General features: G+C 35.4%; 1 protein-coding gene and 11 non-coding genes across 12 annotated transcripts; 4 read left to right on the top strand and 8 right to left on the bottom strand.

Moving 5' to 3' along the window:
- Positions 1-39,331: 39,331 nt before the first annotated feature.
- Trnah-gug (transfer RNA histidin (anticodon GUG)) lies at positions 39,332-39,403 on the bottom strand. Its single transcript has one exon. It is a non-coding gene; the product is annotated as a tRNA-His (tRNA).
- Positions 39,404-47,982: 8,579 nt separating this feature from the next.
- On the bottom strand, positions 47,983-48,054 carry Trnah-gug (transfer RNA histidin (anticodon GUG)). The gene has a single exon. It is a non-coding gene; the product is annotated as a tRNA-His (tRNA).
- A 517-nt stretch (positions 48,055-48,571) lies between these two features.
- Trnah-gug (transfer RNA histidin (anticodon GUG)) lies at positions 48,572-48,643 on the bottom strand. Its single transcript has one exon. It is a non-coding gene; the product is annotated as a tRNA-His (tRNA).
- Positions 48,644-48,874: 231 nt separating this feature from the next.
- Positions 48,875-48,946, top strand: Trnah-gug (transfer RNA histidin (anticodon GUG)). The gene has a single exon. It is a non-coding gene; the product is annotated as a tRNA-His (tRNA).
- A 440-nt stretch (positions 48,947-49,386) lies between these two features.
- Positions 49,387-49,458, bottom strand: Trnah-gug (transfer RNA histidin (anticodon GUG)). Its single transcript has one exon. It is a non-coding gene; the product is annotated as a tRNA-His (tRNA).
- Positions 49,459-49,635: 177 nt separating this feature from the next.
- On the top strand, positions 49,636-49,707 carry Trnah-gug (transfer RNA histidin (anticodon GUG)). Its single transcript has one exon. It is a non-coding gene; the product is annotated as a tRNA-His (tRNA).
- A 2,101-nt stretch (positions 49,708-51,808) lies between these two features.
- On the bottom strand, positions 51,809-51,880 carry Trnah-gug (transfer RNA histidin (anticodon GUG)). The gene has a single exon. It is a non-coding gene; the product is annotated as a tRNA-His (tRNA).
- Positions 51,881-52,094: 214 nt separating this feature from the next.
- On the top strand, positions 52,095-52,166 carry Trnah-gug (transfer RNA histidin (anticodon GUG)). Its single transcript has one exon. It is a non-coding gene; the product is annotated as a tRNA-His (tRNA).
- Positions 52,167-52,858: 692 nt separating this feature from the next.
- Trnah-gug (transfer RNA histidin (anticodon GUG)) lies at positions 52,859-52,930 on the bottom strand. Its single transcript has one exon. It is a non-coding gene; the product is annotated as a tRNA-His (tRNA).
- A 698-nt stretch (positions 52,931-53,628) lies between these two features.
- Trnah-gug (transfer RNA histidin (anticodon GUG)) lies at positions 53,629-53,700 on the top strand. The gene has a single exon. It is a non-coding gene; the product is annotated as a tRNA-His (tRNA).
- An 11,625-nt stretch (positions 53,701-65,325) lies between these two features.
- On the bottom strand, positions 65,326-65,397 carry Trnah-gug (transfer RNA histidin (anticodon GUG)). The gene has a single exon. It is a non-coding gene; the product is annotated as a tRNA-His (tRNA).
- Positions 65,398-65,878: 481 nt separating this feature from the next.
- Positions 65,879-120,740, bottom strand: LOC133336958 (cytoplasmic dynein 2 heavy chain 1; the record flags this gene model as incomplete). Its single annotated transcript, XM_061545224.1, has 29 exons — positions 65,879-66,190; positions 69,901-70,239; positions 70,305-70,520; positions 74,463-75,634; positions 75,702-77,026; positions 79,112-80,085; positions 81,470-81,828; positions 81,908-82,130; positions 82,286-82,518; positions 82,716-82,818; positions 83,980-84,093; positions 84,233-84,397; positions 84,505-85,116; positions 87,598-88,105; positions 88,243-88,374; positions 88,495-88,620; positions 101,188-102,167; positions 105,130-105,312; positions 108,820-109,073; positions 109,182-109,581; positions 109,685-109,942; positions 112,609-112,825; positions 112,889-114,211; positions 114,284-114,637; positions 116,900-117,556; positions 117,610-117,776; positions 118,961-119,780; positions 119,847-119,976; positions 120,656-120,740. Coding segments are annotated over 29 exons (12,741 nt in total), but the record flags the coding sequence as incomplete, so codon positions are not given.
- Between the last annotated feature and the right edge of the window lie 4,451 nt (positions 120,741-125,191).

Genomic DNA, 125,191 nt, shown 5'->3' with positions numbered 1-125,191 from the left:
TAAATGTATGGGCGAGTTCCATGGGAGTAACTTTGACTGGAAATAGTTTTTTTTTCAAGGGCCAACTGAGGCGTGGATTTATTAAAGAATATTTTTCAAGGGCCAACTGAGGCGTGGATTTATTAAAGAATATTTTTCAAGGGCCAACTGAGGCGTGGATTTATTAAAGAATATTTTTCAAGGGCCAACTGAGGCGTGGATTTATTAAAGAATATTTTTCAAGGGCCAACTGAGGCGTGGATTTATTAAAGAATATTTTTCAAGGGCCAACTGAGGCGTGGATTTATTAAAGAATATTTTTCAAGGGCCAACTGAGGCGTGGATTTATTAAAGAATATTTTTCAAGGGCCAACTGAGGCGTGGATTTATTAAAGAATATTTTTCAAGGGCCAACTGAGGCGTGGATTTATTAAAGAATATTTTTCAAGGGCCAACTGAGGCGTGGATTTATTAAAGAATATTTTTCAAGGGCCAACTGAGGCGTGGATTTCGTGGATTTATTAAAGAATATTTTTCAAGGGCCAACTGAGGCGTGGATTAATTAAAGAATATTTTTCAAGGGCCAACTGAGGCGTGGATTAATTAAAGAATATTTTCAAGGAACCATCAGCTGGTTCGCTTTTATATACCTTCTGGGCTGGGGCATCTTCATCCATTATCACAACATAACCTAGCCAAGGTAGTCGCTGCAGCTCTATACGTCTAACAATGTCGATGTCCGAGAATAGCTGGTATAACTCATGGTTCATTCGACGGCGATATCCACCGTCAATGCAGATAGGCCAATAGAACTTTCGGAGAATTTTTCTCTCAAACACTCCAAGAGCTGTCTCATCTGCTTGCGTAAGTACCCATGCTTCAGACCCATATAACAGCACGAGTAGTATCAGCATCTTGTAGAGTGTGAGTTTGGTCTGGTGGGAGGTGGCCTTGCTTTTGAGTTGTTTGCTCAGACCATAGTATCACCTGTTGGGCATCACTATCCTTCTCCGAATTTAAAAACTGATGTCGTTTTGTTTATGGCGGTACCAAGGAATATAAAATCTTTGACTACCTCGAAGCTGTAGTTCTCAAGTTGCACAGTTGTTCCGAATATACTGGACGTCTTGCGTGTTGATACCATCACCTTGGTCTTCTCGCCGTTTATTGTCAGACCCACTTTGGCAGACTCCTTCTCAATTTGTTCAAAGGTGGCTGTTACCGCTCTCAGTTTTCGACCCATTATATCGATGTCATCGGCATAGGCTAGTAACATATGTTGTTTGGTGTACAGAGTGTCATTCCTGTTCGTTTTTGCGTCTGGCATGACCTTTTCCTGCAGGATGTTAAAAAGGTCACACGACAAACTGTCACATTGTCTGAATACTCGTTCGGTATTAAAGGGCTCCGAGAGGTCCTTTCCGACTTTAACTGCAGATCTTGTGCCAGTTAAAGTTATCCTGCATAGCCGAATTAATTTTGCAGAAATGCCAAACGCAGACATGGCTTTAAACACCTCTGAACGAATAGGGCTGTCGAATGCGGCTTTATAGTCGACAAATAGGTGGAATGTGTCGATGTGTTTTTCGTGGGGTTTTCCAGGATTTGGCACAGAGTGAAAATCTGGTCAATGGTGGATTTGCCAGGCCTAAAGCCACATTGTTATGGTCCAATAATGTCATTGACCATTGGCTTCATTCGTTCACACAATACGCAGGATAGCACTTTATATGCGATAGGAAAGAGACTTATTCCTCTATAGTTGGCTCATATCGTCTTGTCTCCTTTTTTGTGCACGGGACACACGGGTGCTGAGGTTCCAATCATTGGGCATGCATTCTTCTAGCCAAATTGTACTAATCAGCTGGTGCATGCTCCTTACCAGCATCTGACCACCAGTCTTGAATAGTTCGGCTTGTAAACCATCGGCACCTGCTGCTTTGTTATTCTTCAGCCGATTGATTGCTATTCCGACTATATCTTAGCTAGGTGGTATACACTCTATACCGTCAAATGCTCCTGTCAGATCCTCAACACGCTGTCTGTATCTATCACCAGGTTTCCTACTTTATTTCTACAGGAGGATTTGTCTGCACCAAAGCCTTCGGTTTGATGTTTTACCCGCTGGTAGAATTTTCGGACTTCATTCTGACTCCTGTACATCTCGATTTGTTCACGCTTTTCTTGCTCTTTCTTCTTTTTTCTGAAAATACGTTTCTCCTCTCTCCTTTTCTCCCGATAGTTCTCCATCGAATTACGTGTTGCTACTGTTGCTACACTCCTGATCGTACCACGGATTTCTTGATGGTGGTCTTTGGTACCCAAGTGTTACTTTTGCTGCAGTTTATAAGGAGTGGGCAATTCCCTGCCATTGAGCTTCTATACTATTATCGGGACCAGGGGTGCTTTCGTCAAGCAGTTGGGTAAATTGAGCGGATCATGCTTCTGCTATCTGTTGTGTTTGCAGCTTTTCGACGTCAAATTTCCGGGTTACATTGGATTTATTAAAGAATATTTTTTCAAGGACTCACACAAGGCGAGGATTCACGGACCTAACAAAGACAAGGATAGTCCAAATTATTTGATACATTTTTAAGGCTACTGATTAAGTAATTTGTATATATCTTTTCAGGGAGACCGTTACAGCAATAAGGTAAGATTTTTAGAATTTTTTTTATTTTTAAAGAACATATGTTCTTTAATTCAATCTTAAATTAACCACACCATCTTCGACAACATCCCCAAAAAAGACAACCAAAAGCGAAATATATTCATGGACATGTACTTACAAATGTTGTATGTAGCGGTGTGTGTGTGTGCATGTGTGTGTGGTCGCAAGTACACATGTGTACAAGCATCGAGTGTTTCCATGGATGGCTAAGTGAAATACACTTCCACATACATATATACAAGTTATACAATATTTCAGCACAGCATGAAAATATCCTGTCGTTCACATAACCAGCAACAATAACAACAACAGCCAGATTTCGGGTCATACATTTGTACTTGTATATGAATGGTGGAACTATAACAACAACAACAATAACATCAGCAGCAGCAGCAGTAGTTGTAGCTGTAGCACAAGTATTCTCTGGTAAAACATGCGTTAAATTGTGTGCAATCAATTACACTTATCTGTGTTAGCAAATCAAGCGTAATATAACATTTGTATAAATTAAATGCAAAAACAATATTATGGTACGCACATACATACATACATCCAAATATTATGGAAATATATTAAGTATATAGACTAATATACATAATGAATGAATACTCCAGCAGACATGTGTGGATAGATATTTTGAATAATTTTAGTAACAAATTAGTAACAAAAATTTTCGGTAAGCGTTGCAAGGACATTGAAAAAATATTTTTATTATATCCACGCCTTGCAAGGACATTGAAAAAATATTTTTATTATATCCACACCTTGCAAGGACATTGAAAAAATATTTTTATTATATCCACACCTTGCAAGGACATTGAAAAAATATTTTTATTATATCCACGCCTTGCAAGGACATTGAAAAAATATTTTTATTATATCCACACCTTGCATGGACATTGAAAAAATATTTTTATTATATCCACGCCTTGCAAGGACATTGAAAAAATATTTTTATTATATCCACGCCTTGCAAGGACATTGAAAAAATATTTTTATTATATCCACGCCTTGCAAGGACATTGAAAAAATATTTTTATTATATCTACACCTTGCAAGGAGATTGAAAAAATATGTTTATTAAATCCACGCCTTGCAAGGAGATTGAAAACATATTAAATCCACGCCTTGCAAGGACGTTGAAAAAAATATTTTCATTATATCCACGCCTTGCAAAGGACATTAAGAAAATAATTTTAATAGATCCACGCCTTGCAAAGGACATTGAAAAAATAGGTTTAATATATTTACGCCTTCCAAGGACGTTGAAAAAATATTTTTATTATATCCACGCCTTGCAAGGACATTGAAAAAATATTTTTTTTATGTCTACGCCTTGCAAAGGACATTGAAAAAATATTCTTAATAAATCCACGCCTTGCTAAGGTCATTGAAAAAATATTTTTATTATATCCACGCCTTGCAAAGGACATTGAAAGTTCAAACGTGTAACCAAAAAAACAGTGACCGGAGCAGTATAGCCGGACGGGGATGACCATATAAAAAATATTTTTATTATATCCACGCCTTGCAAGGACATTGAACAAATATATGTCTTTGTGCATATGTTTGTAACAGGCAAAAGGAATCGAGATAAACCCATGGTTCCTTTTGAGAATATGCATAGAATCATTTTCTGAGTCGATTTACGCATGTCTGTCTGTCCGTCCGTCCGTCCGTCCATGTATTTTTGTTAACAAAGTACAGGTCGCATTTATGATCCGATTTGGATGAAATTTGGCATAGGTCACTTATTCGGCCCAAGGAAATTGAAATTGGGAAAAAATCGGTTCAGATTTAGATATAGCCTCCATATATATTTTCGCCCGATTTAATGTAAATGGTGTACCAAAGTCCCTATATGTCCTTCGATTTGCACGAAGTTTGACATTGCGTACTGGAATGAGTCTAGAATGATGTGTGTAAAATTTCATGAAAATCGGTTCAGATTTAGATATAGCTCCCATATATAGTTTCGTCCGATTTCATGTATTTTTGTGCACCAAAGTCGCTATATATCTTTCGATTTGCACGAAATTTGGCATAACGTACTGAATTAAGCCTAGAGTGATGTCTGCCCTTTCGAAAAATCAGTCCAGATTTCTATATAGCTCCCGTATATAGTTTCGTCCGATTTCATATATAAATGGTGCACCAAAGTCCCTATATATCCTTCGATTTGCACAAAATTTGGCATAACGTACTGAATTGAGCCTAGAATGATGTCTGCCAAGTTTCGAGAAAATCGGACCAGATTTCTATATAGCTCCCGTATATAGTTTCGTCCGATTTCATGTAAATGGTGCACCAAAGTTGCTATATATATCTTTCGATTTGCACGAAATTTGGCTTAACGTACTGAATTGAGCCTAGAGTGATGTCTGTTTTTTTCGTGAAAATCGGTCCAGATTTAGATATAGCTACCTTTTATTATAGATTGATTTTAAGTAACGCACCAAGGATTTTAAGTGACGCACCAAGGAACCAATAGGCTGATAGGAACAAAACGTTCTGAAATTACTATAACCTAACCTGTGACATGTTTGGGTAGAGCTTCCATATATATTTTCGCCCGATGTTAAGTAAATTGGGCATCAAACTCCTCATGTAGTCAGATTGACATCAAATTTTGCACAACTTACAAAATTAAGCATACAATTACGTAGTTGCGTTTTCTAGAAGTACAGACATAGCCCAGTATTTGTTTGAAGTCGATTTACATACTTTATGGATAGATCTAGGTAGATTCACATTTAGATAAATATCACATATTTTATTTCGTCCAATTTCATGTTAATAGTCCTGTTCAATATACCCATAGTGATGAAGGGTATCATATAGTCGGCCCCGTCCGACTTTACTACTTTCCTTACTGGTTTAAAGAATATTTTTATGTCCACGCCTTGCAAGGACATTGAAAAATTATTCTTAATAAATCCACACCATGCAAAGGTCATTGAAAAAAAAATTTAATAAATCCACGCCTTGGAAAGGACATTAAAAGTTCAAAAGTGTAACCAAAAAAACAGTGAGCGGAGCAGTATAGTCGGACGGGGCCGACCATATGATACCCTGCACAACTTCCACGAAAATCTAACTTTCTGTGGCACTACATTCTGAGCTATGGTAATATTTCGCGAAATTTGCACCCTCTTGATCGAATAGCGGTCAACAAATATTACTAATATTCAGTTCAGCTCTTCTAATTACTTGTCCAGATCCCCTTCACCGTGGGTTGTGTTGTGATGTCAGGCTTTCAATAGTGGCCTATAAATCGACTCATAAAAACACAAAAAATTAAGTTTTCTGGTCACTTCATCCAAATATTATTATCAGATCATCACCGAAAATCATAGGCGTTGTCCATGACCATACCTGGATCCTCATGGAAAATTTCAAAGCGATCCGCGATATATTTCCGCCCACTAGTGCGGTAATGCGTTACTAAATAATATATGAATACGTAAGGACCAGTAAATATTTAAGTGTAACTCCCACATCCGAGTAGTAGGACCAATATTTCGCAGCGTAACAAACTCTTGGGGCTGCACAAACATAGTTGTGTAGGGTATAATTATAAAATTTACACATAATATATTTGTTGTATTTAAATTTAAATTCTATTATTGTTCACTAAATAAAACATCACTATAATCCTAACATAAAATTACAAAAACAAATTTGCGTCCTTGTAAATGTGATCGAGTATCAGTTGCGTCGAAGGTTCATTCGTTCATTCAACTTCTAAACCATTTGCAAATATTTCATTCTTTCATTCACGAATTCATAGCGGCATTCATTCGTACATACACACATCCCACACACATACACACGGTACAAATGGCCATGTTCATTTGTTATGGCTTCAAGTATCATTCCGACAAATCCCCGCAACAAACAAATTCGTAAAATATAAAGCCTTGATTTTGTTATGTGAATAAGAGGAAGTGTGGAACACATACACACATAGTGGAATACACTCATCACACATGTGTGTGTTTGTGCGTATGTACACGACTCAAAAAAATGGTGTTTTTGTTATCCTTATTTCCGCTGCAAATCTTAGCGTGAAGAGTTAAAGAGCTCTAAATGTAAAATTTATTGTCTAAATGGGTAATAAATTAGCAGCTAACAAATCGGGGGAAAACAAATTCAAATTCAAATCCAAGTCCTATTCAAATATTGTGGTGATGATAATGGAGAAAATGAAGGGCGACATTTTCGGTGAATGGCTTGACGAATAAATTCAGGAGAAATATGAACTGGAATTTAAATCAACTCAATAGGAATTTAAAACCAGTGAGCGGAGCAGTATAGTCGGACGGGGCCGACCATACGATACCCTACACAACTACCACGAACTCTAACTTTCTGAGGATGTTTATTCCGAGTCGGAGTAATATTTCGTGATATTTGCCCCCTCTTGTCCGATTAGAGGTTAACAACACCTCTTCCTTACTTTTTTTCGAATATTCAGTACAGTCCTTCTAATTACTTGTCCAGATTACCTTCACTGTGGGTTGTGTTGTGATTTTCGGATTATACTCTACTTGAAAACACACAAAAAATTATGTTTTCGGTCCATTTCATCCCAAAATTTTAATCTGATCATCACCGAAAATTGTAGGCGTTGTTCTTGACCATAAGTGGAACTTCATGAAAAATTTCAAAGCCATCAGCGCGATATTTCTCCCTCTAATGTGGTAATGGGTTACTAAATAATATCTGAATACGTAAGCACCTGTAAATATTTGACTGACTCAATTTAAAGGCCAACCACTCCTCTTGGATATGCTATCAACTCCTGGGGTCTACATCCTCCAGGAGTAAATATATATGCCATAGAATACAAATTTTGTCATTTTTCACACAAAAGTCAGGGTCCATTTGACCCGCTAAATATTGACCGATCTTTATCAAAACATGCATGCTTATTCTCTGGCCCGATCCCCTTCTCCATGCAAAAATTCGCGGTGTTTGGGCCATAATAGCGGCCTCTGGAGCGACCAGAAAAACCGACAACACATGTCTAGATCGACTCAGCTAGTCGAGATATGACGATCGGTATACTTAAAGGTGGGTCTAGGACCAATATTTCGCGGCGTTACAAACATTTGGGGCTGCACAAAGCTATAATACCCTGACAACATAGTTGTGTAGGGTATAATAATATCCTTAGAAAATATGTATAATAAACTAGAAATATTTGATAAATACGGGTAGCGTAGGGGATCATAGATACCAAGGTTATCGTGGTCCTTCGTTCATCTCAATCGTGGATACTGACCTCCCAGCTGTGTCACGTGGGGTAGCTATTTTCATCACCCGTTGAAATATTGAGCTGATATGTGCCGCGAAATCACCCATAAGAACTATAAAAATGGGTTGAGTCATCGGGTTAGTTGCCACACTCGGTAGCAGCCCCCCTCCCCCTACTGCGAAAAAGCAAAGAAAAACCAAACCCTAAAGTTGTCAATCCCGCAAACGTATAAAAGACGAATCTGCACTTGGAATGTACACACGCTGTACACAAAAGGCGCAGTTTTAGCCTTGGCGGATGTGCTCAAGAAGTACAAAGCCGATATTATTGCCTTATTGCACTGTATCATAGCTTCCATGAAACGAGACATGAATTTGGCTGCGGATATATGGTTAACAGGAGAATAAAAGACCTCGTCTCCCGATTCACTCCGGTAGATGGGCGAATTGCTATAATCCGTATAAAAACGAAGTTCTTCCAGATCAGTCTCATTTGCGCCCATGCTGCGACCGGAGACAAATATGATCAGACCAAAGACATTTTTATGAGCGCCTATGAACAGCATTTTACCGCTACCCTGGCCATGTCATTAAACTTCTGCTAGGAGATTTTAATGCAAAAATCGGAAAGGAACATATTTTTGGCCACACCGTTGGAAAATTCAGACTCCATGAAGAAACATCAGATAACAGCATGAGGTAGTTAGCAGCATCAGATTCAATCATATCGATATACACAAGGCAACCTGGACTTCTTCCGAACGAATAACAAGGAATCAAATTGATCATGTTGTGATAGATGGAAGGCATTCATCCAATGTTTTAGACGTTCGATCGATTCGAGAAGAGAATATCGATTCAGACCATTACCTTGTAGCAGCCATGGTTCGCACTCGTCTTAAAATAGCAGCAAATGTGCAATCTAAAACAACACGGAAACTTGAACTTGAAAAGCTGCAAACACAACTGATACTCAGCTCAACTTACCCACCTGCTTGACGAAAGCACGCCTTGTTCCGATAATAACACAATGACAAAGAATTCTCCAGTCCCTACAAACTGCAGGAGTGTCGTAATGTTACTGGCAACCATGCGGACAGTAGCAACACGTAATGCGATAGAGAATTATCGGGAGAAAAGGAGAGAGGAGAAACGTGTTTTCAGAAAAAAAGAAAAAACAAGAAAAACGTTAGCGGGAGCAAATCGAGATGTATAGGAGTCAGAACGAAGTCCGGAAATTTTACAAACGAGTAAAACACCAAACCGAAGGATTTGGTACAGCACATCATGCTGTAGAAATGAATATGGAAACCTGGTGATAGATACAGATAGCGTGCTGAGGATCTGTAAGGAGAATTTTGAAAAGCTTCTATAGAGACGGTGAGGAAGATGCCCCAGAACCAATAATAGATGACGGTATAGAGTGTCTGCCACCTAGCCAAGATGAGGTCGAAATAGCAATCAATCGGCTGAAGAATAATAATGCAGCAGGTGCCGATGGGTTACCAGCGGAACTATTCAAGACTAGTGGTCAGATGCAGGTCAGGAGCATGCACCTGCTGATTAGTACAATTTGACTAAAAGAATGCATGCCCAATGATTGGAACCTCAGCATCCTGTATCCCGTGCAAAAAGGAGAGAAAACGATATGTGCAAGCTATAGAGGAATTAGCCTTCTTCCCATCGCATATAAAGTGCTATCCAGCGTACTGTGTGAACGACTGAAGTCAATGGTCAATGACATTATTGGACCATACCAATGCGGCTTCAGATCTGGCAAATCCACTATTGACCAGATCTGCACTCTGCGCCAAATCTTGGAAAACACCCACGAAAAACACATTGACACATACCACCTATTTGTCGACTATAATGCCACATTCGACAGACCTCTCCGTTCAGATGTGTTTAGAGCCATGTCTGAGTTTGGATTTCCAGCAAAATTAATACGGCTATGCAGGATAACTTTGAATGCCACTAGATCAGCAGTTAAAGTCGGAAAGGAACTCTCGGAGCCATTTAATACCGAACGAGGATTCAGACAAGGTGACAGTTTGTCGTGTGACATTTTCAACATCCTGCTGGCAAAGGTGAACAAAGGTGAACTCTGTACACCAAACAACACATGTTACTCGCCTACGCCGATGACATCGATATAATGGGTCGAACATTGCGAGCGGTAACAGCCACCTTTGAAACCAGTAAGGAAAGTAGTAAAGTCGGACGGGGCCGACTATATGATACCCTTCACCACTATGGGTATATTAAACAGGGCTATTAACATGAAATTGGATGAAATAAAATATGTGATATTTATCTAAATGTGAATCTACGTAGATCTATCCATAAAGTATGTAAATCGACTTCAAACAAATATAAATGGGTCATCCGTTGGGCTATGTCTGTACTTCTAGAAAACGCAACTACATAATTCTATGCTCAATTTTGTACGTTGTGCAAAATTTGATGTCAAACTGACTAACATGGGAAGTTTGATGCCCAATTTACTTGAAATCGGGCGAAAATATATATGGAAGCTCTATCCAAATATTAAGCGATTTCAAACAAACTTATCACAGGATAGGTTATACTAATTTCAGAACGTTTTGTTCCTATTGGTTCCTTGGTGCGTCAATTACTTAAAATCAATCTATAATAAAAGGGAGCTATATCTAAATCTGGACCGATTTTCACGAAACAACGCAATTCAGTACGTTATGCCAAATTTTGTGCAAAACGAAAGATATATAGGGACTTTGGTGCACCATTTACATGGAATCTGACGAAACTATATGTGGGAGCTATATAGAAATCTGGACTGATTTTCTCGAAACTTGGCAGACATCACTCTAGGCTCAATTCAGTACGTTATGCCAACTTTCGTGCAAATCGAAGGATATATAGGGAGTTTGGTGCACCATTTACATGAAATCGGACGAAACTATATATGGGAGGTATATGTAAATCTTGACCTACTTTCACGAAACTTGGCAAACATCATTCTAGACTCAATTCAGTACGTTATGCCAAATTTCGTGCAAATCGCAAGATATATGTAGTGCACCATTTACATGAAATCGAAGGAACTATATGTGGGACCTATATCTAAATCTGTACCGATTTTCACGAAACTTGCCAGACATCATTTTAGACCCAATTCAGTACGTTATGCCAAATTTCGTGCAAATCGAAGGATATATAGGGAGTTTGGGGCACCATTTACATGAAATCGGACGACACTATATATGGGAGCTATATCCAAATCTGGACCGATTTTCACGAAACTTGTCAGACATCATTCTAGACTCAATTAACTACGTTATGCCAAATTTCGTGCAAATCGAAGGATATATAGGGAGTTTGGTGCACCATTTACATGAAATCGGACGAAACTATATATGGGAGCTATATCTAAATCTGGACCGATTTTCACGAAACTTGGCAGACATTATTCTAGACCTAAATGATTAGGCTGTACCAAATTCCGTGCAAATCAAAAGATATATAGGGACTTTGGGGCACCATTTACATGAAATCGGATGAAACTATATATGGGAGCTATATCTAAATCTGGGCCGATTTTCACGAAACTAGGCAGACATCATTCTAGGCTCAATTCAGTACGTTATACCAAATTTCGTGCAAATCGAAAGATATATAGGGACTTTAGGGCACCATTTATATGAAATCGAACGAAACTATATATGGGAGCTATATCTAAATCTGGACCGATTTTCTCGAAACTTGGCAGACATCACTCTAGGCTTAATTCAGTACGTTATGCCAAATTTCGTGCAAATCAAAAGATATACAGGGACTTTGGGGCACCATTTACATGAAATCGGACGAAACTATATATGGGAGCTATATCTAAATCTGGGCCGATTTTCACGAAACTTGGCAGACATCATTATAGGCCTAAATGATTAGCCTGTACCAAATTTCGTGCAAATCGAAAGATATATAGGGACCGTTTACATTAAATCGGTTAAATATATATATGGGAGCTATATCTAAATCTGAACCGATTTTTCCCAATTTCAATAGGGTTCGTCCTTGGGCCGAATAAGTGACCTGTGCCAAATTTCATCCAATTCGGATCATAAATGCGACCTGTACTTTGTTTACAATTTAACATGGACAGACAGACAGACGGACGGACGGACGGACGGACATGCATAAATCGACTTAGAAAGTGATTCTATGCATATTCTCAAAAGGAACCATGGGTCTATCTCGATTATTTTTGCCTGTTACAAACATATGCACAAAGACATAATACCCTGTACCACAGTGTGGTGAAGGGTATAAAAATTGAGAAGAAGTCTGCCAAAGTGGGTCTGGCAGTAAACGGCGTGAAGACCAAGCTGATGGTATCAACGCGCAAGACGTACAGTAGACTCGGACCAACTGTGGAACTTGAGAACTATAGGTTTGAGGTAGTCAACGATTTTATATACCTTGGCACCGCCATAAATAAAACGAATGACATCAGTTTTGAAATTTGGAGAAGGTTGGCCAACAGATGCTACTATGGTCTTAATAAGCAACTCAACATCCGCCAGACCAAACTCACACTGTACAAGACGTATCAGCGTCTTGTACAGTGCGAGTTTGTTGTAATGTTATATGGATCAGAATCATGGGTACTTAGTCAAGCAAGTGAATGAGCTCTTGAAGTGTTTGAGAGAAAAAATCTCCGAAAGATCTACGGGCCGATCTGCTTCGACGGTGAATATCGGCGTCGAACATCGACATAGTCAATCGTATCGAGCTGCAGCGACTACGGAGGCTAGGTCATGTTGTGCGAACGAATGTGAATGCCCCTGCTCAAAAGGCATATAAAAGCGAGCCTACTGATGGTTCACGCAGAAGGGGATGACCACGAATTAGGTGGAAACACCACATAGAAGACAACATCTCGGAGCATAGTCTTTCAAATTGGAGGAGATGCGCACAACAACGACGCGCTTGGAAATATTTTTTAAGCTCGGCTTGGAACAACTGTTCTGCAACAAGCCAGCTAAGTAAGTCAAAAATATTCTTTAATAAAACCACGTCTGTTGGAACAACTGTTCTGTGACAAGCCAGTTAAGAAGGTTAGTAAGATATAGGTCCTTTTAAAATATATTATTGAATAAAACCACGTCTGTTATAGTTCCTTAAATTCTTTAATAAATTCACGCCTCTTATAGTCCTTGAAAACAATTTCTATAATAAATTCACGCCTGTGTTGGACCCTTGGAAAAATACCATCCTTAATGTTTCCAGCTTTAAAAATCCGCATTTTGTCACTCCACCTCTCTTCAATATTTGCAATCGTATTTCATTAAGGGATTCTGGTATAGGTACTTACGTATTCGGTTTCGTCAAAGCCCTTTTCACGTGGTTTTGCTTTTTTATTTAAATAAAATTCCCTATACTTTGCCATTCACAAAGCGAACGAAAATAACATAAACAAAAAATACCAGGTTTACACAACCGTGACTTTACAAAAGTTCAAATAGGAATTGATGGACTAACAAAAGGGACATATGTGGAGAACCGAAACAAAAATGAAAAAACAAAAATAAAAGAAAATCATTGAAATATTTTTTATATATATTGGTCACAGGATTGACTGACCAGGTCCTGTATATTATTCAACACATATTGCAAATATTTTTCGATCGATTCAATTTGGGTGCAGTCCAAAATTAAAATATATATATATATATAATATTTTATGTTATAAACAATTGTTGAAACCATATAAAAACCAGTAAGGAAAGTAGTAAAGTCGGACTTGGCCGACTATATGATACCCTTCACCACTTTGGGTATATTTTGCATATGTATCCTACCAGACGACGTGTTTTGTTATAAATCTAATATCTGAACCGATTTTCACGAAACTTTGCACATATCAATCTAGACTTAATTTAGTACTTTGTGCCAAATTTCGTTCAAATCGAAATACATATAGGGACTTTGGTGCACCATTTACCTTAAATTGCACGAAGATATATATTGGAGCTATATCTAAATCTGAACCGATTTTCGCGAAACTTTGCACACATCATTCTGACCATATTCATTACGCTGTGCCAAATTTCGTGCAAATCGAAAGATATATAGGGACTTTGGTACACCATTTACATTAAATCGGACGAAAATATATATGGGAGCTATGTCTAAATCTGGACCGATTTTCAGGAAACTTGACATACATCATTCTAGACCTAATTCATTACGCTATGCGAAATTTCGTGCAAATCGGAAGAAATATAGGGATTCGGTACACCATTTACATTAAATCAGACGAAACTATAGATGGGAGCTATATCTACATCTGGACCGATTTTCAGTAAACACAACACACATCATTCTAGACCTAATTCATTACGCTGTGCCAAATTTCGTGCAAATCGAAAGATATATAGGGTCTTTGGTGCACCATTTACATGAAATCGGACGAAACTATATATGGGAGCTATATCTAAATCTGAACCGATTCTTAATAAAATTGACAGACATCATTCTAGGCCTTATTCATTACCCCGTTCCAAATTTCGTGCAAATCGAAAGATATATAGGGACTTTGGTACACTATTTACCTTAAATCGGACGAAAATATATATGGGAGCTGTATATAAATCTGAACCGATTTTTCCCAATTTCAATAGGGCCAAAGAAATGAGCTGTGCAAAATTTCATCCAATTCGGTTGGAAAATGCGATCTGTACTTTGTTTACAAATTCAAAGGGACAGACGGAAGGACGGACATGCATAAATCGACTTAGAAAGTGATTCTATGCATATTCTCAAAAGGAACCATGGGTCTATCTCGATTATTTTTGCCTGTTACAAACATATGCACAAAGGCATAATACCCTGTACCACAGTGTGGTTAAGGGTATAATGATTACAAAAAAAATCGGAGAAATAATATGTTTCAGTAAAATACTGAAGTACAATTACGACTCCACAGAGTATCTTCAATAAAGCAAGGTTATGGTCATATCTAATTTGAAACTCTGTTCCTAACAAAAATGTTTGCCATGAGTTTGGGAACAACAAACACAAAAACATTTAAGCCTACAACAAAACTTATAATACCCAGAACAACATTATGCTCACTAAATTTCAACAGCAACAACTACCAAACAGAAAAAGTAATAACCAAACTGATAACGAACAAAAATCCGCAAAAATACAACCAAACCTTTTGCACCCCCAAAAACAACAAATAACAAAAACAAATATTAAAACTTTACAAAAATATTAAAATATGTATACATTTATTTATAAATTTATTTATATTCCGTTTTTCATTTTTTACAAAAAAAACAGACATATTATTATTTACAACCAACAGCAGTAGGCAGACCATGCACCACAGTACCCGGCTGTGTTACTACCGTTACGTACGTCCGCTTTGTTGGCCAAGTGTTAGAAATTATTTGCTTTAGACACGAATGCGCTTTATTTTTATGAGTATTTACACGTTTTTTTTTTCTGCTGCGGGAAACTCCCACAACTTGAACGAAATTTGATTTTAAAAAATTTTTATTCTCCAAAATGCTAGAGAGCATTCACATGCAGGACACAGACGCTCACACACACACACCGAAATAAACGGGCAAATATTATTTTGAAAAGAAAACTTTGCCTTGTGGCCGACGACAACAGCAACAAACAATTCACATACAAATTGCAAAATTACAACATTTAGTGGTGTGCGGTAGCATCATGTAATAAAGTAATCGGATTTTCTACAGAGAAAACACTTGAAAACATTTTAAAAACTAATTTTAAATCCACATCTTGGTAAAAATTTAAAAAAATATATTATTTTTAAATCCACGACTTGGAAAAAATTAAAAAACATTTCTTTAAAAAATCCACCTATGAAAAAAATCGCAAAATATTTTTTTTATCCACGACCTGGAAAAATTATTAAACTATTTGTTTTTTAAAAATCTACCACTTGGAAAAAATGTGAGTTTTTTCAAATCCTCGACTTGTAAAAAACGAAAAATATATACTTTTTTTAAAATGTCTTGCCTTAAACAATTGACAAATATTTTTTTATCCACGATTTCCAAAAAAATTAAAAAATATTTTATCTTAAATTCGAAAAACACTTTTTATACCCTACACAACTATGTTGTCAGGGTATTATAGCTTTGTGCAGCCTCAAAAGTTTGTAACGCCGCGAAATATTGGTCCTAGACCCACCTTTAATTATACCGATCGTCATATCTCTACTAGCTGAGTCGATCTAGACATGTGTGTCCGTCCGTCTGTCCATTATAATTTGTAAACAAGATACAGGCCACAGTTATAGACCAACCTTCACGAAAATTTGCATGTAGAATGGGTTCTGGCTAATGAATACCCCTATTGTTTTTGGAAAAGATCGGTTAATATTTAGGGGATGAATGGACCAAAACCTTTAATTTTGTCTGATTTATGGCCCAAACACCGCGAATTTTGGCATTGAGAAGGGAATCGGGCCAAAGAATAAGCATGCCTGTTTTGATAAAGATCGGTCAAAATTTAGCGGGTCAAATGGACCCTGACTTTTGTGTGAAAATGGCAAAATTTGTATTCTATGGCGTATATATTTGTCACTGAAGGACCTAGACCCGAGTTGATAGTATATTCAAGAAGAGTGGTTGACCTTTAAATTGATACCAATTATATGGTCGTATGTACTTAGATATGGGAGTTACACTTAAATATGTACAGGTGCTTACGTATTCAGACATGATTTAGTAACCCATTACCACACTAGGGGGCGGAAATATAACGCTGATCGCTTTGAAATTTTCCATGAGATTCCAATTATGGTCAAGGACAACGTCTATAATTTTCGGTGATGATCAGATAATAATTTTGGGATGAAGTGGACCGAAAACTTAACTTTTTGTGTTATTTTATTTATTTATTTATATATATATATTTTTTTTTTTGAGTCTATTTATAGGCCACGGTAAAGAACAAGTACAGCCCTCGTCTACTGAATATTTGTTGATCTTTAGTCGGGTTTCAAGAGGGTGCAAATAACGCAAAGTTAGATTTTCGTGGAAGTTGTGTAGGGTATTATATGGTCGGACCCGTCCGACTATACTGCTCCGCACACTGGTTATATTTTTATACCCTTCACCACACTGTGGTATAGGGTATTATGCCATTGTGCATATGTTTGTAACAGGCAAAAGGAAACGAGATAGACACATGGTTCCTTTTGAGAATATGCATAGAATCACTTTTGGAGTCGATTTATGCATGTCCGTCCGTCTGTCTGTCTGTCGATGTTAAATTGTAAACAAAGTACAGGTCGCATTTTTGATTCAAATTGGATGAAATTTGGCACAGGTCATTTTTTTGGCCCAATGACGAACCCTATTGAAATTGGGAAATTATCGATTCAGATTTCGATATAGCTCATTTATGTATTTTAGTCTGACTGATGCACCAAAGTCTTTGCACGAAATTTGCCATAACGTACTCAATTGAGCCTAGAAGGATGCCTGCCAAGTTTCGTGAAAATCGGTCCAGATTTAGATATAGCTCCCATATGTAGTTTCGTCCAATTTATGTAAATGGTGCACCAAAGATATAGCCCCCATATATATTTTCTTCCGATTTTAGGTAAATAATGCCGCACCAATGTCCCTCCCAATATATCCATCGATTTGCACGAAATTTGACATAGCGTACTGATATAAGTCTAGAACGATGTGTGTTATATTTCGTGAAAATCGGTTCAGATTTTGATATAGCTCCCATACATATCTTCGTCCGATTTAAGGTAAATGGTGCACCAAAGTCTCTATATTTATATCGATTTGCACGAAATTTGGCACAGTGTAAGGAATTAAGCCTAGAATGATGTGTGCTAAGTTTCACGAAAATCGGTTCAGATTTAGATATAGCTATCATATATATTTTCGTCCGATTTAAGGTAAATGATGCGCAAAAGTCCCTATATACCTTTCAATTTGCATGAAATTGGAACATCGTACTAAATTAAGCCTAGATTGATGTGTGCAAAGTTTCGTGAAGATCGGTTCAGATTTAGATATACTATATATTTTCGTCCGATTTAAAGTAAATGTAGCACCAAAGTCCTTATAGATCTATCGATTTGCACGAAATTTGACACAGTGTACTGAATTAAGCCAAGAAGGATGTGTGTAAAGTTTTGTGGAAATCGGTTCAGATTTAGATATAGCACCCAATTTTTCATAACGTACTGAAAAGAGCCATGAATGATGTGTGCTAAGTGTCATGAAAATCCATTCAGATATAGCTCCCATATATACTTTCGTCCGATTTTACATAAATGGTGCACCAATCTCCTAATGTTTGTCCGATTATCACGAAATTTTGCACAACGTATCAAATTGAGACTTGAATGACGTTACTGGGTTTTGTTGAAATTGGTACAGATGCAGCCATCGCTTCCATATGTATTTCGAACGGGTGTCTGATTGAAATTAAATTTTTAACAGGGCGAGGTACCGAATAGCGAGTATCAATTTTGCTATAAATCGTTTTCCATAAATTTGTCTCATGATACGCAGACGACTCTAAATCTGCCCGAATGAAATTAAATTTATCATAGGTTGCAGGAAGACATGAGTATGTTCCTTCGAGGGAACATTAACATATAACTGTAAGGATACATATGTACAATATACCCAAAGTGGTGGAGGGTATCATATAGTCGGCCCAGTCCGACTTTACTACTTTCCTTACTGGTTTCAAATCCAAGCCTTGAAAAAATATCTTAATATAACTTGAAAAAAAATCCGGAATCTCCACCACTTGGAAAAAATTTTATAGACATCGAAAAATATATTTTTCTATGGAAAACGTATTCCAAAATTTGGAAAAATATTCCATAGACCTCCAAAAACTATTTTATGGATATTCAAAGGATATATATATTTTTTTTTAAATACATGCCTAAGTGAATTGTATAGACCTTAAACTATACAGGGTTGCCCATATTCGACGGACCCATCTGGCAACGCCATAACTTTTGACAGAGATGTCACATCGCTTAATGACATACCGCGTTTGAAGCGTCAGTCCAAGCAGATTTTTACCATGAACCAATACACGCCACGCGAGCGCTCTGAAATAGTTGAAATTTACATTCAACAGAAGAAGTCAATTGTGCAAACTCAACGTGCTTTTAAAACATTAAAATATTCTATTCAGGAAGTGCCTCTTCATGTCGAAAAAGTCACAGTTTGGTGCGGCATTAGTGCAAAAACGGTCATTGGGCCGTTTTTCTTCCAAAATGAAAATGGCCATGCTTTCACCATCAATCAGGAGCGTTATCGCGACATGAAGACCAATTTTGTGATGCCAATTATTCGTCGAAAGCGTATGCGACAGTTCTGGTTTCAACAAGACGTCGCTCCACCGCACACAAGTCGCATAACAATCGATTTTCTGAAGAATTTCTTTCCGGGCCGTTTGATGTCGAATAGTGGTGATTTGGACTGGCCACCGCGTTCGCCCGATTTGACACCACCTGACTTCTTCTTGTGGGGATATTTGAAGTCAAAGGTTTACGTTAACAAGCCAACGACCGTAGAAGAGCTCAAGGACAACATTCGTGAAGAAATAGCCGCTATTCCGGCCGAAATGTTGGCAAAAACGATGGAAAATGCAGCAAAAAGGGCACAATACGTCATCAACGCCAGAGGCGGCCAACAAATTTACTTGGAACAAATTAAATGATTAACATTGCCAACCGCCAAATTTTTATTTTTATACCCTTCACCACACTGTGGTACAGGGTATTATGTCTTTGTGCATATGTTTGTAACAGGCAAAAATAATCGAGATAGACCCATGGTTCCTTTTGAGAATATGCATAGAATCACTTTCTGAATCGATTTATGCATGTCCGTCCGTCCGTCCGTCCGTCTGTCCGTCTGTCCATGTTAAATTGTAAACAAAGTACAGGTCGCATTTATGAACCGATTTGGATGAAATTTGGCACAGCTCATTTGTTTGGCCCAAGGACGAACCCTATTGAAATTGGGAAAAATCGGTTCAGATTTAGATATAGCTCCCATATATATTTTTGCCCGATTTACGGACTATAGACCCTGGAAATCTTTCGATTTGCACGAAATTTGGCATAGCGTACTGAATTGAGCCACGAAAGATGTGTGCCAAGTTTCGTGAAAATCGGTTCAGATTTAGATATAGCTCCCATATATAGTTTCGGCCGATTTTTGGTAAATGGCGTACCAAAGTCCCTATATATCTTTCGATTTGCACGAAATTTGGCATAGCGCACTGAATTAAGTCTAGAATGATGTGTGCAAAGTTTCGTGAAAATCGGTTCAGATTTAGATATAGCTCCCGTATATACCTTCCTCCGATTTAAGGTAAATGGTGTACCAAAGTCCTTATATATCTTTCGATTTGCATGAAATTTGGCATAACGTACTGAATTGAGGCTAGAATGATGTCTGCCCAGTTTCGCGAAAATCGGTCCAGATTTAGATATAGCTCCAATATATAGTTTCGTCCGATTTCATGTTAATGGTGCCCCAAAGTCCCTATGTATCTTTCGATTTGCAGGAAATTTGGCATAACGTACTGAATTGAGCCTAGAATGATGTCTGCCCAGTTTCGAGAAAATCGGCCCAGATTCAGATATAGTTTCGTCCGATTTCATGTAAATGGTGCACCAAAGTCCCTATATATCCTTCGATATATTTGGATAGAGCTTCCATATATATTTTCGCCCGATTTTAAGTAAATTGGACATCAAACTCTTCATGCTAGTCAGGTTGACATCAAATTTTGCACAACGTACAAAATTGAGCATAGAATTACGTAGTTGCGTTTTCTAGATGTACAGACATAGCCCAACAGATAACCTATTTATATTTGATTGAAGTCGATTTATATAACTTAAGGATATATAGGTAGATTCACATTTAGATAAATATCACATATTTTATTTCATCCAATTTCATGTTAATAGTCCTTATTAATATATCCATAGTGGTGAAGGGTATCATATAGTCGGCCCCGTCCGACTTTACTACTTTCCTTAAGTGGGCCACACACGTCAAACATGTGCGTTCGATCGGTGTGAAACTCCTAGCCCACACACGTCAAACATTGCTTCGATTCACACCGATCGAACGCACATGTTTGACGTGTGTGGGCCACTTTACTGGTTTTTCTTTGATTTAAAAAAAAAACATGGGTCGTCGAATATGGGCAACCCTGTATTTTCATAAATGTCCCCGCTTTCGGAAAAATCCTAAAAGCCTTAAATATAGGAATAATTTCTTAAAAATCCATGCCCTAAAAATCCTATAGAACTTCAACAATATGTTCTTAAAAATCAACGCTTAAACCAGAAATGGTCCACCTCACTGGAATCTTTTGGGACACATGATCTATCAGAAAAGGTACAAAAACATTTCTCTAAAAATATTTTGTTTCCATTCGGTTTTAGCGACTACTTTGTCACTAAAACCCCCGTCAACTAAACGAATTTCGAGAATCAGCAAAAGAAATGAAATTTATGTTTATGAACTTTAGAATGACCACTCCAAAGCAAACGAATGAAAACTTATATGCAAATAGTTGTTTGTAGGGTTTTGACTTTTTATTTGCTTTCACGGTATATTATTAAAAACAGCATATACATACAACAACAACCAGAACTATTTGTTTAGAAATATGGAAAAATAATTAAATGTTTGCACGTCCATGTTGGTGACTTTGCCAGGTGGGTTGTTTTTTTTTAATTTTCAAAAATGAGTTGACCATTTTAGGAAACTAAGCACTTAAATGGTAATAATTTATCCATTTTTTTAAAAAAATAGACTCTACTGAATTCCTTAAATATGCTATCAATATAATCGCACACCATGGCGTATACGTTGTGACAACAACAATACGTCTTTTTGACCCTATAATGGAATCCCCTCTTCTGCAGTCAAACGATTATGTCGATCATAAAATACTTTAATTTATTATTCCGTAATTCTTCTGACAAGTTCTTCCATTAAATATATATATAATGAAAAATTTACACCAACATCAACGAGTTCGAAGGCAAAGAGAGGTAGAAAGAGATTAATGTCACATAACTAAATTTACATATCCTGCATTTGAAATTCTGTACCAATGACCTGAAGACTTTTAAACTTTTTCAAGGGAGGTGCTCGGGGTGGTGTCCCCAAAATTTCTTCTCTTGCAGCAATTACTTTGGTTTGTGTGGTTTATCTCCCACAAAATTTTCTATTCTACAAATCTGCATCACATATTCATACAACTCCTTTCCGAGTTGTTGCTGCTAAGCAACTGGCCCCCAAGAAAACTAAACTTTAAAGGAAATTTCCTAAAAAGTTTGCTCATTTCCTATGAGTTGTTTTTTTTATCTTTCTTTTTACTTTATTCATTCGTAATTTTTTCTTCTTCTTCTTTTATGTGAAGATAATTAAGCAGTCTAATAAAAGGGACTTTTTTGAAAAAAAAAAACTTTTATTTTTCTTTTCTATTTTTTAGTTTTCCATATCTTTATATGCAGGCTAGTATGTTGAAATTTATGTGTGTGTGTGTATGTTAGTGTGTTGCCATCTTGTTATCGTCGCTCTCGCCTTTATCATGCATATATTAACATAGTTTTCAAGTGAATATAACCCACAAAAATTTTTTGGAAATGCAGTCAGATTTTGTCATAACATTGGTTAAGCAAGTTTGAGAAAGAAAACGACAAAGAATCCATAGTTTTTTTCCAAATGAAATATTTTTTGTGGTATATTTTTAGTTGTATTTAAATTACGATGTAAAGATGGAGGAAAATTTTTGAGAATATTAGAAAGAATATTCTTTAAAAATCCACGCTTTGTGTTGGTCCTTTTCAAAAAATATTCTTTAAAAATCCACGCTTTGTATTGGTCCATGAAAAACCATTAAGTAGTAATGTCGGACTTGGCCGACTATATGATACCCTTCACCACTTTAGGTATATATGGTACATATGTACCCTTACAATTGCATGTCAATGCTCCCTCAAAGGAACATACTCATGCCTTTTTGCAACCTATGCTATTCGATATTCGGTACGTCGCACTTTAATCTCAATCAGACACCCGTTCGAAATACATATGAAAGCTATGGCTACATCTACACCAATTTCAACAAAACACAATAACGTCATTCAAGTCTCAATTTGATACGTTGTGCAAAATTTCGTGTTAATCGGACAAACATTAGGTGTTTGGTGCACCACTTATGTAAAATCGGACGAAAATATATATGAGAGCTATATCTAAATTGTGACGACCAAAAGTCGTGGCACTCAATTTTGTCCACACCATGTATTGTTATTTATTCTTTAATAAAAAAAAAATATTCTAAAACCCAACATTCTCCTTTGTCTCGGTCAAAAGAAAACAACAAAATACAAGGGGTTACCGTTATTCTCGCACATCACAGCCATTGGTTGTGATGATCACAGCCAATGTTGTTGGACAGTCAGTGCCAGACCTCTACAGAAGACACATCCAGCCCAGGTGAATGATACATTGTTTAATTTTGATAGCCGTCCGAGGGTACTTATCCAGGTCCCTATTCCCAATGAAATCCTTCCGTATCCTTGCTTGAGTACTTATCCAGGTCTCTTGCAGTATAATCCTTGCGTATCCTTGTCTAAGTAGAATCATTGCGTATTCTTGCATAAGTAGAATCTTTGCGTATCCTTGATTGAGTACTTATTAAGGTATCTTGCAGTAGAATCCTTACGTATCCCTGCCTGAGTACTTATTAAGGTCTCTCGCAGTAGAATCCTTTCGTATCCTTGCTTGAGTACTTATTAAGGTCTCTTGCAGTTGAATCCTTACCTATCCCTGCATGTGTACTTATTAAGGTCTCACGCAGAAGAATCCTTCCGTATCCTTGCTTGAGTACTTATTAAGGTCTCTCGCAGTAGAATCCTTTCGTATCCACGCTTGGGTACTTATTAAGGTCTCTTGCCGTAGAATCCCTCCGTGTCCTTGCTTCTGTACTAATTAAGGTCTCTTGCAGTAGAATCCTTCCGTATCCTTACTTGAGTTCTTACTAAGGTCTGTTGCAGTAGAATTATTCCGTATCCTTGCTTGAGTACTTAGTAAGGTCTCTCGCACACAAACAAATTTTCTGTTGCGAACCGAATCTTAGCACACACGAATCTTAGCACACATCATTCTAGACTCAATTCAGTACGCTATGCCAAATTTCGTGCAAATCGAAAGATATATAGGGACTGTGGTGCACCATTTACATAAAATCGGACAAAATGTATATGGGAGCTATATCTTAATCTGGACCGATTTTCATGAAACTTAGCACACATGTTTCTTTGGTGCACCATTTACCTAAAATCGGGCGAAACTATATATGGGAGCTATATCTAAATCTAAGCCGATTTTAATGAAATTTAAAACACATCGTTCTAGTACGCTTTGCCAAGTTTCGTGCAAATCGAAGGATATATAGGGACTTTGGTGCACGATTTACATACATGGGAGCTATATTGAAATCTGAACCGATTTTCACGAAATCTAACACACATCGTTCTAGATTTAATTCAATTTTCGTGCAATTTGAAGGATATATAGGGATTTTAGTGCACCATTTAACTAAAATCGGAAGAAAATATATATGGGAGCTATATCTAAATTTAAACCGATCTTCAGTACATTTAACACACATCGTTCTAGTCTTAATTCAGTACGTTTTGCCAAATTTCGTGAAAATCGATGGATATACACGGACTTTGGTGCACTGTTTACCTAAAATCGGGCGAAAATATATATGGGAGCTATATCTAAATCTGAACCGATTTTTCCCAATTTAAATAGGGTTCGTCCTTGGGCCAAATAAGTGACCTGTGCAAATTTCATCCAATTCGGATCATAAATGCGACCTGTACTTTGTTTACAATTTAACATGGACAGACAGACGGACGGACAGACGCCTGTGTTGGTCCTTTTCAAAAATATTCTTTAATAAATCCACGCCTGTGTTGATCCTCTTCAAAAATATTCTTCAATAAATCCACGCCTGTGTTGATCCTTTTCAAAAATATTCTTTAATAAATCCACGCCTGTGTTGATCCTTTTCAAAAATATTCTTTAAAAAATCCACGCCTGTGTTGATCCTTTTCAAAAATATTCTTCAATAAATCCACGCCTGTGTTGATCCTTTTCAAAAATATTCTTTAATAAATCCACGCCTGTGTTGATCCTTTTCAAAAATATTCTTTAATAAATCCACGCCTGTGTTGATCCTTTTCAAAAATATTCTTTAAAAAATCCACGCCTGTGTTGATACTTTTCAAAAATATTCTTTAAAAAATCCACGCCTTGTATTGGTCCTTTTCAAAAATATTCTTTAAAAAATCCACGCTTTGTATTGGTCCTTTGAAAAAATATTCTTTAAAAAATCCACGCCTGTGTTGGTCCTTTTCAAAAATATTCTTTAAAAAATCCACGCCTGTGTTGGTCCTTTTCAAAAATATTCTTTAATAAATCCACGCCTTGTTTTGGTCCTTTTCAAAAATATTCTTTAATAAATCCACGCCTGTGTTGATCCTTTTCAAAAATATTCTTTAATAAATCCACGCCTGTGTTGATCCTTTTCAAAAATATTCTTTAATAAATCCACGCCTGTGTTGATCCTTTTCAAAAATATTCTTTAAAAAATCAACGCCTTGTATTGGTCCTTTTCAAAAATATTCTTTAAAAAATCCACGCTTTGTATTGGTCCTTTTCAAAAATATTCTTTAAATAATCCACGCCTGTGTTGATCCTTTTGAAAAATATTCTTTAAAAAATCCACGCCTGTGTTGATCCTTTTGAAAAATATTCTTTAAAAAATCCACGCCTGTGGTGATCCTTTTCAAAAATATTCTTTAAAAAATCCACGCCTTGTTTTGGTCCTTTTCAAAAATATTCTTTAAAAAATCCACGCTTTGTATTGGTCCTTTGAAAAAATATTCTTTAAATAATCCACGCCTTGTATTGGTCCTTTGAAAAAATATTCTTTAAATAATCCACGCCTTGTGTTGGCCCTTTTCAAAAATATTCTTTAAAAAATCCACGCCTTGTTTTGGTCCTTTGAAAAAATATTCTTTAGAAAATCCACGCTTTGTATTGGTCCTTTGAAAAAATATTCTTTAAATAATCCACGCCTTGTGTTGGCCCTTTTCAAAAATATTCTTTAGAAAATCCACGCCTTGTGTTGGTCCTTTTCAAAAATATTCATTAATAAATCCACGCCTCAGTTGGCCCTTGAAAAATATTCATTAATAAATCCACGCCTCAGTTGGCCCTTCAAAAATATTCTTTAATAAATCCACGCCTTGTTGGTCCTTTTCAAAAATATTCTTTAATAAATCCACGCCTGTGTTGGTCCTTTTCAAAAATATTCTTTAATAAATCCACGCCTTGTTTTGGTCCTTTTCAAAAATATTCTTTAATAAATCCACGCCTGTGTTGGTCCTTTTCAAAAATATTCTTTAATAAATCCACGCCTGTGTTGGTCCTTTTCAAAAATATTCTTTAATAAATCCACGCCTTGTTTTGGTCCTTTTCAAAAATATTCTTTAATAAATCCACGCCTGTGTTGGTCCTTTTCAAAAATATTCTTTAAAAAAATCCACGCCTTGTATTGGTCCTTTTCAAAAATATTCTTTAAAAAATCCACGCCTTGTATTGGTCCTTTTCAAAAATATTCTTTAAAAAATCCACGCCTTGTATTGGTCCTTTTCAAAAATATTTTTTAAAAAATCCACGCCTTGTATTGGTCCTTTCAAAAATATTCTTTAAAAAATCCACGCCTTGTATTGGTCCTTTTCAAAAATATTCTTTAATAAATCCACGCCTTGTGTGAGTCCTTTTCAAAAATATTCTTTAATAAATCCACGCCTTGTGTGAGTCCTTTTCAAAAATATTCTTTAAAAAATCCAGGCCTGTGTTGGTTCTTTTCAAAAATATTCTTTAAAAAATCCACGCCTTGTGTGAGTCCTTTTCAAAAATATTCTTTAAAAAATCCAGGCCTGTGTTGGTTCTTTTCAAAAATATTCTTTAAAAAATCCAAGCCTTGTATTGGTCCTTTGGAAAAATATTCTTTAAAAAATCGACGCCTTGTGTTGGCCCTTTTCAAAAATATTCTTTAGAAAATCCACGCCTTGTGTTGGTCCTTTTCAAAAATATTCTTTAGAAAATCCACGCCTTGTGTTGGTGCTTTGGAAAAATATTTTTTAAAAAATCCACGCCTGTGTTGGTCCTTTTCAAAAATATTCTTTAATAAATCCACGCCTGTGTTGGTCCTTTTCAAAAATATTCTTTAATAAATCCACGCCTGTGTTGGTCCTTTTCAAAAATATTCTTTAATAAATCCACGCCTGTGTTGGTCCTTTTCAAAAATATTCTTTAAAAAATCCACGACTTGTATTGGTCCTTTTCAAAAATATTGTTTAAACAATCCACGCCTGTGTTGATCCTTTTCAAAAATATTATTTAATAAATCCACGCCTGGGTTGGCCCTTGAAAAAATTTCTTTCAACGTAGCTGTACTTTTGTTCAAACCTAACACCGAAATGCCTGACCTCTAATAAAATATTTATATAAATTTACATAAAAATGTGGTCCACAACTGTTTACATACCTAATTTTCTAGTTACCACAATAATTGTACATACTTACAATTGCACATTTCGACAAATTATTTATTTAAATGATTAGCATTGCAGCTTTCATGTCAATACTAAATGTCAACTGAATTTCATTAGTTGTAATTTTCGCCAAAAAAGAGTAATGAAATTGGTATCAAATAACTAATCCTGATTTTGGGTATTTCAAAGGTTAGAATTTCCTTCTGCTCAACGCAACAACCCTTTGTGGAACATGCAATTCCTTTTCATCACCCCACCAGCACCCCCACAAAAGTGTGGGTATATCATATCATCAACTGCAGCAAATAAAGGGCCAACAATAAATGCACAAAAGGAAATTGCATTCAATTGAGTGTGTGTATGTGAATGTATTTGTGTGTGTGTAAGAGTTTGTTTTGCAGTGCCTTGAGGCCAGTGTGAATGTAATTGCTCGGTTGTGGAATTAATAGATTATATAACGATATAGTAGCAAGTATTATTTTTATGTGCATTCTTGTCATTGTTGTTGTTATTATTATTGTTATTCGACTTGTTGTTGTTGTAATTAACATTTATTAAAATACTGCTTAAGGCTATTTTGGAATGGCATTCGGTCATATGGTTTGTTGGCTGGATCGATGGTTTGTTGTCTCACTAAATGTGTACATGAATGGATGGATGGTCGGTCGGTCAGACTTTTTATGGAATGGCTAGTTGCTGGTGTTGCTGTTGTTGTTATTGGGTCATTTGTCCTTTCATTGCTGGATTATTTGACTGAATGCTTGGCTGAGTATTTAATTATGAGAACAAATACCAGATGATGTCAGTGTCGACAATCGTGATGATGATGGAGACGACATCGATGATTTCCTTGTGATGATAAACAGCTCGATAATGAGGTTGATGGTGATAATTCTTAATGTCAGATGATGCTGATGATGATGACGACAACAAAATAATGCCCTTGGGCATTGAACAAATACGGCTGCCTGCCTGCCTGTCGTATAATTAAATTTAAATATAAATGTTATCATTGCACGGTTAAAATGAACTAAGAATTAAGTTTTGGTTTTGTTGGTTTCGTTTCGAATAATTCTCAATGGGAAATTATACTTGAAAACTGATAGTGTTTATTTATGATTTAAATTAAGAATATAAATACACACACACATATCTATTTACGAACATATGCAAATAAGTCCACAATATTTGAACATACGTAAAGTATGTGAATTATTGTTTTATATATAAAGATTTATATGGAAAATTGAATTTAAAGACAAATTAAAAAACAAATATAAGGGGTGGATCTTGAAAACAATATCTTTCACAAACCAGTACAAGGCGTGAATTTTTTAAAGAATATTTTTCAAAAGGACCAATACAAGGCGTGGATTTTTTAAAGAATATTTTTCAAAAGGACCAATACAAGGCGTGGATTTTTTAAAGAATATTTTTCAAAAGGACCAATACAAGGCGTGGATTTTTTAAAGAATATTTTTCAAAAGGACCAATACAAGGCGTAAATTTTTTAAAGAATATTTTTCAAAAGGACCAATACAAGGCGTGGATTTTTTAAGGAATATTTTTAAGAAGAGGACCAATACAAGGCGTGGATTTTTTAAAGAATATTTTTCAAAAGGACCAATACAAGGCGTGGATTTTTTAAAGAATATTTTTCAAAAGGACCAATACAAGGCGTGGATTTTTTAAAGAATATTTTTGAAAAGTACCAATACAAGGCGTGGATTTTTTAAAGAATATTTTTGAAAAGTACCAATACAAGGCGTGGATTTTTTAAAGAATATTTTTGAAAAGTACCAATACAAGACGTTGATTTTTTAAAGAATATTTTGAAAAGTACCAATACAAGGCGTGGATTTTTTAAAGAATATTTTTGAAAAGTACCAATACAAGGCGTGGATTTTTTAAAGAATATTTTTGAAAAGTACCAATACAAGGCGTGGATTTTTTAAAGAATATTTTTGAAAAGTACCAATACAAGGCGTGGATTTTTTAAAGAATATTTTTGAAAAGTACCAATACAAGGCGTGGATTTTTTAAAGAATATTTTTGAAAAGTACCAATACAAGGCGTGGATTTTTTAAAGAATATTTTTGAAAAGTACCAATACAAGGCGTGGATTTTTTAAAGAATATTTTTGAAAAGTACCAATACAAGGCGTGAAAAGGACCAACACAAGGCGTTGATTACAGGTCACATTTATGATCCAATTTGCACGAAATTTGGCACAGCGTAATGAATTAGATCTAGAATGATGTGTTTTAAGTTTCCTTAAAATCGCTTCAGATTTAGATATAGCTCCCATATATATTTTCGTCCGATTTAATGCAAATGGTGCACCAAAGTCCCTATATATCTTTCGATTTGCACGACATTTGGCAAAGCGTAATGAATTAGGCCTAGAATGATGTGTGTCAAGTTTCCTGATTTAGATATAGCATCTATACTGACCAAATGAAAAATTTAGTATCGGTTGCAGAATGACATGTTTATGGATCCAATTTCATTTTACTGGTCCTTTAAAAATGCGACGTCTGTAAGGATTCATCTGTTAAATATACCCAAAGTGGTGAAGGGTGTCATATAGTCGGCCCCGTCCGACTTTACTGCTTTCCTTACTGGTTTAAAGAATGTTTTTTAACACCCTATACAAGGCTTGTATATTTTCGATTATTTTGTGATTAGCACTTTTATTTATGACTAAAAACATTTGCTATTTTCAAAAAAGCCTTGCCGCCTATATATTACCCAATGTCCTATCATCGTCCAATTATCCGCTTCTAATTAATTTCATTATCATTTTCAAATTGAATTTATCTATTTTCAACTAATCTAATGAAAGGTGGTAATGGACGCCAGCTCAATACTATTGTTATCCTTTTGTTCTCTTTACAAACAAAATCGAAAATAATAGATAGTTTTAAATAAACAAAATCACAGATTAGTTTCGAAAATCTAAATGAAAAACCTCATAACCATTAATGTGTGTGGATTTCAATTCAATTAAAACTTTAACAATTTGTTACCAATTTCAAATCCCTCGGTTTTTTATGTAAATCTAATAGAACAGCAGTGAGCGGACGAACGAGCGAGCGTAGTAGCAGTGGTGGTAGTAACAGAAGTCAACATTTTTTGGTTATTCATTGGAAATGTTTTATACGCAAGAGCAAATAGCAGCAGTTATTAAATTTGTAGTTTATAATTTACATGAGTGTGTGTGTGTCTGTTGTCACATATACCAGTCTGTACATTTTCGCAAACTATAGAGTTTATTAAATGACTCTCCAGTCAGTCTATTCTCTAACCAAACCAAAGAGTAATGAATTTTAATTTACATTTAAATCCGCACAAAGTTAAAACCACCGAAAACTATTAACAGTAACAACGGCAACAACAGCAGCAGCAGAACACTGTCGCCAAACATTTCATATTGATCCATAGTGGAATGTTACACAGCGTATAAATTTAACAATTAAAAGTGGCGGTAAGTTTGGCCCGGGGCGAACTGATTATACCCTACACAACTATGTTGTCAGGGTATTATAGCTTTGTGCAGCCCCAAAAGTTTGTAACGCCGCGAAATATTGGTCCTAGACCCACCATTAAGTATACCGATCGTCATATCTCGAATAGCTGAGTCGATCTAGACATGTGTGTCCGTCCGTCCGTCTGTCCATTATAATTTGTAAACACGATACAGGCCACAGTTACATCTTCACGAAATTTTGCATGTAGAATGGGTTCTGGCCAATGAAGACCACCTAACTAAAGATCAGTTAATATTTAGGGGATGAAATGGACCAAATACTACTGGTCGCTCCAGAGGCCGCAATTATGGCGGGAACATCGCGAAATTTTACATGGAGAAGGGGATCGGGCCAAAGAATAAGCATGCCTGTTTTGATAAGGATCGGTCAATATTTAGCGGGTCAAATGGACCCCGACTTTTGTGTGAAAAATTACAAAATTTGTATTCTATTGCTTATATATTTGCCCCTGAAGGACATAGACCCGAGAAGTTGATTGTATATCCAAGAGGAGTGGTTGACCTTTAAATTGATACCAATTATATGGTCGTACGTACTCAGATGTGGGAGTTACACTTAAATATTTACAGGTGCTTACGTACTCAGATATTATTTAGCAACCCATTACCACACTAGAGGACGGAAATATAGCGCTGATCGCTTTGAAATTTTCCATTTTCCATGAGGTTGTGTTTGTGTTTTTTGGAGTCGATATATAGGCCACAATTATAAGCCGAACATCACAACACAACCCACGGTGGAGTGAATCTGGACAAGTATAGAAGGGCTGTACTGAATGTTAGAAATTTTCGGAAAATATTGCAGTGTAAGGAAGAGGTGTTGTTGACCTCTAATCGGGCAAGAGGGTGCAAATATTAGAATTGTCACACAGGCTCGGAAAAAAAATCCGCAGATAGTTGGAGTTCCGTGGTAGTTGTGTAGGGTATCGTATGGTCGGCCCCGTCCGACTATACTGCTCCGCTCACTGGTTTATCATTCAAAAAGACGGAATTCTAAATTACAGCGATAATTTATAGATAAAATATTCAAACTACCGAAAATGAGGTGAACACTTTATATAAGGGGGGATATGCCCAAACATGGACCTATATTGCAAATTTTCTGGAAATATTTTTTTCACCCTCGAGGAGCCCGAAATGTCTATTTACAGCACTTATTTGAGGACTACGTCAGAAAATGTACCTATACAGATAACTTTTTGCATAGAGGTATGACAGGTTCCAAAAATTCGGAATGCCACATTGGTTGAAAAATGCAATAAACACCTTCAACGTAACGAAGATATGGATGTGGTTGGATATGCCCAACCCTGGACCTTTTTTGTATACTTTCTGTTACACCTCCAGGATCCTGGAATGTAAATTGACATTCTTTTCGGTTGGAAAATTTGACTAAAAGCTTCAAAATGCCCAAAAATTAAATCAGACCTTTATTTGAGGGCTACGTCAGAAAATGTACCTATACAGATAACTTTCTGCATAGAGTTATGACAGGTCCCAAAAACTTGTAATGCCACATTGGTGGAAAAATGCAATAAACACATTCAACGTAACGAAGATATGGCTGTGGTTTGATATGCCCAACCGTGGACCTTTTTTGTATATTTTCTGTTACACCCCCAGGATCCTGGAATGTAAATTTACATTCTTTTCGGTTGGAAATTGTGGCTAAAAACTTCAAAATAGCGGCAAGAGATGGATCTCGAATCAAATGTAGGAGTAAAAACCTTCAAAATGCTAACAATATTGTGGTACCTTTATATGGGGGGCTATTTCAGAACATGGACCTGTGCAAACAATGTCTTCACTCCCTCAAGAATGGAAAATGCGGCTAAAATCGTCAAAATTGTGAAAATGGACAGTACCGCTATACGGCTTAAACATGTTCAGATATTCACAATTTTGGTAGGATGTTTTGACACCACTGTGGACCCAACATATCAACATAGAGTCAATTCGATTGAAAAACCTAACCGTACACTTCGCATATATTATCCGATTTGGATGAAATTTGGCACAGCTCATTTATTTAGCCCAAGGACGAACCTCATTGAAATTGGTGAAAATCGGTTCATATTTAGATATAGCTCTCATATATATTATCGTCCGATTTAATGTAAATGTTGCACCAAAGTCCATATATATATTTCGATTTGCACGAAATTTGGTATAGCATATTGAATTAAGTATAGAATGATGTGTGCTAAATTTCCTGAAAATCGGTTTAGATTTAGATATGATATCTATATCTAAATCTGATTTCGTGAAAATCAGATTTATATATAGCTGCCATATATATTTTCGTCCGATTTATGGCAAATGGTGCACCAAAGTTCCTAAATATCGTTCGAGTTGCATGAAATTTGGAATAGCGTGCTGAATTAAGTCTAGAACGATGTGTACTAAGTTTCGTGAAAATCGGTCCTCCGCTTCTCCCGTTGCTTACATATTCCAAAGTTGCTTTTTACTCTCTTTAACAAGAAACCAGTATTTAATTTGTACTTTTTTCTTGCAGAATCTTTATCGGCGTCCCCGAGAACACCTAACATTGCAGGTAAGTCAAATAAGAAATTTATTTCTAAAAAGACTTCATTATAAGCTACACAACTATGGCGTAAGGGTATAATAGCTTTATGTGACCTCAAGAGTTATGTGACCGATCGTCATATCTCGACTAGATGAGTCGATCTAAACATGTGTGTCCATTCGTCTGTCCATTATAATTTGTAAACACTCTACTGGCTGCAGTTATGGACCAATCGTCACGATGGCCTTCCGTGAATATGAATTAAGGGGTTGAAATGGACAAAAAACTTTATTTGTGTCTCTTTGTCTGGTTACTCTAGAGGCCGCAATTATGTCCCGAACATAACGACATTTTACATGGGGAAGGAGATCTGGACAAAGAATAAGCGAAATTTGCATACTATGGCACATATATTTATACCTGAAGAATGTAGACCCCAGAATATGATAGTATATCCAAGAGGAGTGGTTTACCTTTAAACCTGTGTGTCATGATATGTTATGGAAATGTCGCGCTGATCGCTTTGAAATTTTACATGAAATTTCGATTATGGTCAAGGACGACGTGTATAATATTCGGTGATGTTGAGATGATATTTAGGGGTAGCCATGAACCGAGAACTTTATTTTTTGTCAGATTTTGTAGTCGCTCTAAAGGCCATTATTATATGTAGAACATCACATTTTACACCGTGAAGGGGATCTTACCAAATACTTTCAACAGGTTTTTAGAGTATGATTAGTCAATTGTACGAGGGTCAAATCAACCAAAACCTAAAGTGAATCAATTTTTATTTTGTGTCGTAAACATTCACCTCGGGAAAACAAGATTTGGAAAGTATGGCAAGGTTAGAAAGTGGAGCTATCGCGTAATATTGTCCAGGCATGGAATATATATGTATGTATGGGTGTCTTAAAGAACCATTTATGCTAAATTACAGAAACATCGGTGAAAAAATATGGCTAAAGCCTTCAAAATACCGAAAATCGATTGTTACTGCTCAATGGAAACTATCATTAAACGTATAGCGATATTGATAATATTTTATAGGAAGATCTTACGCCCCATGAGAAACTATGATATCCTGAAAATATGCCCAAAATTCAAAATTAAAATCAAATAATAAGGGGTATCGTTCTATGGGGGCTAACACGGAAAGTGAAGAGTAAATATATATATTTTTTTTTTAACTGAGAATGGATTCCTGCAAGGTTTATTCATAAGGTTAACAGGCAGGCGAATTCATGCATTTTCTACCAACCAGAACAGAATAAAAACTCAAAATATCTTTCAGGAAAATGCAATGATAGTAATGCGCACATATATTTTGATTCGGATAAAAATATTTGTTGTTTACTTATTCTTCAAACAATAAATTTGACACTCAATGGAAACTTCGAATTCGCCTCCTTGTTAACCTTATGAATAAACCTTGGATTCCTGCATATCCAGAATTGTTAAGTATGTCTAACATAATATACATCCGATATTGTCCATCAAATTTAAATTGGACCAGAGTTAGATATTGATCCATTTCTATTTATTCATTAAATATAAATCCCAATTCTACTTCTTCATATAAACAAACCGATGTAAATAATTATCATATATTGCAAAACTCATATCCATACCCAATATTTATTTTTTTTTTTTTCTTCAATATTGCAACTATTGTATAATTTTGACCCATATCGACAAAATAGTTCTTTAATTTCTAAATGAATCCTTATACAAGCAATACTTACTTACCCACATCTCCAAATTCCCATCAAATGACCCTAAACATACATCTAATATACATATGTATATGTACATACATGTGTGTGTACTCGCCTAGATTCTCTAATGTCTCAATGTGTTGTTAAATACCTTTAAGGATCCAATTCTATGCACAAATATTTTCTAACTACACATTTCTGTATATTCAAATATCCGCATGTAGGGAAGGGAGGACATCATCGTCATCCTCATCAACACCAACGAACAACTCACACATCCATACATTCACACATACCCTTCACTAACCCTAACAATGCCATGACATGCCACCCCATCGCCACATCAGGCAAACAGAATGGGCGGGGAGGTTGGACCCATCACCAGCAATCACTCCCCGGCCGTGTGTATACGATTGCATACTTAAGACCCGGATGCTAATTAAAATCAAATCCATGGCATTAATTTGGGTTACCAGTTACTGTTGCCATTGATTAAGGTTTGAACAAATAAAGCTGAAAACGAAAATTGTAAACTCCGATGGTAGTAGTAGTCGAAGTAGCGATGGGTGTTCGCGGTGAAATATTCAATTGTTGTTGTCGCTGCTGACCCAAAAGGCTAAACAGCCACACTTTCTCAATTCACCAAATGTCCGTTTCCGTTAAATTCAATGGATTATATTATCAAATGTCAAATTGAAGTCTTGGATATTTCACCGCGAACTTTATACAATGTGAAAGGGTATATAGAATAGTGTGTGTATGTACGTGTGTGTGTGCTTTATCAACAGTCATGTGTGATTATCATCCCTTATGTAGGGTCTTTACAGTGAATTTGAATATTGTCAGTTGTCAAGATTCATAAAATTTTGGCATTGTTTGGTGTGGGTGTGTGTGAATGTGTGATGTTACATGGGGTCCGTGGAAGATTTAATTTTAAGCTATTGCCTTGCGAATGGTGCCAAAGGCGTAGATTTATTAAATAATTTTTTTTCCAACACCTAGTGGTGACGTAGGGGATTGGCTTTAACATTGCGAAGCCCAGGCCTATCTTGGTCCCTCTTTCATCTCAATCGTGGACACTAATCCCCGCGGTCTCACCTGGGGTAACTATGTTCATCATCCATGGAAATTGCGATCTAATATGTTCCGCGAGTTCACCCATAAGAACTATAAAATAATGGGTTGAGGCTTCGAGTTAGTTGTCCACACTCGGAAAAACCCTCTAACTATGAAAAAGCAACGAAAAAGAAAACCATACCATACATATTTACTCCTGTAGATGAGCGAATTGCTATAATCCGTATAAAAGGAAATTCTTCTACATCAGTCTTATTTGCGCCATGCTCCGACGGAAGACAAAGATGAACAGACCAAAGACATATGACCGCTGCCCTTGCCATGACATTAAAATTCTGCTAGGAGATTTTAATGCAAAAGTCGGAAGGGAAAATATTTTTGGTCCCGCTGTCGGAAAATTCTGCCTCCACGAAGAAACATCCGACAACGGCATGAGGCTGATTAACTTCGCGGCAGCAAAAAATATGGTAGTTAGCAGCACCAGATTCAAGCATTTCGATATATACAAGGCCACCTGGATTTCTCCCGATCAAACAACGAGAAATCAAATTGACCATGTTGTGATAGACGAAAGGCATTCGTCTAATGTTTTAGACGTTCAATCGATCGATTCGGACCATTACCTTGTGGCTGCCAAGGTTCGCACACGTCTTAATGTAGCAGCAAAGATGCGATCTAATTTAACACGGAAACTCGACGTCGAAAAGCTGCAAACACAACTGGTAGCAGAGGCCTACTCCGCTCAACTTACCCACCTGCTTGACGAAAGTTCTTCTTGTCCCGATAATAGTATAGAAGCACAATGGCAAATAATTGCCCACTCCCTACAAACTGCAGCATATGACGGTATAGAGTGTATACCACATAGCCAAGACGAGGTCAGAACAGCAATTAATCGGCTGAAGAATAATAAAGCAAGCTTGGTTTACAAGCTGAACTATTCAAGACTGGTGGACAGATGTTAGTTACGAACATGCCCCAGCTGATTAGTACAATTTGGCTAGAGGAAAGCATGCTCAATGATTGGAACCTCAGCATCCTGTGTCCCGTGCACAAAAAGGTGACAAGACGATATGTGCCAACTATAGAGGAATAAGTCTCCTTCCCATCGCATATTAAGTGCTATCCAGCGACTGAAGCCAACTGCAATGACATTATTGGACCACACCAGTGCGGCTTTAGACCTGGCAAGTCCACCATTGACCAGATTTTCACTCTGGAACAACCCACGAATATCACATGGACACATACCACCTATTCGTCGACTATTAAGCCGCATTCGACAGCCCTATCCGTTCAGATGTGCATAAAACCATGTCTGCGTTCGGCATTCCTGCAAAATTAATACGGCTATACAGGATAATTTTAACTGGCACAAGATCAGCAGTTAAAGTCGGAAAGGACCTCTCGGAGCCCTTCAATACCAAACGAGGATTCAGACAATGTAACAGTTTGTCGTGTGACCTTTTTAACATCCTGCTGCAAAAGGTCATACGAGAGGCAAAGGTGAACAGAAATGGCACTTTGTACACCAAACAACACATGTTACTCTCCTACGCCGATGACATCGACATAATGGGTCGAACATTGAGAGCGTTAACAGCCACCTTTGAACAAATTGAGAAGGAGTCTGCCAAAGTGGGTCTGGCAGTAAACGGCGAGAACATGAAGCTGATGGTATCAACGCGCAAGACGTCCAGTAAACTCGGACCAACTGTGGAACTTCGAGGTAGTCAAAAATTTTATATACCTTGGTACCGCCATAAATAAAACTAATGACATCAGTTTTAAATTCTACTATGGTCTAAGTAAGTAATTTAGAAACAAGGCCTCCTCCCGCCAGACAAAACTCACACTATACAAGACGCTGATACTGCCCGTGCTTTTATATGGAACTGAAGCATGGGTACTTACACAAGCAGATGAGGCAGCTCTTGGAGTGTTTGAGAGAAAAATTCTCCGAAATATCTATGGGCCGATCTGCGTTGACGGTGAATATCGCCGTCGAATGAACCATGAGCTATAGCAGCTATTCTCGGATATCGACATTGTTAGACGTACTGAGCTGCAGCGACTACGTTAGCTAGGTCATGTTGTAAGAATGGATGAAGATGCCCCAGCCCTGATGGCATATAAAAGCGAACCAGCTGATGGTTCACGCGGAAGGGGAAGCCCACGAATAAGATTGAAAGATCAAGTGGAACACAACATTGCCGAATATGATCTTTCAAAGTGGAGAAACTGCGCAAAAGACCGACGTGCCTGGAAGTCTTTTTTATGATCGGCTTATGGAACGAAGGTTCTGTCAGCAGCTAAGCCAGCTAAGTAAGTAAATATACAAGGTGTGAATTTTTTAAATAATTTTTTTCCAACAATAAATTGAGCTCCAACTATATAGAATTATTTTCGTGTGTACCGCCATCTACATTAAAGACACATTAGGTTTGTGTCGTTGCTAAGTGTAGTCTGATCTGACTAGCACATGATTACAGAATTGTATTTCAAATTCCATAACAACACCGCAACACAAAATACCTGAAGCGAGTCACGCCATTTGTAGAACTTTCGACAAGTCTATGAAAATTAGTTGGCGAACGTATTAATTGGGTGTAATTTTTCAAATTCACGAATATTTTAATTTTCTCAGAACTTTTTTGATATTTGTTAAAATTAATTTTATTTTAACAAAATTTGACCGAGAGCCGCAATTTTTTAATATTTAATCTTTCCCCCATTTTCTTCAAATTTGTTGCGGTAAATAATTAATTTCAAACAAATATTGTAGTTAATTAAAAAATAAAATACAAAAATAAACACCTCTCCGTGACAATGTTACCCTTGGGAACATTGCCGTGACCAGGATTCGAACCTGGGTTACTACGGCCACAACGTAGGGTCCTAACCACTAGACGATCACGGCTATCGAGGCGATGCACGAACATGTGGCTAAAACGCTACACAAACATGAGGCCGCACAAGCCAACAACAAGAAACAACCACCACCCAGTAAGCCATTGTAAAAAAACAGCCATTCACCACACATTCACTCTTTCTCTCTCTCTTTCTCTCGGTCAGCGTAAAATCTAAAAATAGATGCCGTGATTATTTCTGGTTTTGTTTTCTTTTTTTTGTTTAATGAATTAAACTTCAATCGTACAAAGTGAAAGGCGGCATATGGGGTGTGGCGTAACGTAAAACTACGTATCAGCTGGGGCATAGAAACAAAAGCATTTTGTTATCAGTTTTAGATGTGTGCACACACACACACCACACAAACAGCAATGACAATGTGTTGTTTGTTTACAAAGAAATATTTCCGCACAGAAATAGATACACCGGCATAGGTAAATGTAACGGCTGTATTGAAAAAAATGTATCTAGAGGTGCAATTGTTAATTTATGTTATTACAGTTAAATCTGCCTAAGAGATTTATGCATATCAGCTTCAAATGTTTGACAGAAGACTGTGTCAGAGGGTATGTCAATTCTGTTATACGGTATTTGTTACTCCTCAAAACATTCAACAAATTGTTGATACTGAAACGTTTATAAATCAGACTAGGATTTGTTATAGGCCTCCAAATAACCATAATTTTTTATATCCCGTCTCTTAAAATCACAATAGATCTCGCTTTTTTGAAGCTTGAAGCTTTTGGGCACGTTTTTCAACCTAATCAGATATAATTTGTAATGAGGAAAAAGAATGAACCACCCCAAAAAATAAAGAATTATAATTTTGATAACATCTCGTCAGAAATTCAGATTGAAATGGATAAATTTGATCATACCGATGATCCATCTGCTGATTTAGAGATAATAACATCGGCTATTACAAAAATAATCAAAGCAAACACAACTTTTACGACAGTTAAAGGTTTGCCGAGACCAATGTTAACTCCATGGGAGAATAAACACCTAACTTCGCTCAGAATATACAAAGATAAGCTATTGGCTAAGAGAAGAAAGAGAGGCAAGGATGAAAAAAACTGAATTCATATTAAAAAACAAAAGCAGAATCATAAAAATTTCTAGCAAAATATGTATGAATTCCTATATAAGCTGGAATCTAGAGAAATTGGAACAAAATCCACGTAAAAGTTGGAATTTTCTTAACAAATGCTTAGGAAGAAAGGATAAGCATACTATTCAACTTATCAATGATGCCAATGAACAAGTATATGACGATAATATAAAATGTAATATATTCAATGATTACTTTTTAAATATTCCCAAAATCCTGAAAAACAAAATTATTCATACGGATGGTGACAACTTTAACAAGTTCTGTACCTTAACAAGATGCGCATCAACTTTTTCGTTCAATATTGAAAGCAGAAATAATATTATGAGCCTTATCGAAACCGCTGATAATGGCAAAAGTCCTGGTCATGATGAAATATCAGGTAAAATTTTAAATACATCTAAAAATTATATTTGGGAGCACCTATTATTAAATTTCAACAATATGCTAAACAAGTGTATATATCCAGATGTTCTTAAAATAGCTAAAATTGTACCAGTACCAAAACTGCCAAATGCAAATAAAGCATGTGATTTTAGGCCAATAGCTTTGTTGTCATTATTTGATAAAATATTTGAGAAACTGTTGCATAAACAGCTCTCAACATATCTTGAACAGACTGGGCAGGTGTATCCAATGCAATTCGGGTTTTGGAACGGAAGCGGAACGCAGGATGCTGTAGTCAATATTGTAAATATGATTTGTGATGGCTTGGATGCAAATTTTGGAGGAGTTGGTGCAGTGCTCTATGACCTTTCTAAAGCTTTTGACCTTGTAGATGACACAATATTGCTGTCTACACTTCCATATTATGGGATTAGTGGTAATGCGTTGCAACTGATTAGAAGTTATATTACGAATAGAAAACAATTTGTTGAAATTAATGGTGCAAAAAGTAATACTGGGACTGTGGAGTATGGTGTACCACAAGGGAGTGTTCTGGGACCGCTGCTGTTTACATTATATATTAATGATATATCCAATATGAATCTGTATGGAAAATTAGTTCTATATGCGGATGATATTGCCCTACTATATCCATATCATCATATTGCTATTTTAAAGGGACAAATGGAACAGGATGCTGCTAAAATTATGGGTTACTGTAGAGTAAACAAACTTGTAATAAATACAAATAAGACAAAAGTGATCAGATTTCGACCTCGATGTCCACAATATGATCAAGAATTTCATATACAAATTGGAGATTTAAAAATTGTTGAGTGCCAAATGTTAAAGTACCTTGGCATACATATGCAAAATAATTTGGCATGGAATGTACATATGGATGAACTAAGAAAAAAAGTTGCGCCTGCTATTGGTATCCTCCATAAATTCAGAAAAACATTTAATGTAAAAACGAAACTTTTGTTATATAATTCACTAATTCAAAGTCATTTCAACTATTTGGCAATGATATATGCACATACAAATAATATTTACTTGAAATCATTGCAAAGAACTCAAAATAAAGCACTAAAAATAGTTTTCAACTTGTCGAGATTTTACCCCACAACAGAACTCTACAAACATATTGCAAAAAATATTCTCCCTATACATGGTACTTATAAACTTCAAGTGCTGACATATATGTTTAAAGTTATCCATGATATCGGCCATCGGTCAATACAATTTGAAATTAATCAAACGCTTGTCAATACGAGGAATAATTCTGTTTTAAGAGTAAAAAGATGTCGTTTGGAATTAACGAAACAAAAAATTGAGCATAATGGATGTTTATTTTTTAACTACCTGCCCAATAATATAAAAAATATAACAAGAATTTCATTTTTTAAAAAAGAGATAAATTCATTTTTATTAAATAATATTGAAATGCTTCTAACGTAATTTTTTTTAACGTAATTTATTTATTTTTTTTTGTTATTTAATTTTTTTTATCAATATTTTTTTCATATGATAAAACACGTATTTTGATTTATATTATAAACCAATTCGCCTCAATATGGTCTTGAAGACGCTGAGGCAAAACATACATATTGTAATAATATATATTTGAAATAATAAATAAATAAAAAAAAAATTTTGTATTTTGGGTTCTCACTGGGCTAGAAAATCTTCCTGCCAAAACTTCAATCAATATTGGGCAATGTTTCGGGTAGCCCCATATAACGGTGTCCCCCAATATTCGGTATTGTGAAGCATTAGGGAACGTTCTGGAGCTGAGTTTAGTGTTTGAAATCCACCCTTGTATGCGGCCCCTGAAAAAATATTATTTAAAAAATCCACGCCTTGTATGTGGCCCCTGGAAGAATATTCTTTAAAAAATCCACGCCTTGTATGTGGCCCCTGGAAGAATATTCTTTAAAAAATCCACGCCTTGTATGTGGCCCCTGAAAAAATATTCTTTAAAAATCCACGCCTTGTATGTGGTGCCTGAAAAAATATTCTTTAAAAAACCCACGCATTGTATATAGCCCTGAAAAAATATTCTTAAAAAAATCCACGCCTATATATTTTCTGTAAAAAATCCCTGAATAAATATTCTTTAAAAAACCCACGCCTTGTATTAGTCCCAGAAAAAATATTCTTTAAAAAATCCACACCTTGTATGTGCCCTCTGAAAAGGTATTATTCAAAAAATCCACGCCTTGTATGTGGCCCCTGGAAGAATATTCTTTAAAAAATCCACGCCTTGTATGTGGCCTCTGAAAAAAATATTCTTTAAAAAATCCACGCCTTGTATGTGGTGCCTGAAAAAATATTCTTTAAAAAATCCACGCATTGTATATGGCCCTGAAAAAATATTCTTAAAAAATCCACGCATTGTATATGGCCCTGAAAAAATATTCTTAAAAAATCCACGCCTATATATTTTCTGTAAAAAATCCCTGAATAAATATTCTTTAAAAAACCGACGCCTTGTATTAGTCCCTGAAAAAATATTCTTTAAAAAATCCACACCTTGTATGTGGCCCCTGGAAAAATATTCTTCAAAAAATCCACGCCTTGTATGTGGCCCCTGAAAAAATATTCTTTAAAAAATCCACGCCTTGTATGTGGCCCCTGAAAAAATCCACGCCTTTGAATCGGAATTTAGTGTTTGAAATATTCTTTAAAAATCCACGTATTTGGAGCTGAATTACTTTTAAAAGTTTTATTCAAAAAGAAAAATTCGAAAATTTACAAATTTACAGAAAATAGGAAGATTTTCCAATATTCGGAAACGTTGTTTGTAGGTTGTGCAAAATTTGGTTCAAATTCGCCTGATTAGTTGTATAAATATTGAAAATGTTGACCCTTTGTGGGGGAGGTACCAGAAGGAGTGGTCCAATGGGTCGCATCTTCAAACTTGATCTATGCTTGGTAAAGGTAATAAGTTGTGCAAAGTTTGGTTAAAATCGGACATTTCATTAGCTGATATTTGATTTATCAATATTAAAAATTTTGATCCTTTGTGAGAGAGTTACCAGAAGCAGTGGACCAATGGGTCCCATCTACGGACTTGATCTAGGCTTGGTAAAGGTAATAGGTTGTACAATGCTGGGTTTAAATCGGACATTCCATTCGCCTGGAATTTGATTTAAAAATATTGAAAAGTTTGGCCCTCTGTGAGGTGGTACCAGAGGGAGTGGAACAATGGGTCTCATCGTTCTTCCAGGCTCATTAAAATCGGATACTTCGTTTGCATGTTATTATATACTTATCAATGGGTCTCACTTTAAACTTGAGCTGGGCTTGGTAAAGGTAATAAGATGTCCAAAGTTTGGTTCAAATCGGACATTCCATTAGCCTGATATTGAATTCATAAATATTAAAAATTGTCACCCTGTGTGAGGGAGGTACCAGAAGGAGTGGAGCGATATTCCCCATCTTGGAATATAAACTAAGTTTGGAAGAAATATTAAGATGTGCAAAGTTTGGATAAAATCGATTATTCTCTTCGACAGTTATCTTGCGCCCCAGCCAGACGGATCAACTCCAAATTTTATAAAACGGATTTGGTCCAAAGAACCAGGTGTCTAAAACCAATTAGGCACATTTTCACCGTATCACAGTTTATATACTCTTATTAGCCATAAGGCTGAGGGTATAAAATGTTAGAGAGTACATATTTAAAGGAAGTCAGACGGGGCCGACCATATGAAACCCTACACAACTACCACGAAAACCTAAATTTATGCGCCTGGGCAATATTTCGCTATATTTGCATCCTCTTGACCGATTATAGGTCAACAGATCCACTTTCTAACCCGGGCATATTTTCCAAATCTGGTTTTCCCGAGGTGAATATTTGCGCCATGAAATACATTTTTTGTCACTTTAGGTTTTGGTTCATTTGACCCTTGGAAGACTGACCGATAATCATTTAAATCGCCAATTCTAAATATTTGGTCAGATTCCCTTCACCGTTTCCAAAATCTCCAAAATCTGACAAATGTAAAGCTTTCGATTCATTCCACCCCCTAAATATTATATCAAAATCGACGAAAATTATTGGCGTCATCCATGACCATAATTGAAAATTCATTTAAAATGTCAAAGTGACCAAAGCGACATTTCCGTCCTCTAGTGGGGTAAAACACATTTAAATATTTACGTATAACTCCCACATATAACAATATAATTGGTATAGATCAAAAGGTTAACCACTCCTCTTGGTCAACCCCTATCAACTTCTTGTAGTGGCCTTCAGGAGTATACACATTTTGTAATTTTTCACACAAAGGTCAGGATCCAATTGACCCGCTAATTTTTTACCGATTTTCATCAAAACAGATATTCTTTGTTCAGATTCCCTTCTTCATGTAAAATTTCGTGATGTTCGAGTCATAACTCTAGAGCGAAAAACCAATTCTTCCTCTAATAACTGAAGGATCATTACCAAAAGCAATATAGTTCATCAGCCAGAACCCGTCATACTTGCAACATTTCGTGACGATTGGTCCATAACTGTGACCTGTATCGTCTTTACAAATTATAATGGACAGACGGACGGACGGACTTACATGTCTAAATCAACTCAGCTAGTCGAGATATGACAATCGGTATACTTAAATGTGGGTCTAGGACCAATATTTCGCGGCGTTACAAACTCTTGGAGCTAAAATAGCCTGACATAGTTGTGTAGGATATAAAAATCAATATAATTAAGCTATAAGACTGCCCACATATAAAAGTCCTGCCTGATTTTCAGTATTCTGAAAATCCTAGCCTATTTTTTATTTTTTACAAATAGTATACAAATCATTTAAGTTGAGCTTACTGTACTGCCATAAAAAGATAGCAACCGATTTTCTATATTGTTGTTTGCTTTAAATCCTATTTATCTTCAATTTAATTTCAAAGCTAGCTACATACCTGACATTGCTACTAAGCGAATCTTGATTTGATAGACAAGAGAAGAATGAAGAGGCAGAAAAGCAGTCGTTTGACTTAAGCCATTGATGCTGTCGTGTGCAATGGATGCTTAAATTCAGGTTCATTGTCTTAGATTGAAATGGCAAGAAACTAGTTTTTGCGCTAGGTTTAATGACTACAGATAGCAATCTATGGATCGAATAATTATATTGATGCTGAAATATTTAGTTAAATAATATTATTATAAGTAAATAATATTAAGATTTCAGAAAGTTAGACTTCCATGGTAGTTGTGTAAGGTATCGTACGGTCGGCCCCGTCCGACTATACTGCTCTGCTCACTGGTTTTATTTTTGATTTTTCCCAGAAATGTAATACTATCCTTTTTAATATCAGATATATAGGAACCTGTTGTTCGTTCCAAATTATTTTTTTGTGTCTCCAGCGCTATTTTTGGTGGATGTAAGGCTGTGCGAATTGTTCTAAATAAAATACGATCATTTAGTGGTATTCGAGATTTACCTGTACCCTGAGATATCTATAAAAGTTGCATTTAACAATCGCTTTAATTTAGCCATGTAATGTGATTACATTTAGCCATGATCGTCCAGTGGTCAGGACACTATGTTTCTACGCATAGAAAGCTAGGTTCAATTCCTGGTCATGGTGTATCACGGATTGATGTTGAAACCGAAAGTTTCTTTTTGGAAATTTTTAAAAAAAATATATATATAATTTAGTAAAAAGCCCAAAACATATTGCAAATGGGGTGATATTCCAAGTGGCGCTCGAGTCAATCAGAAATATGTAAAGTTTTTTAAAATTTGATTATAATACCCAACACAACTATGTTGTCAGGTTGTTATAGCTTTGTGTGGCCCCAATAGTTTGTAAAGCCGCGAAATATTGGTCCAAGACCCACATTTAAATATACCGATCGTCTCGACTAGCTGAGTCGATCTAGACATGTGTGCCCGTCCGATTGTCCATTATAATTTGTAAACACTATACATGCCACAATGTAGGATGGGCTTTGGCCAAAGAAGACCCCTGTTGTTTTTGGTAACGATCGGTTAATATATAGGGGATGAAATGGACCAAAAACTTTGTTTTTGTGTGCTTCTAGTAGCTCTAGAGGTCACAATTATGACCCGAACATCGTGGTCAATAATTAGCGGGGATTTGATAGTATATCCAACAGGAGCAGTTGGCGTTTAAATTCATATCAATTTTGATGTTCTTTCTACTAGCATGTGGGAGTTATATGTACATATTTATGGGGTGGTAGCCACTAGAGAGTGGAAATATCGCGCTGGTCGCTTTGAAATTTAACATGAAGTTCCGTTTATGGTCAATGACGACAACGTCTATAATTTTCGATGATGTTGAGGTGATGTTTAAGGGGTGCAACGAACCGAAAACATTATTTTTGTCGTTCTAGAGGTCAGTATTATATGCAGAAGAGCACATGATGATCAATATTCTAATGGTCAAATCAACCAAAACCAAAAGTGACCAAATTTTTATTTTATGACATAAATATTCATCTCGGCAAAAGAAGATTTGGAAAATAAGCTAGGGTTAGAAAGTTGAGCGATCAAGAGAGTGCAAAGTTAGATTTTAGTGGTAGTCGGTGGTAGGGTATCATATGATCCGACTATACTGCTCCACTCACTGGGAACGTTGACATTAGGTGTGAAACACTACACTATGAAAATGACCTCCTAGCTAACAAGCATTGGTTCTTTTGAGGTAATTTTCGACGACTTTTTGACACAAATTGTTCACGGTATTTCAGCCATAACTTGACGAATGTTTATTTTTAAGTTCTCAAGAGTTGAAGGTTTTCTGCATAGAGAGGGTCTTTCGCGTAGCCTCATAAAAAGGTCTAATGGTGTTAAATCGCAAGATCTTGGTGCCCAGTTAATATCACCACGATGAGAAATTGCGAGGCCAGGAAATGTCTATTGCAATAAAATCAGTACATGTCAAATTTCCTCAGACCTGACATATTTCCAATTAGGCTTCCTTTAAAATCTGAATATGTATTTTTTTTCTTTAAATTACCTTGGCGTATAGAGGGTTAATAAATTGTATCCAATGTTGAAGGATATAAAAAACACAACTTCGCCCGTGACAATGTTTCCTATGAGGAACATTGCCGTGACCAGGATTCGAACCTGGGTTACTACGGCCACAACGTAGGGTCCTAACCACTAGACGATCACGGCTATGCGAAACCTTGATTTACCGTTAGCTAAAACAGAATAACGGTTATGTGTGTGTCATGTGCCTGTAAATACTCCAGGACGAATATGTTTTTAACAAACAATAATGAAGGATTAAATGTTAATGTAGTGTAGAATTTTTTTAGTAATAGGCATGTTAACACTTAAACTGACATTAAAATATTGAAAAATCGGGGAATTAGCGGAAAAGAAGCTGGTCTAATCGAAAATACCCCGACATTAATTAGTGGACATTATCGAGAGTTCACTGTATTAGATGTTCATATTATCGAGAGTAAACTGTATTTATAATGGTAAATACAATACAAGGAAACAATGAAATTTCGTAAAAACCGTATAATTTATTTTTCACAGGCATTGTTTTAGAGGAAGTCCGAAAACAAGTGGGGAAAATACTAATATCCGAAGTCCACATAAAATAGGTAGTATGTAGTTGATTTGTACTTTGTAAAAAAGCTTCTTGTGATCCCACCCGTGACAATGTTACCCTTGGGAACATTGCCGTGACCAGGATTCGAACCTGGGTTACTACGGCCACAACGTAGGGTCCTAACCACTAGACGATCACGGCTACGTGAGATCACGCCAAGGTCGAGTTAATTCAACATTACAAATTTTGATTTTTAAAAGTTTTTTTTTGTAATAAAAGTGAAACCTACACTTAAACTAGTTGTGGTAAAAAGTAATTGTTCAGCATGATTGGCATGAAATGCATTTTTATTTTAATATGTTTTTGAAAATGTTTTTGAATGTTGTTTGTACATATTTTGATTTAAGAAAGCTATTTTTATAATTTCACATAGCCGTGATCGTCTAGTGGTTAGGACCCTACGTTGTGGCCGTAGTAACCCAGGTTCGAATCCTGGTCACGGCAAGGTTCATCGAATGAACTTTGTCACGGGTGAAATTTTTATAAATAACAATAAAAGTAATTTATAATAAAAACTATAATTGCCTCCAAAAAAATTAAAAATAAAATTGTTGAAGACTTACATAAAAAAATGGAACCGAAACTTGAAAAATGGTATGATTTATATATAAGTCTAAGTTTTGGGTATAATAAGTATGTACTCACGCATATTTCGCTACTTTGTACCCATTTTTCAATTGGCCTGCCATTTGATATTTTATATTCTCATTGGATAGCAAATTTAAGGATCCATTTTATATCTAATATTTTTCTCTTAGTAGAGTCCAAATTTTGATATTAATAAATCTCTATTTGTTAAACAATTCATAGGCTACATGTTGTAGTTAACGTTTATCCAAAAAAAAACCGACTTCACCCGTGACAATGTTACCCCGTGGGAACATTGCCGTGACCAGGATTCGAACCTGGGTTACTACGGCCACAACGTAGGGTCCTAACCACTAGACGATCACGGCTACGTGAAGTCACGCCTCACCCAGTCTTAAAACTATTGAAAATATTTTGTAATTATTCAAATTTTCGACATTTCGTTATTACATAGTTTCCATTATTTTATTACAAATGTGAGAGAAAGTTAATATGCCTTATATTTCAAATAGAAAATAAACTCACGCATTTGTGTGCTTCTTGTAGCCGTGATCGTCTAGTGGTTAGGACCCTACGTTGTGGCCGTAGTAACCCAGGTTCGAATCCTGGTCACGGCAAAGTTCACTCATAGGAAATGAACTTTGTCACGGAGAGAAGTTACGACGATTTTTATAACACAAAAAGGAACCACAACAACTTTGTGTAATAAAAATCGGAAATTAGATAGTTGGAAAGTTAAACGTCGTCCCGGGGTACGTATTGCAATTTATATATCCCCAGAATTCAGCATTTCAAATGGGGTTATGCGCGCGCATAAGTAGTAGATCTGAGACGTTTCTGAACTAACCAACATTATAATAGGAATCTATGAATGCTGAACTAAAAGAAATTATGAAACTCTAAATAAATGGTCGAGCTATTTTGGAAAAGTGAACCGAAAAATGTTTGAACCGCTTCAGGATAAAAAAAAAACCATTGGGCGGAGTAATATAGTCGGACGGGGCCAATCATATGATACTACACAATTACCAATGAAGTCTACGTTTCTGCGGGAGCTATTTTGCAAAAGTGAACCGAAAAGAGTTTGAACTGCTTCAGGATTTAGGTTATATATGTACACGAAAATATATACAGTATAAACTTGATAATCCGGATCTCGACAATCCGGATTATTCGGTAATCCGGACTGCATTTCACAACCCATTGCGTATCCTATAATCCGGATTGATTGACCTATTTGACTCAAAAATCCGGATTGTAAAGATGCGTTACTTTTTATTTTAATAAAAAAATCGTTGCAAATTTAATTGAAAATGGTACCTATTATATTCAAAGTTCATATTTTTAAAATGAATAATTTTCATTTTTAATAAAAACATAAATATAATTAAATTATCACCAAATTAATATAAATTTAAACCAATTAATAAAACTCGATAATCCGGAAATCTCGGTAATCCGTATTGGGGTCTGCAATCAATTATCCGGATTAGCGAGTTTTTACTGTATAAACCAGTTAGCGAAGTAGTATAGTCGGACGGTGCCAACCTTATGATACCTTACACAATTACCAATGAAGTCTAAGTTTATGCGGACTCATATTCCAAGCCTGTGAAATATTTCACAATATTTGCACTTTCCTGACCGATTATAGGTCAACTGCTCCATTTTCTAATCACAGGCATATTTTCAAATTTTGTTTCCCCAGGTGACTATTTATGTCTTAACATAAAAATTTGGATACTTTTGGTTTTGGTTGATTTGACGACCCCCGGAATATTGACCGATCATCATCTAAACAACAGTTCTATGTATTTGGTAAGATACTCTTCACCATGAAAAATATGTGATGTTCGGCATGTAATAATTGTGACCTCCATAGCGACTAGAAAATCTAACAAAAATAAAGTTTTCGGTTCAGTCCGCTTTAAATATTATATCAAATCATCGACAATTATAGGCGTCGTCCTAGGCCATAACCGGAACCTAATTTAAAATTCAAAGCGATCAGCGCGACATTTCCGCCATCTAGTGGGTGTAATAGTAATATCGAACAAAGTCATAACACATAGCCACCTTTAAATATTTATTTATAACTCGCACATCCGAGTACATACAAGAATATAATTGGTAGGTCAATCACTCCTCTTGGATATACTATCAATATCTGGGGTCTATCTCCTCCAGGAGAAAATTAATATACAAATTTTGTATTTTTTCACACAAAATCTGGTTCATTTGACCCGCTAAATATTGACCAATCTTCACCAAAACTTTCATGCTTATTCCATGGCCAGATCATTTCTCTGTGCAAAATTCCGCTATGTTCGGGTCATATTTGTGGTCCCTAGAACGTCTAAAAAAACAGACAAAAATAAAGTTTTTGGTCCATTTATCCCCAAATATTAACGGATTATTATCGTTAACAATAGGGGTCTTCTATGGCCAGAACCCATCCTACATGCAAAATTTCGTGACGATTGATTCATAACTATGGCCTGTATCGTATTTACAAATTTTAATTGACAGATCGAAATATGACGATCGGTATATTTAAAGGTGGCCATAGGACCAATATTTCGCGGCGTTACAAGCTCTTGGGCTGCATAAAGCTATAATACCCTGACCACACAGGTGTGTAGGGTATAATTTAAATGAAAATCAGTCATACAAAAAACATGAAATTTCACCCGTGACAATGTTACCTCGTGGGAACATTGCCGTGACCAGGATTCGAACCTGGGTTACTACGGCCACAACGTAGGGTCCTAACCACTAGACGATCACGGCTATGTGAAATATGCAAATTTGGTCATTTCAAATTATTTTTATCTAGGAATTACAAACAAACTGAAAATAGCGAAAGTAATTTTGTATACCATAATTACACATACCACTTGGCGTATCCAGCCCATTCCAGTTACTAATTACCTTTCACTTTTTGTTTGCTAAAATTTGTTATTTAAAATTCGAAATAAATTTCGAAGATTTCGCACTTCTCATAGCCGTGATCGTCTAGTGGTTAGGACCCTACGTTGTGGCCGTAGTAACCCAGGTTCGAATCCTGGTCACGGCAAGGCTTCTCCCTAATGGGTGCAGCTTTGTCACGGAGAGAGGTTGCGGAGTTTTTTTTTATATGATTGATACAAAAACTAAAAAGCTTTCAATAAATAAGCCAAAAAAAATTGGCGTCATGAGTAAATACTTTTCTTGCCGTGGACAACCTGAAACTCGTATGTTTTTTTGTCAATCTCCTTACCATAGAGATGGACCAATTGGTATTAATATTGAAATTTAAATATTATTGACTATAATTTTTTGTATTCCAGTTTGTAATATGTTAAATGAAAATTTGAATGAATGGCCTCTCTGCACTCTTTGTTTTATTCACTGATGTCGATTTCATGCTGACAATTTATCAGGCTGACCATCAATTGCAGCGACAAAAATAACACATCTAATTAATATTCCCTATTCGGTATTATAGGATTTACATTTATTATTACTGTCTTTAAAATTCGTCACACGGACCATTACTGGTTCATTACCACATCCAGCAGTAATCGGGGGGGACCAATGAATACTTTTTACCCCTCTCTTCTTACCATCGAATGTTATTTATGGGGAGTATTCTAAAGGTTTCCAATTTTTCTTAGCTTTTTATAAAGAGAATAGTAGATATAATAATATACTTTTTAATCGTCATCTTACATATTTATCCTCTAAAAACACAAATTCCACCCGTGACAATGTTACCCTTGGGAACATTGCCGTGACCAGGATTCGAACCTGGGTTACTACGGCCACAACGTAGGGTCCTAACCACTAGACGATCACGGCTATGTGGGATTATATGTGTTCTATGACTAAAAGTAAATTAAAAGTTCGCTATGAAATTTTATGTCTTGACATTAGATCAGGCTTACCTAGGGATAAAATTCATTACCAGGTAGTATGAATTTGTTTGTAACAGCTGAAAATCACCTGAGTGGGATAGAATTAAAAATCTTCCAATTTTTACAGGAATAATCAGAACTTTTTGAAAGACTGAGTCTTGTCTAATTTTTAATTTTTTCAAAATTTATTGAAAATCTGTATTATTATCAAAGGATATCTACAATTACAAATTGCACTAGTCCTTATAAATATTAATATTTTATTTTTTTTTTTAATTTAATTTTTGATATATTGAAGGAATATGTTATTTCGCCGAAAAGGGGGTTTTGTATCAAGCTTAGCTGAGTGGAATTTTATTTCGATTTTTCCAAATAATTGTCTTCTCAACTGTCTAGTTGTGGTTTCACATGGCCAGCTTCCATTTACATACTTAATTGTAGCTTGTTTTAAGATAATTTAATTGCTATTTTGTTACTCTAATTTATGTTCCGCAAACAGGTTACTTGCATGATACAAATCGCAGTTTTAAGTTCACTTTTTTTGGCTGCAGATTTGATGTTTTGGCAAAAATTGGCAAGTTATTCACAAAAGTAAATAGTTTAAATTGAATTTCAAATTAGGAGCCACCAAGACTTCATATAGCCGTGATCGTCTAGTGGTTAGGACCCTACGTTGTGGCCGTAGTAACCCAGGTTCGAATCCTGGTCACGGCAATGTTCCCAAGGGTAACATTGTCACGGATGAAGTTGTTTTTTTATATACTCCACTATAAGGTAGGGGTGGGGTACATATTAAGATTGTCATTCTGTTTGCAACGGAGACTTCAATATCTATTCTTGACAAGATTTAAATTATATGTCGACATGGCAAATGTAAGTTTATTGAAATAACGTTTTATCGACAGAATTAGTTATCATTTGATAGTTGGATTCTCATTGGGTAGAAAAAATTATAAATATTGCCTCACGTTTCGAGGTAGAAAAATTGAATGTCAATCAACCAGCAAAATATGTAAAGGATCTATAAATATGGTATGCTGCTACACAGTGCGCTATCCAAAATTTATCTCGACACAAAACCCAATACACGGTTCCATTTTGGTACGTTGTGCACTAACTCGTCCTAATCGGACATTATTTTGATGAAATCGGATGAAAATATATATGAAAGCTATATCTAAACCTGAAACGTCTTCAATCCAATACGCTATTCAATATGAATTACAAAGCAAACAGAAGTCTATGACTTCTCCATTTGCATAAAATCGGATAAAAATATATGAGTGAGCTATAACTACATCTGAACCGATTTCAACAAAAAATATGGTGCAAATAGAACATGATCTATAGTGCATCATTTACATAAAATGGGACTAAAGTATATATGAGAGATGTACTTAAATCTAAACCGATTCATTCCCGCTGGTAAATTTCGTGTATATAGAACATACATAGACTCCTTGATGTGCCAATTATATAAAGTCGGACTAAAATATATATGGGGGCTATATCTAAATCTGAATAGTTCAACAAAACTTCACGGATGTCAACCTGTAGTAACGTCAATGCGGTATGCAAAATTTTGTCTCAATCGGAAAACATTGACTAAATGATGCCCCATTTACATAAAATCGGACAAAACTATATAAAGGAGCTATATCTAAATCTAAACCGATTCCAATAAAACTTCGCGTACATCAATCTGGATCTAATTTAGTACACTGTGCAAAATTTTGTCTCAATCACACCAATATTGGCAATATGCAGCTCCATATACATAAAATCGGACTAAACTATATATGGGAGTTATATCAAAATCTGAACCGATTTCAACAAATCTTCGCATACATCAATCTGAATCTAATTTAGTACTCTGTGCAAAATTTTGTCTAAATCGGACCAATATTGGCAATATGGTCCTCCATATACATAAAATCGGACGAAACTATATATGGGAGCTATATTTAAATCTGAACCGATTTCAAACTTGGCATACATTAATTTGAACCCAATTCAGTACTCTGTGAAAAATTTTGTCTTAATCGGACCAATTTTGGCAGTATGATGCTTCATTTACATAAAATCAGCAAAACTATTTATAGACCTATGTTAGTACCCTATGCAAAATTTTGTCTGAATTGGACCAATATTGGGATTAAGGTGATATATTTACATACAATGGGACGAAACTATATATGGGAGTTATATCTAAATCTGAACCGATTTTCTCAAATTTCAATGGGGTTCGTCCTTGGGCCAAATAAGTGACATGTGCCATGTTTCATCAAAATCGGATCATAAATGCAACCTGTACTTTGTTGACAAAAGTATACGGACGGACGGACAGACGGACATGCGTAAATCGACTCAGAAAGTGATTCTATGCATATTCTCAAAAGGAACCATGGGTCTATCTCGATTCTTTTTGCTGTTACAAGCATATGCACAAAGACATAATACCCTGTACCACAGTGTGGTGAAGGGTATAAAAAGGTCTAGAGCTTTGCAATTTTGAAGGTTTAGCTTGTTGTATCGTTTCGAAAATAAATAGCTTAAAAAACTTTTCCGCCAAACGACGGGCGGTTGGTTATTTCGTTCATTTCAATTCAATTTTTAAACGGTTTCCATACAAAAACCCTACTTTATTTTCTTTGAAGTTCTTGGTTTAGAAAATTAATTAACCTTTCTCAAAAGAAGTGGTCTTCTTTCATGTGGTCTTCTATCATCTATGTTAAGTTTTGTTCACCTTAAAAGGTCTTTAAGGCATCGAATGGTATTCGAATGCACCTTTGATTTTGCTTCCATAATTTAGTTATAACCAGTCAGCGGAGCAGTATAGTCAGACAGGTCCGACCATATAATACCCTACACAACTTCCACGAAAATCTAACTTTGCGTTATTTGCACCCTCTGGGAATCCGACTAAAGGTCAACAAATATTACTAATATTCAGTAGACGAGGGCTGTACTTGTCCAGATTCTCTTTACCGTGAGTTATGTTATGATGTTGGGCTTTCAATTGTGGCCTATAGATCGACTCAAAAAAAAAAAAAAAATTAAAGAAGTAACACAAAAAGTTAAGTTTTCGGTCCAATTCATCCCAAAATTATTATCTGATCATCACCGAAAATTATAGGCGTTGTCCTTGACAATAACTGGAATCTCATGGAAATTTTCAAAGCTATCAGCGCTATATTTCCGCCCTCTAGTGTGCTTTTGGGTTACTAAATAATGTCTGATTACGTAAGCACCTGTAAATATTTAAGTGTAACTCCCACATCTGAGTACATACGACCATATAATTGGTACCAATTAAAAAGTTCAACCACTCCTCTTGAACATACTATCAACTTTTTGGGTCTAGGTCCTTCAGGGGCAAATGTAAACGCCACAGAATACAAATTTTGTTATTTTTCATACAAAAGTCAGGGTCCATTTGACCCCCTAAATATTGACCGATCTTTATCAAAACAGGCATGCTTATTTTTTGGCCCGATCCCCTTCTCCATGCAAAAATTCGCAATGTTTGGGCCATAATTGCGGTCTCTGGAGCGACCAGAAAATCAGACAAAAATATTTTTCAAAAACAATAGGGGTCTTCTTTGGCCAGAACCCATTCTACATGCAAAATTTCGTGAAGATTGGTCCATAACTGCGGCTTGTATCGTGTTTACAAATTATAATGGACAGACGGACGGACGACACACATGTCTAGATCGACTCAGCTAGTCGAGATATGACGATCGGTATACTTAAAGGTGGGTCTAGGACCAATATTTCGCGGCGTTACAAACATTTGGGACTGCACAAAGCTATAATACCCTGACAACATAGTTGTGTAGGGGATAAAAGTTATTTTTGTATTTGTTCTAAACTCTTAAATACAACCTCCAGTTGTTTTAATTGCCGATTACAATTAAATCCTTAAATATCATTTGTTTTAAATGGAACAAATCATATACAGAAAAAAACATTTTAATGAATATTTTTATAATTTCATTTATAGTTCATTTTTTTCCTCGCTTAGAATACAAATAAAAGTTTTTATAATCATGAGAAAGCAGCTATTTTTTTCCAAAAAATGTAAACATTTCGTTAATAACACAACTATGTTCCTACTTTGATTCATTTGCGCACATTTTACTCTCATTCTCTCCCTTTTTGACAAAGACAAATGTATTCCTCCTAAGAAGAAAGAAGAAAAAACAACACCACAACCACCATTCATTGTTAGGCTGCGTTTTTTCCGCTTTTCCCCTCACATTACATCAGGGATGCACGCCCTTGCACTCTAGCGGTCAGCTCAACTTACACGGATTCTTACGCTCTTTTGTTTAGTCGTTGTTGAAACTTCAACAAGTAAACATGTCTATGCTGGCGCGCATCATATTGCGGCCACGCTTAAGCGGCTCACACATATCAAACATGTACGTTTGATCGGTGTGAAGCTGATAGGCCACAAATGAATCAACAAAACTTTATTTCGAATTTGGTTTTTAAAGTTTGAAGAAGGTAGATGGTGACGACGCAAAAAAGACCGATCAATTTCATTTACTTTATTTTTTTAATTTAATTCACCCCGATGGAAAGCACATGTTTAACGTGTGTTTATGAATGACATTCATAAAATGCAGAAATCGCGACATTGTTAACACTTTCTGAACACTATTCATATAATATACGAATTCATTTTTTTCTGTGTATAGAAATTTTGAAACAAATTCCTAGTAAACATCATTTCAACTGAACAGTGATTGACCTCAAATTGATGATGACATTGGTCGAACAAATCTCTATTTGTAGTATAGCTATACATATATATTATATTTCAATTTTAAAATTTCATTAAACCGCATAGACAGGCAAACACACACATTCATATATCCATAAAATATCCACCTATCAAATTGCTACAATCTGTTGATATGAACAACAGCTTACATAGCAGATACATCTATTTGTTAGCCTGCTGGGTGGGTGGATGGGTATAATGATTTGATTGTTACATAAATTGCCAATTTTATTATCTAGAACAGTAGTTATTTGAATGGACGGAACCCTTCGTCCACCTACAATCTCCCCGATCAAATTTACGAAAATTACTCTTATTTGTGGTCGAATGGTGATATGTACGTACGTACATATTGTGCCATTGGATTGTAAAAATTGGAGGGAAATTGGCATGTTATACTCGTATCTGTCCCATGTATCTCGTTTGGTAGCGGGATATATTAAAATCAAAAATACAGGTACTTATTACCAGATACAATTCTCGTGTGCTCATTTAACATCAATAATATTGAAATGTGTGTTTGGCTGTGTAATAATTGTAATCTTTATTGTAATTATACATTTTTACAGTGATGCTGGCCGATTGCCTCATACTTCTCTTCAAATACTGCTGCTGAATCGGAATAATATCCTTAGTGGATTTATGAAACTGAAAATGTTTACGATAAACATGCAAATAGTAGTAGTATGAGTATCTTGTTTTGGTTGGGTATGGTAATTACCACATGTTCGAAATTAAATCTGGCCCTCTATAATCTATATCTCCTGTTCGTGGGCGGGGTGTTTGGTCACATAAAATTGTAATATGTTTTAAAGTGTGTGGGTGTGTGTGAGTGCTTTATTGAAATATAATTTAATTACCAATACATACAGTGGTGGTCACAGAATTAAAACATTTACTGTGCTAAACATTTTTTGATCAGCCCTCGATTCGTTTGAAGTATTTTTGAAAATTTTTTAATTCAGAACACTTCGATATACTGCACTTAAGAGATTTAGTGTGAAAATAGAAAATTTTTGCATGCAATTTTTCCATAAATAACGGTTTTTGTGAAAACACATCGACTTTGAAGTGGCCATATAATTAAAACATTGTGTGGGATTTTTTACTTTACTGCATTTTTTGAAAATATTTTTAGAAAATCTATTTAATTTAGTTAAATTTTGTGAACCCAACACCGATAAAATCATTTACAGATAAAAATTGTTGAAAAAATCTGTAAAATCTATCAAAATTGGCAACAATTTGTACTGTACACCTTAGGTTCAGAAAATCACCCTAATTATAGAAAATAAAGGTCCGAATGCACCAGAAATTGCTAGAATTCGTAGAAAACAATAAATAATTCTCAAATTAAAGAAATATTTGAAATAAAAACTCAAAAAATTGGAATTAACCTAAAGAAACTATTCAATTTCAATAGTCTTTACTGAAGAAGGCCGGAATATTATTGCATTATGTGAGAAAAAATCGATTGATGTTGGTATTTATTATATCAAATCGACTGGTCGAGTAGTACAGAATATATTTTATCAAAAAATATATCTGTCAGAACATAACGAACAGAGATCAACGCCTAGGTTGACGAGTAAAAGTTTCTGGCACACAGCAGCATGTTTGATGGTCAACTCTTGACCCTAAAAATCTATTAAACATGACAATATTTTTCCAAAATAATATTTTTTGAATCGAATAACTTCCACTTAATCTATTTTAATATCAAGGAAGTAAAAATTTTACAGTTTGAAAAATATTTGAAGTCTTCTGTTGAACATCAAAAATGCTGCTGTATGCCAGAAACTTTTACTCGTCAACCTAGGCGTTGATCTCTGTTCGTTCTGTTCTGACAGATATATTTTTTGATAAAATAAATTCTGTACTACTCGAACAGTCGATTTGATATAATAAATACCAATATCAATCGATTTTTTCTCACATACTGCAAAAATATTCCGGCCTTCTTCAGTAAAGACTATTGAAAGTAAATAGTTTCTTTAGGTTAATTCCAATTTTTTGAGTTTTTATTTCAAATATTTCTTTAATTTGAGAAATATTTATTGTTTTCTACGAATTCTAGCAATTTCTGGTGCATTCGGACCTTTATTTTCTATAATTAGGGTGATTTTCTGAACCTAAGGTGTACAGTACAAATTGTTGCCAATTTTGATAGATTTTACAGATTTTTTCAACAATTTTTATCTGTAAATGATTTTATCGGTGTTGGGTTCACAAAATTTAACTAAATTAAAGAGATTTTCTAAAAATATTTTCAAAAAATGCAGTAAAGTAAAAAATCCCACACAATGTTTTAATTATATGGCCACTTCAAAGTCGATGTATTTTCATAAAAACTGTTATTTATGGAAATATTGCATGCAAAAATTTTCTATTTTCATACTAAATCTCTTAAGTGCAGTAAATCGAAGTGTTCTGAAATAAAAAAAATTCAAAAATACTTCAAACTAATCGAGGGCTGATCAATATATGTTTACCACAGTAAATGTTTTAATTCTGTGACCACCACTGTATATCCGAATATTGGCTACTTTTTGTACACTCGTTGATTTGAAAAATTGGTAATGATTCGGGGGGAAATCAATAATATTTGCTTACATGAATCGATGTGTGAAAAATAACACACAAAGATTTTAGTATTCCAGGCTATCTTGTTGAAATAAGCAACAAGTATAAATGACTAAGGGAAATACGAAATATTGAAAATAGGATTTGATGTATTTGGTTAAAACCGAACATTTCATTCGCCTGATATTGGATTTATATTGAAAATGTTGACTATATGTGGGGGAGGTACCAGAAGAAGTGGATACAATGGTCCCAACTTCGGGCTGATCTAGACTTCGCAAAGAATAATAGGTTGTGCAAAGTTTGCTTCAAATCGGACATTCTATTAGCCTAGTCTAATGTTAGATTTATAAATATTGAAAATTTGTGGGAGAGCTACAAGAAGGAGTGGACCATTGGATCCCATATTTGGACTCGATCTAGGCTTAGTAATGATAATAGGTTGTACAAAGTTTCGTTAAAATCGGTTAGTCCGTTTGCATGTTATTGTAACATTAATTTTTAGCACAATTTTTATCATTTTGTGGGGGAGGATTGGACCTATATTCCCCATCTTCGAACATAAAATAAGAAGAAATTTACGATGTGCAAAGTTTTGACAAAATCGATTATTCACTTCGGGAGTTATCGTGCGCAGACGACGCATTGACATTTTGCAAATTGACTCTAAATTCTCTGAAACGAATTTGGTCCAAAGAAAGATGGAGTCTAAAACCAATATTTCGATGGGGCACATTTTCACCGTATTACTATGTATACACCATCATTAGCCATAAGGCTGAGGCTAAAAAGTGTTTAAAACATGATTCGAAAAATATCCTTAAAACATTAGAAAAGGGTTGTCAATGACTCGAATCTAATGCCGAGGAAGATTCATATTAGGGATACGTAGTCGAGTGCGACTTTTAGACTTTTCGATTTTTGCCTCCGACCAAAAAGTCGATTTTTAGTCTTTTCGATTTTTGTCTTTGACTAAAAATTTGGACTTTTCGATCTGTCGATTTTGCAAAACCTGTTCAAAATCGATTTTCGACTTTTACCGACTTGCTCGAACTGTATTAAAATTTGCGAAAAATAATGGCTGGGATACGGAATATTGAAAATATGGTTTGACATGTTTTGTTGTATTCCATATTAGGTTTTGTGTTCAAAAAATGAAATAAACGCGCCAAGACCTTTGAAATATTGAAAATATGCTTTGACATTGAAAAAGGGATATATCAGTCAACGTTTAGACATAGCCCCAAACATAACTAGTTTAGGTATTTTTGAGTAGTTTGATTTCTTATTTGGAACCAAATCTCCCTACAAAAATGATTAATATCTGTCCATATTATGGTAGCCCCCCAATATTCGGTGTTTTGGGAATTCTGAATGAGTTTTTCAACCGAATATACTGTAATTTGGAACTTTGGGTTCTTATCTGGTACGAAATCTCTACACTAAAAATTATTACTGTTTTTTCACTTCTTCTGGTAGCTCCCTGAAGAGTATCACTTTATTCCAATTTTGAGCGGAATCCTTTACTACAAAATTATCAACATCGGTCCACTTTCTGGGGTAGCTCCCATATAGCGGTTCCCCCAAATAACCGGAATATTGAAGATATATGACAAGTTCGATTGAATTGGCTGCAATTTAGTAAGTTGGGTTCTTATAGGGTATAAAATCTTTCAGTTAAAAATAATATATGCTGGTCCAGCTTTTTTTTGTAGTCCCATATAACGGTAACCCCAAATGTTCAATATTTGGAGTTTTTAGTGTATTTTTCAATCGAATTCGCTGTAAATTGGCATTTTGAATTCCTATTTGGTAACCAATCTCCCTACCGAATATTGTCAATTTTCGTCCGCTTTTGGATGTAGTTCCCATATAACCAACCCTTTTTATACCCTACACCACACTGTGGTACAGGGTATTATGTGTTTGTGCACATGTATGTAACAGACAAAAGGAAACGAGATAGACACATGGTTCCTTTTGAATATGCATAGAATCACTTTCTGAGTCTATATATGCATGTCCGTCCGTCCATGAATTTTTGTGAACAAAGTACAGGTCGCATTTATGATCCAATTTGGCCCAAGGACGAACCCTATTGAAATTGAGAGAAATCGGTTCAGATTTAGATATAGCTTCCATATATATTTTCGTCCGATTTAATGTAAATGGTGCACCAAAGTCCCTATATATCTTTAGATTTGCACGAAATTTGGCAAAGCGTAATGAATTAGGTCTAGAATGATGTGTGTTAAGTTTCCTGAAAATCGATTCAGATTTAGATATAGCTCCCACATATATTTTCCTCCGATTTTATGTAAATGGTTCACCAAAGTCCCTTTATATCTTTCTATTTGCACGAAATTTGGAATAGCGTACCGAATTTAGTCTAGAATGATGTGTGTTAAGCAGAGCTCCGATTTGCTCGATTTTACTCGCGAGTGAAAAATACTCCCGAGTGGGAGTAAGTAAAGAGTACGAGTTTTTTAGGGAGTATACTCTCCACTCTTTTATTTTGTTTGGGAGTGCTCGCGAGTACTCCTTGATGAAGAAAAATTGTGTGAGTCAAAATGTTCGAAATAGAGTAACACTGTTAAGTTTCTTGAAAATCAGTTTAGATTTATATACATATATTTTCGTCCGATTTAATGTAAATGGTTTACCCTATATTTCTCTCTATTTGAACGAAATTTGGCACAACGTAATGAATTAGAATGATGTGTGCCAAATTGAAATTTAGATACAGCTCCCACATATATTTTCGTCAGATTTTAGGTAAATAGTGCACCAAAGTCCCCGTACGTACATCGATTTTCACGAAATTTGGCTTATCGTTCTGAATTAAACCTAGAACGATGTGTGCTAAATTTCCTGAAAATCGGTTCAGATTTAGATATAGCTCCCATTATATATTCATCCGATTTTTGATAAATATGCCCCAAATTCCCTGTATATCCTTCGATTTGCACGAAATTTGGCATAGCGTACTGAATTAAGTCCAAAACGATGTGTGTTAAATTCCGTGAAAATCGGTTCAGATTTAGATATAGCTCCCATATATATTTTCGTCCAATTTTTGGTAAATAGTCTACCAAATTCCCTACATATCCTTCGATTTGTCCGAAATTTGGTATAGCGTACTGAATTAAGTCTAGACGATGTGTGTTAAGTTTCGTGAAAATCGGTTTAGATTTAGATATAGCTCCCATATATATTTTCGTTCGAGTTTAGGTAAATAGTGCACCAATGTCCCTACATATCCTTCGATTTGCACGAAATTTGGCACAGCGTAATGAATTAGGTCTAGAATGATGTGTGTTATGTTTCTTGAAAATCGGTTCAGATTTAGATATAGCTCCCATATATATTTTCGTTCGATATTAGGTAAATAGTACACCAAAGTCCGTGTACGTTCATCGATTTTCACGAAATTTGGCATAATGTACTGAATTAAGCCCAGAACGATGTGTGCTAAATTTCGAAAATCGGTTCAGATTTAGGTATAGCTCCCATATATATTTTCGTCCTATTTAATGTAAATGGTTTACCAAAGTCCCTTAATATCTTTCGATTTGCACGAAATTTGGCACAGGGTAATGAATTAGGCCTAGAATTATGTGTGTTAAGTTTCGTGAAAATCGGTTCGATTTAATTTTTAATTTTGCACGAAATTTGACATAGCGTTTTGAATTGAGTTTAGAATGATGTGTGTAAAGTTTTCTGAAAATTGTACGATTTTAAGACCCAAAGTTAGGTCGATTGCCACACAATTTTGCACAACGTACTAAAGTTTGTGTAACATAACAAGTGTCAAGTTTTGCTGAAACCAGTTCGGATTTATTTTTAGCTCCCATATATATTTTCTTCCGATTTTAAATAAATGGAGCACCAAAGACACAATGTTGGGCCAATTGACATAATATTTTGCACAACGTACTTAAAATAGTTTAGCTAAACGTGTGTCATGTTTCATATAGCTCCCATATAGTTTCGTCCGATTTTAATTAGGACCCAAAATATGTCCATTAGGAACAAAACGTGCATCGATTAGTCTAAATTAGTTTATGATCTAAGACGATTCATATTTAGATAAAGGTCACATATTTAGTTCATCCAATTTCATGTTAATGGCCCTTCTGTTAGGATGCATCTTTTTAATACACCCATAGTGGTGAAGGGTATCATATAGTCGGCTCCGTCCGACTTTACTGCTTTCCTTACTGGTTTATATTACAATTATATGAGGTTGTCCCCATATAACCATATTCAAACATAGTATGTGAGATATTCTCAACTTGTCAGTTTATGCCTTATTTAGGCATCGCCCTCGATTTCCTAATTTTCATACCTAAGTTAATCAATAATGTTCCCCGATTATAGGGGATATTTCCTAAACTTGATGATCGCTTGGAAAAATCGTCTGTATAGGTCCACATTTTGGTATATCCCATTATTCATTAAATTAGAATGTAGTTTGTTATTAGCAAATAAATATGGTGGAAATTTTAGTAAATTTTCCATTAAAATGGCTGCAATTTAGTTTTCTGGTTGTCCAAGATATTATTGGAAAACATTGGTTGCATGGGTTCACATAATAACCACAATTTCCAAACTCATTCGCTGTAGTATGGTTCCACGTGGCGTTTAACTTCAATTTCAAGTAACTGTCAGTGTACCTATGGAGGAAGGCATTCGGCACGTTTGTTCATTTATTATTTTTGTCTTAGATTTGTAGTTTAAAAAATAAAAATTTAAATGTTTAAAAAATTGAACTCACCTTGCCCTGTGAATTTTGTCTTTATAATTGTTTTACCTAAATATATTCTTACGTCTTAATAACAAATTTCTTAGGAAAATATATTCGTATTTATATATGTATTTGTATTTTGTCCGAATTCAGAATAAAAGAAAAAAATAAAAAAACAAAAATTAGTTTCACCCGTGACAATGTTACATGTGAACATTGCCGTGACCAGGATTCGAACCTGGGTTACTACGGCCACAACGTAGGGTCCTAACCACTAGACGATCACGGCTACGTGGAACTTTGAAATAGTAGTGTCAAACAATCGTCATTAGTACGACTCCCATTCATACTATTCATATCAATAAAAAAAACAACGAAAGTGATTATAAATAGTAATATAATTTATTTCATTTATTTTAATCGCATACATGTCTTATAACATGAAAATACACAATTTCTATAATGACAGCACAAAAATAAGCACAACTGTGTATGGCTATAAATTATGATTCCAAAATATTAAAAAAAAACATAATAAGAAACACTCTGTTACATGCGGCTTCTGTCTTAACTATGCGAAAATAATAACCTTTATTTTGCTATTCTCCAATAAGGATGTCCCATGAACAAGGTGAAAAACAATATTTTCCCATTATTTGTATACCCAAAATTCCCATGAACATTTTCCCCATCAAGGGACAAAACATTACATTTTGAAGTAAAAGGTACCCTTACAACAACAACCCTTAACATTGCGGTGTTAACATCCTTTAATAATCTCCCACTATTAATGCCGCACCGGATAAAAGCACTGTATCACTGCTTTCGGTTGTTGCCACATCAAATTCACACAGCAACCGTTCCCTCTTGGCATTGGTGTAGACAGGCAATAGTGTAGTGTTGCCACTACTCGTATTTCCTCTCGTTGTTACTGTACGTAAATCCTGAACAGCCACTTTTTCATCTTTTTCTTTAAATGTTATTAGAAATTCGGGGGATTGTTCATTTTCTGTTGCTGTATCGTTGCTGCTGTTGTTGTTGGTGATTATTAATTTACCATAACTGAAAGCAGCGCCATTTACCTGTGGTGATTAGAAGAGAAAAAAGAAATATATGACGTATTAGTACAGACAAGAACACATATGATGGTGAGAGAGAAATTGGAATAGATTAAAATGAGTGTAAATAGCTAGCCATATTGTTGGGCGTTGTTACACTAATAACGATATGTTTACCATGAAGATACATTTCAGGCAGAAAACAACTAGAAGCAATGAGGTTAAAACGGTTGAAGGAAAAGATTAAACAAAAATGCATATATATATATAAACGTGTAAACACAAAAGTAACATGTGTCCGTAAAGTACCAACATACATAAATCATGTCGTATGCACCACAAATTGACAAAATATATGAGAATAAGGGCTAGTGTTACAACAATTAAATGAAATGTTCATTTGTAAAAAAAAAATTATATGAAATGTTCATTTGTAAAGAAATATCAGAGTCAGATTCGAATTTGGACGCCATTTTACAGCACTAATTCGTTCAACGATTTTCACTATAAAAGTAAAAAAAAACATGTATTTATATGAATGTTTCCGAAATACCTCGATCAATGGTATAATTATTACCAGGTAGGCCCGAGCAATTTAAAAATTACAATTTATTCATACTGTGTTATGCCAAAGTAATATACAAAATGTTTGACTGTGTGTGTAATGTTTTGAAAAATATAACGAAATATATTCGAAAAACGATTTGAACGATGAATTTTTGAAAAGAAAACCTGACATTTCATTAATTTTTCACGTTTTTTTAGTAAAATGTTAAAAAAATGTCAAGTGAACAAAACGACTTGTTGCATTTGTTTTCATTAATTCTGGCATTATTGCCCCTACGGTAGAGGTGTATTTTCTCCTTTCTGACAAAAGCTACCTTAACTTGTATAATAATTCCATGGAAAAGATTATGTTATTCTCGCGGCTTTTCCTTAGCAATAAACATAGGCTTTCAATTATTTTCCATAAATGATGCCAAATATGTATGTAAAACCTGTAAGGAAAGTAAAAAGTCGGAATGGGCCGACTATATGATCCCCTTCACCACTTTGGGTTATTTGTATCCTAACAGACGTCGCTCTTCGAAGGTACATTGACATGAAATTGAACGAACATATATATATATGAACCGACTACAACAACCTATGCTAAATTTCAAATTGGAAGTTTGGTGCACCATTTACCTAAAATCAGACGAAAATATATATGGAAGATATATCTAAATATGAACCGATTTTCACGAAATTTAACACACAATATCTTAGTCATAAATCAGTATGCTATGCCAAATTTCGTAAAAATCGAAAAAATATGGGGACTTCCGTGCACCATTTATATAAAATTGGACGAAAATATATATGGGAGCTATGTGTAAATTTGAACCGATTTTTCTCAATTTCAATAGGGTTTATAAATGCGTCCTGTACTTTGTTTACAATTTAACATCAACAGACGGACGGACCGACAGACATGCATAAATCGACTCAGAAAGGGATTCTATGCATATTCTCAAAAGGAACCATGGGTCTATAAAAATGTCAGATTATTTTTCAATAATAATGCAATTAACCAGTGAAAAATAAGAGGAAATTTATTTTTGATGACATGAATTTTGAACCAATTAAATGGGAAAATCAATAACCAGAGATTATTTATCCGAGGAAATTTACATGTGTTTTCGTATGCAATATTTTATTGTACCATCATGTGGTTCAATTAAGCGGGGAAACCAATTAACCGTTGGGTCAATTAACCGAAAAATACTGTATATGTATTGGTTGGTGAATTGGTCTACTGGGGGTTCGTAGTGGCGTTCCCCAAGGATCTGTTTCAGGTCCTCTTATGCTTATAATCTACTTGAACGACCTGTTTAAAAAATTGGGTGTGTGTCCCGTTTGCCTTTGCGGATGAACTGCAGTTAGTATTTAAGGGGGATAGTCGTTTTGCTACTGTGTTGCAGTCACAAATAGATTTAGTGATGGCGTTGTTGTGTGATTGGATGCATAGTAATTCGGGTTAATCCACTTAAAAGTAAAGCTCTATTGTTTTCTATTGTATTGCTGGTGCTATTATTGAGTATGGGGAGCTTCAATGTCTTGGTGTTATTTTAGATAACAAACTTTCGTTTAGGCAACATATTAAACGGGTAGTGTCAAGAGTTAATTGGTCTTTAAGATCACTCTATGGAACTCATTTATCTTTGCCACTTATTGTCAATGAGCCGTTAGTAAGGGCTCTTGTCCTCGCTTCGATTTAATATTGTTTTGAGATCTACTCAGGTACGACGCAATGCCACTTGAATTTGGTGCACCTGTCGTTGAACAGTGCTGTGCGCTACATATATGGTCTTAATAGCCTATGTTATATTTCGCCAATGTGTAAATTTCTGGGCTGTTCGATTCGATCATTTTTAAATTGTCGGTTGATGCTTTTGTTTTACAACTTCATTCCTTGTTATAGTACTTCGGTTGTACAATAATTTACCACCTACATAAAAAATATTTTGTGTTTTCAATAGTAATTTTTTACGCATTTTTCCTAATATTTTGCTCTGTTCCCTTAGTCCTGATTTAGATTAGGTGAGTTTACTTGCGGCAATTATCGTCCTCTTTAGAACTTGCTTCATGCGACTATTCAAGGTAATTCGGTTTCAAAAATATATATTTTTTGACATTTCGGATTGCTATTTCAAATTAATGACACTACAAACAAAATACACAAAACGAATTGCCAGAAAATTACCGGTACGATAAATTTTTTTTTTTAAATTTCTATTCCCCTTGCCCCTCTCTCCAGCAGACAAAGACTTGCCGCAATTAAACTCGCCTAATCTAAATTGGGACTAACAGCAATCAGTATTTCTGAGATTGTTTTTCATTTGTTTATTTAAAGTAAACTCTCAAAGTTTTAATTTTAGTCTACCCTACAATTTTTGACTATGTATTTATAGAAAGATAGTTTTGTATTTTTTTTTGTTTTTTTTATATTTAAAAATAGTTTTAATATTATTCATGCTACGTGGAGTAGTTTTATCTTTTAAGGTAAAGTTAATTGTGTACGATGTATATTAAATGAAAATGATTTACATATTTGTTGTTTTTTGTAATATATATATTTTTTTATTATCCACCCAAAAAATCGTTTGTAAACATTAAGTAATTACATACATATAGCAGATATAAAATACATAAAACAACCCTCATGTAAATACTACACACCAACAAAATACAACTCTGTTGCTTTAAATCCACCTTCTGGCAATCTCTTACATTTCTCACACAAACACATCTAATCTATTACGTTATCTGTCAAATCTGTACCGTGATGTCAATCAAAAACAAAAAAAATTAACAAAAAGCAGACAATACACAGAGAAAGGAGAATTTTAAAAGAATACTTTCAATTAAACAGTATTATTGAATTTACAAATTAATTAGTGGAGGACAACAGCAACAAAATAGCAGAGTGGCATTTTATGGCGAAAATGGGGAAGGTAAGCAAAACTAACAGTGAACGACGGTGGAGAGTCAGTCGGAACAACAATGAGAACGCCGAGACAGAAATGTGTGCGAGAAGAAAAAAACGCATCACAGCGACCAAACAAATTACGAGGAATAAAAATTATAACCATTGTATAGGAACCATTGTATAGGAATATTGAATCAGTAATTCACAGTCCCTCAGAGTTTGCAAAGCCCTTTCATAACATCCTATCCCTTTGTGTACTTACCCTCAGTGGTTTCACCTTCAATTGCACCTGTAAATCACTGGCGCCGTCATTCCGCTGTTGATTATATGCCATAGTAGTAGACGAGTTCGTCTGTATGGCGCTGGATATCATTTGTAGATTTTTACATGATTTTTGTTGTTTATGCGAATTGATTAGTTTCAGCGATGAAATTAATGTCTGACAATTGTACACGGTACTGAGATCAATTTCATCAATGAAATCTAAATGTTGGGTGGTGCGATAGCGTGCCTCTGTTGATATTGCACGATGCATAAACGCTTTGATGTAATCCAATGCTGTAGAGGGTCCTGACCATATTCGTTGCCATTCGAGGGGTACCTTTGTGAGGGGAATTGTAATGTTTAAGGTTACTGATTCCTGTCGATGTTTTCCTGTCAACTTACTTGATTCAAGGCGAGTATGTTTAATGTTTTTCCAGAATTGCTGTTTCGATTTGGCTGTCTTTCTTTTGTTGCATTATATGCTTCACTTAGTGTTTTGTGTATTATCTGATATCCTTGACCACCGGTTTTTAATTCACTGCAGAGGAATACAATCCAAGGTTTAGATGACTTTTGGTCGTCACTTAATTCCTTTGCTGTTGCATCAATTGAACAATTCTGAAAAACAATAGATATGATTTGATATTTCCTTATTGTAAATAAAAATTTAGATGAATTGATATAATTCAAAGAGATTGAGGCTAATATCCTATTTAAGCTTTGGTCGTGTATTGTTTTGTAATTTTTAATAAAGTATTTCTATGGGATCTGATTACAACGACATAATTTTTTCTTGATGAAATGCATATTTCCATATGGGCCTTCAATTTTTCGCTGAACTACTTTTATTTTCCCATGCTTTTTAAAATTCACTAAGACATTATGGGTATCAAATGTTGAATTGCTGATTTGCAAAAATGATATTTTTTTATCGAAGAAGGTTAATCTATTCTATTAAAAAGAAGATGTTGTGGCTTAGCAGGCATGTGTCCATAGAAAGTCTTAAATCCCCAGCAGAAGTTCCGCTGTGCAAAAAAACCTATACTATTTCGTTTCCGACAGTGGGGTCTACCATCCGAAATGTTCTGAGTCTCACTAGGCCACCAACAGTCACCTCAGACAGCTAAAACAGCAAAAAGTCTCTCGAGGATGTCTTAGGAGAATGTCTAAAATCCGAGGAAGGCCAACCACCCACTATTTCGTTTCCACGCCAGTGGGATCTACGATACGCGTCTAACTCGGTCAACTACTTTCACCTTAGCCTATTGTGTTAAAACTGTACGACTGTTACAACAATAATTATTCTATTTAAAATAATATTCTGTCCATAGGAGGAATACTTACATCCTGAAACATTTTTCCACAGGGGAAAGTTTTAAATATCCTCTGATTTTAAAATGCAATGAAAAATACAAGGTCCTTCCCGGAAATACAAGGGTCGTTGGTCTCTGTCTGTTGCAATCACTCTAGCCTTTAAACGAATTGATATAGATCGCCAAAATGTTGCATAGGGTTGTTTCCTGTCTGCAGCCAGATCATGTTCATGTTCGGCCAATGTTTAGGCATAGCTCCCATATAAAATTTCGGTATTTTGGGAAGTTTGGATATGTTTTTTAAACGAAAGAGTTATAATGTGACACTTTGTGTTCTTATTGGGTACCAAATCGCCACACTAAAAATTATAGATATAGGTCCACTTTTTCGATAATGGAATGTAATGGTTGTAAGTTATTTGAAATTCCTATCTGCTATGAAATCTCTCCACTAAAATTTATTAATAACGGTCCACTTTTTCGGGTAGTGCCCATATAAAGGTACACCCAAATTTTCGGTATATGGGAGTTTTAAGCTATCTTTCTAACCGAACTCGCTGTAATTTGGCACTTTATATTACTATTGCGTACCAAATCTCTACCCGAAAAATTATAAATATTGATCAACTTTTTCGAGTAGTCACCATGTAAAGGTACGTCAAAAAATGCGGTGTTTTGGGGAGTTTAAAACGTTCTTCAAGCGAAATGATTGTAATTTGATATTTGGGATTCCTGTTTGCTATGAAATCACTCCTCTAAAATTTATTAATATTGGCCCATTGGTCTCTCAGGATTTCGGAAATTTGGGGTTTTTAGGTGTGTTTTTTCAACCGAATTTGGTACCGAAATGTTACTACAAAAAATTATCAATATCGGTTCGGTTCGAAAAAGAATTATATGGGTTCACAATTAGGCATCGCCCCTCTTACGAAACCTCCCGTTTTTTGGTGAACTGACTTCAAGGTTCTGGAGTCTCCAGTAGTTACATGATATCAGAGGAAATCATTGTTAACATAGGTTCATTAATGTCTAATGTCCCATGTCTAAAGGTCCCACGCATGTCAAGCAACTTTCTGTATATCTATTGTAGAGATCTTTTTTATTTATTATTTTCTAAAAACCAACAGAGAAGACGGATAGAAGCATAAAGCCATTCAATTTACGAATAACATTTTCTCTATTGCAAAAATACAATTGTTTTAGGGAACAAATCCTTTTGTAGAGTCATGTACGCCTTTGAGGATAGGAAATCTCAGAAGGTTTTAGGCATAATTTTACCATTTGTCCGTTATGTCAAAAAATACACCTCCTATACACCTCTAAGAAAAAGGATTTTTATTTTTGTAATAAATAATTTAATAATTTTCCTATCTCTAATAATTTCTAGGAATGTAGTATTGAACATGGATCATGTCGTCTGTTTTTAATCTATACCGGAATTCAGATGTAATGCAACAATTGAATAATTTTCTTCTATAGGGATTGTTTTGATTATGTTATTTTTCATTAATTTATAATTTTTGAAATTTATATAGCACAACTTTTTATTGAATAATTAACGCATTTCAATTTGTTATTACGGTTGTGAATACATAACTTATCGTTAATGTACTTCTTTCTCTTGTTCTCTTTTCAGAAAGTAATGTGTTAACAATTATTATATTTTTATTTAAAAATGAATGGAACTTGCATGTGGATGTGTGTGTGTTTGTGGAAAATTGGCATAATTAATTTTAAATCTTGAGAATATTGGAAATTTATGAGTGCTATGGAATATGAAAGCTGTGTCAGAAGAAATTTTGAAAACAGTGGATATACCAAATTTGGCAAGTCCTACTTAATGAAATTTAAAATAATAAGGATTCATATGTTAGAAGAAGTAGTCAAAAGCAATCATTAAAAACCGATTCTAGTTGATGTACAAAATGATTATTTCGAAACGTCATTGCATAGTTGCTATACCGCCGGTACGTTCATGACAATGTTGGATGTGTTATCAGAAATTTGAAAACTCGTTTAATCAATTTAAGAAATTCGCTTTTCCGGTATTTCTTTTAATCTGCAAAGCACTAAGAAATCTATTTTATATCCATATAAATTGTGGGAACACGAATTTTTATACCCTCCAGCATGAGGTGGACATTCAAAATATGTAAATCAATGATATGGGATTTTTCATAATAATTGCTTTGGACATAAGTTGACGGCTAATACAAACTGCTGTCACAGTAAATGGTATGTAATTGAGATACGAAGCCGTTCCTGCAGGAATATTTAATTTCGATGTTTTTGCAACCAATTCCATTTGTAAAGCACAAAGAAGTCGATTTTATACTCATATACATTTTTGGAACGCGAATTTTTATACCCTCCTCCATAGGGTGGACATTCAAAATACCTAAATCAATTATATGAGAACCTAAAATTCTAAATTACAGTCAATTTGGATGAAGAACTTCCTAACCACCACACAATACCGAAATTTAGGTGGTGCTATTGTATGGGGGATACCATAAAAAGTGGTCCAATTGTAGTAATTTTTGGTAGGAAGATTTTTTTTTATTTAAAATAAATAACAACAATTTAAGTTGAAAATATGAAAAAATGGAGGTACCATTACGTGGATCGACCTATATTTTCTATATTTACAATACCAAACATCCTAGGAGCACTGTCTACACAAAAAAGCTCTACCTTAAATATTGAGAGCCCTATCAAGATTTCAACAGACGGAAATGACAAAATCGCACGAGGGTATACAAACTTTGCAGATTGAATGTTAAATTTAATTGTTTGAGAGCATGAAAAATTGTCAACGATATCGATTCTACACATACTTCACTGCCTGGCAAACGATTTATTACCATGAATACCACAATCCAGTGGTGCTCATAATACTTGTATTGGTATTTGTATGTTACTCTCCCGCCTATGCTAAACAAATGGTAAATCTAAATTGAGAGAATACGTGTGGTTTGTTGTCACGAAAACGTAAAGGGCTGAGCAAAACTGCCTTAATCTCTTCAATATTATATCAAAATCATATATTTATAGTATTTTAAACATAATAGAGAGAGTAAGGAATTTTTGCTATACACTATATGATCGGAAACATAATCTAAAACAGACTGAGGATATAATTATATTCCACTTGTAAAGAATTTCTGCCAGTATATCATGCCGTTTCAAGTTTCTCATATATATTTTATATACGAATATATTTTCTACATATAAATTTAATACTTACCTGTGCCAATTTTCTCCACAATGCCAATATCGGTTTTATTTGCTTCTCCAATTGTTGATAATTCTGTGAATTCTCATCATCTCCACCGTCCATATTGCCACCATAATACGACACACGTAATTCTTTTAATATTTCCATGCCATAATCAATTTCACGGCTAGCATTTGATTTCTTTGATAGTTTAAATAACTCCGGAGCATCTTGAGCCGGCAATTTGGACAAAGCATTTATATAGTCTGACCATTGTGATGATGTTGGTATAATAATGTTATCATCGAATGGTGACCAACGTGAACTCAACGAATCGTTTTTGAAAAATTGTTGTAGATAATTTTGTAAAACTTTTAAATCTCGAACGTTATTGATGCGACCACCAAAGGCAACATTTTCATTAAGTTTTTGCATAATCGACCAATCAACACGTCCTCCCATTGTTGTGGCATCAAGCCAGCGAACAATTTGTAATGCTGCCTTAAGATCTGCTTCGCCGAATTCGTATTTTTGTGACCAACCTTGGGGTATAAAACGACGACGTTCTTGTAACACGGATAACAGTAAAAATAGCACCACACGTATTTTCATTAATTTTGGCTCTTTCAAAATGTTACGATCCTGTTCCATTATGGCGTAGTTTTGTAAAATTTTCTTACATTTCTGTCGTATACCCAATGGGTATTCATACAGAACTTTTATGAATTTATACATAACTGCTTCACTAAAACCCTGGGTCGATTCACATATTAACCACAAACGAAAATCTTGCGATTTTTTCATTTCACCATATTCCCGTTCAAGTTCAATTAACCAATCCGGTACCAAATGGACATTTTTTACACAAACCCATTTACCCAATTCAGCCATTTGACGTATGACATCGATGGTTTTCCTTTCCATACATTTACCAATCGATAACTCTTCATATTTATCTTTGCCCTTGAGGCGTAGGGCTACGCTTAATATTTCCGAGGCTGGATCATTTTCGGTTTGTGTTATCATGAGAATTGGTTTAGCCGATGAACTCTCCTCAACCAATTGTTCGATGGTCGGCTGTTGTATAGATTCAATGGATAATCCCAAAATTTCCTCTGATGTTAGTTTCATGTAGTGGGTGACTAGATCAGGACGTAGTATTAAGGCCAGTAAAAGTTTTTCGAAATTGGAAATTGTTGTAACTGAAAGGAACAAATTCCAAAATTTAGAAATGCATTATATAAAACACTTGCAGAGTTATGTAAGTACCTGGAACTTCTTGGGTCTGCCCATTCATAAATTGTCGCCACAAATTGGAATTGTGCAATTGTAGCTTCTCTTCCATTTCAGGTTTTTGCTTTAGCAAAATATTCAATTTCATGGTTGCTTCCTTGCCAAATGTATCGGCAAATTGCAAACGTCCAGCACTACTTATTCCACTACCATCAGCTCCAGACATAAAGTTTGTAACAAATAATTCCCATTCTTCATCTTTTATACGATCACGATATGCAGTCCGACATATAAATAAGGCCAGTGACAAGTGGCGATCTTTGGGTATGGAACGAGCCAAATATTGAAAGGTGCCCTTTATCAATTGGCCATAGAACTCCTTTTCCATTTGAGGAGAGCTTCTGCCTCCAATGTCATGTAACTCCAAAGCACTAAGGAACAGCTTAATGAACACCAATGACGATAATTCATAATTGGAGGATAGGTTAATATAGAACATCGATGCCTTATTACAAAGTTCCTTTAATTGGGTATAATCGGCCAATAGCGTTTCCTTGACTTCAGAACTTTCCTTAAGCGATTTATCAATGACAATACTACTCTCTTTAACCTCATTGAGAGTTTTTAATAGCTTCTCGTTTTTCAAAATATCACCCTGGGCATGTGATAATTCCTCCAGCAGCTTATCTTCCAATTCAATGCGTTGTTTCAACAAAACTCCTTCGTTTTTCAAAAGTTCAACACGTTTCTGTTCCAAACTTGGATTTTTCATAATAATTGCCTTGGACATCAACTGATCGCTAAGACCCACTGCCGTCACGGTAAATGGTATGCAATTGAGATACGATGCTGTTTCTGCAGGAATATTTAATTTCGATGTTTTTGCCACCAAAACCAATTGAAATTGTTCATGCAAATCAACCAATTTTGTACCAACTTCTATTTGACGTTTATTGAATTTCATATAAACTTTGTTGGCCAGCAATTGCATCAAAGGTGGCCTCAGCTCTTGACAATCTTCAACAATGAAAATTTTACCAAATCTTATTGCCAATTCTAAATTATAGCTTAATTTTTGATTATTTTGTGATATTATTTCGTATGGCTTTTCTTGAGATTTTAAATATTCATCCAACCAATTTACAGCGGTTTCTGTGGGATCTATCAGCAGCGGTATGGGATATGCGCCAAATGGCAGCTGTAACATTTGTCTTAACAGGGCTGCATTTTGTATGATTTGTGCATCTCTTGCCAAACCCATACTTTCCCATATAATTTGTTCTTGTTCCGTTAGAAGGGTCTTCTCCAAGTCAAAGCCAGGTTTTAATTGTAATTCGGCAATCAATTTTTGTAGGGCAGAGCTGAAATTAATTTTGTGATTGGGACAATAGCAAATATGTATTAACAATCTTGGGTCTAGAGAAGACAAAATGTAATGTAAATGTTCTTTAAAAAATATTGTTAAAAAAATCGGCCGATAGTCCTTGAAAAATATTCACTGAAAATTTAAATAAAACTGATATCATATTTTTTAATAATTTTTTTTAAATAAATTTAAGCTTGTGAAAATCCCTAAAAAATATTTTACATTATTTAAAAAATGCTTGACAAAATATTTTCTTACAAACTCCAAACTTGTGATATACCTTGAAATTTTTTAAGAAATCCAAGGTTATAATTCTCCTTGATTCTTTTAAATCCAAGATTGTGATTGTCCTTGAAAAAAATATTTTTTAATCCAAGATTGAGATAGACCCTAAAACATTTTTTTTTTAAATCTAAGATTATGACTTTTTTAAATCCAAGTTTGTGATTGTCCTTGAAAAAATATTTTTTAATCCAAGATTGAGATAGACCTTAAAAAATATTTTTTGAAAAAATATTCTTTTTTAAAAATCCAAGATTGTTATAGTCCTTGAAAAAAATATTTTAAAAATCCATGATTGTTATAGTCTTTGATTTTTTTTAATTCAGGATTGTTATAGTCCTTGAAATATGATTTTTTTAATTGACATGAGATAGTCCTTCAAAAAATCAAAAATTGATAGTCGTTGACAAACTATTTTTTTAATTAAAGATTGATAGTCCTTGAAAAATTATTTTTTAAAAAAATCCAAGGCTGTGTTAGTCCTTGAAAAAATATTTTTATGCCCTTCACCAATGGTTCCTTTTGAGAATATGCATAGAATCACTTTCTGAGTCGATTTATGCATGTCCGTCTCTTGATGTTAAGTTGTAAACAAAGTACAAGTCACATTTATAATCCGATTTGGATGAAATTTGGCACAGCTCATTCATTTGGCCCAAGGACGAACCCTATTGAAATTGGTGAAAATGGGTTCAGATTTAGATATAACTCCCATATATATTTTCTTCCGATTTAATGTTTATGGTGTACCAAAGTAACTATATATCTTTTGATTTGCACGACATTTGGTACAGCCTACTGAATTAAGTCTAGAACGATGTGTGTTAAATTTCGTGAAAACCAGTTCAGATTTAGATATAGCTTTCATATACATTTTCGTCCGATTTTAGCTTAATGGTGCGCCAAAGTACCTATGTATCTTTTTATTTTACACGAAATTTGTCATAACGTACTGAATGGAGTCTATAATGATGAGTGTTAAGGTTGGTGAAAATCGGTTCAGATTTAGATATAGCTCCCATATATATTTTCGTCCGATTTTATGTAAATTGTGCACCAAAGTCCCTGAAAATCATTCGATTTGCACGAATTTTGACATAGCGTACTGAACTAAGACTAATATGGCGTGTGCTAAGTTTCGTGGAAATCGGTTCAGATTTAGTTAATATAAATTAATATCTGCCAAGTTTCCTTGAAATCGGTTCAGATATAGACATAGCATAGCTTCCATATATAATTTCGACTTATTCGTGTTAATTGTACACCAAATAATCAAGGATGTCTGATTGAGTTAAAATTTTAAACAGTGCAGCATAACGAATAGTTTGTGTCAAGTTTGCTTTACATCGATTTATAAAATGTAGCATAGGTTGCAGAATGACATGTGCAGGGATTGATGTTAGTCGATTCACATATAGATAAATATCACTTTTTGAAGTTCGTTCAATTTCATGTCAAAGTTCCTGCAAAATGGCGAAGTCTTTTAGGAGACATATGTAGAATATACCCAAAGTGGTAAAGGATATCATAAAGTAAAGGGTATCATCTACACTTGTGATAGTCCTTAAAAAATCGTTCTTCTGATAGTCATTCAAAAATAGACCTTGACAAAATATTAAAAAAAAATACACTCAGGGGTTAGTTCTTAGAAAAGACATTTTTGACAAATTGACGCTGATCTAACAATCCTTGAAAAATATTCCTAAAAATAAATCAAGGGTATTCTATAGTTATATAAACATCTAAAGATCTTCTGTAAAAATATGTTATAAGTCTTTACCCCCAATTCTCCACTTACCTCCTCTGTTTCAATGACAAGTGGGCAAAATAGTTCAAAGCCAATGCCATCATCAACGACTTGGTATCCAAAGTTTTAAATGATCCCTTGTATTCCTCCAATTGTATATTCCATGTTTGATATTCGGAACTTAATTGTTGAACTAATATTTCAGCAGCCTTCAGCGTATTGCGAGCCTCGTCTAGCTTCAATTCCAAAACCGCCGCTTCTTGTGTATATGCATTTAATTTAGCCGATAATTGCTTCACACGATTATCAACATCATCAAGACCAGTCATGAGCGACTGCATTTCTCCTTCGGCCACATCTAAATTACGCTGTAATTCCTTTTGTTCCCTTTCCAATGGTTTAATACTTTGTATAACTTTCGAATAACGTACACTTGCCTTAACCCAAGCGGCAAGAGGTGCTGCCGCCGCTGAAGCCCTCTTAGCATTTTTCATTTCAAATGATTCCGCTTTCGAGGCTAGTAGCTTTTCAACTGCTTCACAATTTTCTGGATTTATTCGTGCAGGATCTAGAGAGCGTATGTCCTCCTTAACACCACGTTTAGCCAAAAATGTTTTCATGCTATTCCATGAGGTGTCTCGAATACCCATTAAACGTAAGACACCTTCCAAAATATCACGTATAGTTTCCGGTGGTGCTCGTAGAGATCGTATTTCGGACAGAGCTTCAGATTTTATCTGACCCACAGCGTTACTTGCTTCAGCTAAAATTGGTTCAACTTCAGCCAATTCTTCTTGAATTTCTTTTTGGCGCTCCTTGAGTTTTTCACTACTTATTTGAGTTTGCTTCTTCAACTCCAGCATATTTGACTTCTGTTCATTGGCATTTTTCATTGTTGACGATATCATTTCGAGAGCTTCATTGGCTAGTTTACGTTTTTCAGCCAAGGCGGTTTCTTGTTGCGAGGCATTCGATTTGAGTGTATCGACAACAGCATGTGCTGCAGCTAGTTTATCAACACCGTGCTGGATAGAAATTGAAAGGAAAAAGTATACAAATATGGATTTGATAGACCTTGAATAATATTCTTAAGTTCAAGAGTTCTCATTGTTATTAGAAAAACGTTAAAAAACTCTAAACTTTACTCTTAAAAAGTGCACTCTTTTTACTCTGACTGTACTCTTGAATATAGTCCTAATAGTCCATGCTTAGGGCACTTATAGCCTTACGTCTATGGTACTTAAGTAACCAATAGGAGGTTGTACAGATCCTTCAATCGGTAGATTGGATGACTGTAAACCCCCTCGAGCATCGGCTATCTCATTCCATTCTATGTTATTGTGTCACGAAAATCATCCTTGCACTCATGAACCGCTGCTGACTATCGACATATATAGCTGTTTTTGCCGGCTGTTAGTGTTTTGACTATCTCAGCAGCTTTCGTGATTGCAAGGATTTCTGCCCAAATGCCGAATGTCGTTATAGTTGTTATGAGAGGGAGTATAGTCACTGATGTGAGTACTCCTTTCTAGAAGGTTAACAACGACTTCCAGGCATCCGTTATCCGGAGCCTCAGGGCAAATCTTGCAGCCTGGAATTTAACCGGAAAATCCAGTGGTTGTAGATTCAGGATTGTATTCAAGGCTGCCTGTGGTGCGCTTCTTAGCGCAAGGTTAAAAGCTATTTATTGCCCATACCAGCTTCGGGTAGCTTCTCCTCTTCATAGGTTCGAAGCGTATGCCGATGTGCACATCGCACTGGTCCATACAACCAGGGAAGTGGGTGATGATAGAAGATCAATAGTCTCTCTGGCAGAGTTATTCCACGTTTCGTCGCTTCGCTTAATACTACCTATAGATTTTGGATCTTTAGATATTTACTCCTTCGATTGACTCGCTATGGCACCCCCCAAGACTCACGTCTAGCCTTCTTGATTTTTGTATTAATCTATTGAATTGTTATCTGTAAACGTCTTAATCTGTACTAAATTTCGTCCTACTAGCTTTATTATAGCAGCTTTCCTCAAGGATGTCAGATTTTTTGAGCATAATACTGGCTTAGATTTCCTCATCGTTCATAGTTTTCCTTTCCGAGGCCTATACGACCAAGGGCTGTGGATGCTGTTTTAGCTTTAAAGTTATCCCAGTTTGTCTTCCGAGGATTTCTATAAGATTTTTGTTTTCTTCGGGAGGTGGAATCTGGAAAAGTATCACCCTATGGTCCGAGAAGGAACATTTCTTAAATAGGACTATATATAGTCTATCTATATTATTCTTGAACATCATGCATATGACACTGATAGCTTCTAAAATGTATTCTTACAAATCTACAGGTCTGATTCTTACAAATCTACAGGTCTAAACTCTTCTAAAAATTGATATTCCTGAAAATCTGCTGTTTGTTACTTACCTGTAATTTTTCCAATCTCTTGCTGATTTCCTGTGACATATTACCATAAATATAATAATAGGATTTTATTAATTGATAAAATCTCAAAGGGGCTTGATGGCCAAAAACACTATCCAATATTTCCGAAAAATATGAAGAAACCGGAATTTTTTCCTTGCCACGTTGACTTCCCATGACCGATAATTCACTTAAAGTTTCCACATATTTTTTCGGTAACATATTCAAGGTTTCATTTGACATTGTTCTTATGTACAGCATTTCCATATTACGATAAAGGGCTGGATATTTTTGAAAATATTCATCAGTATTCACGTTTGATGGATCTAAACAAATTATCAAATGTAAATTTTCTCGGGCTCCTATAATTGAAAATGAAAATGTTATCAATTAAAATTGTTCTTCCTTTTTTCAATTGCGACAACCATTGATCATACTTACTTTTCATAAAATATGAACCCAATGATTCTTGATAGCCCTCCAATTGCGCGGAATGTTTCAACGAGCTTGCTATCGACTCTAAATCATCACCAAATAAATCCAATATTTCACTATCTTCCAGTATGGCTTCAATGGGCTTCATTATGTCCGGCACGTACGTTAACCAACAATGCTCGATGACCAAACAGGTACATTGATTCTCCAAAGATGCCATTTGCATTGCCTATACCCGAATGGACACAAGCGAGTGTTTTGGTGGGGAAAATGGAAACAAATCATTGTTATATGGCTTTCAATACAATTGAGTATGACCAAACAACCATCCGACGACCGACCGACCGGCCATCATCATTGTTTACTTTACTCCTCGGTACTTACCAATTTCAAATCATTGTAGAAATCTATTAGACCGTAATTGCAACCGCCCTGTAGCATTTGAACTTTAGCCTGTTGCATGGTCGCCGCAGCATATACCGAATCCATTTGTCGACTGCCAGCTTCACCCAACAATAGAATGTGGCTACTATTTCGCGCCAATATACGTGCTATTTTTGCTGTTTGTTCCAGCATCTCCTTTGTTGTGGGTACATCAATGATAAAACTTTCAGAGTCTATGCGAAAAGAATGGCATTGTTTGCGGGGAAGGAGAGAGGAGCAAGGGAGGGGGAGGTAGAAAGAAAATTACGTTACATTGTTGTTAAAGGCTTTGGCATTTTTGTGAGTGTCTTATTTTTGAAAGGCGTTTTTAGGTCAGTCATTTTGTATGTATGTATGTTTCTGCGTGTATGTATGTGTGCTATTTACTTACTGCATATGGTAACTTGTTTTTGTACTTCATCCAACCATTCATCATGCTGCAGAGCTTGCAATTCCACATTGTGTTTGCTCGATTTCGGTACGAAGAAAATTTTCTGAAAAAAAAATCGGGCACACATTTGTTTTAAAGATTTAAAATTTAAACAATTAAATTTAAATTGATATTTTCCCGATTTTCTAACACTGTTTGATTTATATTTACGGAAAATTGAATATTTGGACTTAAAAATATATATTTTTAAAAATCTATGCTTTAGAGCCATTAGAACAGCAAAGGCCCTTCAGACTGGAGGACTAAAACCAGAGATCATACACTGCATGTATGTAACGATTGTTGCCTTATATGGTGGCAAGGGGTCAACAAGCGCACACTGCTGGCTAATATGAGTAGGGTACAGCGATCGGCGTACATCCTGAATCTCCAATCATTGGATTCCAAGCTACAAGATGTGCTTTGAGATTCCGGGAAACGGATGTGTGGAATTCGCTGCTCTTTGGCCTCGCTATTATCCTTAACTCAACGTCAGTTTGTGACTTTTTAGAAAGGAGCACTCAAATCACTGATTATCAGTGCTCCCTCTTATAAAGACTTTGACGACATTAGAGTATAGATTAGATTCCTAGTGGGGAATCCTGGACAAGTGGCGCCTCACCTCTGGCCGGTCTGTCGACAGGTCGAAAATGGTGGAAGGTACTGGCGAAGACGTTCACTTAGCCCCACATAACTAATATAAACTTAACGACCACGAACGCGGCTGAGATAGTCAAAACGCTTACTGCCGATAATATAGGACAGTTGACTCTATATATGCCGATAATCAGGCTGCATTTAAGGCATGTCTAAAAAACAATTTTTTACACTCTATCTCTCCTTTTTCAACTTTCCTTTACTACTTTCTTTTCGGATATCCAGAATGAGCACAATGGACAAATGCCTCATTGAACGGCTTCAAATGGAAGCCGTACATCCTTTAACCTAACCTAAGCTCCTTCAGAAATAAACTTAAACAATTGGCTCTTCTTGAATTAAAAAATTTACGCTCCTAGTACTGTCACTCCTTAAAAAAGTATGAGTAGTTTTCTAGCAAACAATTAACACTTCTGATAAAACTTGACATAAAAATCCTTTACAATATATTTTGAAATCCTTTAATAAATTATTTCCAAATCCACACTTAAAATGGTCGTTAGAAATGTCACGCTAAAATTTTAACATTTGTGTGTCAATAAATATATTCCACAAAAAATTTACTTACATCTTTGCCGGCAATTTTCTTCAGTGAATGCCTTAAAATTGTCTCAAATTTATCTGCATCATCTTCGCAAACCAAACGATCCTTAAACATTGAAACCAATTCACAATACAAAGCCTGTGTGTGACCAAAAAGGAAATGGAAAATTTAATTAAAAAAATATATTTGATGAATAAATCGATTTTTGTTGCAGCAGCAGCAATCAATGCCGCCAACAAAAGCGAGATATAAATTAGAAATTAAAATACGTCGTTACCTCATTGAATGAATTTTCGGGGTAGAATTTTAGATTTGTCAATGTTTTTATAATAAATTTCGGTGAAAATTGATAGTGACTATTGGAAAGTGCAGCAGCAGTGCCACCACCTGTCTCAGATGCCTTTCCGCTGGTGCCTCTTGTTTGTCCAAAGGATAATTGTAACTGCAATGAAGAAAATATATATACACACACTAACACAAATGTCTTAAGTTTATATTTTATTCCCCTTATTGAGGGAAACGAACACCACTGTCATTGGCAATACAAACCTTTGCATAAAAATCCATTAAACCCTCCGAAATGTATTGCACATTTTGTAGATTTAAGCCTTTGAAGTGTGCACCCGGCACACCATCACCATAGCCGCGGCCCAAAAGTAAATGTTCAAGATGCCTTTGTATTACGGCCAACATATCCTGTTGGCTGGGATAACCAACATGCAGCATGTGATTTATAGCCAAATAACGCGGTGCAATTTTCACTAAACTTGCATTAGCTGTCGCAGCTGTTGTCGTTTGCTGCTGTGAAATGGAACCACATATTTGTAAACCACTAACATTTATCCATTCCAAATTGCTATTGCCAGTACCACTACTACCACCACCACCGCCGCCGCCAGTACCACTCGAACCCTTGTTACTTGCATTTGCTGTAGACGTATTGCTGCCGCCACTATTGTTCCTTGCAACATTTAGGCCCGAATTCGAGCCGTTATCATTGTAAAAGCCTTGTCGCTGCACTAACTGCAACAATAATTCAACAATTTCACAGCAACCCCAAGCATCCACATAGCATAGATCTAAATTTTTCAAATAGATAACCAAACGTGTCTGTTTCGGTCGATATTCTCGGCCACGCACACCACTAACAGCCAGGCAATTCTAAAATGTAATTTAGAAAATAAATTGATAAAAATGATGCAAACGCACAAACTCACACATACGCCTCTTACACACTATGAAGGCTAGCACTATTATGCATTAATAGTTTGGAATATTGCTTTTTCAGAATGTGTAGGAAGACAGCACTTAGTTTTAAATGAAATATATTGCAAGTAAATATTGGTTGTCGGCTGTGTGACTACCTCAAGTTGGGAGTTTTAGTGGAAGATAATTTAATTAATAAAATGTTTGGAATTTTTGTCAAGGAAAAAAAGAAAAATTGGGTTGTGTAGAAAAAAAATCGTATATGAAATATTCCATACTTATGGTTTTGAAAAAAAACTAACTTGTGGTTTTAAAAGTCCTTGAAAATAATATAATATTTTAATATTTATTTTCAAGGACTTTTAAAGAAAGAATATTTTAAAACGGTCCACACATCAAGTAGTACCTGATTTTTTTTTCCTTAAAAATCCACGCATCTGATAGTCTCTGATAGAATATTTTTTTTTAAATCCATTCATCTGGTAATCCTTGAAAGCTTATTCTTAAAAAATCCACTCTTCTTGTTGTGATAGTCTTTACAAAATATTCATAAAATATCCTCAACTGTGGTTCGGATAGTCTTTAAGCATTTTTTTGAAAATCCTAGCCATATCGTTGGGATAGTCATTTAACAAAATTCTTAAAAATCCAAGCCTGTAATTGTGAAAGTCTTAATAAAGCTATGAAATATATTTTAAAAAAAATAGGCTTTTGGTCCTAGAAAAATATTCATAAAAAATATAATCATTAAGGAAAGTATTAAAGTCGGACTGGGACGACTATATGATACCCTTAACCACTTTGGATATATTCTACATATGCATCCTAACAGACGTTGCTTTTTCGAAGGAAGATTGACATGACATAGAACGAACTTAAATATGTGATGTTTGTCTATATGTGAACATAAATCTTCACATATGCCACTTTGCAACCTATGCTATTCCGCAACCTATACTATTCTGCAACCTATGTTTATTCGGGCAGATTTAAATTTAATCTCAAACAGACACCCGTTCGAAATATATATGAAGGCTATGTCTGCATTTGCACGAATTTCAACAAAATGCAATAAAGTCTTTATAGTCTTGATACGTTGTGCAAAATTTCGTGTCAATCGGACAAACATAAAGAGTTTGGTGCACAATTTATATAAAAATCGGACGAAAATATATATGGGAGCCATATCTAAATCTGAATCGATTTCCATGAAACTGAGCACACATCATTGTATTATGATACGCCAAATTTCGTGCAAATCGAAAGATATATTGGGACTTTGGAGCACCATTTACACTAAATCGGACGAAAAAATATATGGGAGATATATCAAAATCTGGACCGATTTTCAGAAAACTTAACACACATCAATTTAGACCTAATTCAGTACGCTGTGCCATATTTCGAGCAAATCGAAATATATATATATATAAAGACTTTTGTGCACCATTTACATTAAATCGGACGAAACTATATATGTGAGTTATATCTAAATCTGAACCGAATTTCACAATACTTAACACACATCATTCTAGACTTAATTCAGCACGCTATGCCAAATATCGTGCAAATCGAGAGAAATATCGGTTCTTTGGTGCACTATTTATATTAAATCGGACGAAACTATATATGGTAGCTATAACTTAAACTGAACGGATTTTCACGAAACTTAACACACATAATTTTAGACTCAATTCAGTAAATGTATACATTATACAGGATCCATTTGATCCGATACATATTGACCGCTCTTTATCAAAACCGGCATGCTTATTCTTTGGCCCGATCCTCTTCTCTATGGAAAAATTCGCAATGTTTGGGCCATAATTGCGGCCTCAGACAAAAAGAAAGTTATTAGCAAATTTTAACCGATCTTTACCAAAAAAACAATAGGGGTCTTCATTGGCCAGAACCCATCCTACATGCAAAATTTCGTGAAGATTGATCCATATCTGTGGCCTGTATCACATGTCTAGATGAAGAGGTGGGTCTAGGACCAATATTTCGCGCGTTACAAACTCTTTGGGCTTGGGGCAACATATAAAAATCTATGTTTCTAAAATTGTAGTATTTCTTTAAGCCTTAAAAAAAGGTTTTGAGACTTAAAAAAACTATGTATTTTTTGAAATTTTAAAAAAAATCCAGGTCTTCTTTCATTTCAATTTTCAATTTTTTTTTCAATTTTTTCCTTTAAAAAAATATGTAAAATATTACAAGTTTTCTTTTGGTCATTGAAAAAATAATCTGTAAAAAAACCCACGCCTTCTTATGACGCATTAAAAAATATTTTAAAAAATTCCTCGCCTTTTTATGACGATTTAAAAAATATTTACAAAAAATGATCCTTAAATTCCACACTAAATGTTTAAGCTATAATAATAGTCTTTCCAAAAATGTATTCTCAAATGGAAATTTGAAATCATATTTCCTCCTCACCTGTTTAATACTGTGTATTATATATGACGGTGTTAATTGTGTCGAACAGTTAATAATAACCAAATCATAACCCGACATATCATCCACAGCATGTTCAATTAATAAAGTTTTGGCCGAACCAGGTGGTCCCACAATGAGAAATGGTGTTGTTGCGTTGGGTGCCTCTAAAAATCCCTTTAGCTGATGCAAATACATCTTCACTGCTGCTGTTTGTACCAACTCCCCAAAATCACTACTCTCGCCGGCTTCATAAATATCTACCGAATTTCTGGACTCATTGTAAAACATCAATTCGGCCTGATTTGGATTGGTTACATACAAATTAGCCTTTTCATAGAACCAATTGGCAAATTCATTATGACGTTCAGCCGGTAGAAATTCCATAGCCGCTTGACAGGCAGCCACTGTGAATGCATCACGATTTTGTATAGCAGCCGCCGCATAATCACCAAGTTTTAGCAATAAAGCACGTAACATCCAGGAGCGTGTTAGGCAAGGCAATGTTGAACTAAACATTAAAACAATAATAACAGAGAAGAATAAAGAACTTCATTGTAATGTGGATGTTTGATGGATGGATGGATGGAAGGATTGAATGATGGTATTGCATTCGAACTGTCCATTTACTGTTTGTTATATACTTACTGGCCATATTCCTTTTCCAACCATTCCATGGCTGGTTCGTAAAGCTCGTCCACATAACTTTGTAACAAATCACCAAACTCATATTTCGACAATTGATGTTCGACTATTGATTTTAGTGGATAATCCTCATTGCTGTAAGTAAACAAACAGTGGTGGAATGTTTGCACACCAGGAGGACAAGCGGTGGGTGCACACACAAAAATTAGTAAATATTTAGGAAAGGGTAGGAGGAAAATTGCATTTTCCACTTACTTCATATTAACAATGCCCATACGTGAAATGGTTGCCGGTGAAGCATTGCGAACATCATCCGTTTCGAAAATAAAATTCACATTATTGCCAAATTGAATGCGCCAGCCAGATGGTAATGTTAGTAATCTGCAAGTGCAAAGGGAAAGAGAGAAATGAAATGCTAGTTAAATAGTAAATATATGTGTGTGTTTGTGAGGCTGTATTATGTTGAATGTAATTGGAAGGTACAAAGCAAATGATTGGAAGTAATAATCCATGCAAAATCGATAGTACATTGATGTTGAAGGATTATAAGGAATTTTATTTTCCAAGGACTAACAATTCCACAAGCATGGAATTTATTATGTTCCTTATAAAATCCAAACTTGTTATATTCCTTAAAAAAATATTATTAAAGTACGCTATGCCAAATTTCGTGGAAATCGAAGGATATATAGGGACTTTGGTGCACCATTTACATAAAACCGGACGAAAATATATATGGGAGTTATATCTAAATCTGAACCGATTTTCATGAAACTTAACACACGTCGTTCTAGACTCAATTCAGTACGCTATACCAAATTTCGTGCCAATCGAAGGATATGAAGGGACTTTGGTGCACCATTTACCATATATCTAAATCTGAACCGATTTTCACGAAACTTAGCACACATCATTCTAGACTCATACTAGAGCTATATATAAATCTGAACCGATTTTTCCCAATTTCAATATGATTCGTCCTTGTGTCAAATAAATGAGCTGTTCCAAATTTCATCAAATTCGAATCAAAAATGCGTCCTGTATTTTGTTTACAATTTAACATGGACAGACAGACGGGCGGACGGGCATACATAAATCGACTCAGAAAGTGATTATATGCATATTCTCATAAGGAACCGTGGGTCTATCTCGTTTCTTTCTGCCTGTTGCAAACGTATGCACAAAGAAAAATCCTCGCACCTGATATACCTTTAAAAATATTCTTTAAAAATCCAAGAAAATATTTTAAAGGGGACAAGAAAATGGACCTAATTATTGAAACAAAATCGATAGTACATTTTTTTGTTGAAGGACTATAGGTAATATTTTTTAAGGACTGAAAGCCCCAAAAGCGTGGAGTTTATTAAAATAATAAACTTTCAAATGATATCCTCATTTCAAAATTTATATTAAAATCTCACTTTTCCTCTCTCTCTCTCTCCCTCTATTTCCAGCTGACGCCAGAAGAAGAAGCCCGCAACAAAATGATAATGCGCGAACGGGATCGTGAACGCAAACGAGTCAAACGTATGAATCCCGAATATCGTCGCATGGAACAGGAACGTGATCGTGATCGGAAAAAGGCACGTCGTTCGAATGAAGCATTTCGTCAGCTGGAAAAGTTACGTGATAAAATACGTAAGGAACGTAAAAAAGGTATTATTGTGGATGAGGCTGCATTGGCGCAGCAATTTAATTTGGTGCATCCAACACCAGTCGAACCAGAAGTGATTATATCCGATCCCTTACCAGCTGATCCGCAACAACAACAACAGCAGCAGCAACAACAAAATTCACAAAATACAAATCAACAGCAGCAACAATCACAACAACAGCAGCAGCAACAACATCATACACCACAACAGAGACGTCGCATACAGCATGCTGCCGCCAACAGTGGGAATCCCGGTAATGTCGTCAATATGTGTATAGGTACTACAAACAGTACAACAACAACAACCCTAACGAATGTCATCAATAACAATAACAACAATATGATTAATTTGGCAGCGGCGGCAGGTGGTGCCAATATGACAACGACAAACCCGACTGCCGCCCACATGTCCCAGCTGAACAAGGGTCTCTTGTATCCACCGCCAAACTTTCCCCATCATCCCTTGCCCATTCCCGGTGTAGCTTTAATGCCCTCATTGTGCCATCCAATATTACATCAAAATCTAAGTGCTTCTCTATATCCACAAAATGGTATTAAACAAGAATATGATAGTTCCGCCTCGCCCAACCACCACACAAGTAATGCCCACAACAACAATGGTCAGCAGCCGGGTTCCATAGGAACTGGCGGCGGCGGCAATAACAACGAGGAACATGAAATGCCCATGATCGAACCAGAAATAATATTGCAGACTTCATCGGATGTTATTTCAGCACCGCATCACTTTAACAATCATGCCCATGCCCATCATTTGCATCAACAGAATATGAATATGTTTTCGCATATGAGTCCACAGGCCCACATGGCAGCGGTGCATATGCGTGCCCATGCCTCGGCAGCAGCAGCATCGGGAAATATACCACCGCCATCGGCTAGTGCTTTGGCTGCGGTGGCAGCTGTAGCTGCCCACCACCAACAACAGCAGCAGCAACAACAACAGCAACAATCTCAGCAACATCCTGCATCACATGGGAATCCTATGCCACAGCAGCAACAACATCAGGCACAATAAATACATTGAGGTTCCAGACAATAGACAGTTGATCCACTCTCTATGCCCTTCCTCCCCAAAATACACACACACATACTATATTAAGTAACACATATACACGTGCATACATAAAGAAAGAAACAAAATTTATAATTTAGATATTTTTTAAGTAAAAGAGTTTTACATACACACACATGAAAAGATAAAAATGAAAATGAATGAAATTTTCAAGGATCTGTGTGTATTGCGTTTCAATGTTGTGGAAGTTTTTATTTTATTTTTTAAACAAAACTATTACGTATGCCAATAAGATTTTAGATGTTTAATATGTTTTTTTTACCATAGGAATTTTCGAAAGAAAAATGATGATAAATTGTAAAAAAAGCAAAACGAATCATTGATATATATATTTTTTTGCTATTCACCGTTCTTAAAAGATGTCTTTCTAAAAAGAGTAATTTTTAATCTCTTTTCATTACATTTTAGTATTTTCGATGCCTATGCAAAGCATTTAAAGTGCTGTTATATGTTTTAATTTTATTTTTTTATTTTCGGAAAATTTCACATTCATATAAATAAAAAAAGAAAAGAAAAAAAAACGAAATATTTCAATAATAATTTTCAAGTGTTTGGATTTGTTTCTTGATAATTAAGTATCAGGGACTTGGTGAATATTTAAATATGAAACGGAATCAGTGTTTGTTTATTGTTAATGTGCCCAGACCTCGGGTTCCGTTTTTAATACTTCAAAATATTCGACCAGTCCCCTAACCTGATATTATTTTTTTCCAGGCATAAACAACCTACTAGCACACAATGCAATAAAAAAATTCCCGATTTAAGCAATTTTAAATGTACACCAAATGATTGAGGTTATAAAAGGTTTGGCCGGGTCGAATTTATACTCATTTTTAATTGTATTTAATATATCATTGTATTTTGCCTTGCCGATCGTATCCTCATTATACCCTTCACCACACTGTGTTACAGGGTATTATGTTTGTAATAGTCTAAAGGAAACGTGCATCTAGTTCCTTTTGAGAATATGCATAGAATTACTTCTGAGTCGATTTATGCATGGCCGTCCTTCCGTCTGTTTGTCCATGTTAAATTGTAAACTAAGTATATGTCGCATTTATGATCCGAATTGGATGACCTAGAATAATGTGCGGTAAGTTTCTTGACAATCGGTTAAGATTTCGATATAGCTCCCATATATATTTTCGTCCAATTTTATGTAAATGGTGCACCAAAGACCCTATATATTTTTCGACTTTCACGAAATTTGGCATAGCGTTCTGAATTGAGTCTAGAATGATGTGTTTTAAGTTTCCTGAAAATAGGGTCAGATTAAGATATAGCTCCCATATAAATTTTCGTCCGATTTTATGTAAATGGCGTACCAATGCCTCTATATTCCTTTCGACTTGCACGAAATTTGGCATAGCGTACTGAATTGAGTCTAGAATGATGTGTGTTAAGTTTCGTGAAAATCGGCTCAGATTTAAATATAGCTCCCATATATATTTTCGTTCGATTTTATGTAAATAGTGTACCCAAGCCCCTAGAATACACCCACAGTGGTGAAGGGTTTTTAATTGTATTCAATATATCTTTATATTTTGCGTTGCGATCCTATCCACATTTTTACTTGTATTTAATATATGTTTATATTTTATCTTGCGAATTATTCAATAGTAATATCCGGATGCCCAATACGACATTAATTTATTATTTACATATTGTGTAAACATTATCAAGGTCATTTTTTAAATTTGTGTCAACCACATCTTGACATGTCGTTTTCATCGATTGATTTATAATGTGTTTTAATTTGTATTTTTTATTTGTTTGTAATTTCTGCGACAATCATTATTATTATACGCTATGGTATACAGTTGAGTATATTTTTTTCAGTTCGAAACATAACTAAATCATTATTTGTAAAAATTAAAAGAAGAAATTGGAATCAACACTTCTTTTCTTTTAGGTAAGTTGCTGTGCTTCGTAAAAAATCCATTTACCCGGGCCGGGAATCATAAAAAAATAAATCCTACCATATATTATTCATGTTATTTTTCCATTCACTATATGTCATATGATTGTTGTTGTGTAGAGTATCTCAGGGGTCACCAATCCCCCTTTCAGTAGAATCCCCGTTTTTACCAGTTTACAATGATTTAAATGATTTTAACAAGTTGTATATTGTTTTTTTTTTATATATTTTTTGCTTACAATACATTTATCTTTCCCCCACGTTATATATTCTGGCAATACATACAAGTCAGTTTTATTATATTTTTTTGTAATTAATGTCCTGCTTTGTTTTATTATGTGTAATTGTAACAATAACTGTTTTCGCAATTTTTTTTTTCATTTTATTATTTTGGTTTAAAGCACATAAATATTTTTGCTGACGCCTCCTGTTTCAGTGTTTTTTGGGGTCAACTCAATTCTATTTGATTTTTGTTTTTGCTCCCCCATATTTAACATGTGCAAGATTTAAATGCTTTAGTAATTAAATTCTATTAAGGGTACAACATTTAAATGTATATATAAATATTTTTTTGTGAATTTAATGAAATAAATGGCAAGGAAAAATTAAAGCAGTCTGGCACAGTTAAAAAGGACAATGTGTAATACACATTAGCGTTTGAAGGACGTACGTGTATATTCGTTTCGAAAGCCATAAATCTATAGAATATACCTTGTAAAAAATGAAGTAATAAAAATGAATTCAAATTGTTATAAACAATTTTTGTGTAAAACATATGAATGTTTAATTATTTTGTAAAATGTTTCACTGTTTTAACGAAACCCATCTGCTAATTGTTCATTTCAGTTTTTATTTTTTCGAATAAGTCCCATATACCAGATGAACTTACAATTTGTAATGTGAGAATAAATATTTGTAATTGAATTACTATGAAGTAGAACATTTAAAATCAGAAATATTATAAACGAATGTTTGCCAACAACAAGTAACAGTGTGGCTGCCCTTATCCATTAAAAACCGGTAAGGAAAGTAGTAAAGTCCGACTGGGCCGACTATATGGTTCTCTGCACCACTTTGGGCATATTGTACATATGTATCCTTACAATGTCAATGTTCCCTCATGCCTTGATATACGCTATTCGGTACGTCGCACTGTTAAAAATTAAATCTCAATCAGACACCCGTTCGAAATAATATGGAAGCTAGCTACATCTGCATCAATTTCAGCAAGACGCAATAATGTCATTCAAGTCTCAATCGAAATCTGAATTGATTTTCACGAAACTTGGCACACATCATTCTAGGCCTAATTTAGTACGTTATGCCAAATTTCGTGCAAATCGAAAGATATATAGGGACATTGGTGCACAATTTACATAAAATCGATCGAAAAAAAGATATATAGGGACTTTGGTGCACCATTTACCTTAAATCGGACGAAAATATATATGCGAGCTATATCTAAATCTGAGCCGATTTTCCCGAAATTTGACACATATCGTTCTAGACTTAATTCAGTTCGCTATGCCAAATTTCGTGCAAATCGAAGGATATATAGGGAGTTTGGTGCACCATTTACCTTAAATCGGACGAATAGGGTTCGTCCTTGGGCCAAATAAATGAACTGTGCCAAATTTCATCCAACTCAAATCATAAATGCGACCTGTACTTTTTTACAATTTAACATGGAATGACGGACGGATGGATGGACATGTATAAATCGGCATAGAAACTGATTCTATGCATATTCTCAAAAGGAACCATGTGTCTATCTCGTTTCCTTTTGCCTATTACAAACATATGCACAAAGACATAATACAATGTATCACAGTGTGGTGAAGGGTATAAAAATCCTTAAATTGGTTGGAACCATTATACGAGAACTATGTCATTTAATTGTGTGCTAGTATATTGTTTAAGATCTTAAAAAAAATAAATACCGAATTTCAGAGTTCATTTTAGAATACTAGACTAGGAACTTCAACATACCAAAAATCAGGCGGAACAATTATCGGGGAAGAAGAAGTATTTTATCTACCTGGAATCTGTAAAATGCTGCTAAAATCTGGATATGGAGGCTATGTCAAAATATAGGTCCAATGTTTTGAAAAGATGAAAAGACCTACAAAATACCGAGAATAGGCGTAATCATTATTCAGAGATCTTGAGAACGTTTGGTCAAAACATGGATCTATAATAATCGAATATATCGAATATTTTCTGCCGAAAATGTATCTTATCAATATTTTGTTAAAACTTAAAAAAAAAAATCCCGAGACCTTTACCTGTAGGGAATTTGTGGAAGAATTCAATTAAAAGCTTTAAAATAACGAAAATAACGAAAATATGGGTGCTATGACAAAACATGGACCTATATCGAATATTTTCCTCAAAAATTTTTCTCATTCATAAGGAATGCCAAATTATAGCCTCTTCGCTGGAAGAATGAAGGGCGGGACCTTAATGTGTAGGGCGGGACCTTCATGTGGTGGGGGCTATACCAAAACGTGCCATATATGGATAGTTTTTGGTAAGTCGATTCAAAACCTACCCAGAACCCCAAAAATATCAAATTAGAGACAATTTGGTTGAAAAACGTGCTCAAGGCCCCCTAAATAACTGGGGGTTACCATTATATGCGAACTAATCCGAATCCTAAATCAATATTAATAATGTTGCTACCCTACCCTATGAGAACTATGACCTATGATAAATTCTAAATTACAGCCAATTCGCTTGAAAAACGTACAAACTCACCAAAATACCGAAATATGAGAGGTACACTTTTACACGTTAGAAGCTTTGCAACCCTATGAGAACCGTAACTACTTAATTACAGCCAATACGATTTTAAAACGTGCCTAAAATCCCCTAAATACCGAAATTTCGGAAATACCGTTATACGAGGAGAACAATATTCATAATTTTTAGTAGGGAGATTTTATACCCAGTGAGAACCTAAAATAATCAACTACTGCCGATTCGTTCGGATAAGGTGCCGAAACTCATCATAATACCGAAATATGGATGGTAGCGTTATATGGTATCATTTTTATTAAATAGATATGCTATGAGAAATCAAAATACTAAATTACAGTCAATTTGGTTGACAAACGTGACCAAACCCTTCAAAGATTTGTCATTTGGACGGTGCCAATATATAAAGAAAATGCACCAAAATTGACAATTTATGCTAGTTATATTTGCTATACCCAAACGTGGTATAGCCCACACAACCCCTCAAAAGCAGTCTAATATGAAAATATCAATAGCCAGGCAATCAAAGCGATTTTGACAATTTTCCACCATAACACGATTTTCTGAGTAGTTATCAATTCAATCAAAAGCTGAATTATCACAGAGCATAAACTACACATTCTCCCCTAAGGAATAGTGAAAGTTTCATGACAATATATCGATTAATTACAGAGTTATAGCCATTTAATGTTGACCTTGTGTCAAAATATAGCTGCTACACGATTCTGTTTGCCTATTACCGCAAATGGGAAAATTGAAGAATTTGCATATTGCTAAAAACGAAATACGCAGCTGCGTTACCAGATTGCTGCTGGGCAATGTAGTTTGTTGTTGGCAGTTTGAAAAAAAGAGCATACTTTTAGGCGGATCATTCAAATGGATATTTGTATGAAATTCAAATGTCGCGGGGGTTTTAATGTAACGCCTCAAAGTATGCTCATAATTTGTAAATTATTAATCAAATCCATGGAAACGATCTGGTAACATAGTTGCGTATTTCTATTTTTGCGAAAATGCAGTTTCTTTAGTTTTTCAGTTTTAGGTAATAGGCAAACAGAATCGTGTAGCAGCTATATTTTTGATACAAGGTCAACTTGAAATGGCTATAACTTTATAATGAATGGACCTATTGACATGAAACTTTCACTATTCGTAAGGGGAGAATTTGTAGTTTCTGTACATCGATAATCAAGTATTCCTACTACTAAGAAAATCGTGCTATTTCGGAAAATTATCAAAATCGCTTTGAATAAACTAGATATCGATGTGTTTAAGAAAACAATGATATTGGATTGTTGTTGAGGGATCGTGGGGGCTATACCACGTTTTGGTATAACAAATCTACTAACCAATAATGACCAATATTGGTCCACTTTTTATCGTAGGTCCCATATGACGGCCCCGTCGAAATTTCGGTATTTTGGGCGGTTTGGTAAATTTTTTCAACCAAATTGGCTGCAATTTAGTATTTTAGGTTCTCACAGGAAATTTTCAATATTTATCAACTTTATAGGGTAGCTCCCTGTAAAGGGAAATTTTTTGATTTCAAAGAAATAAAATAATAACACAATGTATCCACGTCGAGATATTGTGCATGCTGCTTTCAAAGCTGTTGTTATGGTGGGATTAATTTTTATTTTATGTTTATCAAATTATTTGAGATGAATGAGGAGGAATATCTTTGTAAAACAGATCTTCCCACTATTTCCAGTACTTGTGCGCCTAAATTCCACAGGACATGATATTCAAATATTATACATAAATGTCGCTTATATGATTTATTTAGATATGCTTTTAGATAGAGTCATCATTATTGCTAACGTGGTTATATACAGTTTGCGACGATAAAAATGAACCGCATAGAAATATCGTTTTTTTGACCCATCGTTTCTTTGGACCCAATCTGTTTCTGATTATTTGAAGTCGATTTACAAAAGTTCTTTCCTCTGGTGCTCAAGATAACTTTCGTAGGAAATAATCGATTTCATCCAAACTTTGTACATTGTGATATTTCTTCATAACTTACATTAAGTTCGAAGACGGAGCATATCGGTCCTCCTCCTCTGTATCTCCATAATTAATTTTATAATATCATCCGAACAGAGGATCCGATTTAAACCAAACTTTGAATAACCTAATATTTTCACTAAACCTGTATAATGTTTGAAGATTAGGCTTATCGGTTCACTCCCGATTATATCTCCCTCACATATGGTAATTTTTTTTGAAAACGTGTAAACCTCAAATTTGGATGTCACTGTGGGGGTGTAGGATTGGTGTATGTGGATATTTTTGGAAATTGGTTCTACCGTGTACTAAATTTGGAACAATTTGAATTGTGGGTGGAAATATAGAATTGGAATAGCGAAACTTGGATTTAGGATCACTGTCCTTGTGGTGTGTAGATTTTTGATAGTTCCACCATAGTTTGGTACAATTTGAATTGTAAGGTTGCATTTATGATCCGATTTGCATGAAATTTGGATTTAGCTCATTTATTTGGCCTATGTAGGACGTTTTGGACATTCGTACTATTGAAATTTGGAAAATCGGTTCAATTTTTCCTCCTCTGTATCTCCGATTTAGATATAGCTCCTCATATATAGATTTAAACCAAAATTTGCACAACCTAACATTTTTACCAAACCTGTATAATGTTTGAAGATTAAACTTATCAGTACACTACTTATAGCACCTCCCTCACATAGGGTCAAGTTTTTTTGAAAGTTTGTAAATCTCATATGTCACGAACGGAATATTAAATTTCATCTTACATAGATGAAGTTCAAATGTGATATTCCGGGATAACAAAATTCGGAAAATGTGCCAGGAGCTGTTGCTCGCTCACTGCAAATATCCTATTATCATGACTCCAATTTCCGCAAAAAGGCCGTGGTAGTTGACGCTTTCGAAGGCCTACTGGTAAAAATGTGTGTGTAGGTCTTTGAATAATTTTCGAATTTTAAATTTATAGCCTTTTTGAATGCTTATAAAAAGTAGATTTTTTAAATACTTGTTTCAAGGGCTTACAAACACATACATTTTTTTTAATATCCCTAGTAGGGCGTGTATTTTTTATAATATTTTTTCGAATATCTGTACAATTTCCATTTTTTTTAAATTCTGTAGACGGTCTTTCACGTAGCCCCATACATAAGTCTAATGGCTTGGTGCAGGTGCATCCTCCTGTAGAGATAAAACCTGATGACAGATACAGATAGTGTGTTTAGTATCTGGAAGGAGCATTTTGCAAAGCTTCTGGTATCAAAAAATGGCGGTGAAGAAAATACCTCAAAATCAATAAGATATTATGGTATAGAGTGTATACCACCTAGCCAAGATGAGGTTAGAGTAGAAATTAATCGGCTGAATAGCAATAAAGTAGCAGATGCCGATGTATTAGCAGCCGAACTATTCAAGACCGATGGTCAGATGCTTGTCTGGATCATGCACCAGCTGATTAGTACAATTTGGCTAGATGAATGCATGCCCAATGATTGGATCCTCAGCATCCACAAAAAGGAGACAAGACGATATGTGCCAACTATGGAGAAATAAGTCTCCCTCCCATCGCATATATAGTGCTATCCAGCGTACTATGTAAGCGACTGAAGCCAATGGTCAATGACATTATTGGACCATATTAATGCGGCTTCAGGCATAGCAAATTCACCATTGCGTCAAATCCAGTAAAAGACCCACGAACAACACATCGACACATTTCACCTATTTGTTGATTATAAAGCCGCAATTGACACCCCTATCCATTCAGAGATGTTTAAAGCCATTTCTGCGTTTGGCTCTTACTGCAAAATTAATACGGATATGCAGGATAACATAATCTGGCACAAGGTCAGTAGTTAAAGTCGGAAATGACCTCTCGGAGCTGTTTAATACCGAATGAGGATTCAGACAAGGCGACTGTTTGTCGTGTGATCTTTTTAACATCCAGCTGGAAAAGGTCACACGAGAGGCATTGGCGAACAGAATGACGTCGATATAATGAGTCGAACATTGCGAGCGGTAGCAGCTACCTTTGAACAAATTGAGAAGGAGTCTGCCAAAGTGGGTTTGACAATAAATGGCGAGAAGAACAATCTGATGGTATCAACGCGCAAGACGTCCAGTAGACTCGGACCAATTGTGAAACTTGAGAACTACAGCTTCGAGGTAGTCAAATTATTTCTATAACTTGGTACCGCCATAAATAAAACTAATGACATCAGTTTAGAAATTCGGAGGAGAATAGTGTTGGCCTACAGATGCTACTATGGTCTAAGTAAACAGTTTAGAAACAAGGCCACGTTTGGAGTGTTTGAGAGAAAAATTCTCCGAAAGATGTATAGGCGTCGAGGTTGTATATCGCCGTCGAATGAACCATGAGCTGCACCAGCTATTCTCGAACATCGACATAGTCAGACGAATCGACTACGTTGGCTAGGCCATGTTGTGGGAATGGATGAAGATGTCCCAGCTCAAGGTCTTTCAAACTGGAAGAAATGCGCAAGTGACCAAAGTGCCGGTTAATATTTTTTTTTGCTCGGCTTATGAAACAAATATTCTGTCACAAGCCAGCTACGTTAGTAACTTATCACACCTTCGGATTAAAGAGCGCACCAAACAGTGATTTTTAAAGCATGTAATGACATCTCTTCATTCTCAGAACCCCAAATACGGCATTTTTTTCATGGGGGATATGTAAACCACAATCTCCTCAAAAAGCGTGATATATGACTGTGGCAGAACCATCATTATTTGTAGTAGGTTTTGATAATTTTTATGCGTTGTGAAATTGTTACGCGATTCATTTTCGTCAATGTCAGACTTTCAACTGAAAAGAATAAAAAAATAGTTTAACAATGTAGTTTGATAGATTGCATATATTCGAAACCACGAACACTTTACATAGTGTTTTTTTTATTTCCGTAGTAAGGCCTAAAACTTTACTCATCTATAGGCCTTAATACGGAATCGTTAATTCCGAATACCGAGATTTTTTTTCAGATTACCTTTTCCATTTAAAAATGTATTCATTGAAATTGTTATATGTAAAAGGTTTGAGGAAAACCCTCCATTCAGGAAATTCTTAAAACTTAATCTTTAAAATTTGAAAAATTGCATCGAAAGTGAATTTTCTTGTTAACGAATGGGGATTTTCATATCTCACACAAAATGGAAAATTTTCAATTTTTCCCTTTCGCATGAACTTCGTTAACGAACAAAATGATAAATGTTGGGGGCCAATGAAACAACTACAAACCCACAGACGTGCATATATGAATCTCGCCTAAGTGTGTTAGTTGTCCACATTTAACCCTGCATCTTTTACGAAATGAACTTAGTTGTTGTTGTCGTTGTTTCTGTAGAACACAGTAAAACCACAATGAGAATCCAGTTAGCAAAGCTTACCGACTCTAATTTTCTCATAGACATGCCAGCCATACGGCATGGATACGGAGGAAGGATAGCCTGACATACTTCCTATTTTTCTATTACAACAGCTACTACAACTACCACACCAATACTCACTTGTTGTCATCCAATACGGAATTGAGTGCCTCAATCCATTCCGGATCAATGCTGCCATCGCAAACAATCCACGAGCGTATGTGTGACGGTTCGGCGTTTACAACAACGGCTGTGTGTGTCAAAACACCATCGAGCCATTGACGGGTGTCAGGATCAAGACGACCCAGCAACTGTATGCGACTCATCGATTTGGGGCTAATGGTATGTATGCGTATTTGTTGTTGTTGTTGCGATTGTTGTTGTTCCTGCTGCTGGTATGCTGGCGATGACTTTGATGTTTGTGTAATTAAAGCCTGGCGTAATACACTTATAATGGTGGATTTGCCACAACCGGGTGGTCCCATCACCACAACACCCATACGCTTCTGTAGCTGTTCATAAAGTTGCAGACATTTAATCATTTGCATTTCATTAAAGCACAAACCCAATGCCGCGAAAGCCTCCCTAATCGAATGCTGAAGGGTCGCCGCCGTGGCTGCCGATGACTCATATGCTGCCAGGTCATTGCTGGTAATCTCCGGGAATACATTGTGCAGTAACATCTCGAAACGTGAAACATCGTGCAAGGCCAATTTCGACATAGTTGCAGTGCGTAAACATTGGACCACCACCAACATTTCCATGTCGGGACCGCCATCGCTGTTATTGCCATCGGAGTTCATTGTTATGCTCCTTAAACCCTCACCACAGGCTAATAAAATTGTTTTCAATTCTCTTAAGCCCCAATCATAGTGACGCTGTTGCGTCAATATCTTGGCACACATATCGAACAGTTCGACGACACGTTGGGCGATTTCGGTTGGCTGTTTAAATCCTTCGACAAATAGCATTACACGTGCGATTTCTCCCGGTTCCGGCTGTTGCATGACAATTGGACGAAACAATGCCTGTATATTACCGGGTAATTTCTGGCGACCACCATAGTCAGCGCCAGCCGGATTAAGTGTTACAAATATACCGCAATGTTGATTGAGTTTTATCTGTGACGGTCGGATAAATGTGGGTAGTGGGAGATGGGGGGAAGGGGAGAGAGAGAAGATAAAACAAATAAGTAAGTAACACAATCATTGCACAAAATAGCATTAACGTATAAAAACCCGAACAATGATCATACACAATGCAAATGGACAGGCCATTTTATTATGTGAGACATTTTTTAGGGTTTTAACTTAAAATTCCGTATAAGACATATCGATTTTTTAAATAATACTTTATATAGATGCCTATGGAGCAGAAGATTTTTTAAATAATATTTTTTGAAGGTCAATAGAGGCATGGTTTTATTAAATAATATTTTTTTAAGGACTATAGAGGCGTAGATTTTTTAAATAATATTTTTTGTATCTTTAGATTTGCACGAAATTTGGCATAACGTAGTGAATTAAGTCTAAAATGATGTGTGCTAAGTTTCGTGAAAATCGGTTCAGATTAGAGATAGCTCCCATATATATTTTCGTTCGATTTTATGTAAATGATGCACCAAAGTCCCTATATATCTTTCGAATGCACGAAATTTGGCACAGCTCACTTAATTGAGTCTAGGATTATGTGTGCCAAGTTTCGAGAAAATCGTTTCAGATTTAGATATAGTTCTCATATACAGTTTTGTCCGATTTAATGTAAATAGTGTTTTAAACTCCCTGTATATCTTCGATTTGCACGAAATTTGGCATATCACACTTAATTGAGTCTAAATGGATGCGTGTTAAATTTCGTGAAAATCGGTTTAGATATCTGTCTGATTTTACGTGCAGCGTGCAGGCGCTTTGTGCTGCAGCATACCAAATATGGCACCGTTGCTCAATTAGGTCCCAATTTACATACATACATAATTTTGCTCGGTTTTATAGAAATGGTACACCAAAGAATCCAATATGGGGTTTTGTAATAGATTCAAATATCTATGTAGATCACACATTTACTTTCGCCCGATTCCATTTCCAAGGACCTCTAAAGATGATATTTCTTTTCCATCTACAGGATATTGTATATATTGTACCCATAGTGGTGATGGGTATCATATAGTCGGCTCCGTCCGACTTTTGAACATTCCTTACTGGTTTAGATAATATCTGCCTATATAGGCGTAGATTTTAAAATAATATGAAGCCGTAGATTTTTTTTAATAATATTTATTGAAGGCCTATAGGGGCATAGATTTGAGAGTATACTACCGCCGGTACTGTCGAATTCAAAAATTACCCACCGATAAAATATAAACGAAACAGCCCATATGAAAAGTCAATTTGTATGGCAATCAGAATATAAACACAAAAACACACTCTCAGTCAAAAGGATAACAACATTGTAGTTGCTGCTTTTGTAGTTTTGTTATTGTTGTCAGGTCAGAAATTAAAAACATTTATCCTTTTTATCAGATAAACAATCACTCTTTTGTCCATCAATAATTCCATCAATGGATGAATGAATGAATCAATGAATGAACGAGCAAATGGATGAATGAGCGGATTTACGAAATACAATTTGCCAATAATATTTGTAAATGTTGTTTTGACTTTTATGACCATTTGGGTATTAAACATACACGTATACATATGTGTGTATTCTTGTATATGCATTTATACACATTCACTTGATTTAAAGATTTATATGTTGGAGATTTGAACACGCTATTGTGAAACCATAAAATTGATAATCATGTTTGGGTGTTTTTAAGTATTTAATCAATTTAATGTGCGAAAATTAGTATTTACTAATATTATGAGATCGATGAAGAACTATAGTCGCATTTTAAACAGACAAGGACGAATGTGATGGTCATTGAAAAAATATTCTTTAATAAATCCACGCCTGTGATGGTCATTGAAAAAATATTCTTTAATAAATCCACGCCTGTGATGGTCATTGAAAAAATATTCTTTAATAAATCCACGCCTGTGATGGTCATTGAAAAAATATTCTTTAATAAATCCACGCCTGTGATGGTCATTGAAAAAATATTCTTTAATAAATCCACGCCTGTGATGGTCATTGAAAAAATATTCTTTAATAAAAAATATTCTTTAATAAATCCACGCCTGTGATGGTCATTGAAAAAATATTCTTTAATAAATCCACGCCTGTGATGGTCATTGAAAAAATATTCTTTAATAAATCCACGCCTGTGATGGTCATTGAAAAAATATTCTTTAATAAATCCACGCCTGTGATGGTCATTGAAAAAATATTCTTTAATAAATCCACGCCTGTGATGGTCATTGAAAAAATATTATTTAAAAATCCACGCCTGTGATGGTCATTGAAAAAATATTCTTTAATAAATCCACGCCTGTGATGGTCATTGAAAAAATATTCTTTAATAAATCCACGCCTGTGATGGTCATTGAAAAAATATTCTTTAATAAATCCACGCCTGTGATGGTCATTGAAAAAATATTATTTAATAAATCCACGCCTGTGATGGTCATTGAAAAAATATTCTTTAATAAATCCACGCCTGTGATGGTCATTGAAAAAATATTCTTTAATAAATCCACGCCTGTGATGGTCATTGAAAAAATATTCTTTAATAAATCCACGCCTGTGATGGTCATTGAAAATATATTCTTTAATAAATCCACGCCTGTGATGGTCATTGAAAAAATATTCTTTAATAAATCCACGCCTGTGATGGTCATTGAAAAAATATTCTTTAATAAATCCACGCCTGTGATGGTCATTGAAAAAATATTCTTTAATAAATCCACGCCTTTTATAGTCGTTGAAAAATCTTCTTTAATAAATCCATTCTTTAATAATTCTCAAATATTTCTTTCTTCGCTACTTCACATTTCGCAAATGAGAACGATATAGATAGACGAAAAAATTGAACCAAAAAACTGGATTATGATGATTTACGTAAATATTTACCTTACCAAGACCATACATGCACCCACACACACACATACACACATAATCTACAGCATAGCAATTCATACTTACATTCTTTCCGGCTATCTGAACAACATCCAGTTTATCCTTTAATGAACATTGTATCGGCTGTATTAGCATCGAAATGGCCGAAAGTGTTGCCTCCTGCAAACGATTGAATTCATCAAAACAGCCCCAGGCACCGCATCGAGCTAAACCGGTTAAAATCAAAGCCATTGATTCCGTGTCGACGTTCTGTTTTCAGGATTTTTTGTTTTGTCAGTCGAAGAAAGTCGAAATGGTAGAGATAGAGAGAGAGAGGGAAGAAAAAAGGAAACAAGATAAATTAACAATAGTCAACATAGCATCAGGCAATGGCTAAATGAAAGCAATTTCAAATTTTGTGAAATGTTACTCGATGCAAATTGTTGCAATGTCAACATTTTCGTTTTTTTGGAAGGAGGGAAGAAAGTAGGACAATAACACAGCAGCAACAAGGAAAAAATGAACATGACTAAAAGGAGATGAGTAGAATGTGGAGGAATGTGTACAGTACGGGAAAGTTTGGATTGTGATATTGTTGACATGAGGAAGGTAAAGATATGGCTTAAGACATGAGTAAGGTATTTGAGGTTTTATATTGACATTTTCATATGCAATACACTAATGTGTCTAGAAGAGATTTTAGATTTGTTGTGGAATGAAAGTGGCATGGTCATATGGGATCTAGGCATGTATTAGGAGGGCTTACATTCATTAGCGCCCACTTGTTAATTGTATATATATATACAAGTCGGACTGAAGTCGGACTGGTCCGACTATATGATACCCTTCACCACTTTGGTGATACGTTGTTCAAAACTTCGTGTCAATCGAACAAACATTAGAAGTTTGGTGTACCATTTACATAAAATCGGACGAAAAAATATATGGAAGCTATGGAAACTTAACACACATCATTCTAGACCTAATTCAGTGTGCTATGCGAAATTTCTTGCAAATCGAAAGATATATAGAGGCTGTGTTGCAGCACTATCTTAAAATCGGACGAAACTATGTATGGGAGCTATATCTAAATCTGAACCGATTTTCACGAAACTTAGCACACATAATTCCAGACTTAATTCAATATGCTATGCCAAAATTCGTGTAAATCGAAAGGTATATAGGGGCTTTGGTGCACCATTTACATAAAATCGGAAGAAAATATATATGGGAGCTATATCTAAATCTGAACCGATTTCACTGAAACTTAACACACATAATTCTGGACTTAATTCAGTACGCTATGCCAAATTTCGTCCAAATCGAAAGATATACAGGGACTTTAGTACACCATTTACATTAAATCGGACGAAAATATATATGGGAGTTATATCTAAATCGGAACCGATTTTCCCGAAATTCACCACTTATCATTCTAGACTCAATTCAGTACGCTATGCCAAATTCCGTGCAAATCGAAAGATATATAGGAAGTTTGGTGCACAATTACCTAAAATTGGACGAAAATATATATGAGAGCTATATCTAAATCTGAACCGATTTTAATGAAACTTAGGGCACATCTCTCTAGACATAATTCAATACGCATTGCCAAATTTCGTGCAAATCGAAGGATATAAAGGGACTTTGGTGCACCATTTACATAAAATCGGACTAAAATATATATGGGAGCTATATCTAAATATGAACCGATTTTCACGAATCTTAACAATCATCGTTCTAGACTTAATTCAGTACGCTATACCGAATTTCGTTCAAATCGAAGGATATATAGGGACTTTAGTGCACTATTTTCCAAAAATCGGACGAAAATAATATATAGGAGCTATATCTAAATTTGAACCCATTCTCACGGAACTTAACACACATCATTCTAGACTTAATTCAGTACGCTATGCCAAATTTCGTGCAAATCGAAGGATATGCAGGGACTTTGGTGCACCATTTACATTACATCGGACGAAAATATATATGGGAAGCATTTAAATCTGAACCGATTTTCCCGAAACTTACCACTCATCATTCAAATCGAAGGATATAAAGGGACTTAGGTGCACTAAATCTGAACCGATTTCAACAAAAATTTGCATACATCAACCTGGATCTATGTAAGTCAGTGCTCTGAGCAAAATTTTCTCTCATTATGACCAATATTGGGAGTTTGGTGCACCATTAACCTGAAATCGGACGAAACTATATATGGAAGCTATATCTAAATCTGAACCAATATTCTTGTCCTTGGGCCATATAAATGAACTGTGCCAAATTTCATCCAAATCTGATTATAAATGCGACCTGTACTTTATTTACAATTTGACATCCACATGTTTAAATCGACTCAGAAAATGATTCTATGCTTATTCTCAAAAAGAACCATGGATCTATCTCCATTCCTTTTGCCTATTACAAACATATGCACAAAGCCATAATACCCTGTACCAGAGTGTGTTGAAGGGTACACCTTTTAGGTGTAGTCCCCACCTAAAAGGGGGTGAATATTATTAATTTTTGGTAGGGAAATTTGTTACCATATACGACTACAAAAATCCCAATTACATTGAATTCGGTTGAAAAACGTGCTCAAGAATCTCAAAATACCAAAAATTGGGGGGTACCCCTATGTGGGGGGCTACCAGAAAAAAGTTGACCTATATTTATAATTTCAAGTGGAGATATTTGCCTACCCAATAAGAACGGAAAGTACTAAATTACAGCCAATTCGGTCGAAAAATACGATCAGAACCCCCAAAATACCGAAAATTTGGGGGTAACGTTATATGGGGACTACCAGAAAAAGTGGACCTATATTTATAATTTTTAGTGCAATAATTTGGTACCCAATAAGAATCCAATGTACCAAATTTCAGCGAATTCAGTTATAAAACGCGCCCAAGAACCCCAAAAATACAGAATATTGGGGCTATCCGAAAATAATGGACCTATATTTATAATTTTTAGTGGGAGATTTGCTATCTAATAAAAACTCAAAGTTCCAAATGTCAGCGAATTTTGTTGAAAACGCGCTCAAGATCCTCAAAATAGCCAAAATTGGGGGTACCCTTATATGGAAGCTATGCTCAAACGTGGGCCGATATAGCCCATCTTCGAACTTGACCAGCCTGCATACAAAAGACGACTCTATAAAAAATTTTGGCGATCTATCTCAATTTGTTTTGCCACTAGAGTGATTACAACAGACAGACGGACATGCTTAACATGCTTGTCATAGAATTTTCCGCTGATCAGGAATATATATATACTTTATAGGGTCGGAAATGATTATTAAATGATTACAAACGGAAAAACAAAATTAATATATCCTCCATACTATGGTGGATGGTATACAAAGGTATTTATGACATGAATTCGATATCCAAAATATCTGAAAATCTAACGGGACTTCTATGTGGAGCTATAATGTGGTAGTAAATTTCTGCCTCAAAACCAATACCAAACTACAGACACTCAGGTCGGTAATTGACCTCTGTCCTTGATGAAAACCGGTGCAGACACTCAGGTCGGTAATGAAAACCGGCACCATTAATTTGGAGCTATACTAAAACGTGAACCGTTTAATATTTTCTAAAAATAAAATAAAAATCGTAAGTTTCGAAAATCAAAATTTTCAACATTTCCAATCCATCCTAATTAATAACTCTCTCATCTAATGCCTTTCAACTGCTAATAACTTTATTCTGTTTGTCTTCTATGTACACTCACGTATGTACTTTTGTATATATATGCAAATGTACTTACCTCATCACAGTTAAATACTAGCACCAATCTACCCAACATAGCACCCAATGCTTTGACACACTCCGTTTTGCCGGTACCAGCTGGACCAAAGGGATTACCACCCAGGCCCATATGCATGGCTTGTGTTAGGATGAGATAACATTTGTGTGTTAAACGTGTACTGACCAACTTATTGGGATTACCCAAAAATTCATATGAATACTCGAATTCTGCATAGACCATACGGACAATAACCGTGGCATTACCGCCGCTGCTGTGGTTGTTGCTGTTACTGTTTTGGGATGCAATCAAATCAGGTGCTGATTTACCACCACGACCACTACCACTGCCTAACTGCTGTTGCATCTGTCCACTGCCGCTGTCACTTAAATAAAATTTAAGCTGTGCCAACCAATGCCAATCGTTCAGATGCATTGTGTTGTTGTCGATCAGCTCCTCGACAATTGTCACATAATGGACCAAATCGAAGAGCAGCGAACGTAATTTTATTTGCAACAGCGTGTCAGACGTCTGATGTTTCCACAGCGAATATTTGCCAATTTCCGCATTCAGCGATTGTCGAAGTTTTTGCAGTGCCATTGTTTGGATAGCCTTTTCACATTGACGCGTGAAGTGAATGGCACGCGTTGTCGATAAAACTTGAGCAACATAATTTTGTAGGATGTTCTCATTAAAACCATCCGCTGGATATGAACTGCAACATTGGACAATTTGTTCGCGTAGTGTCTGTTGTATTGTGGTCACCAGGGAATTTAACCAGTTCTAACGAGGGGAGGAGGGGTTTGAATTTTTTTTGAAAAAAAAAAAATATATATATATATATTATTAGGATTAGTGAATTTGGCAAATCAATTGAAATACTTACTTCGATGGGTCCCTTCATTTCAATGGGTGTGCGTAGTTTTAAAATATCTCCTTCAGCACTTTTCAACGATTCAATGGTATAGAGAATGCGTTGATCATCCAAGCTATGGCCTTGTACTATACCCAGCTGATGGCAACCGGGGAATAGTTTTTTAATATGCTTCTGTATTACTTCAGGATCTTTGGAGGCCTGTCCCAATATTTCTAGCAGATCATCATCGCCCAAGAAGTAGAAACGGGGAAAGGAATTACGTTTGTCCTGTGGAAACAAGTTAAATACATTAATGGAAGTTTTATTATTAATTCTCAATGAAGTAATAAATGTCGAGGGTGGTCGACTAGGTGGCACTCTACACAAGTTTATGGATTTGTCAGTGCTCGAAATATTAGTCGGATACCCCATTTTAGATGTTTTCATAGTCCTAAGACAAGTGGCCGTATTTCAGCATTCTCTGTTAATGGTGGTTACAAAAAGCTTCTTGTCAGAAAAAAATTGAATATAAGCCCCTGTTTTGATATAGCTCTCACATAAATCACCCAACACCTTTCAGGTATTTTTATGGCTCTAGGTTAATTGTCTAAGAGATATGGCTATAAGTAGGCATTTTGTGTTTTGATAAAATACCTCTTGGAATACAATTTCATATAGGTCCATGCTGTGATATATCTCATATAAAGTTTCGGAACTATGGTAAGTATTTTTATGGTCCTGGGCACATTTTCAGTACTTGGTCGGATACAGGATCGAAACAATCTTCAGACCCTGGTGTTGCTCGGTTTGTTATAGCATCCATTATTGGTCAATACCGGTGAGATACAGCGAATGCTGTATTCCTGTACCGGAATTATACACAGTACAGGAATACAGTGGTTTGAGACCTGTATTCTGTTCTAAGTAAAGACCCAAGGGACATACCTTTGGCCGATCCGGTAAATGGGGTTGTACACAAAGTATAAAGGGAGATTGCCTGGTTTTCCAGGTCTGACAAATTGCGTAACTTGGCATTCATTGGGATGAGACCAACTCATATTTATCATATCCATGAAGAGATAACCCGATTTCATACCATCTGAACTCCGCACTTTTCTTAACCCACTTCGAAAGAGAGGGGTTTGTTATAACATCCATTATTGGTCAATACGGTGAGATGCAGCGAATTCTGAGAATGGTTACATTCCCGGTATAGGAGTACAGAGGTTTAATGACCGCCGGTATTCTGTTCTAAGTAAAGAGCCGAGGGACATACCGTTGGCCGATCCGGTAAATGAGGTTGTACGATTTCATACCATCTGAATGAAATCGGGATTTGAAGCAACTATATGAAGATTACCTAACCAAAGTCTTCAATTTGTTGTTAACCACGCGAAGTCAGGAAAATTATAGCTAGTTGTTAAGCTATTTAAGCCAAGACAAGTCCGATTACAATTTTTCCCCTAGTAGATATGACTCTTGGGGTATTGTCACTCCCAAAAATAAAAAATGCTACACATGGATACTGAAAGCAGCACAGTACAACAAGATTTCCGCGGATATAAAAGAAGTACTCAACTAGAAAAGGTCGTATGAAAAAATAGCTATGATGACGCTTGAAGGAACTTTCTGAAGCCAAGTTTGAAGCGGATACCTAGGAAAGATCTTCGTACGTGACATTTAAAAAGTAAGAAGTCAAAAACCTTTGGAGTATTACGGTTCGACCGCCTACAGCTACATGGAATAAGACACTTGACATCAAGACTTGGGGAGCTGATACGGAAACCTTGTAATTATAAGTGATAGGACGTTCAGAGAAAAATTCAATATTGCCCTGGCGCCCTGAGGACTCCAATATACCACATACATAAAAAAGAGTATTATATATAGCCATAGACCAAAATGGTTTTGAGTACGAATTGATGACACGGTGGATAATATCAGTCCGGCATGTGGAAATGATCCAAATGGCGCTCTATAACTCTTCAACTGACCGGTAGAACCCACTCCATCTTCACTTTGAGAACAACAGGTAAAGGTCGCTATATTTTTGAACGTAGAGTTCGAAGCAGAACAAGATTACAAGAAAAATCACAACAGTATAAGCTATAACAGTAACCAGACAGATAAGTCCAAAAGCACAAAAGAGAGCCTCTAGATCAACATCCCCATCAAACAGGATTGAATTGTATTCACAATGATGCAGTTGTTTGAAGCAGTTCAAGAATACAGGATGAATACTATCCATGGAATACAACGCCTCCAAAGCAGAATTGCGTTTGACACCACTGAGGTCAATTGTGCGCGAATTGTTGTTCTGGTTCGTACCAGAAGTAATGGTGGGTAAGAAAGCCTCTACCATCAACATTTTACGTTTCATACGTTTCACCATAAGGTGGAGTGTAAATCGAATTTGTCATTCCGTTTGCAACACATCGAAGTATTTGGCGGATACCCCATAAAGCAGGGCGTACGCAGGATGGCGGCCAGGGCCCTTATTTTTTCCTCGAAAATGTCAATAAAATCGGAGAAGTAATCGAAGTGGACCGGCATGTTAGCGACCATCGACCATAAATCAGTTTTAAACCATTTACACAAAACTGGATTCAAAAAGAAGCTCGATGTTTGGGATGTATCGAATTTCCATCTTCTGAGCAGGACTTCTATGAGAGAGGCATTATGAAGTCGGACATTCTGAAGCATGTTAAATAAAGTCCTATAGCTTATATAAAAATAATTGATTTCTTTTTCCCCAATGGGACCTATATTTAAATCTGAACCGATTTTTTCCCAATCCTAGAGTCAAATAAACGAGCTGTTCCAAATGTCATCCAATTCGGGTCAGAAATGTGACCTGCTTTTTCATTTCCTTTTGCATGTTACAAACATATGCATAAATACATAATACCCTGTACCACAGTGGTGTGAAGGGTATCAAAATCATTTCCACTTACCATTATATAGGACATCAAGTTATTCTGGCAGCGGGTCAATTGAGTTTCTAGCGATTTTACAATTGTTGTTATATTATTTATTTTTATCAGGGAAACAACCCGAGGATCCATTTGTATTTCACGCATAATATAACGGAAATCCTTGTCGATGCGTTTGAACAGAGCCTCTTCATTCTTCAAGGTACCAGCTTCAAAAACGGGTTCCAAATATACCCATCTATATAAAAAAGGAAAATCCTTTCAAATGAGAATATTCCAATAGGGAACATTTATATCTTACCTCCTTTGTGATTGATTTAAACTTGTCAAAATTCCATCTAAAGTATTAAGACGGCTTTCCCATAGCTCTGCCTGATCCGAGAATGCTTCAAAGGCGGCTGAGTTTTTGGCCGATTGTAGTAACGACTGATTATCGCCGATTTTGTTGAGTACCTCTTGATAATCTTTGATGAGAGTTATGGGTTGCCCGGATGAATCATTTTGATTTATTAGCTTCAGCTGGGCAGTTACCGACCATTGATCAATTTCGGTAAGGGCCTGTCGCACCACCTGTTCCGAAGAGGCTTGCCTTACAATTTGACTTATTTCCTGAGAATGTCGTTGCAGCAATGTTTGATTTTCTAGGAGGTTCTTTAGGGTAAATGTATGTAGATTTTTTATATCATCTCGTTTGAGTAGGGAAAATATACGAGCCCAATGCCTTTCGGTAAGAGAATCCGATTGCAATTGTTGTAGCAGAGGCAATAGGGTTTGCAGTTTTTCTACACTGCTGCGAATTCGTTTGGAGGGTAAATCAATAGAGGCATGTACCGAACCTTCCCATTTCGATATGAATTCATTGAGCACATATGGTCGCCTACGATATATGGCCCATTCTTCATCCATAATTGAATTCAATTCCTTCAAATAATCATCATAGACAATCCATTCCTTAGATTGTTCATTAATTGTTTCGTTAATCTCCTCGAAAGGCTTAAGGAAATCTTCAGGGAAAATCATATTGAATTTTCCACATTCTTCCAGAAGTTGATCCTTTTTCTTCAAAATTTCCTGCCAATGTTCCTGGCGTTCTTTGAATATTTCCAAAGTGGCATCTTCATTGGCTTGCAATTCCGCCAAGGTGGATTCCCATCGTAGGACAAATTTTTCAGCTTCATTGCGAAGATTTTGTATCTGAGTTTGGGCCTGTTCTTTGATCATGTCGACTTGTCGTTGTAAGATAACAGCATGATTCTCGAGCAGAGGCTGCAACTTTTCCCATTGAGATAGAATACCGGCCAGGGAGCTAACCCGCTCCTTACACCAACCAGCCAGACAAGTATCCTTTGCCTTGACCATTTCCAATGTTTCCGTAACTTTTGGTAATTCCGTCATTATTTTTTCATATTTCATACCCGATTCGGTAATCGATGATTCATCCATGGGTATGTTTTCAAGAAATTGTATAGCATTCTGTAGGAAATCTTGTATAACGGTAATATCATTGAGTATGGATGTGCGCAGGCTATTCGACAAGGCCTCCCAATAACGGCGGCTAATTTGTTCAATATCCGATCTCAGGGGTAAAATGTCGATGACAATGCAGTCAATTGATTCTTCATTGCTGGAAATAAAAAAAATAAATAAATATACTGAACTTTGTTTCTATACTACTTTTTTTAAATATTTATCTTACCTCTGAATTTTAGCGATTTTTTGACTAAAACTTTTACATTTCTTAAAATTCCTTTCCCAATCCTCGGCGGTTTGACAATGAATGCCACACAACTCCTCAATGTCGACACATCCAAGCGCAACCCATGGTAACCATATTTTCTTGAATTTCCCCAATTTTTCGAAAAGTTCTTCAGCTTTTTCGTATAGTGGACCAAAGTAGTGGCGATTATTTTCTACCATTGTCTTGAATAATTCTGGACCTTTTTCCGATAAGCCTCGAAAACCACAGGGTCGTTCAACAAATCGCCTTAACTGGGTGTAATAACGTTCACGGATCTCTTCTTCAGCTGGCATGAAACACAGCTGGCGTTGTCTGAAAGAAAAAATGGAAATTGTTATTTGAAAATAGTGAACAAATCCGATAGTCCTTGAAAAAATCTTCTTTAACAAATCCACCCCTGTGTTGGTCCTTGAAAAAATCTTCTTTAACACATCCACGCATGTGTTGGTCCTTGAAAAAATCTTCTTTAAAAAATCCACGCCTGTGTTGGTCCTTGAAAAAATCTTCTTTAACAAATCCACCCCTGTGTTGGTCCTTGAAAAAATCTTCTTTAACAAATCCACGCCTGTGTTGGTCCTTGAAAAAATCTTCTTTAACAAATCCACGCCTGTGTTGGTCCTTGCAAAAATCTTCTTTAACAAATCCACGTCTGTGTTGGTCCTTGAAAAAATCTTCTTTAACAAATCCACGCCTGTGTTGGTCCTTGAAAAAATCTTCTTTAACAAATCCAAGCCTGTGTTGGTCCTTGAAAAAATATTGTTTAACAAATCCAAGCCTGTGTTGGTGTTGGTCCTTGAAAAAATATTCTTTAACAAATGTACGCCTGTGTTGGTCCTTGAAAAAATCGTCTTTCATAAATCCACGCCTCTTATAGTCCTTGAAAAAATCGTCTTTCATAAATCCACGCCTCTTATAGTCCTTGAAAAATTATCCTTTCATAAATCCACGCCTCTTATAGTCCTTGAAAAATTATCCTTTCATAAATCCACGCCTCTTATAGTCCTTGAAAAATTATCCTTTCATAAATCCACGCCTCTTATAGTCCTTGAAAAATAATCTTTAAAGGATCCGCGCCTCTTATAGTCCTTGAAAAATTATCCTTTCATAAATCCACGCCTCTTATAGTCCTTGAAAAATTATCCTTTCATAAATCCACGCCTCTTATAATCCTTGAAAAATTATCCTTTCATAAATCCACGCCTCTTATAATCCTTGAAAAATTATCCTTTCATAAATTCACGCCTCTTATAATCCTTGAAAAATTATCCTTTCATAAATTCACGCCTCTTATAGTCCTTGAAAAATTATCCTTTCATAAATCCACGCCTCTTATAGTCCTTGAAAAATTATCCTTTCATAAATCCACGCCTCTTATAGTCCTTGAAAAATTATCCTTTCATAAATCCACGCCTCTTATAGTCCTTGAAAAATTATCCTTTCATAAATCCACGCCTCTTATAATCCTTGAAAAATTATCCTTTCATAAATCCACGCCTCTTATAATCCTTGAAAAATTATCCTTTCATAAATTCACGCCTCTTATAATCCTTGAAAAATTATCCTTTCATAAATTCACGCCTCTTATAGTCCTTGAAAAAATATTCTTTAATAAATCCACGCCTCTTATAGTCGACCCTGGTAAAATGTTCTTTAATAAATCCACGCCTCTTATAGTCGACCCTGGTAAAATGTTCTTTAATAAATCCACGCCTCTTATAGTCCTTGAAAAATTATCCTTTCATAAATCCACGCCTCTTATAGTCCTTGAAAAAGTAGTCTTTAACAAATCCACGTCTCTCATAGTTCTTGAAAAAGTATCCTTTAACAAATTCACGCCTCTCATAGTCCTTAAAAAATATCCTTTAACAAATTCACGCCTCTCATAGTCCTTGAAAAAATATCCTTTAACAAATTCACGCCTCTCATAGTCCTTGAAAAAATATCCTTTAATAAATCCACGTCTCTCATAGTCCTTGAAAAATATCCTTTAATAAATCCCCGCCTCAGTTGGCCCTTGAACAATATTCTTTAATAAATCCACGCCTCTCATAGTCCTTGAAAAAATCTTCTTTAATAAATCCACGCCTCTCATAGTCCTTGAAAAAATCTTCTTTAATAAATCCACGCCTCTCATAGTCCTTGAAAAAATATTTTTAAATAAATCCACGCCTCTTATAGTCCTTGAAAAAATCTTCTTTTATAAATACACGCCTCTTAAAGTCCTTGAAAAAATCTTCTTTAATATATCCACGCCTCTTATAGTCCTTGAAAAGATCTTATTTAATAAATCCACGCTTCTTATAGTCGTTGAAAAAATATTCTTTAATAAATCCACGCCTCTTATAGTCGTTGAAAAAATATTCTTTAATAAATCCACGCCTCTTATAGTCGTTGAAAAATTATTTGTTTTAAAATTCCCGCCTCTTATAGTCCTTGAAAAAATATTTTTGAATAAATCCACGTCTCCTTTAGTGCACGCATATGTGGGTCATTAAAAAAATATTCTTTAAGAAATCCACGCTTATTTTGGTCTTCAATAGTATTTTTCTAAAAATTCCGATCATTGAAACTCACCTGAATGCAATTTTGATATGAATATCCGGTAATTTATTATTCATATCGACCAGACCAATAATATATTGATATTCCAGCACCTTATATAGCTGATGATCCCAATGCAACTTAAACGCATCCAAATTGGTAAAACATTGCCGCTCTAAATGGGCCACCAACTCACGCAAATGGCGCATTTCATCTTTCCAAATTTGACTTTGCGTAAACAGATCAGTGTTCATTAGTTTCGCCACCGTACGCTTAGCCTGCTCATGATATCCCACTAAGAGTGTATTATCGGTGGATAACTTTGAAACGGCCGCTTGCAACATGTTGACATAACGCAACACAGACTCCTCATCATTCCATGCCACCGTTTCGCTGTGTACCAATTTCGAAAGTTCCATTGCATTTTTCAACATTATTGGCCTCTGACAGGGTATCATTCGATCACCAATTGTATTATGGAATGTGGCGATTTGTTGCAGGCGCCGTGCATAGCACATATATTTGGCAGCATGTGTTGCAGCTGTTCTCAGTTCGGCTGGGACATTATAACCCATATTTTCGAATTCTCGTACATCCTGACAGAATGTCACCAATTTCGGATTGAATGTAACGCGCATCAATTGACGTCCCTCTTTTTCGAATTTCACAACCGGTTGATCGTCACGTAATCTGTGGAGAGAAAGGGGTTTAGGGAGTAATTTAAATTTATAAATGAAGGTTACCTCAGATCACCGGATTTCACAGCTGTTGTATGCTGACCACACCATATTTCAAAATTTGTTCGCAGCAATGATTCCGTTTCCTCTTTTATTTCCTGTACAGCTTTATTGATTTTTTCAAAGCCCTCACGTCCTGATATGAGATGGCTAACCTTTTCAATTTCTTGGATCTGAAAAAGATACATAAAAACATAAATTTCGTGGACGATCCAACCATTAATAATTTTTTTATAGGAAAAATCAACCCTCAGCTACTAAGGATTTTATTCCAATAGGAACAAAATGATCCTCAGCCCTATATGATCTTCAATTAGTGAGGAATTTTTTCCTATAGGAAAAAATTCATCCTAAACTAGTGAGGATTTTTTCCTTTAGGAAAAAATTGATCCTCAACTAGCGAGGATTTTTTTCCTATAGGAAATAATTGATCCTCAACTTGTGAAGATTTTTTTCCTATAGGAAAAAATTGATCCTCAAATAGTGAGGATTTTTTTCCTATAGGAAAAAATTGATCCTCAACTAGTGAGGATTTTTTTCCTATAGAAAAAAATTGATCCTCAACTAGTGAGGACTTTTTTTCCTATAGGAAAAAATTGATCCTCATCTAGTGAGGACTTTTTTTCCTATAGGAAAAATGTGATCCTCAGATAGTGAGGACAACTTTCCTATAGGAAAAAGTTGATCCTCAGCTAGTGAGGATCAACTTTTGCTATAGGAAAAAATTGATCCTAAGCTAGTGAAAGAATTGATCTTCAGCTACTGAGGATGTTTTCCTATTGGAAAAAATTGACACTTAGCTACTTTGGTATTTTTCCTATTGAAAAAAATTGTTTCTCCATCATCGAGGATTTATTCCTATAGAAACAATTGATCATTTGCAACTGAGGATTTTTCCTATAAGAAAAAACTATCATCAGCCAATGAAGATTTTTTTCCTATAGGAAAAAGTTGATCCTAAGTTAGTGATTATTTTTTCCTATTAGGAAAAATTAATCCTCAGCTAGTGAGGATTTTTTTTCCTATAGGAAAAAAGTTGATGCTCAACTAGTGAGGATTTTTTCCCATAGGAAAAAGTTGATCCTCAGGCATTGAGGATTTTTTCCTATAGGATAAAGTTGATCCTCAGCTAGTGAGGATTTTTTTCCTATAGGAAAAAGTTGATCCTCAGATAGTGAGGATTTTTTCCTATAGGAAAAATTTATCCTCAGTTAGTAAGAATTTTTTCGTATGGAGATTTTTTTCTTATAGGAAATAATTGAATCTCAGCTACTGAGGTTTTTTCATATAAGATTTTTTCTAATAGGAAAAAAGTAATGCTCAGCTACTGAGAATTCATCTTCTTATGATCTCTTACCTGATATTGCACGACTTTCAGCCAACGACATTCATTACAGATGACCGATAAATGTCCGGTATCTGGTTCCATATTAGTATCGGACATTGCCTTTCTCAAATCATGCAAGAGAATTTGTAGTGACTGCATAAATTGTTCCCTTTCGATGGTTAGGAGCTCCAAAACCGTCGGCCGCTGAATGAGGGTCTCATATTTTGAGAAAATAAAAATCACCTGACGTGGATTACTCAAATGGTGATGGAGTTGGGCCTTCAATGCAGCCGCGATGCGTTCATCGATTGGCTGCAGAAGTTGTTCAAAATTTTGTAATGCTTTATTCCATTTGGACTGACCCATGGCGGAGGTATCGAATATATTGAAGTCACGAAATGGCGAATCCATCAACAACAATTCTTTAATTTCATTGTCATCGAGCAGGGTAGAGATTTGCTTATAGAGATTTTTGATATTTTTTATTTCCAGCATACGTTCCTTAAATTGTTCCGGTCGTTTGGGTATGTGGGCGTCGCCCACCCATGGGTGCTTGACATAGTTTGGCCAAAATAGTCGTGTCAGTGAATCACATAGCTGCATCCAAGATTCAGCCGTATCAATACATTGACTCATTAAACTGGTCACATGGGAATTGTTCAAGGACCATATATCCTCTGCCAACAGCTGTTCCAAACAAGCTTCAATCAGGATATTACCAATAACATCCATTAAATCGGCCATACGATTTTGTGGATATTGATAGGGTAAACGCCATAGCTCATCGAAATTATTATGGGCTGCATCGAGAAATTCTTCTATTGACATGCCGCCATTGGTGTTAATGGAACTACGGGAGTTATGGAGGACAATTGATTATGATGGCATTCGTGGTCACATATTTATGTGGATATACCTGATTTGTTGATCGATATTCTCCAAAACGCTTATAAACATTTGAGCCGCTTCTCGATCTATGCGTGAGGAGTTCTTTTGATTCAGTTTTTGTTTCCAGTATTTTATTTCGTCTTTAACCGAAGTGATACCTGTGAAAATAAAAATCAGGCATGGATTAATTAAAGAATATTTTTTTCAAGGACCAACACAGGGGTGGGATATTTTGAAAAGGACTATAAGAGGCGTGGATTTATTAAAGAATATTTTGAAAAGGACTATAAGAGGCGTGGATTTATTAAAGAATATTTTGAAAAGGACTATAAGAGGCGTGGATTTATTAAAGAATATTTTGAAAAGGACTACTATTTCAGTTTATACGTCTATAAATCTAATTAATATTCTCATTATTTTTAATCACTTTTGGCTGTAAAAATCTGTAATTTTATTAAATGCTCGAACTGTATATCTCCTAGGCAACATTTTACATTCTCGAAAATTTGCTTATTCGATGTTAATACATTTATTGTCATAATGGTTATGGAGCATATCGATGCTGAACAAATGCTTGCTTCTTTACTTATACTTATGCACTCAAATATTTACACACATACATATGCATGTATGTAAATGCATCTGCTTATGGATGTATTAAAATTGTGTTTTTGCTTCAAAACAGCATTCAATGTCCAAGGACATGCAATGTTAAGTTATTCTACATCGTAGTATTCCAATGCATGTGTGTGTGCCGTACTACAAGGATAGTTCTAAACGATACTTCTGCATAGTCAAAGTAAAAATAACAAATTTGCATATCATTACATAACTTACCACTTTGAGGTAAACCCAATGTTGAACCAAGTGAAACATGTAAATTTTCCAGTAAACCACTTAACTCCGGACTATATTCGGTTTTCTGTGAAAAAGAAAGAATATTCAAAAAGTAAAACGGATCAGATCATAAAGCAAAGAGGCAAAGTTATGGGATGTGGATGGGATAGGATGGGCTTGGGGTGAGACGAAAATGATACCAATGTAACAAAAATCTCATTGCAATAATAAATGAAAAGAAAGGAAGAACTGAATGGAAGAACCAACAAAAAGAGGAAAAAACACAATTCCGGAAAAGTGTTAGAAACCACAATTGCGTAAGAAATGTCACAAATGCCTAAAATACTATCAAGTTTTCTATGGATAAAGTAAATGGTCCATGAAAAGGTGCAAGAGATGATGAGAGAAAAAATGTTTCTAAGGAAATCTGTGAGGATAATACTGTTGCTACTACAATCATATTAAATTTTAATAAATATAAAAAGGAAAAACTGAGAATTTTTCAGAATTAGGTACAAGGTAAATGGTTAGGTCAAGATGGTTAGTTGGTAGTTTATTTTAGTTTCAACTTTGGAAGTTCGTAAAGGAATAACATTAAAATTTTATTTATGGACATTTTTTTGTGGTAAATCATTACAGTTTAAATTTCCATAAATTAGGTAGAACTTTTTAGAATTAGCTGTAGCCAGTAGCTGAGGAATATTTTTATAGGAAACATACTATGATTCAGCTATTCATATAAAAAAATTTACGGAACTGAGGAATAATTTTATATAAACAAATTATTTTAATCGATTGAAAAATTATTTAGCCTATAAGAAATTCTCCAATAACTGAGCAATGCGTTGTTTTAAACAGTTATATTTTTGAAGTTCTACATCATTTGTGCTTTTTATACCCTTCACCACATTGTGGTACAGGGTATTATGTCTTTGTGCATATGTTTGTAACAGGCAAAAATAATCGAGATAGACCCATGGTTCCTTTTGAGAATATGCATAGAATCACTTTCTGAGTCGATTTATGCATGTCCGTCCGTCCGTCCGTCTGTCCATGTTAAATTGTAAACAAAGTACAGGTCGCATTTATGATCCGAATTGGGAAAAATCGGTCCAGATTTAGATATAGCTCCCATATATATTTTCGTCCGATTTTAGGTAAATGGGGTACCAAAGTCCCTAAATATCTTTCGATTTGCACGAAATTTTGTATAGCCTACTGATTTAGGCCTAGAATGATGTGTGCCAAGTTTCGTGAAAATCGCTTCAGATTTAGATATAGCTCCCATATATAGTTTCGCCCGATTTTAGGTAAATGATGCACCAAAGTCCCTGAAAATCCTTTGATTTACACGAATTTTGGCATAGCGTATTGAATTAAGTCTAGAATGACGTGTGCTAAGTTTCGTGAAAATCGGTTCAGATTTAGATATAGCTCCCATATATAGTTTCGCCCGATTTTAGATAAATAGTGTACCAAAGTCCCTATATATCATTCGATTTGCACGAAATTTGGTATAGCCTACTGAATTAGGTCTTGAATGATGTCTGTTAAGTTTCGTGAAAATCGGTTCAGATTTCGATATAGCTCCCATATATATTTTCGTCCGATTTCAGGTAAATGGTGTACCAAAGTCCCTATATATCCATCGATTTGCACGAAATTTGGCATAGCGTACTTTATTAAGTCGAGAACGATGTGTGCTAAATTTCCTGAAAATCGGTTCAGATTTAGATATAGCTCCCATATATACCTTCGCCCGATTTTAGGTAGATTGTCCAATAAAGGCCTTGGAAATCTTTTGATTTGCACGAATTTTGGCATAGCGTACTGAATTAAGTCTAGAATGATGTGTGCAAAGTTTCGTGAAAATCGGTTCAGATTTAGATATAGCTCCCATATGTATTTGCATCCGATTTTAAGTAATTGGTGATGCATCAAGTCTCTGAAAATCATTCGATTTGCACGAAATTTGTCATAGTGTACTAAATAAGGGCTAGAATGACGTGTGCTAAATTTCGTGAAAATATGTTTATATATATTTTCGTCCGATTTTATGTAATTGGTGCACCAAAGTCCCAATATATATTTCGATTTGCACGAATTTTGGTATAGGGTACTGAATTAAGTCTAAAATGATGTTGCTAAGTTGCGTGAAAAGATCCATAGCTAGGCCAATTGACACAACGTACTGATGTAATATAAATTAGTCTCTGGCAAGTTTCCCTGAAATCGATTCAGATGTAGATATATAACAAAAACGCGTCGTCTGTTAGGATACATATGTAGAATATACCCAAAGTGGTGAAGGGTATCATATAGTCGGCCCAGTCCGACTTTACTACTCTCCTTACTGGTTTAATAAAGGCGTAGATTTAAAGGTACTTCCACAAAAACCAATCATTTTAATTAAGAAAATGTTTCAAGTTATAAATATAGCTTTCCAAAGCTGTTCAGTATTACCCAGAAGTTGCCAATGCTCTTAGGATATTCGCCATTTTGAGGATTTCGGACAGGCTTTTAAACAAAATTAGCGCTACCCGAAATTATCAATATTGACCCAGGTATCGGGCTTATCTCCATATAACAGTACATCCCAATATTCAGTATGTTAATGATTTCAGAGAGTTCTTTTTTTTAACTGAATCTAATTGAATTTTTAGTATTCTACCTAAAAATCAGGGTATTTATGATCCAAAACGGATCATAAATACCCTGAAACTTTATATTTATACCCTTCACCACACTGTGGTACAGACAAAAGGAAACGAGATAGACACATGGTTCCTTTTCAGAATATGCATAGAATAACTTTCCATGTCCGTCCTTCTGGCCGTCTGTTCATTTTAAATTGTAAACAAAGTACAGATTGAATGAAATTTTACATAGGTCACTTATTTGGCCCAAGGACGAACCCTATTGAAATTGGAAAATCGGTTAAGGTTTAGATATAGCTCCCATATATATTTTCATTCGATTTGATGTAAACGGTCCCTATATATCTTTCGACTTGCTCGAAATTTGACACAGCCTAATGATCTAGGTCTAGAATGATGTGTGTTAAGTTTTCTGAAAATCGGTTCAGATTTAGATATAGCTCCCATATATATATATATATATATATATATATATATTCCTCCGATTTAATGTAAATGGTTCACCAAAGTCCCTATATATCTTTCGATTTGCACGAAATTCGGCACAGCGTAATGAATTATGCCTAGAATGATGTGTGTTAAGTTTCCTGAAAATCGGTTCAGATTTAGATATAGCTCCCATATATATATATATATATATATATTCCTCCGATTTAATGTAAATGGTTCACAAAAGTCCCTATATATCTTTCGATTTGCACGAAATTCGGCACAGCGTAATGAATTATGCCTAGAATGATGTGTGTTAAGTTTCCTGAAAATCGGTTCAGATTTATATATAGCTCCCATATATACTTTCGTCCGATTTAATGTAATTGGTATACCAAAGTCCCTATATATCTTTCGATTTGCAGGAAATTTTTCATGGGGTTCTGAATTACATCTAAAGTGATGTGTGTTAAGTTTCGAGAAAATCGGTTCAGATTTAGATATGGCTCCCATACATATTTTAGTCCGATTTTAGGTAAATTGTGCATCATAGTCCCTATATATCATTCGTTTTGTATGAAATTTGGCATAGTGTACTAAATTAGGTCTATAACGATGTGCATTAGGTTTCCTGAAAATTGGTTCAAATTTGGATAGAGCTACCATATATATATTTTCTGCCGATTTTAAGTAAATGATGCTCCATGATCTCGAAATGTGACTGATATGCACAAAACATACTGAAATTAGTATAACTTAACCTGTGACAAGTTTCGATGTAATCGGTTTAGTTGTGCACAAAACTCCTCATTTTTATCAGATATTTATGTACATAATCAACGGGTGTCCGATTGATATTTGCCTTAAGGGGACCCCCCCATTCTCGGGGTCAAAATTTTTGTTGATATAATTCGAATCTACACTGGTTAAAGAATGTCTCTACAAAATTTCAAGTGAAAATCTCAAGAACTGTTGAAGATATATCCGATTTAGTGTGTCAGCATCAAGTGACGGCTAAAGGGTTTCTCAAACTTTAAACGCGTTTTTCTCTAAACATTTTTTTGCGAATGGCGGGCACGATAACTCAAAAACTAATAATCCAATCGGTTCCAAATTTTGCATAGTTTCTCTGGGAGTGTATAGCTCTCGTATGAACTAGGATAAAGCCAATCGGTGAAGATCTTCCTTATTTTTTAATTTGGTTTTTGGTCAAAAATCGGCGATTTTCCAAAAATATTTTTTCAAAGGTCCACCATTTTGTTAATTTTAGAGCGAAGTCAATAATCCTAGTTCATTCCACCGTTGGAATTTTCGGATTCCGATGTTCCAGTGAGGAGTTATCATGCCCGCCATCAAAAATAAGGACTTTTCTTTAATTACAAAAAACAACAACAAAACAATAACAAACATTTTTTGTAAATTATTTTTCTTCTTTTTTAAATCTTCAATT

Source organism: Musca vetustissima, unplaced genomic scaffold (genome assembly GCF_032173495.1).
Source record: "Musca vetustissima isolate MV318-11 ecotype Yass unplaced genomic scaffold, APGP_CSIRO_Mvet_v1 utg3363, whole genome shotgun sequence".
NCBI classification, from domain to species: Eukaryota; Metazoa; Arthropoda; class Insecta; order Diptera; family Muscidae; genus Musca; species Musca vetustissima.
The sequence above is the reverse complement of the archived record's forward strand: the minus strand, read 5'-3'. Positions and strand labels throughout refer to the sequence as shown.